General features: G+C 46.6%; 2 protein-coding genes across 2 annotated transcripts; both read left to right on the top strand.

Annotated features, from left to right (window-relative positions):
- Positions 1 to 72520: 72520 nt before the first annotated feature.
- Positions 72521 to 123461, top strand: LOC149361723 (fatty acid synthase-like). The gene is made up of 15 exons (XM_089568137.1): positions 72521 to 72658; positions 74459 to 74603; positions 76570 to 76896; positions 78784 to 78906; positions 79454 to 79687; positions 88472 to 88773; positions 90750 to 91139; positions 94296 to 94485; positions 95679 to 95908; positions 100591 to 100687; positions 107831 to 107940; positions 109112 to 109369; positions 119671 to 119887; positions 121757 to 122011; positions 123430 to 123461. Exons 1-15 carry the CDS (start codon positions 72521 to 72523, stop codon positions 123459 to 123461), a joined length of 3048 nt encoding a protein of 1015 aa, XP_089424263.1.
- A 2263-nt stretch (positions 123462 to 125724) lies between these two features.
- On the top strand, positions 125725 to 131832 carry LOC149361722 (fatty acid synthase-like). Its single transcript, XM_089568136.1, has 3 exons — positions 125725 to 126533; positions 131432 to 131586; positions 131798 to 131832. The coding sequence occupies exons 1-3, from the start codon at positions 125725 to 125727 to the stop codon at positions 131830 to 131832; spliced, it is 999 nt and encodes a 332-aa protein (XP_089424262.1).
- Positions 131833 to 144179: the final 12347 nt, after the last annotated feature.

The raw sequence follows: 144179 nt of genomic DNA, 5'->3' as shown, positions 1-144179 counted from the left end.
GTTGGGCGTTGCGCTTACAAGAATACGACATTGAAGTAATCTATCGATCTGGCCGTAAGCATTCTGATGCCGACGCACTATCGCGGTCCCCTCTACCTCGTGACTTAGACTCCACATCTTCCGCCACCACTGATGCCTCCTCCCTTGATATTGCCTACATGCCGTTTGAACAACAACGGGACCCCTGGATCGCTTCCCTCCTCGCTCTCCTGTCTACACCATCTCAGCGACCTGCGACCCGCACTCTGCGTCGTCAAGCCCGCCACTTCGCAATACGGGAGGGCCCGCCGCAACTACCTTCCTGACGGGCGCAAATGGCTCCTTGTCATTCCTCGGCACCTACGTTCCGACATATGCGCCTCTTTCCACTCCGACCCCTAGTATGCTCACACCGGTGTGGTCAAGACCTACACGCGCCTTCGACTCCGCTTCTACTGGCGGGGAATGTACCGTTTCATTCGACAGTACGTTCGCTCCTGCCCGGAATGCCAAGGCCGCAAAACCCCTTCTCGCCGTTCTATTGCTCCGATGCAGCCCTTGCCTTGCCCCACGCGCCCATTCGACCGCGTTGGCATCGATCTCTACGGGCCCCTTCCCATTACTCCGGCTGGACACCGCTGGGTCATAGTGGCAGTCGATCACCTTACCCGCTACGTCGAAACGTCATCCTTGCCATCCGCGTCTGCGCCCGACGTTGCGTCTTTCATCCTGCATCATCTCGTTCTACGCCATGGTTCCCCTAAGGAGCTTCTGAGCGACCGCGGCCGTGTCTTCCTCTCAGACACCGTCGAAGCCCTACTTCGCCAATGCCGCATTGTTCACCGCTCTACAACGGCCTACCACCCGCAAACGAACGGCATTACTGAACGTTTCAATCGAACATTGACCGACATGATCGCCAAGTATGTTGCCTCGGACCACTCAAACTGGGACCGCATTCTCCCATTTGGGACATATGCGTACAACACTGCCACACAGAGCACAACTGGCTTCTCTCCGTTCTTTCTTTACGGCCGCGAGCCTACCTGTACCATGGATACCGTGCTTCCGTATCGTCCTGATGTTTCCGAGTCTCTTACCCTTTCTCAAGCAGCGACCTACGCTGAAGAATGCCGCCAGCTTGCTCGCTCTTTTACCATGCAAGATCAGAATCGCCAGAAGTACCTTCGCGCCCCTACCAGTCCGCTTCCGTCCTATACCCCAGACTCGCTCGTGTGGCTTTGGGTTCCCTCAACCAGTCCCGGTCTCTCCACTAAACTCATCTCAAAGTACCACGGCCCCTACTGTGTCGTCTGCCAGTCCTCTCCAGTCAACTACATTATTGAACCGCTTTCGCCGCCTCAAGATGCGCGCCGTCGTGGCCGTGAAACAGTGCACGTTGACCGTCTCAAGCCGTACTACGACCCGCCTACCGTGTGTGCGCCCTAAGTCGGCAGGATGCCTCCTTTTTCGCCAGGAGGTAATTGTAGTGTAGCAGCCGCGCTCTCTCGCTGTGATGAACGGTGGTAGTGAAAGACGACGACGATCCTTAGGTGTGAAGCTCGCTCGCAGCCCGAATGTTTGGCTGAACCTTTGCGGAACGTTGCAGAGCGACCCAGGTTCTGCTGAGTCACAACCCCCATCCTACACATTATTCACCTAATTTAAAAGTTTTTGCCTTCGGCCTTCTGCGACAGGGACCTGTAGAACGGGTCTGCGAGAACAAAAGTATACAGATCCTAATGTATTTTTCCCGTGAGGCACTGCTCACTCATTGAAACGCAGAACGGGGTTCAAAAAAACTACAAGCCAAACACAGTTCTTGAAGCAACGAAAACTTCCACCAGTAATTTGAAATGTTCAAGAAATCCACTTGGGGCAAATATCTATCTCCCAAGCCCAAAGTGACATGCACTTCGGCTCGGAAAGAAACAAATCTGTAGACCATCTATCGCAAGTAAAGATGAGCGAAACTTCTTCCACCGCATCGTCCTCGCTGAAAAAATCAGGTTCTCTGCACTCTAGCCGCCTTCTGGCGGTGTTTCTAGCCGCCTTCAAGTGGTTCAATGTTCTTTAATGGGCTGCTTATGGGTTGGGGCCATCCTCCATCCTCGATATTTTTCCAAGATACCACACACATCGGAACTACTGGTATTAGCTCGAGCGGTACCTCCGTATCTCGGCTAGTGTGTCCTCGAGCTACTGCATCAGCCGTGCAGTTCAGAGCCAGGGTGCCTGTCCTAGTGTCCATATAACATGGTGTTCGCCGATATCAGCCGTTAAGGCCTCCGTTGATCTTGCAGAGCTGACTTGGTGATCCTACACACAAGGTGGATCCAGCCAGCCGCATTTAAGTCCCTGACTATTGTGTAGGGAGTGACCCTCCTGCAGCCTTCAACAATTGATGATGATCATGGTGATGATGTCCTCAGGCTTGATGGCAACTTTTTCCGCTTCCAGTCAGTTATTGTAGCTGACAGTGATGATGGTAATTTTCCGATGTATGACCGACCACCGACGCTACTGCCGCTGAGATTCCTGGGTAGCTGGAGGCGTCAATGTAGAGCCTGTCTGCCCTTCCTAATAGGCATTTATTTGGGCTTTCACCTTGTGCAGTTCGGGCTCCATATTCCAGGGGAGCGGCTAGACCGAGAATATCTTGACCAGCTCATCTGGCATAGCGCCCGTTTCCTGACTTTTTCGCTTACAGTCAGCATAACCTAGCTTGGGCCAGGATCAGGTACTTGTTCTGCGTCAGGAGCATCTCCTTGTCTTCGGCGAAGGTATTGTGGATGCATGAATTGAGTACCTTCTGAGTGTGGGTGCGTGCGGGTTGGCCGACAGAGGGCTGTCTTATCGGCTTTCCTTAATAGGACGTCAATATGTTCGATGTTTCTCAGGGACAGGTCGGGATAGGGCGGATACACATGTGACCTTGGTGGCCACGAGAGCTGTGACCCGACAGAGGGTGTCTATTTCTCTGAGTTAGTAAAATGAACATCCTCTCGACTTGGTCGCTGGTTTCTGCATGGCGCTTGAGCATGTAGTAGGCTTTCCGGAAAAACTAGATCTCCTTCCTCAGATTCCTAGGATCGAGACTTCCGGTTTGTCTTTCCCCTCAATGATTGCGATGATATATTGGCTTTGTTAGTCTCCCAGGTAGCACACGGCAGCGGGCCAATATTGGAAATCCACTGCCAAAGCGTGGCCCTAACAAGGCCCAGAGTTGCCAGTGAGCATCCGATATTGGTTGTGCCACTCCTCAGCACATCCAACAATGGCCCTGGTTGTCCGTCGCTTTACCAGTATTGGCTGAGCCGTAATTAGATCCTGGCTATCATGGGCCAGGTTAGCCAGGATTGCCCCACTGTTTGCCATTGCTGGCAGTGCCATCATCGAATCCTGGCTATCATGGGCCATGCTAGCCAGTGTTGTTCCACTCTTTGCCAGAATTGACTATGCCATTTCCGGGAGCTGGCTATATTGGCCTAGGATTTCCACCGCTTATCCAGTGTTCAAAGTATACTGGCAAACGTTGGTAAACATTGTGTCATCCAATAAAATGGGTTCAAAATTATTTTTATTGTCGAGTACCATATCGCCAGTTCATAATTTTCGAACGCGCTAAAACATGCGAGTTCAAAGATTTAGTTTTATTTATTATTATAATTTAACCGAACACTTTTGCAGTTTGTGAGCAAAGCTACCCATGATTCCGCTGGAAAAGCTGCACTCTGGTTGCGCAGTGAGCAGCAATAATACGTTTAGGAGAATTGCGATCGAAGTCCTGTTGATCAGAATTAACGTTCTGATTACACCCGAGACGCCTTCAACAAAAATTGTCAACAGGCGCCTTCAACAAAAATCAAAGAAGTTTGATTTGATTAAGTTTTTGTAGTAAAAAATCACTTTTTTTATTCGCTCTAGGAATTCACTGCCGCAGTGCGCAGCTGGCGTCTGCTTCATGGAGATCGCGATACAAACGTAATAGATTAGCGCAAGTGCATTCGCTAAACCGAAACTGTGCTCAGTTTTGGCAACGTCCAGAAACGAAGCAGTCGCCTCGTAATTTCGAATTATGCGTTGCGCTCGTGAAATATTAGGCGAGTGCTTCATAAACGCACGCGTACACGTGCTAAGCGATTCCTACGCTTCCCTACCTCGTGCCCTGTGATCGCGCCTTTGCCGTGTTTTCTGATTTGCTATTTCCTTCCTTTTCTGCAAATCGTAGTCTTGGAAATTGTTGTTTTTGACCATTTTATTCTTCTGTTGTGTAATTTGCATTGGGGGCAATATAGCTCTTGCTCACGTCCTTGCATATTTACTCGCAATTTTTTTTTCTTTCGAACATGACCTTTATTGATGAAAACCAGCGAAAGTAGTTGCGAACCACAATTCAACATGCCTTTGTTTGTTTTTGCTTTTTTTGCGCGAAACTTCCACACCAACAAACAATTTGAGGATTCTTCGACGACCACTGAATAAATGGACTGACAACTGGCGTTAGACGCATGTTAACCTAGCTTGTTTGCCGTATGTACGGTACATGAAACTATGAAAGAGCGCGCATTCTGCTTGGATATTTTTTTGCTTTATGTTTTTGTTATTATGTGGTAACATTTTAAGCTATCTTGAACTAACAGAGGCCACATCATACGGCCCCACAAAATACGCGAGTGTCTGAAGTCCTTTTGGCGAAATTCATCTTGAAGGTCCAAGTTTTTCACTTCAAAATTTTCGGGCTTTTACTGCAGCTTTGTAGCAATACTTTGACGCTTCCGTGTTTCCCATCCACTTGTTCCTTGTAGGTATTGCTTTCCGTACTGCCTGTGGCCATGTGACTCATTCTACAAAAATTCCAAACCCTTTTCACGTGTTTTGGCCCCTTTCCCTCTCTCTTTCAAGTCTTCCCATATCTCCCCATCTGTTCTCCCGGCCGCGCCCTTTCTTTAGGTAGCGGGCTAACCCCCCACCCCGCGAAGCGGTTTTTTTTTTTTTTGGTTGTCACTTTCTCAAAGCTATTTTCCCTCTCGCGCAGCTACGCGCTTCGCTGTTCGTGCACCCTTCCACGATCTCCCTGTCTCCATCTTTCAGCTCGAGGACTTTTCTCGGAACCACAAAACCTGTGTAAAGGAAAATGACTCTATCCCCTCCAGCCAACCCCCCCCCCCCCCCTTACCATCGTCTCCACTGCTCGTCTTTTAACCGCGCGACGCATCACAATTAGACATTCTTGACTCCACGGCGGAGCCCAACCACGTGCACAACCAACACGACGAAAATGCATGCACACTCGAGCTAACACCGTTCATAGTCTGTGCACGCGAAAAGCCACGCTCATATATTAGGAGAGCTCCGACGCTGTTCGTACCGCCTGCAAGATCTTATTTGTAAGTACTAAAACTCTTATCTTGATATACGTCTGGACGTTAAAGTGGTTTTTGTAGTAAACGTTGCTTTGACTACATGCGCCTTTATTTTTTCGGCAGGAAAACAGAGCGAGCCAAAAAGCACGAGGACGACTTCTGTGTACCCACTCTCATTGCTAAATGGCTTGCTTGACGTCGTGCGCAGTGGAATTGTGGCCGAATGGTGAGAATTTAATTTTTCGTCTTTTGTGAGATGAACTCACTGAAGATTCACTACTTTGGCTAACAGCGGGTTTGAACTCATATGACCTGATATGGGATGCATTCGGGAATATGTCCTTTACCGCTTATGCACGACGGAAATCAGAACCGTTTAATTAATTTTCCACTGCAGACCAGTTGGTAAGAATATGTGTAATACTTCCGTACTGTTTCTTTTTGCCTTCTGCACTTGCAGACTCAATGGAAAATCCGCAATTTCTGATTAAAGCTTTTGCCCAAGTTCTCTCGCAATGAAAAAGGGCATTACTCTGGACTATCAGACTAGTATTTTTGTGTGGTTTGCAAGTCGCAGTTTCGAATCCAATTATAGCATGCATGCGAAGCGACTAAGGTAAAACAAAGGTGCCCTGAGTTCCTTGCGTTCAGCGTATTTCGCAAAAAATCGCAAGCCGTATTTTTAACCCTATTAAAAAAATAATCAAAAATGTTGTTTTGACGTCCATGTGGAAGAGACGCTACAACCTGTGCATATTTACTTCAATAAAAAATTAGCTCGCAATTTAGAGATACGAGTTATGATATTAAAACAAAATAATACATTAATCTGTTTTCAATATCACATTAATTTGCTTATCTCGCATTGAATATATTTACTGGGAGTGCGACACGACGCATTAGACTAAATTAAACCATTTGGTATAAGGGAAGTTTAGTAAATTAAATTCCACTTTGTGCAACTAATGTGGTGCTGGTTCTTAAGAATAAATTTAAAATTATCCTGTAAAATATGTTGCTAGTGTCTTCACGATGACTGTGTTTCACAAAATTCGGTGTTATTTAATCATTTTTGTTTTTGTTCTGTGATGGTCATAATTCAACTTACCATGACGTCATGCATCTCGATCGTTGCAGGCTTGGCGCTTCGTGAGGCCATCGTGCAAGAGCTGGACGAGGAATTTGTTTGAATGCAGTCCAGCAGCCCTCTTGCAAGTGGAGTGCAACGATTACTTCGGATATGACTGATCAGTTCACTGGAGGACAGCTCCGTTGAGCATTTCATGGATGCCTTAGCCGTGCCGCAGCAGCTTGCCCAGATGCTTTGCCCAACCTGATCGGCACGCACCAAACTTGAAAATAAATTGTTTTCCCACAGCCTCTGCCACCATGCTCTTGGGCCCCCTTTCTTTACTCCCCAGGGTGGCTGGTGGTAGCGCAAACCATCCTGTGCGGGCTAAAAGCGTGATTCTTGTAACTCAAAGCAATAAACGGGTCTTTTTTCTGGAATTCTTTCGCACCCTCTATTATGAATATTTGCTAGGTAGAATGGAATGTACATCCATCCACAGTGCCGGTCATTGGCGAGTGGGTTAATTGCATGTGCCAGCGTTCGAAAGCTGGATGCCATTATTCGAAAGCTGGAAACCATTATTCGAAAGCTGGACGCCATTATTCGAAAGCTGGAAACCATTATTCGAAAGCTGGCTACCAATGTTTGAAAGTTGGCTACCAATGTTTGAAAGCTGGCTACCAATGTTTGAAAGTTGGATACCAGTATGAGACCTTTGCTGGCCCATGCTGCAGAACGAACATCGGTACTGCGTTGGCCGCTTGATCGTCCGAACATTGGCCCAAAACTGGCATGAAAGTAGGTCCAATGTGTAAAGTGGTAGCGCTCGGCCCAAATGCCAGTGTAGGACCGATGTTCGTGCCAATTTTTGCCAACAGTTGACCGACCTTTGGCCAATGTTGTTGTGCTGACTGGGCTATTTGCGACGGTGTACCTGAATGAGTGCAGATTCCCCGTGGGAGCTGGTTAATCGGAATTCTCTGACTGCTCCATAAAGCTTGTTGTCTTGCTGAATATATTAACCCTGTCTTCGAGGAACCGTCGGTTGATCCACACGGTGATGTCATCAGCGTAGACCTCGTGACGTACCCTCTGTATGGCGTCAAGCCGGGGTGGGAGGCCAGCCATGGCGACGTTGAACAATAAGGACGATTTCTCCGATATCTCTGAGGCACCTTTTTATATATATATTTTTATTTATGTATTTATTTAGAGGTACTGCGGTCTCAAGGAGACCAAGCAGGTGAACATGTTTGTTCAGCATTTTCTTTCCATCAGCATCAAGACATAAATAGGCTCTTGTGTTTGGCATGTGAATCAGAAAAGGAAAAGAGCCTAGAAATGAACAAGATAGCATTTCAGATTTGTAAAATAATGACATTCACGTAGTCTGAACAGAAATGCGCTCGCATACGCTACCACACAGGATAACGATAGCCGGATGAAAGGACGAAAAAAAGGCACAGAATAGTACGACGCAAAATACGGAAGTAACGCTGGGTGAATGAAGAAAATTACAGAAGGAGACCATTCCACTGATTATTAGCAATCGCTGCTGATTTATTAGGCATCGCGATTCTTTTTGTTCTCAGCTCTTTATAGTTCTTTTTTTTCTCGCAACTGTTTGGCGTTTCAGTCCAGTAGGGTGAACTGTCCCTGAAGAATTCAAAAAGAAATCCCAAGTGTTCATTGCGCTCCACATCCATGGAATGTTTGCAACAATCTGGGAAGTGGCATGCTAGTACCATGCCGGACCCTCATACACTTTCCCAAGTTCAGTGCACGACGGCTAATGGAATAGAATTTCATTACAATTTCCACCACATTTAGACAACTGTGGTAGTCCGCACAAAACACTACAATAACCTTGGGATAGGCTAAATGACGAACCTCCGTGGCGTGCAGAGGGAAACAATAGATCATTGGCGCTGCTTACAAATTGCGAACAAAACGATACTGTGATTAAACGAAATAACAGAGGCGAGAGGAGGAAACCTTGTCGAACGGAGCGCTCTACCTTAGTTTGTGTCCCCCAATATCTTATACACCTAGGTGGTCTTCTTGAGCATTCCAGTCAAGTTTAGAAGCACTGCGTTGACTCAATAATTTACAAATTATTCTTATCCATTTTGGCTCGTAGCTCGCAAACGATTAGAGTGACTTCCCCGTAGGTTCATAGCCGCCACTACTCCGATGACATGAGTGGGGAATTGGGGCGAGCTTCTCATTTGGAGCTTCTAAGGTGGCGTGGGCAACATGAGGTTGAATGACGCGCGAAAGGGGGCAGTCCGATGTATTTTCTTAATTTTTTTCCGTTCCAAAGCCTGGTGTGCGTTGAAGATAGCGAAGAAGAGCATCATTTTAGCTGCCAATGTGTTCCGTGCTAATGAAGCTGCATTAATAACTTTTGCCTTGTGCTGACGATTGGTAGAATACTGATCGCTCATGCCCCTTTGCAAACCTTAGTAAATATGGTTTCGTGGCCTCTCTATGAATTGGTCTGCAATTCTTTGAGCTTGGAAGTATGCGGCGTTCGTAAATTTGAAATATCCATGCCATTTTTTAAAGTAATTGGATTCCAAAAGGCACGCACAGCTTTTCAATTTTATTTTCTATGGTGGAATGAAATGCGTACCTCAAACGGCTAATGGAAACTTGATTTTTTTCACACTGAACTTTCCGTGCAGAATTTTCAAGGCTGTGATACGTTTTTTTCAAAAACACCTTGCCTGTTACATCGTGACTGTTACGCAACGTCAGTCGTGAGTTTTTGAGACACGCAGCCCTCTCAAATGTTTGCTGTGTTGTCTTTCCGGAAGCTCAAGTCGAACAGCGTGTCTTGTTGATACGGCAGAGGTGTAAGATAACTAACGCAGGGGCTCTCTTTGCTCTCAGAAGAGTAGTACCCATCAAGTACAGAAAACGAATAAACAGCGCTTTCCGCTGCTGCTCTATTTTTGCCGTATTACCATACTCTTATTTTCTAGGAAAAGCGCACTATATTCTCTGTGAGGCCTTCACTGTTAGCACGGATGACTGCGGCATGACTGTACCGCCTGTTCCGTATTTATCTGTCCGTGTTAGAAAAAATTCTCCTGCGCAAACTACTGGACTTATATGGCCTCAAACGCCGACTACAAGGTAGCTTATGATAGTCTTCGTCTTTCGATAAGTAATTTAAGATCTAAACTTGCCTGCATTTTCTGGAATCGGCGAAAAACTGCATTCGACTGCGGCAGAGCTTTTTGTCCAGGCGGCGAGCAGAGAAGCCAGTTTGACAGGCTGCGCCATCTGGCGAGCGGTGACGCAACCGATGTCACGGCTTGGGGCAATATTTCTAGATAAAGACAGTTGGAAAACTCTCTCCGGGTGTGCGGCCCCTTTCTGTCGCCGATTTCATCTTAAACCTAATCTTAAAGAGATGCGAGCGCCATCTCTTAGGTGGTGGGAGTACCGCGTTTGTTTTCTATGGCCTCCGTGACCAGCTCCCGCATCGGTACTTTAACACGGCGCTTGATCTCAGAGGCCACAATTTCTCTTCACCGCCGCGGCGCCCATTGACTGCGCTTCGCTTGGTCACTGTTTGCTGAGCGAATGATTAACGTTAGTTCGCGCCTCGCATCGTCTGCGCCGGGGGCCGCTGCTTCTAGCCGCGCTCATCTACGAATTGCGAAGTCCGCGTGCGCTCCACGTCTGGGGTACGTGAGGGCAGGATGCTCGAGGTTGAGCTTTTGGCTGTAAATATCGGAGAAAACTGGAAGCCCTTCTTTCCGCGGTTTAGAGAAACATGACGTACCGCTTGCCTCCTCGTAGTTTATGTTGATAATATTCCTCGGGTGGGTAATATGCGGTTGTGCAGAGTAATTACCAAGTATGCTTCGTCGGCCATGTCCAGACCGCATTTCTGTTGACCGTTGACGCTGACCTTCCTTGTAAGGTTGGCGATGTAAGCGCAAAACTCTGAAAGCTACGTATGTATTCCTTAAATACGTTGTTTTTTAACGGACGCGAGCTGACACGTCCTGCTGCCGCTCCTCAAGCTGGAAGTAGCAGACGACGCACTCATCCTAAAGCGACCGCAGCGCCACCGCCTAGACGGCGATCGCGTGGGGCCGCTCTGCTCCCTGGCTCGCCGGCGAAGTTTCCCAACTGTCTTTATCTAGAAACGTTGGCTTGGGGCGAAATGCACCTCGCGCGGTTTCTTCAAATGTGCGTGTCGTCTGCTCCTTGAAATTAATACGATCGGAAAGAGATTATCATTCTTCTTTCTAATAATAACCCAGAACAATGTTGAAAATAGCACCCAAGACACTAATCAACGACATCTGGTCACTTCTGTTTTCCATTTGTTTTCAATGCCGTCTGTTTTCGATGATTCGGTCCGGACGTTACGGGAGCTTCGTTTTAGCCCTGTGGTTTGAGTTCGTGCTGTGCGGAAAATAGCGATATGCCGTCATATTCCGCGGACGAGAAGGCTGCTGCTGTAATGTGGCTTTCCGAATCTTAGTCAATTCACTTCGGCCGTCATGAATTCAAGAAGAAGTTCCGTCGTCGTCCGCCCTCGGAGAAATCAGTGCGAAGGTGGCGGAAAAGGTTCGAGGAAAAGGGAACGGTGCAAAGGAAGGAGAGGAGCGACAAAGGCAAGGCGCACAGCAGCATAGCAAACGCTGTTGAAGGAGCATTTGCATCGGACCCTCACTTGTCCTGCAGGCGCGCTGCGCTTTTGTTCGGGGTGTCTGCGTCAACGATCAGCCGTCCACTTACAAGTAAGGTATACTACCCGTACAAACTGCAAACCGCACAAGAGCTTTTGGAGCAGGACATGGAGCGCCGGCTCGTATTCTGTCGAGAAGAAAAGCGATGAATTACGCAGGATTGTGGTCATCTGCAGTTTTTGCTCTTCACGGATGAGGCAGTTTTCCGCCTGCACGGTCAAGCCAGCAGCCAAAATTCAAGGTATTGGGCGCAGAAAAACCCTAAATATGTTACCACAAGAAACGTGCAGTCCACACGCGTCGTCGTTTGGTGCGGCATTTGGCGGGAAGGTATCGTGGGGCCTTTTCTTTTCGACGACACAGTGACGGCCGATTCCTGCTTGGACATATTGAAAAACAAGATTTTGCCCGAACTCGAAGGGCTTCACATGCAGAGAGAAAATGTGACATTCCAACAGGACGGGGCTCCTGCTCACTACGCAGCGAGCGTGCGAAGTTGGCTGGAGCAAACTTTCCCCAACAGGTGGATGGGACGAGGTTCTCCCAACATGCCATGGCCGCCACGTTCGCCGGACCTTACACCGTGTGACTACTTCCTCTGGGGCTTTTTGAAGGCGCAAGTGTGCAGCTGGGGCCGTGTGCCCAGCTGCAGCCAATTATGGCAGCGCATTGAAGATGCCTGCCTTGCTTTTTCGAACCGCATGAGGGCTGCAGTTTTCAAAGCATACGAAAAAAGGCTGCAGAAATGCATTGAGGCTTCCGGGGGACACTTTGAGGTCTGAGCACGGTGCGCTGACGCGGGAAACATTCAGGGAACCCCGCTGCTGCGCAAGATCGTAATAATTTCATTGATTGTAAAACATTTTATTCGCCGGGAAGAGCTTGGCAAGAGGTCGCGTTAAGTGGTCGAGAGTACATAGCCCTCGACGACTTTGTCAGCCCACTCCACCGCCAAAACTTGCGTTCTGGGGTCAGAGCTAGCCATCACGGTCTCCCACCGCTCGAGAGAAGGAGCTGTAACTAGATCACCCGGAGGTGGCTCTATTTTGCAGTCCCACAGGATGTGATCGTAGGTAGCACGTTGGCCACAGTGTTTGCAGTTTGGGTTGTAAAGATCTGGATAAATGTGCGCGAGGAGTGATGGGGTGCGTATCGATCTCGTCTGTAGACGACGCCACGTAACCTCCTGTTCTTTAGTAAGTCTTTTGTCTGGAGGGGGGAAAATTCTCCTCTCTAATTTAAAATGATTGGTGAGATCATGATATGTGATCATTGAGTCCAGACTCATCCACTGCCCGGTTTCGTCGACCGGGCAGTGGATGAGTCTGGCTCCCTGAATTTCACGTAATAATTTCAACGAGCTGGCGACACGCACCTTCGAACAATCCCGCCCCAAGCCGTGACATCGGTTGCCTCACCGCTCGCCAGATGGCAGCTGGGGACGTGTGCCCAGCTGCAGCCAATTATGGCAGCGCATTAAAGATGCCTGCCTTGCTTTTTCGAACCGCATGAGGGCTGCAGTTTTCAAAGCATACGAAAAAAGGCTGCAGAAATGCATTTAGGCTTCCGGGGGACACTTTGAGGTCTGAGCACGGTGCGCTGACGCGTGAAACATTCAGGGAACCCCGCTGCTGCGCAAGATCGTAATAATTTCAACGAGCTGGCGACACGCACCTTCGAACATTCCCGCCCCAAGCCGTGACATCGGTTGCCTCACCGCTCGCCAGATGGCGCACCCTGTCAAACTGGCTTCTTTGCTCGCCTGAACGAAAAGTTCTGCCGCAGTCGAATGCAGTTTTTCGCCGATTCCAGAAAATGCAGGCAAGTTTAGATATTAAATTACTTATTGAAAGACGAATACTATCATAAGGTACCTTGTAGTCGGCGTTTGAGCCCATATAAGTCCAGTAGTTTGCGCAGGAGAATTTTTTCTAACACGGACAGATAAATACGGAACACGCGGTATGTTCGTAGCCGATCGAAAGTTGAAGCGTTCATTCAAAGGCAAGGTTTGGATTTATGTTACTACATAACCTCCTGAGCGTGTCCGTGGTGCATGCTCAAGACTCTAAGAGGACATTTGAGGTATCCACAGTGCGTAGGGGCAGTGTGCGCCGATAGAAAGAAAGTACTCATGACAACCTACAGCGGTTCGACTGTGCGACGTTGCGGGAATCAGCGCTCCAGGTTTGTGTGCTAACGTTGGAAGGCATGGCTAACAGATCAAACAATTGTAAATACATATCCTGTCAATAAATCAGTCTTTCCATTATATTATTACGCGTCAGCTGTACCTGAAACTCCGCGATTTTTCGGCCGGATTCGAAATTGGGATTTCGAAGCGCGAGATTGGACGGCTGTTGCCAAGCCCTTGTTCCCTGTAGGCAGAAAAACCGTCTTGCATAGAAGTACTCTCTTCAACGGTGACACCGCAGTTTTAGTCGTGCCAATGACTGGTTGTACCCCACCGCCTAATGAAAATGGGAAATGTGCATACAAGTGTGTGCATCCCGAAAAAAGGCGTAAAAATTTAACGCTGGTGGAATCGCAAGTGTTACCTGTCGGAGATGCCAGTTAACAACACTCATCCATGAATCCCTACTGATTTCTATGAAATCATAGTCAAAATCCCCGAAGACCCCCGGTTCAAGGACGACGACTGTAATGTGAATGCATCGGCTGTAGACATCAGTAATAAATACTTTGTAGATCTGCTGGCTTAAGATAAGCGTAAAGGACTCCGAAAGAAGATATGTGTTCAAAGTTGTAGAGTGCTAAAAGAGATTGGAATCATTGCCCGTATATTATATGATAGTTCATTGGAAGATGGAAGCGGATTGTAACACAAAATTGAGAATCTTTTCGCGTTGGTACTCGCTCCCACCCCATTTCAAAGCTGACATTGTTATCAACTCCTCATCCAATTAGATCAGGAGAGCAAGCTGCCGGGCTAGTTGGTGAAGCATGTTAAATTCAATTCAGCGCAAAAAAACAGACAAGGGACAAAGAGAGACACACTGAGACAACACGAGCGCCAATTAGATATCTACTCAAAAGAGGAAAAACCGACTCTGAAGATTTATAATATGGGAACAAGAAAATCCAGAAAGTAAGTATGAATCAAAAGGTAGTTTCTTAGTTTTTGAAGCGAGATGAGTGCGCTTTAGAACTGGTAGCCGTGAAAAGAAAACCTCCTACGAAGGTTTCTCGTGTGCTATGCGGGCTAAATCTGTACAGATAATTGAGCTTCTTTAAATAGGAGGTACAAAAGCTGTCTAGAGGGGAAGGCAAGGAAAGTTACCATTCCAAAGCCCTCAAGCTATGTGTTAACAAAGGCAATATGAACGAATACGCAGTAGACGTCGGTAAAAACGATTGGAGGATATCTGTGGCTTCAAACCAAGAGAAGCAGCTGAGGATGGATGTTTACAGCCTAAACCTGGCCTTGGGCAAAACCTACTGCACTTTCTAGAGGCAAGAAAATAAATACCAGGACGGTACATGTTAAAGTTCATTGGAATATTTTAAGTAGTGAGAAAAAATACTTAGGGTGAAGTTAAAATATTTAAATAAAATATTTAAATAAAATAAGCTAAATATTCATGCTCTCTGGAATGTGCGCGCATTCAATTTGTGTTAAAAGAGAAAGGATATCAACGACAGGACAAGAGCGCATCTCCTAACCTAGAAGATTTAATATAAGACAAAGGCGGTCTGGCTTCATGCGAAGTCATTTAAGTCCAATGTATCAACATTGTTTGGTCGTTAATGTCGTCTCTGTTTTCGTCGTTTAGGTGAACTCACAGTCCAAGTACCAAGTCTGCAGCGCGTGCCATGAAATAGTTATTTTACCTTTCTGAAAGTCGGGACATTAACTGAAAAAATTTTAATCACTGCGAACAAGTGGGTAGTTCAATGACTGAGGGCCTAAGCGATCATAAAAGAGCAGGCATGTTGAATTGCGGCTAAGCTGTGATTTTTACGACACGGCTTCGAACGTAGGCATTGAAGCCATTTTTTTTAGCAAGCAGACAATGACCGTAGGCAGCATCCTGTCGCGTTCAACTTTCCTGAACTGCTAAACGCGAGGCGAAGTCGATAATAATTGACCTAGAATGTATCATCAAAAATGCGTTTAAGCACTACCGTGATTGTTATCTTCACTGGAGACCACCGATTACAGTCAACAGTCAAGTCACATTTCAAGAGCTTCGGGGCGTCAGAAAGCTACTCATTGTTTCAGTGCAAAAATGCAATCCGGGTATGAGAGGAGCTTCAGGGAAGCTGATCACTAATTTTTAAAGATAAGGTTTCTGTGTTAAAGAGAAGCTTTTTTTTCTGGTTAGGGATGCCATTGTTGGCAGACGTCAAAAAATAGTCGATTAGGTCAACCTGTTGAGTGAATAACTAAACGCTAATTATTAAGTTTTTAATTATTACAGCTTGGCACCTGATGGCAATTATATATTTTAGCTGGAAGCTCCAGATAGCCATATAAACTTTTAGAATTGTGAAAACGCGCTTACCCTCGGCGTTGTGGCTCAACAAAATTAGGCCATTTCTACTTGTTATGCGCAGTGGAGGAGTTGCTTTGTTTGCATGTTTTTCAAAAGCGCATGTATTTTCAATGATATAGCCAAAATTGTTTGAGACACAGTAGCGCTGGTAGTCACGTTTTCAAAATTTAATAACTGATATGGCTATATACATTTTCACCTTCCCATGTTCATCCATTTCTGGCCTTCCGTGCAGGGGCGCACCCGTTAAAAAACAAAGCCTGTAAATGTGCAACAGTAAACAATATCGACGAGTCTAAACTGGGGACTGTATGTGAGAATGTGCATACGGTAATTTTCGTAAATGGCGGTCTAGGTAGTGGGAGAAGATATTTATACAATTCTGGTTAGCTTGAAAGGGCAATCTTGCAGGTCAAACTGCTCTGCGCTAAGGCATTACTGCCTGGTATGCCTTGTGCATGAGAGTATCTTCGCGTTGCGCTTTCCTTAATGGAGCGTGCGTAGGGCTAGGTTGACAGCAGCACATGAAATCCAGCTCTAGCTGTAAAAGGAGCGCTCGCCCATTCCACACAACTCTGGATCCGCTTCGGTACCCCAGTATACCTGTGCTCAAGATAAGCCCCAGTGAAAAAGAAGGGCTAATTAAAAATGTTTATTTTTCTGTTTAATAATTTACTTATTAAACCTCACAGTCGCCAAAAACAATTGTCTAACGGAGGTTACAATGTAAGAGTGAATCTTAGTGAACTACGGGCAAGACATTACTTAGTGCGCAATTTAAAATAAAAAAACAGAATTTCTAACCTTTAGCAGAACTATACACGATTGCTGCGACTGAGAGAGAGAAGGATGAAAAGGAAATTGCATGGGCCTGCCAACTGGTTCAAGCCGGGCCACCACCGCTGCCAAGTGCAGATAGAGGAGAGTTAAAAGATAAGAGGAAAGAGTGAAAGAAAACAAAAGACCCGCGTCGCAGCAACCGCGTCCCCCGAATACACGGTCACTACAGAATAGAATAGATGCACATGCACACGAGATATAGAAGCGAATACATACAAAGAAAATGCAAGTATGGTAACAAAATAATATAGACGGATTATTCAGGCGTACAATTATCAACGGGCTCACGGAATGACATATGAATATATAATGATGCAATTGAATCAGGAAGCAAGTGCGGACGAATTGAAAGCCTTTATGCGTCCGAAGGTACGAGGAAACGTAACATAACTGTGCGAACTTCTTGAAGTTCGAAGTGGACAGCAAAGTGGTACGGGCGAAGGTCTATCTGTAGACACGTTTATGCAACGGGCCTGGAAGTGAAACTGAGCGGCGATTTTCTAACGGTGGGAGATGTTTTGCTTTTTTTAAATTTTTGTTACAATATACTGGCGCGTATAGCTCCTAGAGATAAACCTGGCAGCTCTATTTCGTATTGTCTCGAATTTTGTGATCGAAAAATTCAGGGGGCACTTCGACTGTCAAAAGTGCGTAGAGGCGAAAGCGTTTCCCGCACCACTTTGACTTCCTTTGTGGCACTGCTGATGTCACCACTGGATGACGCCACACATTATTAATGGATAATTACTAAGTAATTAATAATTACTAATTAATTACGCTTAAGCTTCGCCTTTAGGAGTGGAACGCTCGAGTGTGTTGCAACGCTGCCAGGGAGTCCATGGGGGACACCCAAACAGCACCGTAAAGGAAGGGAAGTTGGGGTGAAACAACAAAAAGGTGCCATAATGAAGAAAACGAAAACTGTATTTGAGGGAAGGAAGGGAAAACTTTATTGTCGCTAATGTTTTTTCCTGCGGTTTAGGGGCATCTTCAGAGACGTCTTGGTTCTAATCCTACGATGCAGTACCTGGCTCATATATCTCGGTGGACACCCGTCACCGATGACGTCACGTTTTGGCAGCAGCGGTCGTCGATGAGCAACCCCAGGCGGTGGATGCAACGCCGGACGGACGGCAGAATGAGCCATTAAAGGCTCATTCGTGCCATATCGGTGACTCGGACACCAGTTGCATGCGGATATAGGTTACCTAAGCTAACTTGCAGGAATCAGGAGGTGCTTTTGTAATGTTTCGGTGGAGATAGCCGAGGGAGATGCTTTAGCATAAATGTAAGGGATATGTCCTGACCAGGAAAGGTTTGCTGTTAAACGAATGCCCAGGTATTTTTAGGACGAATTTTAAAAAAGCAGGCTATTTAAAAGCTAATACAACGTGTAATTTTCATATGTACGAAAAAAGTTATTTGGGTAAGGAGCCATGATGAACAAAACATTGTCAGAAAGCAGGCTTTTGGTAAAATGGCAAACTGGTTTTTGAGGAAAGGAAGCGGTGCATCTCACATATCGCAGTGGACGTTTGAACCGCGCGTAATGGAAGGAAGGAAGGTGGAAGTGAAAGAAGAAAGAGGAAAAGCGGTGCCATAGTGGAGGTCTCCAAAATAATTTCGGCCACCTTTAGATTTTTAACACGCACTGATGTCGCACAGCACAAGGGCGCCTTGCGCGTTTCGCCTCCATCGAGGCTCGGCCGCCGCGGTAGGGTTCGAACCCGGTTACTCCAGCTCGGTAGACAAGCGCCATAACCACTGAGCCACCGCGGCGGGTAGCAGGTTTCCGCAGCTAGACACTACTGTCACGTACCTGAAAGCTCAAATGACGTGTTCGCTGAGCCTGGCAACCTGTTATGCGCCTTTCCTTTGCTCAAAATCAACGGAGGTTGCAACGTTCTCAACGCCAGAACAGTGAACTGAACATCGGCGCCTATTAAAAAAATTGGTTTTTGAACAAAGGAAATAACACATAAACTATATCACATATATCGGTGGACACGCTAACCGCTCCAAGAGAAAGGATACAGGAGGGAGAGAGAGAAGGAACGAAGAAAGATGTACTGTAGAGAGGGTGGGGGTGAAAACATTTAAAGGAAGGGACAAGAGGTATGCTTGGATCAGCGAGTAAGAGACCGACCTTTACAAGCACTAGGCGGCGGTTCCTAGTTTGGGACCCCAGTGGCGGTGGCCGCCGCCCGGGCGCGCCCCGGCGCGCACGAATAAGGCTTGTTGGGTCTGCCAGTCGTGGCAGCCGAGAAGAATCGCCTCCCAGTCTTCCAAGATTGGGTTAGGGATGTGGAGAAAAGCCGGTTTGGAGGGGCTGGCCCACACGATGTGATAGATGTCCGAAGACAGCGCTCTACAGTGCGGGCAGTTGCCGCTAAAGGAAGGGTCAAAATTTTTTAGTGCTACCCCGCCCAGCAATGTATTGTTCAGAAAGCGGAAGAACCGCTCATAGGCCTTCTTTAGGTCTTTACCTCGGCGATGGTAAAGGCGATGACTATCTTGATAGTAGGCTGCAATATCCTCGAAGGGGCAGACCGGATTAAAATCGTGTTCCTGATTGGCTGGGGAGCAGAAAACAGCCCCGGTGAGGAAGCACGCGGGCGGCTACGTCTGCTGCCTCGTTTCCTGCCAACCCCTGATGAGCAGGGGCACATGTAAACTAACGCTTCGGGGGGTCCGTATCCCGAATGCAATTTTCGTGATTGGATAGGCTAGGAAGGGAGTGGAGCCTTGTTCGACACCCCGATAGGCCCCTCGCAAGTCGGTGGTTATGTATTTTGAATTCGAATGTGAGGCCGCGAGAGCAATTCCAACCTTTCTGCGTGTGTTGCACTGCCGGCTCTAAAGGTGAAGCCGTTAACTGTGTTTTTGTTGTGAACTAACGGGACTGTGTATAATCCCCTGTGGTGAGAGCCGGAGGCGTCCACATAGAATACATCTGTTTTGTAGCCGTAATGTGGGGCTAGGGTTTCCGCTCGTTCCAGGCACCGACCATTTTGATACTCGTGTGACATGTTGCCTGGAAGAGGTCCCATATAGAGGGCGCGTCCCCCCAGTTATTGGATGTCAAAGCTGTCTTTTATAGGAGTGATGTGCTGGATATGGAGTCGAACAAAAAGGCGGCGACCCGACACCGTTTGCGACAGGCGCGTGTAATGGCTTGTAAGGTGCGTCTCTCGGAGCTCCCGGAGAGTCTTCACCACCCCAAGAGCCATAAGCCGGCTGTTTGGAGTAGTGATGGGAAGGTCAAGGGCAGACTTAATGTTTTTTGCGAAGGATGACCTCAAGGCCATCCTCATCTCGTCTTCATAAGTGGAGATAAGGAGTTGAATAGAGAATTCGATTGGTTACGAAGGCGCTTGCCAGCCGCAAGGAATCCTTACTTCGTGAACCCCGCGTTTGTTGGAAACCCGGCGGTCCATGCGGCCCACCTGGTCCCCGCCCCACTTACGGAGTTTGGCCGATGTAGTGCCTGGTCGCCTGGGTTCATGGAGGTAGAGCCGAGTATCCGTATCTCGCCCATTTCTACCCGTTTCGCGTATAGGACCAATCTCAAGAGAAAGAGAGATTTTAGTTGTGCACTTCTGAGACGAGCGGAGGTGCAGAAATTCCAATTTTTGAGGGACACATTGAAGACCGGAGCGGCGGGCGTAGCGGCCGATGTTTTCATGCTGTATTTAATGTCCCCTGTGCAGCCCTGTGTGGCTCATAAGATGATGTCATCGGCGTACAGGACGTGACGCACGCCAGCGACACCGCGCAGCTGGGCTGGCGGGTGTTTCGTGACCAGACTAAAGAACACCGGGGAAAGTACCGCGCCTTGGTGGGTTCCGCGCGTGCCGAGTAGGTAAGGACCATGCTCTGTATCTTTAAAGGTGCACTGAAGAGGAATCTGAACTCTTCTTTTTGCCGCGGGAACTCAATCTACACGTTCCGAGCATTCTTAGAAACCTCGATTTATTGCCCTGTGTGGCCGATTTCCCTAATTAAATCGAATTACCGTCCGGCTCCCGCCTTTTTTTTTTAATTCTGCCTCGTACGGTGGGTGAAGTCGACCAACGCTGGGAGTGCTTTTCACCCAGTCCCGTGGCGGCTTGCCGCTCTGCCATCGGCGGAGTAATACGTAGTAGTCCGTAGAAGCAAGTAGTCCGCGCGTATTTTTATTTCTGCGGGCTTATTTTGCGGTTATATTATCTTGAAATGAAACTATTTATTCACGGAAGCCTAAAAAACAAAATGAAGCGAAAGCAAAGCCTCCACGGAGCTGGCTGAAGGGCACTCCACGCGTTGGTCGACTCTGCCCACCGTACGAGGCAGAATTCCAAAAAAAAAGGCGGGAGCCGGACGTTAATTCGATTTAATTAGGGAAATCGGCCACACAGGGCAATAAGTCGCAGTTTCTAAGAATGCTAGGAACGTGTAGATCGAGTTGCCGCGGCAAAAAGACGAGTTCAGATTCCTCTTCAGTGCACCTTTAATGCACATATAGGATTGACGATCCGTCAGAAATTCGCATATGTATCGGAATGTGTTGAGGCCACAGTCGGTCCAGCTTAGGTTAATGAGTGTGATCTCGTGTGTTATATTGTCAAATGCCCCTTTAAGATCCAAGGCGAGTACTACACGGTCATTATAGGGGCATTCGAAGGGGTCGAGGACTTCCCGATTGAGTTGCAGGAGGACATCCTGTGCGCATCTGTGTGAACGGAATCCGAACATGGTGCTCGCAAAGGGATTTTTTTTTTGCTCGCAAAGGGATGTTTGTGTTCAATGTATGCAGATATTTGGTGCCGCACCAATGTCTCCATTAGTTTGCCCACACAAGAGCCGAGAGAGATGGGGCAGAGGTTATTTGTGCGAATTGGTTTGCCTGCTTTAGGAATGAAGGTGACCAGAGCCGTATCTTAGTCGATTGGAAGGGGGTATCCTCGCGCCAAATCGCATTGTTGTAGTCGAGGAGTCACTGGTATGCCCAGTCGGGCAGGTTCGCCAAAAGCTTGAAGGGGGCCTTATCCCTTCCTGGCAGAGCCTCGCTTCATTTTGGTGAGAGCCGTCCGTAGATCTTGGAGCTGGAAAGGCTGATCCAGATCCTTGATCCCTCTTCCTGCAAAGAGTACGCAGATCCACAAGGGTCTTGGGGAGTACACATAAAGTGGTCCCGAAGCATCTGTGCCAGTTGAGTCCTGTTCTCGCTGGAGATGTTTTTTTTTGTTTCGGTTCTGGTTTGGGCCGTGTAGATTTGGGCTCGAAAGAGACGCCATGTTTTGCGGCTGAAAATTTGTCGCGCGGCCGTATTGCATCTATCCATCTAGTTTGGGTCGGCGAGTTCGACCACGTATTCTGCCTCTTTCGATCGGAGGAACGTCACTTCCTCCGCCTCGTCAGAAACACCATGATGCGGCCGGCCTCGCTAAAGCACTTTGACCCTGCCTTCTCGGGGGAGTTCTCGCACTATGTGGAAAATTCCTCAGCCCTGTACCACAGGGTTTGGGCGTGCTCCTCTAACCCTGCCTTCAAATCCAACACCCCCCCCCCCCTCCCTGCCCCCGGAAAGCCTGGGAGGAGACCCTACGCGCTTGCTCCGACCTGAAAGCCCAAAAGGCGATGGTCGAAAGAGATATGGCGGCAGCAGACGCCCCTGGGAACGCTTACTAGGGACTCCACCTAGTGTTTGTGAGGGAAAGGGCACCAAGCCTGACCCCAGAGCAACATCCATATAACCCCATCTTTTCAGCGGAAATAAACGTTTTTGCTACCACGGCCACCACCTGGCGCGGGTTCGAAACGAAGTCGCGGCAATATATATTTTATTTCTTATAGTAATTGTAAGGCTTCAGGCGCACCTAGCCTTTTTCAGGATTGCTCAGGAAATATTGCTGTCACAATAAATTATTACCCTCTCCACAAAAACTTCAGCATCACAGAGAGCCGCAATATGCAGGAAAGACTACTTGACAAAAAAAAACAAACGAAACTGCACCCTTTTCAACCGTACACTTCATGCTTGATACCAGAAATACAAGAAGATATCTCTTCGCTATTAAAACAGCTGAAATAACATGTATAAAAGTTTCCTGAACGTCGTAAAATAAAAGAGCGCAACTTGGTTAACTTATTCCTAGGTATGAACGAAATGCGCAAATCAATACCTCTGGCCGAACATAGAGGTGTCAAGTAAAGAAGCCTGAAAACATTGCAACTTCTTTTAATGCTTTGCCTCAGCGGCGGTAGCTCAGTGGTTATCACGCTCCGCTGCTGACCCGAAAGACGCGGTTTGAATCCAGGTCGTGGCATTCGAATTTTGGCGGAGGCAGAATTCAAGAGGCCCGTGTACTGTGCGATGTCAGCAGACATTAAAGAACCCCAGGGGGTCGAAATTTCCGGAGCTCTTCACTACGGCGTTCCTGATAGCCTGAGCCGCTTTGGGATGTTAAAGCTCTATAAGATTTTTGGTGCTTCTCTATTTAGAGTAACCATACTAACAATGATATGCTCCAACACACATTATTCAGCCTCCTTTCGCACACTTTTTTGTATTTTTAACCACAGGCAGGAAGTTATTTACATAATCCGTAATCTGTAAGTAACGAATTTTGGCCTGGATAATATCCGCCTTCTTTGTAATAAAATAGTTTCGCATATTCTTAGTGATGTTTTATCAGAGATAGTGAACGTAACGTTTGAAGTCGGCAAGTTTTCTCAAGCCGAAGAATTATTTATATCTTTAAAGAAAAGAGATTGTCCATTGGTGACTAATTATCGTCCGATTTGCATGATTGATTGTTTTTCAAACTTATTTAAAATATAATTCCAAATCTCTCCTCGAGTACTATCCTTCATTATCCTTAGGTACGGAACGTGGAACTGGGCGTCGAAAGTGAAAGGTTAGGGGAAAGCGCAGATGGAACACGCCACTATGAGCCTGAAGTATCCGTAATATATTTGCAGCCTAATCCGTGCTACCCCTGGATTAACCTATTGCAGGAATTCCTGCCAGTTGGAGAATATTTTGTTTGCAGTATAAAGTCATTATGATGACATATGTGATGAATAAATAAACCTACGTGCACTCGCTTTTTGCATTAGTAGCCTGCACTAATGTTGGAGAACCTGGGTCGGAGCCGTTTCATGTCTGTTTGTGGTCACTTCCTGGTCCCGGTGTCTAGGCAGAATAGTTTGTCATGTTATACATGATAAAGCAGCAATGGCGTAGTAGAGCATCTGATTCACTTGCAAAAGAACCGCGTTTTGAATATCGGTGCAGCGCAATTATCTAGCTGAGAAAAAAAAACACGTGTTGATGGAATTCCATAAGCAATGCATAGATGCAGTCTGATTTCAGTGACCAAACTCGGCACAGTACTTGCCTCACGAGAACAGGGTTTGGCCACACTGGTGTACTACTTGGGCTGAACCTCCTTTATGAATACCCAAATTATATCCCCGCCATTACACCCCAGCCGCTGTGGAACAAATGACCATTCTGGCTGTCAGACCTGTGAAAGCGGAGGGTGCCAAGAATCTCCCACTTCGTAAAAGATCGCCATTGGAAAAAAAACTTCGTTTAACGCTAGAACCTTACTCAGTAGGCTAATGCAGCAATTCTGTTCGTCGAACAAGCAGGTTATAAATAGGATGCCATAGATTTTAGTGAGGTTAAGACAGATGGGGCTTATAAACTACTTAAGGGTTGGGTTACTATGCGATCGTGGATTAGCAGACAAAATAGAACTAGATGTGGAACTCTGCATCAATCAGGATATAGCTAGCAGCATAAAATAATTTGATAGCGTTAACGACAGGGCAGTAGTTATCCTTAATTAAGCACAATAAGACGTATAGACTGAAAGTGGCACAGGCCTACGCGCCTACACCCAGCCATGATGGCCAGATCGGCGAAAGCTTCTATCAAGACGTCGAATTGGCAATGATCAAAGTAAATACACAGTACACCGTACATATGGGCAACTTCAATGCCAAGGTGGGCAGGAAGTTGGTTACAGACCAGGCAGTGAGTGACTCTGGCAAATGTTCTAGAAATAACAGGAGTTTTTAGCTGAGTTTGCAGAGAGGAATGAAAACCGTTGAGTTTTACCTTTTCCAATTAAAAAGACTTCATGCCGTGCACTCCCCTAGCACTGTACAATTGGAGTTCATCGGAAATGTGTGATGTAGCGACCATATGGTGGTAAGGTCTCAAATTAGCTTAGACTTGAAGAAGCAACAGAATAAACAAGTGAGGAAGAAGCCCATCAACGAGTTAGCGGCAAGAGAAAAAAAGGAACTCAGGATGTTGCTACAGAACACATACTTGGCGTCTACCGAGGACGATTACCTTAATGTTCAAGCAGTGAATGACCCCCTAGTAGCTATATCTACAGATTGTGCAGTAGAAGTAGGTGGTAGTATACTTGGACACGGCACAGGGCAAAGTCCTTGCAGACCCCTCCAGGCGTCAATCACTTATAGCTAGGGGACAAGGCCTACCGAATCTCAGCATGTCACCGCACGCGATACATTATGAGTACGCGTTATCACAGTCACTCATATTGTAATCTGAGCTCTCCTCATGTCCCAATCCTGCACGTGTAGGCTCGGGAAATCAAAAACCACTCTCATCACCTCTGAAGCCCTACATATTACAAGGATGTTGTTTTATTATGGAGAGAAGGTGACATGCTGACCCTATCACCCACTTCAGGAAGTCTGCAGTCTCTGTCTCATAACCGATAATAATGCATACATTTACCCCGCCCACACAAGCAGTTTCTGTGTGATCTACTCCGAAGACAATCTCTCGAAGGAGCACACTTAAAAACCGAAGTGTGCGTCGTGTGGCGACGCCAATCGTGTCACACATCTCAGCTGTCCAGCTAGGCAGCTCAAGCGTTCACCAAGGCTCATCTTTTTCTTATCCAAAACAGGAACCATAACACCATTGAGCCACAACACACTCCAGAACCTGAATATGTCCCCAAGGAGGCTGGTCGCCGACCAACTAACATAACCGTGACTATCAAGAATTGGGAACAATCGAGAAGTCAATGTCGGTCCATGATCCGGCCAAGGAATATTGCACCTCGGCAGGACGGGATGACATCTACTACGGGACTTGGCGTGGCCGTTCCAATGCTAACACCCGGGTCAAAACAGGCTCCTAAAGTTGAATGGATCACGAAAGACATGAAACCCCGGAGAAAGCAGCCGGAAGTGAGCTCTGCAGGGCGGCTTTAGATCACCGCGCCACCGCCACCTGTGTCGCTCAAGAGCCCCTGCCCGTTAAGACACAAGAGCGAGTAGCGCCTAGTCCCCCATATATAATATTGAACAGGTACTGATATAGAAGTGTATAGCAGGACATACTCTGCTGTATAGAGATAGCGAGCCGACTCTGCCAAGAAATCAAGATGATAGTAAACAAGGGGCCGAACACACTCCAAAAAAGAGTTGCAGGTTTACAGACAACCGAAATGAACTTTAAACCAACTTGCTGTGCACGTTTGCGAAGTGAAGTGAAGAATCATGGCAAAAGCTACGAGATGGCATCCAGCAAGCTGCGCACTACCATATCATTAGAAGAATATTGGAAGCAAGCTCTCATGAAACTAAAGAGGAAATCCTGAATGCAAGCATAGGCACGTCCACGGCTCAAACATCATCATAGTTCATAGCAACCTTAATAGACATCGGGCAGAATTCGTCCAAATCTTGCACTGGTATTCTCCAAGTCATGGGCATAAACAAAACACCTTTATATAGTGTTCGGATTCATTTTAATGCGAAAGTATTTGTAGTCTCATTGCGAGAAATGCCATGTAATACATGTACAAGGCAGAGAAAATCCCAGTGCTGGAAAGAAAAATTAGGTGATGTGACAAACCGGTGGTATTGGGAAGAGAAGTTCATTTGGACTTTGGAGCATACAAGGTACAGCCGTCCCTCTACAAAACAGAAGAAACACTACGGCGACCGATGTCGCCCGATGCAACACGCATACACACACTCACTCACAAGTGTCCAAAGTAAAAGGTTCACGAGGGTCCAAACGCGCGGGGGAAGCACGCGGGAGGAAGACCACGCACCAATTCCGCCCACAAACATCGCCCACAACGCTGGCGCGCAACACTTAGTATGGCAGGAGCCGCACTGTCATACGGCCCCTGCTTGGGACGATGAAGCGGGTGCTCCAGCGTCGTATGATGCACACAGCACGCCGTGCACGGCCACTTCAGGCAATCCTATGCATGTTGTTTGTATATATTTATTTATTTATTTATTTTTATATTTATTTATTTATTTGTGATACCCTCAGGGTAAAAAGTACATTTCAGAGGGGAAGGGCAGTTGATAACAAGAAAAAAGTAAAGCCCAATTCATACAAAACTATAGAACAACTGAGGCAAGATAAAAATAAGTGATCAAAATTAACTCGGAACAGATTAATAAAGTAGTTTAAGAACAATGCTAGTAGGTGGAGAGCACAACACTACAACAAAATACAAAAGCGATCATTATGTAATTAGAGTGGTAAGTATTCTTCTAAATTGAATTGTATCAGTGATGCTAGTTAATGATGCGGGTAGGGAATTCCATTCTTTAGAGGTTAGCGGAAAATAGGATTGCGCACATGTCATTGTATTACAATGAGGCACTGTGACCTTTTGTTGATGATCACGACAGTGAGAAATGAACGGTGCAGGTTGAATCCATCGAGAGCGAAGTTGAAAATTAGAGTAGAAAATCCTATGGAATAGGCAGATGCGGAAGTGCTTACGGCGGGTAGCTAGTGGCAGCAGATTTAAAGACCTTTTCATTTGGGTGACGCTAGATGTACGATGGTAATTGCCTAAAATGAATCTAGTTGCACGATTCTGGACAGTTTCCAGAACCTGTGTCAGTAAGACCTGTCCAGGGTCCCATATGGATGAAGCGTATTCCATTTGCGGTCGTACGTAAGTCATGTATAGTAACGATTTTAATGAAAATGGAGCAAGTGTAAAATTTCTTCGAAGATAACCTAGGGTTTTGTTTGCTTTAGATGCTATATGTTCTATATGAAATTTCCAGGACAGGGTATTAGTTATATGTATGGCAAGATACCGGTACGATCTTACGCTTTCAAAGGGGTGACTGGGAAGAAAATAAATAGGACAACTAGTATTTAAATCTGAAACTGTCATAGATTTGCATTTTTTAATACTTAGATCCATTTATCAATTATGACACCAGTCTAGTTTGTTATTAAGATCGACCTGGAGAGTGCGAATATCGGAATCATTAGTTATTTTATGGTAAATCACGCAGTCGTCGACAAACAAACAAATCCTAGAGTTAACAGTAGCAGGCAGATCATTAATATAAATCTGGAACAGTAAAGGGCCAAGGACAGATCCTTGAGGAACCCCAGAACCAAATAGCACGGTAGAAGAATTAGTGTCATTAGCATGCACAAACTGAAGGCGAGAAAAAAGAAACGCGCAAATCCAGTTGAAAAAAGAAGGGTAAAATATTTAGAATGCTGAGTTTATATAGAAGTAATGAATGGTTAACTTTATCGAGTGCCTTAGCGAAGTCGAGAAATATGCAGTCTGTGAAAAACGCGGAGTCTAAGTAGAAGTGCAGATCATTAGTAAAGGAAAGTAATTGAGTTTCACAGGAGAAACCTTTCCGAAAGCAATGCTGAGTCAGAGAAAAAAAGCTATTAACTTCAAGAAAATTAACAAGGTGAGTGAAAATTAGATGTTCCATTATTTTGCACGGTATTGATGTGAGAAAGATGGGTCGATAGTTAGACGGGTTATGTTGGTTTCCGGCTTTATGGACAGGTATGACCTTAGCAGTTTCCCACTCCTCGGGTAGTGCGCCATCACGGTACGACTGCGAGAATATGCTTTCCAAAATGGTAGAGGTACATTCAATAATATTGCGAAGAAATATGCTATTAATGCCATCGATTCCGCTAGAAGATGTTTGTTTTAAATTAATATGATCGGTATAATGCCATGAGAGTCAAACACAATTGGATCCATACAGTAGTAGCTACACGATTGGAGTTTCGGATGGTGGCGATCAACGGGTGAGGAAGAAAATGACTGGACAAAAGTGTCATTTAGAGTAGTGGCACAAAGATGGTCCGGAATGGGATTTCCAGTTGGTGAAAGTAATGACACTTTGTCGTTAGTGCTAGGTTTTATTATGCTCCAGAAGCGTTTAGGATTAGACTTCAAGATGTTCGGGAGCATTACATTAAAAAAAGAAAATTTAGTAGTCTTTAGTGCACGGGAATAGGCTAAGGCAGCTGATTTATATGCAGTCCATCGCTCAGGTTTTAATGAATACCTATCAGTTCGAAAAAGTTTTTTCTTTTCGTTAGAAAGGCGGTTTAAATACCGATTATACCATGGAGCTTGGCTATTCGAATAGACGCGCCGAAGAGGAATATGTCGGTTAATCAATTGAGATACCGTATTTCGGAACATGCACCAGTTAGTTTCCACCGAGCGCTCGGGGTAATTAGGTAAGAATATGTCTAGAAAAGAGCTCAGTTCGTCATTAATGGCAAGAAAATTAGCCTTGTTGAAGTCTCTAATATTTTTGGACCGGTTTGATGAAGGTGCGTGTTCCAGAGTTAATGTGAAATGTAAGACATCGTGGTCGCTCAGGCCAGGCATATGTATTACACGTGACGTGCAATCTTCTGCAGTCGTTAATACAAGATCTAGAAGAGAAAATGAGTGTTGAGTAATACGTGTGGGTGAAGTAACGATTTGTGTCAAGCCAAAGTCTGCGCAGATGGTGATAAATTGGTTAGTTTGTGCGCTCGGTGAGTTAGAAAAAGGGAACGTGTGTGACCACATAGTGTTGAGATAGTTGAAGTCCCCCAAAAGTGTATTTTGTGCGCTGGGATATGGAACAGTGATTCGATTCAGACTGTCATGCAAGCTATTACAGAATGACATATCGCAAGAAGGGGAGCGATAGCAAACGCCGATGATCCCTCTTTTGAAACCTAAATTCGCGCAGCACCACACAGATTCAATATCAGAAACAACTGATATGCAGTGACAAACTGCTCGTCAATTGCGAGCAAAACACCACCACTTGTTCTTTGAGTGCTGTCACTGCGGTAGACATATCTTTTATTGCAATGAAACAATTCTGAATTAGATATTTTGCTCCTGAGCCACGTTTCAGTTAATGCAATAACATCGGCTTCGAGGTCGTTAATCAAGGTGCATAATTCATCCTTCTTACCAAAAAAACTGCGAATGTTAGTATAACAAATAAAAATTTCCGATTTCGATGATGTGACATCGCTTCCCCTGGCGCATTCCGATTTATTATCCTTATCGGGCAGTAGTTGGCCTCCAGAACGAAGAAATCTAGGTGCTGCACAAGCAGTCATCGGTGCAGTATTCGAAGATGCGATTTCAAAAACAGTGTCATCTACTTCATTATAACTGTAACATTTTCCATTGATATGCAGTTTCTCATACGCAAGTTTGTATGGTTTATGAAGGCTTTTACCGTGTTCTCTAAGCTTTTTTGAATGTTGCGTGAGGCAACGCTTAAGTCCTCACTGAGAGCAAAGCTAGTGCCTTTTAACATGGTACATTTTGCGAAAACTGATTCTCTGTGCTTACATGTAGCAAATTTGACAATAACCGGCCTTGTTTTTCCTTCTACAGACCGACCGATCCCGTGCGAACGTAAAATGATTTCACTTGTTAGCTGGATTTAGTTTATCGGCAATGACCCCGACAACTTTCGCTCCAGAATCAGCATACTCTTCACTTTCATCGTCTTTTATTCCGTAAAAAAAGCAGATTGTCGCGTCGAGAACGGTCCTCTGCGTCGTCTAATCGGTGGCGCATTGCGCAGGCTTCCAGTTCAAGACGGTTAACTTTATCGCTTAGCTCATTAAAATCGGCCTGCCAATGCAGAAGCATTGACGTCTGGCCTTCCACAACGTCTAACCGGGTCTTTATATCGGAAACAGCTTGAAAAGCGATTCTCTGCTGGTCTTTCAGTTCAGTCAACATCTCACCTACTGGGTTTTGCATGGTTTCCATCCTGATTGAGCGCTCACTTAAATCTTTGACTGTGTTAAGAATTTCCGCAAGTGCCTGTTTCTCAGGACCCGGGTTGCACTCAACATCCCCACACAAAATCAATAAGATTGAACAGAAAGGCTCGAACTGTAGTGAATCGACAAGTGGTCGGCGAAGAAGAAAGAACGAGCTTTATTAACGGTTAGTAGTTTTTATAGCCTCTTGGCTAGTGACGTCACCGGGACCACTGCCGATAACAGATGGCTTGGTCGGTGGACCTCATATAAGATAAGCCCGGCACGTGTCAGTAGCGCATTCATTTCCCATCAGAAACAAGGCTCCAGGCCATGGAAGCACGACTATAAAGGCATCATCAGACTTAAAGCAGTGGCAAGGTAGCTTGAACTGGTAACGGACCTGCATGACGAAGAAGAGTGCGCGTGAGCCTGCCATTCTTTCGGTGCTTCCATGCCCTATGAGCGGCGACTGCGCAGCACATGCTTTTATATGGTGCACATTTGGGACTGTCGATGATCCTGCGGCTGCGATAGACTGTGGCAGGACGTGATGAGGCAGGAAACGCTGAAGCTGTTCATGGCGGCAAGTCGTCGACCAGTCGCATCCTGGTGTAGCGGCTGTACTGGATACCCCTGAAGCAGAGGCGTTGATGGCGAGCGCGCTCAAAGGAAGCCCTTGGCCATGGTCCACCCTAGCGGCAGCCGGAAAGAAGAGCAACTGCATGACGAAGAAGAGTGCGCGTGAGCCTCCCATTCTTTCGGTGCTTACATGCCCTACGAGCGGCGTTGTTGTTGTTGCGACTGGGAGAAGGATAAAAGGAAATTGCACGGGCCTGCCAACTGGTTCCAGCCGAGCCACCACCGCTGCCACGTGCAGATAGAGGAGAGTTCAAACATCAGAGGAAGTGAAAAAGGAAAGAAAAGACGCGCGCCGCAGCAACAACCGCATCCGCCGAAGCGGACGCTGGCTGAAAAAACAGATAAGCGGCCGTAGCCGCGATTCGTCACCACCTCTCTATGAGCGGCGACTGTGCAGAACATGCTTTTATATGGTGCACAGTTGGTACTGTCGATGATCCTGCGGCTGCGATAGACTGTGGTAGGAATTGGAAAAACAGCGCAAGGAAAGACGACACAAGAGAAGGACAAAAGACCAGCGCTTGTCCTTCTCTTGTGTCGTCTTTCCTTGCGCTGTTTTTCCAATTCGTAAAACATGTACCAACCAGCCCGTATTTGCCCTCTTCTGGACTGTGGCAGGACGTGATGTGGCAGGAAACACTGAAGCCGTTCATGGCGGCAAGTTGTCGACCAGTCCCATCCTGGTGGAGCGGCAATACTGGATACCCCTGAAGCAGAGGCGTTGATCGCGAGCGCTCTGAAAGGATGCCCTTGACAGCCGGAATGAAGAGCCACTGCATGACGAAGAGTGCGCGTGAGCCTCCCATTCTTTCGGTGCTTCCATGCCCTATCTCCCCATTGGCCGACTTCAATGTTGCGCCAGCCCGACAACATTCTTACCAAAACTGTAACACAACCGTTGGTCGTTCTACGTTCCGGGTGGCATCATATAATTTATTGATGAATATAGAGTACATTTACTATTCAAGCTGGACGTTAGCTTGCAACAGGGATTCGAACCGCGGACATATTCACCTCCAACTGTGTGCTTTTCCAGACTCTTTAACTCTTCTTTTATGCCGAGGTTGATGTCTTCACGGAGGTGGGAGAGAGTCACTGTGACATTTCCTTTCCTCAAAAACAATTTTGGTATCAAAATTGTGATGGAACCGCTCATTGTACAGCGCACGGGGTGGTGGTTTATGCGCCTGTGACACTGTGGGTAGCTATCAATGTACCCCAGGGACATTAATTCTTTCGCATTCCCATAAGTAAGCAGTCTGTCTGTTCAGAATTGGTTTTTAACGTTTGCCCATTTTTACTCTCCGAAGTTGACAGATACATCAGTGCGGCCTGTTCAGGTGAATTGTCCAGCAAAAGTGGGCTGGAGTGGGCAGGACGGCAGCACCCTTTGCAAGATGCCTAGGTGGTGGTGAAAATATTTTAATGAAATAGTTTTGGAGGTTGTAGCGGCGGTTGGAGCTCTCAGTCCTGAAACACATTGGCGTAGGCTGCTGTCCGGGCTCTTTCGATGAGTTGCTTTTGACTGGTTTCGTCCGAGCTGATCAGAGCTGCCTCCGACCCCTCCTGCGTTGACTGGTTATTAACAGTGATCGCCTGATTTCATTGGGAGGCCCGTACCATATGGTACAGGTCCGCCTTCTCCCCGCAGAATATGCATTGTGAGTAAAATGACTCCGGATCTATGGCGTGTAGTCTTAGTGGGTTGTTGTAAGTGTTGGTCTGTAGCTTTCGGAGGTGGTGTTCCTCCCCTTTATCTAGTGTCTTAGCCGGCGGAGGGTAGACCCGACGGCATAATCTTAAGCGCTGATTTATGTCATTGTAAGTCAGTAGTGGGGTAGGAGGTTCTACAGCATCTGTACTGGTTCCCCGGGGTAGAAATGCTCAGGCTGAGGCATGTGCGCTCTCGTTCCCTGGGATGCCCTGATTACCTGGTACCGATATTATAAGTGTTTTTGTGTGGGTTGGTAGCCACGGGTGTAGCTATCTTGCAGGATTTTAGCTGCTAGCGGTGCGACCCTGCCCCTGAGGTAACTGCGATACGCTGTCGGCGAATCTGTGAGAATGTATTCTGGGCTAATGTGTGTTGCAGTTAGAGCAATCGCCACTTCTTCCGCAGCCAGTATGTAATGGCTAGCCAGTACTAGTCCGTCCACTGTTTTATTACGGTGCACTACCGCGACGGCCGTCATTCCCTGCTCGGGACCCGCAGCATCAACATAGTACACGCCCTCGCGCTCGCCGTAGTGCCTTTTCATGGCTTCGGCTGGTGCTTGTCGTCTTGACTGGTGAAAATCGGGGTGCATATTCCTGGGTAGTGGAGCTGCCTTGAGTTGTCCTCAGCATGAGGCTGGGATGTCGGTTTTGGTGCCTAGCTGTCGAGGGCAGTTGATGTTTACATCACTCAGGACTTGCCGGCCAGCCAGAGTTGTGGAGAACCGTACCGCCTGCGCCGTAAGGTGTGCCTCTATCAGCTCATCTATATGTGTTGTGCACTCCCAGTTGCAAGAGCCGGTCCATCGATGTCGCAAGAGGGAGCCCCAGGGCCTTCTTGTAGGCTGTTCTGATTATGATGCCGAGGTTTTTGATGTCATGCTTCTTGAGGCGGAGGTAGGGCGCTGCGTAGACGACGTGCCTTACAACGTAAGCCTGCACCAGTCGCAGAGTATCTTCTTCTCGCATCCCTGAGTTTCGTGTCGTTATCCTGACAATCATCCTGGCGACTTGCTCGCTCACGAGACGTAGTTTTGTAGAGAGTGAGAAGGTTGTTGCCGTTGTTATTTATGTACAGACCCAGTATCTTGAGGGTCTGAACTTCCTTGATGGGTGAGTTGTCGACGTGGATGTCGATGGTGTCCCGATTGTTGCGTTGACGGAAGACTATGAGTTCGGATTTTTCGGGGGAGCTCGTTAGTCCACACGCCCGTGCATAATTTTGAACTGTTGTCGCCGCTGTTTGATGTTGTTCTTCAATCATTCCCATACTTCCCGTGGTTGTCCAGATGGTTATATCATCAGCGTACAGGGCGTGTGTATGCCCTGTACCTGACCGAGAAGAGGTGGGAAATTTAGGAATGCAATGTTGAAGAGAAATGGGGATAGTGCCTCTCCTGCTCATCTTCACTTACATTGTGTGTTTTGGGCCGGTGCTTATGTTTGGGCCGGTGCTGTCCGTAAGGAAATCGCAGATGTACGAGTAGACTCGCTGGCCACAGTTCGTGCTGTGGAGGTTGTTGACGACTGTGGAGTGTTTGACATTGTCAGACGCTCCCTTGAGGTCGAGTGTTAGAAGCGCTCGGTTACTGTTTGTGCATGAAGGATCAATGACTTCGCGTTTGATTTGCAGAAGCACATCATAGGTGGACAAGTGTGTCCTGAACCCAAACATCGTGTGTGGCATTAGCTCGTTGTCCTCAAGATAGTTGGAGAGACGGGCGTGGACTGCCTTTTCCATGAGTTTGCCTGCGCACGACGTGAGGCATATGGGGCGCAGGTTTTCGATGCTGATTTTCTTGCCGGGCTTCGGGATAAAGTGTACATTGGCTGTTTTCCATGCTTGTGGAATGGTGCCGGTGCGCCAGCATTCGTTGATGTAATCCGTGAGTTTCTGCAGAGCCTCTGTGCGAAGTTGGCCAGAAGACCGACCGTAATTTTGTCTTGTCCGGGGGCTGTGCCTCAGCGCATGTCTGCTAGTGCTGCAATGATTTCCTCCAAAGTGAACTCGACATCTAGTCGTTGCATGTTCTTCGTGCAGATCCTCGCGGCTGTTGCTGCTTCGCTTTTTTGCGACTTCGACTCGAGAGCGCCTGAGCAACCATCAAGCTTGCGGCACGTGGATGGGACCATCAGCTTTGCTACGGACTGCCATGTCACCCATGTTGGTGATATACCTGGCGTGCTCCCCTGGGCACCTGACGGCTTCCAACGTGCCTGTCTGCATCGTCCATTCACCATAGGTCCTTGGTCTACGTCAATTCTTCCTCAGACCCTAAATCCGACCGCACCGGCGCACCGCTTCACTGGGCAGGATGGCAGCAGCCTTTACAAGATGCCTAATCGTTGCATGTTCTTCGTGCAGGTATGTTAACTAAAGAACGCTCACTGCGTTCGATCTGATGATCGTTGTTTGCTGCTCTTTTCCTGCCGTGAGAGTTTTTTACCTTCTGTAGAAATGCTGTATTTTGCTTTTCTCGCCTTTTACAGAGCCGGGACGTTGAACAAAACCCAGGATTTGTCTCAGCTAAATCGTCTAAACATCTTAGCGGGAAGCGAGCAACGCGTTCCAATACTGGCTTGCCTTCCACTCTGGCGGTCGCTGACGTGCTTTCTCAGCATTCGCAACTTATTTCTGGTCAGAAACGAATCGCTAGTGACATTACAGGTATTAAGAAAACTTTTTCCGCTCATCTGTATGACCTTGAAGCTCGTGTCTCAGCACTGGAATCATCTGCAACTCCTTCAGCCTCTGAGTCATTGAGCTCTAACCTCCGTTCAGACATTACCTCCTTAAAAAACAATATCCAACTTGGTTGTAAAGAATGAAGACTTGGAAAACCGGTCTAGGCGGAACAATCTTGTGCACGGTCTGCAAGAGAGTCCTGATGAAGATGGCGCCAGTTTATTGTCCAAAATATGCAAAATATTTACTGAACAACTTCGCATTGAATGTCCGCGCATTGAGCGTTGTCATCGCATGGGCAGACCCAGTGATGGACGTCCACGTCCTGTCATACTAAGGATCCTTCACTTCAGTGAGAACATTCTTGTCATGAGGAACCTATTGAAACTCAAAGGGGAAGATTTTTACATCACTGAGGATTTCTCTGCGAATTTCTGTGCCCTTCGTAAGAAAATATGGAATGCATCTTCCTCGCTTCGTGACGGTGGTTCAAAAGTGAAGCTTCGGGACAACGACGCTTTCATCGATGGTGTCAGGTACGCATCGGATGAAGCTTCGAATAGCTTGAAACGGGACCCCCATCACGATGTGACCGAATTTTCTGAGCTTCATTCGTTACCCTGTCACAAATCTACCGAATATACTGAGCTTCCACCGTTACCCCGTTGACGTTCACCTAGCTCGTTACCCAGCCTCGTTGTCTTAAATCTTAATGCTAGAAGCATCTCAAACAAACTCCCTGATCTTCTCGCGCTTGTGTCCTCCTATGACCCTCACATTATTGGCATCACTGAAACCTGGCTACACCCTGACATATACAACTCTAAATTTACCCCACCTGGTTACCTTGCTATCCGTGCCGACAGACATGAGAGCAAAGGCGGTGTTGTAGCTTTACTTTTGCGTTCTTATCTTAGATTTTCTATACTTCCTGCTCCTTGCAACACTGAGTCAGTTTGGTGCAAGCTTTATTTAGAAAAACAGACTGTTATTATTGGCGTTTCTTACCGACCTCCCGGAACCTCTGCTGATGTTTAGCACTCTGTTGGTCAGTTCATACATAGCCTTTCAGTATCAAACATCATTTTCATGGGTGATTTCAACGTGTCTGGTATTCACTGGCCATCGATGTGTTATTCTGGCCGTGACGCTTCTTTAGCAGAAGAGCTGATGGTTCTGTTGCTCTCTCTTGGCCTCACTCAAATAGCTACGTTTCCCACCAGGCTGAAATCTCTGCTAGACTTAATCTTCCTAAGCCGCAACCTAATAGAGACCGGTTTTCAGTGTACGGTTGTCGATGGTATTTCTGACCATGAAGCAGTTCTCCTTACCCTGTCCCGCTTCTCTAGTAACCCACAGTACACCTTCACGTCATTTCTGGATTTCCATCACGCTGACGACAACTGCGTAATCGACTCCTTCTGCGCGCTCAGCCGTTACAGCGACGTTAATGAACTTGTTGAATATGTTTTAAACATTCTTAGGCTTTGCATTAAACTGTTTGTTCCCGTCAAAACATAGAAAAGAAATCCTACTTTCCCTTGGATTAATCGCGATGCTTTCCAGTTGTCACGTCGTGTAGCCCGGCTGAGGCGCATGACACGTAACAATATCCCTGATGTTGTTACTCGATTTCAAGCTGCGAACAATGAACTTATTAATAAAATGCACTCTGCTAAAGATTTCTTTTTCAGCGTTTAGCTCCAAGGGCTGCTAAGAGATAACGCTCATAAATTTTGGCGCTCTGTTCTACCCTCAAACACTTCACCCACCTAATTAGTTATTGGTTTAGTTTGGTTTATGGGGTTTAACGTCCCAAAGCGACTGAGGCTATGAGAGACGCCGTAGTGAAGGGCTCCGGAAATTTCGACTACCTGGGGTTCTTTACCGTGCACTGACAACGCACAGTACACGGGCCTCTAGAATTTCTCCACCAAAGAAATTCCAGCCGCCGCGGCCGGGATCGAACGCGCGTCTTTCGGGTCAGCAGCCGAGCACCATAACCGCTGAGCCACCGCGGTGGCTCATTCGTTATTAATGAAGAAATTGTGACTGACCCTGTTCAAATATCTGATGCCTTTAATGCCTGCTTTCATTCTGTCTTTCCACGTGATAATAACATGTTTCCATCTCTCAGGCTTCCTAATCATGATCATTCTATCTCAGATATCACGGTTAGCACTGCGAGCATTTTAAATCTTGTGTGTGTGTGTGCGTGTGCGTGTGCCTGTGCCTGTGCGTGCGTGCGTGTGCGTGTGCGTGCGTGTGCGTGTGTGCGTGTGCGTGCGTGCGCGCGTGTGTGCTTGCGCGCGTGTGTGCGTGTGTGCGTCTGTGCGTGCGCGTGTGCGCGCGTGCGTGTGTGTGTGTGTGCGTGTGCGTGTACGTGTGTGTGTGTGTGCGTGCGCGTGTGTGCGTGTGTGCGTGTGTGTGCGTGTGTTCGTGCGCGTGCGTCCGTGCGTGCGTGCGTGTGTGTGCGTGCGTGTGTGTGCGTGTGTGTGCGCGCGTGTGTGCGCGTGTGTGCGTGTGTGTGTGTTCCTTTCTGCGTGGCGTCCATCTTCTGGATGTTTTCCAGAACGAAACCACCCGTGGTTTTTTTTAGTATGCTACCGGAGAAGGTCGGCTCGTTGGGCCAACCACCTCGTGCCTATGGTGCGCTGCCGAAGGACACCGACTTATTTGGCGAACCACACCGCAGCTTCGGTACCCTGCCGCAGGAGGTTGAAAAGTTAGGCCTACCACCCCACGGCTTCGGTTCACTGCCGCAGGACCCGCCTCGGTGGCTCAGTGGTTACGGCGTTCGGCTGCTGACCCGAAAGACGCGGGTTCGATCCCGGCTGCGGGGCTGAATTTCAATGAAGGCGACATTCTAGAGGCCCGTGTACTGTGCGATGTCAGTGCACGTTAAAGAACTCAAGGTGGTCGATTTTTCCGGAGCCCTTCACTGCGGCGTCCTCATAGCCTGAGTCACTTTGGGACGTTAAACCCGAATAAACCAAACCAACTGCCGCAAGATGCCGGCCGGTTGGCCATGCCGCTCAGTGGATTCGGTACGCTGCCGGTGGAGGTCGACTCGTTGGGCCGACCACCCCAGGGAATTTTTACGCTGCCGAAGCAGGCCGACTCGATGAGCCCACCGCCGCGTGAATGTCGGCGGCTGCCTCGGGAGGTTTCCGCATCACCGGTTACGGGCTCGGGCACTGGGTCGCGTAGTGGCCGTGGCCTCCGGAAAGGTAAAAATCTGGAAGTCGATATGCATGATAGCCGTTTTTTCGGCCCGTGACCTGAAGTGAAAGAGAGACGGGGTTTTGCTCTGACAGCTAGGCGCGTCCATTGACTAGGAGTCGGCGTGGCTGCGAAACCAAGTCGCGTGCGGCCGCGGGTGGCGGCCTCAATTGGAGCTCCGCCAAGAATGACGCATCGGTGCGGGACGCTTCTTTAGCCATTATGAAGACGTCCTGGAACTCACTGCGCCGGAGATAGAGCTGGAACCTTGGATGGCACCAGTGTGTGGCATGAGCCACCTTATCCGCCTGAGGTTCCCCAGGATACACTCGTTCATGAAACTCTTGGAAGCTGCGTGCATTTCTTTCGCCTTGCGTTCTGGTGCAAAGCTGCTTTTTTATGCAGTTTATGTCGTCATGCGGCAAGAATTCTTTCCGAAAGCGCTCTACGAAATTGCTATTTGTCGAGAACGGCCGCTGTGTACGTCTCAAAGTTCCGGCAGACCTACTAAAGAGAAAGGTAGTATACCCGTGAGCAAAGCGTACTCCGAAATTGTCATTGCATTCTGATAGTCTCCTAATTCGTAAGCGAAATCAGACAGAATGTTTCTCGGCGTACCACTTATAAATTGGAACTGACGAATTTAGCCGCAGTTCGTAACCCCTAAAAAAGGCGCCTACATCGCTGCCGAAAGAAGAGGTTTCGACCAAGTGTTCGTCAGGTGATTCATTCATTCATTTATTTTTGGCAGAAACCGGTACATGCTTATACATATTTAATTTTCCGGTCTGGATAGCCGAGGTAAAAAGCGTATTCAAACGCCTAAGGGGGCCTCGGAACCTTTATTGCACACATGCCTCCGACAACGGTGCGACGATCAAAAGTAACACTGCACTCATGGAGAGAAAAACCAAGGAAGTACAAAAGGAAAGAAAAGCAAAGATGTTGTGTTGCACTGACTATGTACAGTATTAAACGATGGACACGCACTAACACAAGCAAAACGACCAAAATATAGTGATACACACAAGTGGTCAGCACAATTACAATTAGAGTAACACTACAATAACACTACGAAGAACAACACTAATACAATAACACTATGAAGATGGGTAGCATGGGTAGCATGATTTCAAACATGAATGCACAGCGTAGGTACGCACTACACACAGCCAGACAGATTCATTTCCTATGCATACTTTACACTGAGAAGGAGGTGTTTCGCACGTTTCTTAAACCCAGATGACGAATTTGACTCGGATAGGGCGTCGACTAGCTGACGGTATGTATTGAGCAGTTCGGGAATTTGATGGCCAGCTAACTTTGTGGAATTCGATGTTCGAGCTCTGTTTTTGACATATTTGCCTTCACGTAAATTATAAGCATAGTTCTGGCGTCTGCAGGATTAAAGAAATGTTAAACCAACAGATTTGACACCGTGATACACCTGCATAGCGACGCTGGACCGAAACATGTTAAAAACTGTCAATATCTTATTTTTCTGAAAAATAGGTGCGGTGTGTTCATATCTTTGTTTATTTGTGGTTAATCTTTTAGCCTTGTTTTGTACCACGTGTAGTCTTTCAAGATTGGTTCTAGTTGTAGTTCCTCGTACTAATATGCAATAGTATAGTCGAGAGTAAAGTAACGCGTAGTACAATCGGCGTTTAACTCTAGGTATCATAAACTTCAGTTGATCCAACATTCCATTGATTCTAGAAATATCTATACTTAACTAAATTACGTGTCGAGTCCAGCTCAAATATTCATCAAAAAATGCTCCGAGAAATTTGTGCACGCTCACGTATTTCAACGGTATCCCTTGAAAAACAGGATGGATCTAGCCATCAGCAAATTTGTTTTTTTTTGCACGAAAAGAATGTAGTTTGTTTTCTCAATGTTCAAGTTCAACTGATTGCAACAGAGCCAGGACGACAGGCCTTGCAGCCATGTATTTGCTTTAGTTATTAGGCTGCTTATGGTACTTCCTTTAAAGAAGATGTTCGTATCATCTGCGTATAATATAATGTCCAATGTTTCAGGTATATTTACAATATCGTTGATATAGACTAAGAATAGTATTGGCCCTAAGATCGAACCTTGCGGGACACCACACTTGATGATTCCCAAACTCGATTTATTGTTCCCGAGGCCTACAAATTGAAAGCGATTAGGCAGATAACTTTTCATCAAGTCGAGTGCAATACCCCGAATACCATGTCGATCTAGTTTTGAGAAAAGAATATTTTGTTTTATAGAATCAAAACCCGTCTTCAAATCTAAGAATATTCAAAGTGTGTAAATTCTGCTTTCTATGTTTGCAATTACTTTTTCCTTAATATTGAGCAAGGCAGACTCAACTGACTTGCCTTTCTGAAAAACGTATTGATGCTTGGTTATGATTCTTTTATTAACCAAAAAACAAATAAACTTAGAATTTATTACTTGCTCTGTTATTTCAAGAATACTGGTAACATGGATATAGGTCTGTAATTTCCTCAACCTTTATGAACTGCGCACCCGCGGGCGACTTTCATTTTGTCGGGAAAAAACCCGTCTCTCGGAATAAGATTGCATATCTGCGAAAGAGGAACACATAAAATATCTGACACAGCTTTCACTGGGCGAACTGCGATGTCATCAAAACAACTTGCGCAGCCATCTTTCAACTTTATGATAACAGCAGCGATTTCATGGGGCGTAGTTGGCTGCAGAAAGATGCTTTCTTCTACTCTGTCAGTCGAGAACTCAACGTTCCGGCAATTTGCGCAGCTACTATCTGATATGCCAGAAGACAAAAAAAGTGAGAATTTAATTTGTTAGCCAGGTTAGACCCCAAGTAAGTTTGGTTTGGTTTGGTTTATGGGGTTTAACGTCCCAAAGCGACTAAGGCTATGGGAGACGCTGTAGTGGAGGGCTCCGGAAATTACGACCACCTGGGGTTCTTTAACGTGCACTGACATCGCACAGTACAAGGGCCTCTTGAATTTCTCCTCCAAAGAAATTCGGCCGCCGCGGCCGGGATCGAACCCGTGTATTTCGGGTCAGCAGCCGAGAGCCGTAACCACTGAGCCACCCCCATTAAGTGACACCATCAATGCTAAGCTCTTGCGGTATCGAGCTGCGGTTTTTAGAAAGTAATGATTTCATTAGCTTCCAAGTTTTCTGAGAGCAGTTGTAGTTATCTGTAAATTTATGCAAATTAGTAATGTTTGCCTTTCTGCCAATATGTCAGTGCATTGACCCTTTAATTGAACGAACTCATCCATCGGGCTAAGCTTCTGGCTCATAAAATCGGTCGGCTACAGTCATATTTCCACTAAAGGCGCCTCTTAGATTCTGCAAGCAGGGATAGCTGGTATTCCACTCCATGCTTACTGCGAGGCACCGCAAGGTGATATTCAAGTCTGAGACCTGGTTAATCACAAAAGAAGCGAGCATAGGAGGCCAATACCAATTGGCGACATTCGCGGGCCGAACTAATGCTAATGTAAAAGTTCACGTTGGGCGCCAGATTAAAGCCTCACCTTCAACGAAACGGGGCCCGCAAGCCATATTTTCACCTTACGACCGACACACGACCACGATACACGACCTACGACCATAGTGAACATAAAATAAACTGGTTTATTCCTCACCAAACCAACGCATTCAAAAGGCCACAACAGGGAACCTAGCAGCGGAGGAGAGGATGCGGTGCAAGCTCTCAAGAGCCTAATGCCCGTGCAAGAAAACAGGCGCGAATGCGACGAAGCGGTACAAATAAACGGGGGCTCCAAACGACGCAAGAAATCAGGCTGTTCACATAGCAGTCACTCGCGCCTATCAGCTATTGCATCCTCAGCGCCGTCATTTCCATTTTCGAATTCCTGGCACGGTGCCACCCCGTCGTCCGCTTGCATCACGACGGCTGCTGCTGGCTCCCGATAGCGTGATCCCCCCCCATTAGCACTCCCGTCCGAATCCACCGCGCGCTGTTTTTGCTACCCTTATCAAGTCATCGCCTAGCGATCACATGCTGCATCAAAGCAGTAGACCTCTCACGCGCAGTTGCGCTGCACCCGTACGCACCTAGGTGACTGCAGCGCACGCAGTTTAAGTCGATAAAAATGAGCCGGAGAGCCCCAAAATATACATACACGCACACACTTACTGCATTTACTGCAAATAGTTCTGGATAAAAAGAGAGGTGGGCTGTTCGCAAAAGAAACTAAGTGCGCCAAATTTGTCAGTGTCCACAGTGCCTGTCACCACTTCTGTGTGGTCAACCTCCCTCAGCACCAAAACTTAGCTAAGCCAGACACACAGGTTTATGGGTTTAACGGTGTCTAACGTCCCCAAGGGACTCAGGTTATCAGGTACGCTCTAGTGAAGGCCTCCGGAATTTTCGACCACCTGGTGTTCTTTAACGTGCACTGACATCGCACAGTGCACTGGCCTCTAGAATTTCGCCCTGCTGCGGTCGGAATCGAACGCGCGTCTGTTGGGTCAGCAGCCGAGCACAATAACCACTGAGCCACCACGGCGCCACAAAGACATGTACCTTTAAACAGTTCAAATTTTCTTTGCTGAGTGTCACGTGCGCTTCGCAAACCAGTAGATCTTCACAGACGATAGCCAGATGTAAAAGATTGCTACCCTAGATCGCAAAAAAGAAAATTATTGCGAAATGTCAGAGAGATAGACAGGATGAACGTACATGTGAGTGGTGTAGTACTTAACAGCAGAAGACAAGCTAGATAGGCTTAGAAGCGCACAAATGCCGCCGCGGTGGCTCAGTGGTTAAGGTTCTCGGCTGCTGACCCAAAAGACGCGGGTTCGATCCCGGCCGCGGCGGCTGGAATTTCTTTGGAGGAGAAATTTTAGAGGCCCGTGTACTGTGCGATGTCAGTGCACGTTAAAGAGCCCCAGGTGGTCGAAATTTCCGGAGCCCTTCACTACGGCCTCTCATAGCCTTACTCGCTTTGGGACGTTAAACCCCATAAACCATAAACCAAACCAGAAGCGCAGAAATGAAGTCAAAGTGAGCAGCAGAGCGTTAGAAACTGTTTATGTACGTATACTCGTACATGCCTGCGGAGCAACAGATCATTTTCTTAAATTTTATTCCACTTAATTTTCTTTTCTCTATTGATCTTTGCTAGGCTTTTTGTTTTACCAGGGAGGCAAAGACCCGGCTTGTTGTTGCGGTTTTACCAACGATATGTTTATTGTCATTCTGCGAACTACCATTTTCCTCTCACCTCGCAAGGATAGTCACAATACTCGTTAGAGCCAGTGAATATGGGCGCTCAAGAATGCGATACTGGGTAGCATATTTTCTTGTGTTCAAATTTTCAAGAAGGTCTGTATAAGCGGCACACCAACCAAGTTTCAAGCCTTGCTTAAATGAAAGGCAACTGCGATTGAAACAGCTGCCCAGTGCAGAGCTTAATAACTGTTTTTGCCGCCAGCATAAATCTGTCGTTTCACGCAACTGGTTCGCCCCCCAGAATACTTGGCATGTGTAAGCATTCTTCAACATTACTGTGCACCCTCCCCGCGTCACTTCTCTGTGAACATACATCAGTACCACAAAGGTTATCCATATGTCTTCTTGCGCTGTGGGTGCGTCCGGAATTCCGCAGCTGTTTTGCACAGTACCTGAACGAAAACCATAAAAAAGGGTCGCGTTTCCTGCTAGTCTTTTCTGCAGGATATTTCAGCTGCATGCGTCGGCAAATGCACTAGAAACCTGTGCAGGGGAAGTGTAGTCGTTGTCGTCATTTACGACCATGACCGCACATAGCTTTGTTTCAATCGCCGCGGGAGGTACAAGCATTCCTGTCACGCATCATACCAATAAATAAAATAATGAAAACCTAAAAGGTTATAAATGACAGCGTACGTTTTCTTGTGCCCGTGGAAAGAGAAGTTAAATGCAGCTGCCTGCCAGCTACATCGAATTCTAACTTTGCCGTGGCCTGGGGAGCGGCGCTTCTCTGCGGCAAAAGGACTTCACAGTGAGCATTCCGGAAACCTTACATGACTAAACAAATGTAAGTGGAAGGAGACTTCACAAAATGCAGTTATAACTGCATGCTGCAGAGAATGCTGCATGAATCTGGAGGGGCGACGCCTTATGCTTTGGCTCTAGCATGGGCTTTTATTGCTAAGCATGAAAATGTCAGTGATTTTTGCAATGATAGGAAATGCCAACGCATAACAACTTTAGGGACTCCACCTGGGAGCTCACGCAAAGATTCGATGTCTGTGGTGTTCGGCTATTGTGTTCAAGTGTGGGGGAATGATTCCCGCCTGAACGGATGCTTTTAAAAGGAAGCAAACTAAGAATGGACGTGAACGGGGTGAGCATTCTATGCAGAGCACATAATAAAATCCCCGGCGATGCAAAGTCAATTCTCAACCCTTTTTTATTTATTAGGTCCTCAAAGGCCCAATTTAAGGGGTATGACATGAAGATTGGACGGAAGGTACGACAGGTATGACAAAAATGGTGACAAAAAGTCCATTTTAGGTAATTGTAGTAAATGGTTCGCTTATTCGAGAATATTCCCAGGAAGTTTGAAGGCTAATAGTTAAGAAATGACAGGGAAAAGTTGTGTTTACTTAGCCGCTGGTGCTGTTCATTCCTGTATGTCTAAGAGAATAAGTTACTTCAACCCACGCAGTCACAAGAAAGTGTAATCTTTTGCAAGGTGTTCCCACTATGGCTAATAAGCCCTCGTGCTGAGAGACATCAGTGCACGATAAACAACCCTAAATGTCAGAACTAATGTGGAGCTCTCCACTGTGATCTCTCTCTTAACCTGTGTGTAGTTATGGGACGTAAACCCCGCATACGATGCTGTTATCTCTGATAAGTGGTTTCAGCTTCTACAAGGTGCCTTAAAAAGTTTTACTGCAGGTTATTTCTTAAGCATTATCTTTTCGCTTCCCAGGAATACCGCACCTTTGGTGAAAACGCCTTTCAGAGCCTCTTATTCTATCTGTGGAACCGCAAAATCAACTCAGCATCCGCAGTTCTTTTAGAGGTGTCAAATGTCTGAAGGCGTGTGTCCCGTGAGATGCCGCCACGTGGGAGCCCCTTGGAAACGAAATGAGCGGTGGCCTAGCACACGACGCTCAGAGCGCATCATGTTGTAGGCTTGCATATAACGGATGAGCCAAAAAAAAGTGGCAGAAAGTTCAACGGAAGATGACTAGAAGACAACTAAGTAATGACCGTTTTCTAGAAGTACGCGGTGAGAATCGCCTGAAAAAGAAAAGCGACAGATGAAAATAAAAGTTCAGATCACGAGGCTGCCGCGAGTCGCGTTGGTAAACATTCGGCGCGGAAACCGAGTGTTGAGTTAGGTGTCTGCTTGAAATAGCTGCGATGCTGAAAGACAATCCTTATCCACGGAAACCGTTGTCACGCATCTGGAATGTAGTTCGTGGCCTTCGAACATCCCCACACCAGCTGCACCCTTCCAAGTCTCTTGCACTCTTCCAACGACGTGGCGAGGTCGAGGTAGCTGAGGATTTCCGCGCTAGGGTAGCAGGACCATCTGCCCCATCTGCGACGCTGCATTGCAGCGATGTTCCTGCTTCTCGGGATTCTCGGATGGACCTTCTCTTCTCCGTGGAGGAACTTGACGCCGCGCTGGCTTGCTGCAGACGATCATCATCGCCGGGACCCGACGGTGTGCCATACACTGCACTGCAAACCTTGGACAAGAAGCTAGGCGTGTCCTTCTGGAGCATTACAACAAATCTTGGAATGAGGGCACAGTCCCAGACGATTGGAAGTCCAGTCGTCTAGTTCCGCTCCTGAAACCAGGGAAGTGGCCTCTTGACCTGACATCATACCGTCCAATTGCGCTGGCTAATTGTGTTCGCAAAGTACTGGAAAGGATGGTACTTACACGCATTGAGTGCTACCTGGAGCGCTACCGCATATATCCGGATAAAATGTCCGGTTTTCGACGTGGACGCTCTTGAGTTGACAACGTGGTCGACCTAGTGTCATCCGTCCAGCGCCAACAACATTTGAAGCGCTTGACCGCGGCATTGTTCCTGGATGTAAAGGGCGCATACGACAATGTAACTCACCAGGCCATTTTGGACGCTCTGGAAGCTGCCGAGTATGGTGTTCGCGTAGTCTGCTGGATACGTATTTATTTATCCAACAGATCTCTCGTTGTGCAGACAGAGGAAGGCCCAACATCTCATTTCACTTCCCGTGGAGAACCGCAGGGTGGAGTGTTCAGCCCAACGCTGTTCAACCTTACACTTGTCGGGCTTGTCGATATACTGCCACAGTTGGCGGAACTCTCCATATATGCGGATGACATCTGTATCTGGGCATCCGTAGTTACGCGCCCACAAGTTCGAGCGAGACTTCAAAAAGTGTCAAGTATTCTTGCGGCCTACCTTCACCAGCAAGGCCTACAGATTTCAACCGAAAGGTGCTCGCTGGTTGCCTTTACACGAAAGAACATGTCTCCTTATACCGTATGCATAAACGGCACAGCAATACCCAACGTAAAGAGCCATCGGTTTCTGGGAGTAATCATCGAACGAAATCTATCATGAACCCCTCATATCTCGTACATGAAAAAGAGACTGACAGCGATGTCTCACGTTCTCGCCTTTCTTGGGGAAAAGTCGTGGGGAGCGTCGGTGCGGTCGATGATTCAGCTCTACAACGCCTTATTCATGGGATGTCTTCGCTACAGCCTCCCTGCACTTGGAAACATTCGAAAAACAAACATGCGAAGCCTGCAAAGCGCTCAAGCTCAAGCTCTCCGGACTTGCCTAGGATAGCCGAAATGTGCATTTACGGCGGCATCTGTACTCATCGCCCAGGAGCATCCAATCCCTACCTACTTAACAGTTGACGCACTGAGGGCACATTTCCGGCACATCTCCCGGATTCCTTCTCACCATCTTGCCAGTCTTCCTATCACCAGGCCGCGCACATCGTTTACAGACATCATTGACGCACATCGCGCCATTCTGCCGTCCCGGTTTACACCCGCCTCTAGACCGTCCTCGCCACTTTGGAGCCTGCAAAATCTCCGTGTGCTTCTTTCGATACCTGGCATGAGGAAGAAGATATACTTATCGCCGACAGAACTACCACAAGTACCTCTTGAATATTTTCGTGAGCACCATGCAAACCGGGTGCACGTTTACACCGACGGCTCAGTGAACCCTTTTTTTATTTGATTATTTATTTATAAATACTGCCGTCTTGAACAACAAGACCATCGCACGTGGGTACATAATTTGTGTAACACCAAAGGGCAAAAAAAAAGAAAATACAGCAGACAAGGCGTCACCAGCAGCGAAATTACTACATCACACTGCACTGTATCGTTTCACAACATCAGAATACATACACTGCAGTCATAGAGCCAAGCATATAACAGGTTATAATTAAGTAAATAAGAACAAATTACTAAGCAACCGAAAACTCAAAATTTCGTCACTTGTTGCGTCAGCGCCTCAAAATGGGACAAATTATTCTCTTCGACTATATGACCAGCAAGGTTGTTCCATTCGGTAATAGTTCTAGGAAAATAGGAATATTTGTAGCAGCGCGTTCTTGTGGAGAAAGGTTTTACGGAAAGAGAATGTCTCAGGCGCGTTGCATAACCACTAGAGTAACTAACGATTTTCGAGATGTCAGTGTTGTATTGCCCATGAATTAACTGGAAAAATAATTTCAAACGACAAATACGGTTTCTATTAGTAACGGATGGTAAGCAACTCTTTTTAAGAAGATTAGTGATAGAGGTGCGGCCATAGGAATTATAAATTTTACTGCTTTCTTTTGAATCCTTTCTAGTTTGTTGATGTTAATCTTGGTACATGTGTCCCAGATCATTACGGCATATTCTAAGATTGGCCGCACAATAGTGTTATACGCAAGGAAACGTGTTTCAGGAGTAGCGAATCGTAGTGCACGCCTCAAGAAGAATATTTTGCGCAGAGCATTTGCCGAGCCGGTATCAATATGTTTGTTCCAGGAAAGATTATCGGAAATCCATAGGCCTAGATATTTGTAGCATGTTACCTCAGAGAGTGCACTATTGGAACTACCATACTGGTAGAGAAGAGGATTCCTTTTAAGCGTTATTCTCACATATACTGTTCTATCAAAATTTATCACCATTTGGTACCTATCACACCAGCGCAATACCTTCGGAAAGTCATTATTTAGCCTGATTTGATCTTCACTTGAGTTAATTCGTTCATAGAGGACACAATCATCAGCATATAACTTAACATTAACAGATAGATCTTGGACGATATTGTTAATATATATAATGAACAAAAGCGGTCCAAGCACACATCCTTGGGGAACTCCTGATTCAACAGGAATGCTATGTGAGAGGGCACCATTTAGTGCAACAAACTGGCGCCTGTTTGTCAGGTAAGCCTTAATCCAGGTTATTAGTTTATCGTTTTTTATTACAGAACTCAATTTATATATTAACTTGTTATGAGAAACCGTATCAAAGGCCTTGCGGAAATCTAAAAATATTGCGTCAGTTTGTTTTCCTTCGTTTATGGCTTCTGAAAAATCATGAATTGTTTGTATTAGCTGTGTACATGTCGAATATCCTTTCCTGAAACCATGTTGAGCTTTCGATATAACGTTATGTTCTTCAAGAAAGATAGATAAATGCTTATGAATAATGTGCTCATGTGTCTTACACGCTGTGGAAGTAAGTGAAATAGGGCGATAGTTTTGCACCTGTGTTTTGTCACCAGTTTTATGCAAAGGTTTAACTCTGGCAACTAGCCAGTCATCAGGTAGGGCGCCTTCCTCTATGAACCTTCTAAAAATGGCACATAAATACTTGGAGCCCCATTGCGCGTACTGCTTCAGAAAGGCATTTGGGATGTCGTCTGGGCCAAACGATTTCTTAATATCAAGATTTAGAAGAAAATTGAACACTCCATTTTCAGATATGGTAACATCAGGTATAGGGGGAAAAGACAGAGTGAATGATGGGAGATGACAATTGTCTGCAGTAAAAACAGTTTTAAAGTGCTTATTAAAGGCTACACAGGCTGAATTATCATCGCGTATACATTTTCCATCTATTACAAACATGTCGGCGCTGCGGGAACTCGGGGTAATCGTCCTCCAGAATTTTTCAGGAGATTTTTTAATAAATTATGGGAGTTTTACACCAAAATATCTTTGTTTGTCAACTAAAGTCTGATCTTTTAATTGTTGTGACACCTCCTCAATAACACAGGCTCTGGAAGGGGTGGCTGATTTCGCTCGCTTTTTAAGACGTTTTAGTCTACGCTGCAAGTGCAGCGTCTCTCTGCTGATCCAAGGGTTGCGGCTACACGACTGCTTAGATATCTTCGGCACAAAACGCCGGATACATTCATGAACCATGTTCTTGAAGATGAGCCACAAGTCATTAATACTGCAAGGATTCGTTTGGAAATTACTTCTTCTGGCTCCGAGGTCATACCCTCAAGCACTACAAAAATTAGAGTTAGGGCAGGTCATCCCACTTCTTCGACGGGTGCAGAACTCACCGCTCTTCGTGTCGCCATTGAATACATTTGTCAGCAGCGCCCTCAGCGGTGGTGCATTTTCACCGATTCTAAAGCTGCCCTCCAAGGCTTACAAGCTGCTCTTCGCCGTGGAGCCCATGAACAACTGGTCGCAGAATTTCGACAACTACATCACTCTACCATCAAAAAAGGACATGACATTATCTATCAATGGCTACCGGGGCACAGCGGCATAGCAGGCAATCACCGCGCGGATGAGGTCGCTCGAACTGCTCACGACGACGGCAATTTTTTGTCGATCCCCATTTCGAGATCAGACGCAGCGAGCAGGCTTCGTGCACTTGCGCGGGACATCACGCTTGCCGCGTGGAGTTCCGGCCAATTTTGCAATTGCCGTTTAAAATCCTTGGACCTAGATCTGAAGCTCCGGCTACCACCAGCCCTACGACGACGAGAAGAAACTTTGCTCTGCCGCCTCTAGCTTGGTGTAGCTTTCACCAACCATTACTCATTCTTAATCGGTATGGCTTATAGCCCTGCATGTGCCATCTGCGGGCATGACGAGACTATAGCCCACATTCTTTGTGACTGCCCTGGCTACACCACCGAAAGGCAGTCTCTCAGCCGTGCGTGGAGCGCCTAGATCCACGCCCACTCACGGAAATGAAGATTCTCGGCCACTAGCCGCGGCGGTCGTCGGCGGAGAAGGCCTCCAAGACACTGCTCCGCTTCTTGAGAACTTCTGGCCTGCACGATAGGCTGTGACTTCAATAAACAGTGACGTTTTAGAGTGACTTCAACTTTCTGTTAATCTCCTTTATCTTTCTTTTTTTATCCCCTCACTCTTTTCCCCACGTGTAGGGTAGAAAATCGATTATTCTTTCGGTTAACCTCCCTGCTTTTCCTCTTCTACATCCTCCTCCTCCTTCAGCAAGCATTGGCGTTTCTCGCAGTGTTTTCACACGGCGAAAGTAAAGTTTAATGCCTGAAGATGTCAAGACATCAGTCACTAGACCGCAGAGCCGCTTGCATATTAAATTAAGAAAAGAACGGGCAGGAGGAGCAGGAGGGTGAGAAGTAGAAGGAAAAGCAGGGAGGTTAACCGGAAGAAGAAACCAGTTTGCTACCCTGCACTGAGCGAAAGGAATGCGGGGTTATGAATGGGACAGAGGAAATAGAGTAGCGGAAAAATGCGTCAGTACGGGAGGTCAAAAGGCATTCTGTGAAGTCACAGGCTATCCTGCGAGCCCGATGCTATCATGAAGCGCAGCTGTGCATTGAAGGCTTTCATCGCCGACAATTGCCACGACCAATAGCCGATAATTTTTATATCTGTCAACGGGCGTTGCTCTAGACGCTCTACCGCAGGGCAGAGAGGCTATCCTTCGGCACTGTATGTCGGCCATCCACAATTACTATGGGCTACAGCCTCGTTGCACTCGCAGATGGCACATGCAGGGTTGTTAGCCATACCGATTACAGGGGAGTAGTGGTTCGCGAAAGCTATTCCGAAGGACACACAGCAAAGTTCCCTCACGTCGTGGTAGGCCGGGTAGAAGCCAAAGCTTCAGGTCAGGGTCCAGAGATATTAGACATGAGTTTTCGAAAACTGGCCGGAATTCCACAAGGCAAACGTGTTCTGATAGCCGCAACTGCTCTCACAAAGGAGATAGACACACAATTGCCGTCGTGGTGGTCAATTCACGCAGCCTCACCCGCGAAGCGATTGCCTGCGATTCTGCTGTGTGCTGGTAGCCATTGGTAGAAAATACCGCACCCTTTACTACTAGCGGAGTGATGTAGTTTACTGATTTCCGCGTCGAACAGCAGCCTGTAAGCCTTCGAGGGTTGCTTTGAAACCAGTGAAGATAGACCACTTTTTGAGGGTTTTTCTGATTTGTATGGCCTATGGCAACGCGATGGGCGGTTAGTTCTGCACTACTCGAAAACGCATGGTGTGTTGTCCTAACTGATTTCTGTAGATTGTGCGGGGATGACCACCTAGCATGAAGATCTGATGGGATTCACTGAGCCATAGGTGAAGACATGCAGCCGATTTCCGTAGTGCTCATTGATATATTCGTATGACTCCTTTAGTTCTGTCGGCAATAAATCGATCTTCTTCCTAATACCGCACGTGGAAGGAAGCAAAAGATGTTGGTACAACCTCTACAGTGGAGAGGGTGGTCCAAAGACGGGCCTAACTTGGACGATGCCCTTGGCCAGGTAATAGGAAGCCTGGTAAAATGAGGACAGGTGTCGCAAATTCGCCCTCAGAGCGGCCACTGCTTGGTAGGTAGTCAGTCGATAATCTTCGGAGATTAGTACGGTTGAGCCGTAGGGGCACATTTTTTGCAATCCTAGGCATGCCAGCTCACCTTAAATGTCTGGTATACTTCTTATGTGTTTTTTTAATACTTCCAAGTACACGGAGGATGTTGCGGTATAATTTCATTAATAATGCGTTGGACATCTGGAGCTTCGACAGCACTGACATTCCCCACGACTTTCTTCCAAGAAAAAACGAGAACCTGGGCAATCGCTGCCAGTCTCTTTTTCACGTACGAAATATGGGGGCTCCACGATAGTTTTCCATCGATGATTACTCCAATCAATAAAGCGATGGCTTATTATGTGGGCTACTGCTCTGCCATTTATACATAAGGCATACTGAGACAAGTTCGTCATTTTAAAAGCAAAAAACGAACACTTGCCAGTTGAAATCGGCAGGCCTCGCCGGTGGAGGTAGGGCCTCAGAATACTTGATGCCTTTTGAAGCCTCGCTCGAACTCGCGAGTGCGTAACTCCTGATGGCCAGATACAGGCGTCTGCCCCATAGATTGAGAGCTGCGCCGGCTGGGGTAAAACATCGACAAGGCTCACAAGCGCAACACTGAAGATAGTTGGACTCACCAATCCACACTGTGGTAGTCCGTGGGAAGTGAAATAGGCTGTCCTCCATTTCTACAAAGGCTGATCTGTCGGGTAATCATCTACGCAGTTAATAGAATACGCGACCACCGAGTTCGAGCTCTTCCAGAACATCTAAAATGGCCTGGTTAGTTACCGGATGTCTGAGATGAATTGGCTGATCATAAACACAGCAAAAAGCATAGCGCTAGTTTTCAGGCCTGTAATAATGATCCTGCTGTCTCAAAGAGAGAGAGATACAGAGAAAGAAATGAAGGAAAAGGCTGGGAGGTTAACCAAGCGATGCCCAGTAGGCTACCCTACACTTGGGGAGTGGGACAAAGGGGAAAAGGGTAAAGAGCGGCAATGAAATCAGTTTTCCAAGTGTCCAGCGACCACTATGCCACGGGGACAGGGAGCACGCACTGAAAACTTAAGGATTATAGACGGGAATACAACCTCGAGTCCCTTAAGAATCTCAGGAGCGCTTTTACCACTTTCCTTTGTGAGGAAGGTTGTGTCCAAGGCCCCAGAACGTTGGACTCTGTTAGAGCACGCGAGACCAAGCGGTACAGAGTAGCAATCAGGAAACCGCAGTCGCGCTCAAAACGAGGGCATTCACATAGGAGGTGTCCGGTCGTTTCACCACAACCGCACTGCTCATACGCTGGAGAGTCCACCGTTGCGATTATATTGGAACAGGCTCTTGTGAACGCCACTCCCAGCCAAAGGCGGCACAACAGCGTAGTATCCCCGCGGGGAGGCCCAGTAGTATATGAAGTTGAAGCAAGAGGTCGAAGTGGTGCGAGCAGGGTGTCCAACTTCCAGGGGTAGACCACGACTGTACAGTCACGTTTCGGGCGAGCAGTTGAAGCTACCTTGCTGCGTCAGCTCTTCCCTGCTGAAAAAGAGTTCTATGATGCAATAACCTCATAGATCATTCATCATAGAATATCATACAATCTGTATGACATATCATACAATCTGTATGATATATCATACAATTCGTATGATATATCATAGTGATTGTATGATATGTCATACAGATTGTATGATATCCTATGATGAATGATCTATGAGGTTATTGCATCAGAGAACTTTTTTTCAGCAGGGTTGTTAGTGGTATGCGGACATTGTTGTTTGTATCGTGACCCGATCGAGCATCATCGTCAGCTAAGGCGTTACCAACAATGCCGCTATGGTCTGGTACCCACTGGAAGATGATTTCATGATCCTGTTCGATTGCCTGGTGGTGCAGATATCATATCTCCTGCTCATGGTCGCTATGTCTCAATGCAGATTGAAGACATTGTAGGGCAGCTTTTGAGTCACAGAAAACAGCCGATTTTTGAGCTGATTGTTGTGAGATATACGGTACCACCGCAATAAGTGCGGCCAATTCTGCTCCAGTAGAGGTAGTCCAAAGCGAAAATTGTTGGTGAATTTGAGTCTGTTGCGCAGGAACGACGACGGTGCAAACAGAACTAGTAGAGTTTACTGAGCCATCGTATAGACGTGAGTAAGGTCCCAATATTCGAAGTGGAGCATGGACAGTGTCAGTTGCTTAATGGCTGGCGTCGATAACTTTGATTTCTTCGCTCTCCCCGGAATAGCAAGGCGCACACATGGGAGCCGCATACATCACAGAGGAGAGGGAGGTAGTGCTGCCTGGGAGAATTACTGTGGGATCGACGACTGTTGCGTTGCTATCACTTTTGTAAATGCAGAATGTAGTCTCTGCAGCGGCAGAAGCGCAAGGTGATGCTGTGGAATCCTTGAGATATGACGTATGTGCATTCGCAAGCAGTCTAGGACAATATAAGTAGAGATCGGGTGGTCTTTGGCGAGTGCAAGGCTACCCAGTGTTGATGCGCTCCGAGGGAGACCTAGGCATGTGCGAAGGGCCTGACCCTGCACTGACTGGAGGGCACGCATGTTAGTTTTGCACGTGTTTGAGAGTACAGGTGTACTGTACCGCAAGCATCCGACAAATAGAGCTCTGTACAACTCCAGCATTGACTAGACCGACGAGCCCCATGATTTTCCGCCCAGAAATCGGTGTAAATGAGCGATAGATGTTAGCTCTTTTTCAGTAGAGTGCAATGCGGGCTCCATCATCAGTTGCGGTTGATCGGGATCCCTAGGAAACGATGAGATTTGCAGCAAGAAGTGACGTGCCCGTCGATGCGTACTGGATATAGAGTGATACATTTACGTGTAAATATCTCACAGATTTGTACAAAAATGGGTTTCTTGTCTATTGAAATAGTTCCTACGGTGAAAAGCATAGGAGTGCTTTTTAATGAGAATGTATCATTGGATGAATACGTTGAAAAGTTCAGGGACAAGATGTCCAAGGTTGTTGGTATCGTGTCCCGAGTGATACCTTTTTCCAGAGCATATTAAACAGATACTGTACAAAGGACTTTTTTCTTCTGTTGGTGACTTGTATTTTGGTCGGGGGCACAACATCATTTATTAATATTAAACGGTTGCATTTACTTCAGAAAACAATTGTTCGAAATATTGTGAATGCTTCATAATTTGGACATACCGAACAAACTTTTGCATCGCTTGGAAACACCCTATTTCCTCAAATCTTTAAATCCGTGCTGCTGAGGCAGTACAAAACAAGTATTAGACAAAATATTATTTTTATAGTGCTCCTGTCGTACTTAAAATGTAAAGAACTGAAGTACGACTCTCGTGCTGGCTTCACATGGTTCGTGCTGAAAACTCGAATGAATTATGGTGGCCAAATGCTTTGTTACACTCTTCCGTGGACATTACATAAGGCATCTAAATTGATGTACACTTAGATACCGTCCCACTTCGTGCCACTGACACTGTCACTGACGCTCACATGCCATTTTATTTTCATGTTCATGTATCTCAGTGATAATGTTATGAATGCATGCCACACGCTGCATGCCATTCTCGTGCTGCTGTCAACTCATTGTAGGGTGCGTCGACCTCTGTCAAACCTGTTCTCTGGCTCTTTGTCCGAACGCTTCACACCCGCAAGATGTTTAATAAAATTGAATTTAGTTCTATTGAACCGCCTTATGTGCTCCTCTTATGCCTCGAACAATGCCGCGGTCAAGCGCTACAAATGTTTGGGCACAAGTTGGATGACACCAGGTCGACCACATTTTCTGTAGAAGGGCGTCCGCATCGAAATACGGACATTATAGCCAGACACACTCGATAGCGCTCCAGTTGCCACTCATTACGTGTGAGCACCTCTTTTCCAGTACTTTATCGGCGCATCCAGCCATTCCAAAAGGCCGTAAGGCCAAGTGGTGAATTGCCTTGTTAAAGAAGTGGAACTACACGACTGGACTTACACTCGCCTGCAACTGTACCCTCACTTCATGAGGTTTTGTAATATTCCAGAATTACATCTCTAGCCTCTTGCACTTCAATGGTTTGCAACAAAGTACGTCACGGCTTCTAATCCCGGCGATGATGACCGTCTGCAACAAGCTGGCGCGGAGTCTCCTCTTCGCAGAAAGGAAGATCTATCCGTGAATCTCAAGAGGTAGGGACATCGCTGCAATGGAGCTTTGTGGATGGGGTCGATGGGCCAAATTCCCTAGCACAGAAGTCTTCGGCTATATTGACCTCGCCACGTCATTGGGGGGGGGGGGGGGGGGAGCCGTATATGAGTGGGGCTGTTAAGGGGTGTTCGAATGCAACGAACGACATTCAAGATGCGTGACAAAGGCTTCCGTAGATCAAGCGTTTCACAGAATGACTTCCAACTTTGTTCCTGCGAGGCTTAAATTCTGCGCTGAGATTTCGTTTGCGTCTCCTACCATTTCTGAGGTCAAGGCGCGACGTTGTGCATTGGTATCTGTAATCTGCCCTCCTTCGTTATGATCGCAGTGGCTGCCTTCAAGTCCCTGTTTGCAAAGCTACTCGTAAAAACGTTACACGCAAATGCCAACAACAGTAACTACAATTCAACTCAGACTGCGCTGTTCTCTTCATGATATTGGTCGGGTATAGTTGGAGTATCGAACACTCCGTCCAGGACTCCGATTTCAGATCGTCTCTTACACTGCCGTCGCTGCCGCTTATCTGACCTTTTTAGGCTGTGGAACAGACGAGCGTCACAGCTTTTCTTGGCACTAAGCACTTCGCGAACTATCATCGTAGCTAATATATGGGGGTACCTCTTGAAGAAACGCGAACGTGTGGCAGCGGTGACGCCATTTTGGTACCTTCTTTCTTTTTCAAGAGAGCGGCATGGTCTAAAGCAGTACGGGTCGTTTTATCATTCGCTGCTATGGTTCTGAGTATGCGGACATCACTCCCGCAAATGTGAGGTTCAGTGCGCATTTTGGTATGCAATATTTGTGGTTGTAATACGTATATGATTCGATGTACTGTGTCTGATGCTGATAATTATGCAGGGAGCATCAGATGGTGGTGAAGTTTATCGACAGTATCTTTCTTCGCCACAGTCACTGGGGTACTTCATGAAATAGGAAGTTAGTGGAATCAAGCTGGCTAAAAAAATGAACACTGAATTCTGAGGCACGGTTTCAATGAATCCACATTCTGAAATTCCTCTAATAAATAAACTTTCCTTTCTAAGTGCGTTTCTCGCTAATGCCGCCTGATTAAGCAAGCAGGTCAGTGACCATTGCTGTCAAAGCTGCGTCGAACGCCCACGCAGCAGCTGGCGACCTCCACTTGTCGACTACAATGAGTCAACGACTCCCCTGCCCCTACTGTCACTTCCTGGTGGCGTGCAGCTGGCAGAATGATTTGCTACGGCAACGGCTCTGAACGACACGCAAGCACTGATCGCCGGCTCCGCGCAAGGCCCCGCACCATAAGAGTGCCGCGTAGTGCTTTCTGGCAACTGCTATGTGAGGAACAAAACGCGTGGCTGTTGACCTATAGAAGACTTTCCAGACGTTCCAGCTAGTATACCGATCTCAGAAGGCGCTGTTATCGGGAAGGATCGCCTGACTATCTACACGAATGGGTGCTGGCACAGGGCAGAGGCTCAGCCTCTAGTTCATCATGCAGAATAGGCGTAGGTATGAATTTGGTTGCAAGACAGTCGTAGCACGTAATCAGACGGCTCATTGATAATGGTGGCCCCACAAGTGTATTGACATGTTTTTTTTTGGCTACTGGACGTAGCACCGCCATCTCGTGGCTTCTGTTATTCGAAATGATCAGCGCATATGGTCTTCATACCTGCTCTCGCATCTTAATAAGCCGCCGCCATCAGGTACTTCTCTTCCACTTTGGCAGTGTGCCCGGCCCCCTTCGCTGCTTTTGCTGCTTTCCAGGCCACCGCTTTCATGATATTCTTTATCTATTGCCTAGCAGCCCGCTCCACATCTCTAGCTGCTTTCGGTGTTTTACTCGCCATACCACTCGCCCATTTCGCAGCGGCCTCAATGGATATTTGTGGTACAGAAGAAACGAATGAACAATCAGGAATACGACCCCTGCAAATCAAAAACGAGAAGTTGCCACCTGAACATATAGTGCGAGTGGCTTTTTTTTTAGCCCGCCGCTCGTTCCAATTCTGCTCATGGCTAATTATTGCAAACATTGTTTCTGCTAGACGCCCTTTGGATGTCAATTTTAGCTATGTTTCAGGTATGCCGAGTGGTGAAGCTAAAAAATTTGGAGCTTAATAAACTTCAACTTGCTGCTTCAAGGACCGCAGCTGCGTTTTTTCTAACTCTTCAAATTTTGCGGAAACTTTGATGGAACCTTATTCGAAGCTTTCGGTTCTTTGTGCAAAATTTAGAAGAGAGCGATGTTGTTTACAAGTTTTAAGTTTTGAGATTTTTTTGCCTCAATTGTTGGCCTCAAAGCGTGGGTGCACAATGTCTCTAAACGCACAATATTTGCTCCCCGTTTGCTGAACGACAAAATTTCAAGGTGCCTTTTTGTCATTTCAATCAAATATTCACCCAAGCTCTTACTTACAGTCGCCAGTTTAGCCAGTCATCTCACACACGATATATTTTCTTAAAATATCCGTGACATCATAGGACGATTTGTCACCCCATGGGCGTTTGGTCAAAGCCCAGTGTACGTTTCCATTTCCTCATTTTTGTACTGGAGGCAGTGGACTCTGAGCAATCGGATGTGATTACCAACTCAAAATGGTCAAAAAACCCCATATTAGTGATGTTGAGCATTTTGACGAGACACTGGAATAACATGAACTCATCCCAGTGCCCCCAATGTGCACGACAATAGCGCGAGTAGGCAACACAAGCGGCGGGAGAGTAAATTAATCTGCGCAAAATATATATATCTACAGTATAAACCATTTCGGTATACACTAGACTAATGCAAATTCGCAAGGCTCGTCTGATCGCCGCCACAATGGCGTGCTGGGATGACTAGGTAATTGAATGATCTGAAATGTTTCTTTAGGCAGAAACGCATTTCAGTCTAAACTTTATCTGAGACAGGGCTACCAGGCAACACATTAATATTTAAATAAGATACATATGAAAACAGCTGAATGAAATCTTTCCACGTGGAAGCGGTGCTTTGTGCGTACGTTTTGAGTCTCTGACTGCGTCTGAAAACTAAGTGCTTGTGTTCAGAATACGCTGAACTCACTACTGTCGGGCTGAACCTAGTTGCTAGAAAACTCGGTATACGGTGTCTGTTCTGAAAGTAATAGGACTGGCTTTTTCTTGGGCGAACGGGTGGACGAGAGGAGGTCTGCGCGAGCAGGATCGGTGAAGGGGGATATCGGAAACGCTGGGAAAAATCGGCAGTCGGCTCTCGGCCGTTGAAAAGAGCAGGACACTTGTACTGTGACCCCCTTTCGAAACGCCTCGTCACGCAGAATCATGGAGCATTTACTGGATCAGCGACACGCCATCAAATGTTGTGTAAAGTTTGGTAAAATGGGCAAAGAGACTCACGACTTGATTAAGGAGGCCTACGTTGATGCTGCCATGGGTAGGTCAGGTGTTTTTGAGTGGCACAAGCTGTTCTGAGAAGGTAGGCAAAGAGTGGAAGACGACGACCGCCCCGGACGCCCTTCAACCAGCAAAACCAATTAAAATGTGTCACAACTGAAACATTTACTGAACAGTGATCGTAGGATGAGTATCACAATGATTGCTGATCACTTGAGCATTTCTCAAACCCAACGTTTTGAGATTGTGACAGAAAACTTAGCCATGAGGAAAGTGTGCGTGAAGTTGGTGCCGCGAGTGTTGTCAGAGGAGCAAAAGAACAACCGGAAAGCAATCTACCAGGATCTTCATCATCGTGTGAATGAGGACCCCAATTTTTTGGACAGTGTACTGATCTGTGACGAGACGTGGGTGTCTGAATACGACCCGAAGAGCAAGCGGCAGAGCTCAGAATGGCATACCCCTTCCCCACGCCCGAAGAAAGCGCGAATGAAGAAATCCAAGCAAAAGCCCATGTTCATTTAATTTTTTGATCGACATGGAGTCATCCATAAAGAGTTCGTTACCTACCTACCTTTGTGTCTGTCTGTTTTTCTCGCCTAAAACCTATTCAAATATGAACCAAAACCAACTAGCCCAGCAGCAAGTGCTCTTAGACTATGTTTCTAGTACACTGGGCCCTTCCTTTTGTGCGCCATCTCCACGAAAAAAAAATGATACCATGACAACTCGCCAAGGCACACAAAGTTTCGCGTAGTGGAGTATCTTGCCCAGCACAAGGTGGCAACGTTCCAGTACAGGCATTCCTGGAGGCGTACGAAAACTGCAAAACTCGTTTGCAGCAGTGTGCAGATGCGGAAGGGTGCTACTTTGAAAAATTCTAATCGTTTGTAGTGTTCTCATGAATAAAACTAAAAACAAAAGCTGACTCCAACTACTTTTAGTACTGACCCTTTACATCCTTGTGCGTGCTACCCCGGAAGAAGGTGGCAATGATTAAGCTTCTATCGCAGCAACGGACAACATGCACGACTGATGGTGCGCGGCACTTGTACTTGGGATCGGTGTAATGCCAGCAGTCGAAGTCCGATTTTCAGGGCAGCTGCCTGTACCGCCTGTACAAACGACTGACATAAATCTCACAATCAACTCCGCTGGCGTTTCAGTCATTGAGCCGTGGTACCTGACCTTTAAAGGGCACAACAGACACGGATAAAGGCTTCATTCCTTATGATATTGTCACCTACAAACGGGTGAAGAAATAGCCCAGGTTCTAATTAGACGAGGTGGGCGTGCCAGCCAGCAGGCAGCTCGAGCGAGGAAGAAGACGAGGTGGGCGTGCCAGCCAGCAGGCAGCTCGAGCGAGGAAGAAGACGATCTTCGATCACCTCGAATCCCCAAGGCTTGGCAAGTCCCTGCTTAAACAGTTCGGCCGCGGTACGGCGCCACTGATTGGTCGGACGGTGGCATTGCTCCCCCTCTCTGAAGGGCACCGACTCGGTGCCGCAGCAATGGGCAGCACGAAGAGAAGGGACGCTGCATGTGTCCGGCGGCAGGTGTAGACATGCCTGAAGCGCTAGCGGGCGTGGTATGGCTTCATCCGTGCGACATGAACAACTTCGGAGGTCGGCCGTCTGGAGGAGCGAACTGTTCCTTGGGGAAGGACCTCATAGTTCACCTCACTTACTTGGCGGAGTACTTCGTAGGGGCCGAAATATCGGCGCAGAAGCTTTTCGGAGCGTCCACGCATGCGGATTGGGCTCCAAACCCAGACTTGTTCGCCGGGCTGGTAACTAACAGCTCTGTGGCGGAGGTTATAGCGGCGAGCGTCGTGGGTTTGCTGGTGCCGGATGCGCTGTCGAGCGAGTTGGCGGGCGGCCTCGGCGTGACGAACGAAGTGGTCAGCTCCCACAACAGTTGAGGTAGTACTAGTTGGAAGCAACATTGCGTCCAGCATGGTGGTGGCTTCGCGACCATGCACTAAACGAAACGGAGTGAAACGCGTCGTTTCCTGTAGTGCAGTGTTATAGGCGAAAGTGACATAAGGGAGTATGGCATCCCAGTTCCGGTGGTCTGCGTCAACACACATGGAGATCATGTCGGCGATCGTCTTGTTGAGCCGTTCGGTGAGCCCGTTCGTTTGAGGGTGGTAAGTGGTTGTTTTTCGGTGACTCGTGCTGCTAAGGCGCATAACCTCCTGTGTGAGGGCCGAGATGAACGCCGTTCCCCTGTCAGTTATAACGACGAGGGGGGCACCATGACGAAGCACAATGTTTTGAACGAAAAAGTTCGCAATTTCGTCAGCGGTACCACGGGGAAGAGCTTTAGGTTCACAGTACCGCCTGAGGTAGTCGGTGGCCACCACAATGTAGCGGTTACCCAGCGAGGACTGCGGAAAGGGGCCGAGTAAGTCCATGCCGACTTGGTGGAAGGGGACTTGTGGCGGATCAATGGGCTGTAGTAGTCCGGCTGGCTTAGTCGGTGGCGTCTTGCGACGTTGGCACTCGCGGCAAGTTCGGACGTAACGCTGTACAACTGCCGCAACCCTGGGCCAGTAGTACTTCTGGCGTATCAGCGCCAAAGTGCGAGAAAAACCCAGGTGACCAGAAGATGGGTCATCATGGCACGCCTGCAGGACTTCTTCGCGCAAAGCCGCAGGTACGACGAGCAGATAGAGAGCTTCCGTCGGGCGGGTAGTTTTTCTTATACAGAACGCCATCGCGCAAACAGAATGACGACAGAACGTGAGAAGAGTCGCGGGGGCGACTCTGCGCTTCCTTCAAGATACTCAATGAGAGGCCGGAGTTCCCTGTCGTCTCTTTGGTGTTGAGTGAGGACGGACGTGGAGATGGCGCCGAGAAACACAGAATCGTCGTCGGGATCAGCTCTGTTGTCCTCGACAGGGGCACGAGACAGACAGTCGGCATCACTGTGCTTCCTACCGGACTTATAAACGATGGTGACATCGAACTGTTGAAGACGAGGGCTCCAGCGTGCAAGCCGCCCCGAGGGATCTTTCAGGTTCGCTAGCCAACACAGCGAATGGTGATCACTGACAACTCGAAACGGGCGGCCGTATAAATATGGACGAAATTTGGTCACTGCCCACACAATTGCCAGGCATTCTTTTTCAGTAGTGGAATAGTTCGCCTCCGAGCGTGACAAGGTGCGGCTTGCGTATGCGATTACGCGTTCGAGACCATCCTGCCACTGCACAAGGACCGCACCGAGGCCGATGTTGCTGGCGTCTGTGTGCAGTTCAGTGTCGGCTGACTCGTCGAAGTGGCCAAGGATGGGCGTACTTTGCAGACGACTGCGGAGGTCTTCGAACGCCTGTTGTTGCTCCTGGCCCCAGAAGAACGGTTCGGCATCTTTCGTGAGGCGGATGAGGGGCTCAGCAATCTGGGAGAAGTTCCGCACAAAACGCCGATAATAGGCGCAGAGGCCCAGAAAGCGGCGCACACTTCGCTTATCGGTTGGCATGGGAAAAGCAGCGACGGCGGCTGTCTTATCGGGATCAGGGCTTACTCCCTTAGCGCTCACGATGTGGCCCAGAAACTTCAACTCCTTGAAAGCGAAGTGACACTTTTCGGGCTTGAGGGAAAGACCGGCCGAACGAATTGCGGCGAACACGGCGCGCAGGCGCCTCAGGTGCTCTTCGAACGTAGCGGAGAAGACGACAACGTCATCCAGGTAGACGAGGCAGGACTGCCATTTTAGGTTGGCAAGCACGGTGTCCATCATTCTCTGGAAGGTGGCAGGAGCCGAGCACAGTCCGAAAGGGAGCACCCGGAATTCGTACAGACCATCCGGTGTAATAAAGGCGGTCTTTTCCCGGTCGCGCTCGTCCACCTCGATCTGCCAATAGCCACTACGTAAATCTAGTGACGAGAAATACGTGGCGTGGCGTAGCCTGTCCAGGGATTCATCAATCCGCGGCAGAGGATAAACGTCCGTTTTGGTGACTTTGTTGAGACGCCCGTAATCAACACCGAACCGTAGGGTGCCATCCTTTTTCGCCACAAGAACAACAGGCGATGCCCACGGGCTCGTCGACGGCTATATCACGTCGTCCTGGAGCATTTCTTGAACTTGTCGGCGAATAGCGTCACGTTCCTTCGATGAGACCCGATAAGGCGGCTGGTATAACGGTCGCTGGTTTGCGTCAACAATAATGCGATGCTTTGTGAGCGGAGTCTGCCTAACTTTAGAGGTCGAGGCAAAACAGTCGCGGAAAGAGTCGATAATGCTCTCCAGGCAGCGTTTCTGATGAGACGGGAGGTTCGGGTTGACGTCGGTCTTTATGGGAGCGGTCGGTGCCTCCACTGATGCCGGGATTTCGGACAACGCGTGCTGTCCCGCGAATTCACATAGTTCTTCGAAATACGCAATAGCTGTTTTGCCAGGCAAACACAGAGGTTCAGAATCAGAATTGGTCACCAGAAGTTCGGTTCGCCCACTGTTCAATTCAATCATTCCGCGAGCAACACAGACTTGCCGACCAAGGAGCAGCGAGATGTTGGTTTCAGCGATGCCACGAGTGCTGGGGCTGTTATCGCACTCTACGGTAACACACATGCTGGCTCTTGACGGGATTACTACGTGGTCGGCACAGACGCATAGTTTAGCCCTGCGTGGCTCGGTATCGTCGTCGACAGGGCCTTGGGTGGAAAACGACACGATGAGCTCCTGTAGATTGATAACGGCACCGTACTCTTGAAGAAAATCCAAACCGAGTATGAGGTCCTTGGAGCACTCGGGTAACACAGCAAAGCAACCAGGGAAAGTAACTCCGCGGATCTGGATTCGCGATGTGCAGACACCGATCGGAGTTACGACGTGGCCACCAGCTGTCCCTATCTGCGGCCCAGACCAAGGGGTCAGTACCTTCCTCAGGGCCGTGGCTAACCGACTGCTCATTACAGAAAAATCGGCGCCGGTATCCACCAGTGCAGTAACGTCGTGGTTGTCAGTGGATACCGGAATTTCGGCAGAAACCAGTCGGTCGCAGCGCGTCGTTGAGGTCGTCGGGTCAGGTCGTCGTCGGTCGGAGCGTCGCGGCGAATCTTCGAATGGAGGCTCTTGACACGGTCCAGTAGCGGCGGCCCTACCCCCGGAGGACGCCGTCTTCAGTTTTCCCGACGAGGGGACGCACCTCTGAACTGGCCAGAGGTCGATGGGCGGCCGGGCGAAGAGAACCGCCTTGGGGATGGCGATGTGGACTGGCGCCGCTGCAGGGTCGAGGACTGCACGTTATCACCCAGGTACAGCTCGATATCCCGTGGTCTTTCACTGTAGCGCGGTCGAAGTGCGTCAGGTGAAAACCCTCTTAAACCCATTCTGCGGTAGGGGCAGTGGCGGAGGATGTGGCCGGGCTCCCCGCAGTGGTAACAGAGCGGCCGATTGTTTGGCGTACGCCAGACGTGCGCTTTGCTCATGCGGTGCCTGTACTCCTGCGGCACAGATGGTACTGCTGCGCTCGGGTACTGCAGTGATGGCACTGGCATGGGAACGACGGGGGAAAAGGCTTGCATCGCTGGCCCAGGAATTCGTAGTGCCTCGCTGTACGTCATAACAGAGGGCGCCGGGTATGGAGCTGGGGGCGGCTGCACAGTTCGTCGGATTTCGTCACGGACTACGTCCGTTAGGGCAGCGACACTGGCCTGTGGAGCTTCCAAGCGAAGTTTTGCCAATTCCTCGCGCACAACGCTTCTTACAAGCTCCCGAAGCTCCTCGGCGTGCAGCGACGTAGGCGTGTACTGGGAAGCGGCTGCTACAGTAGGCTCACGTCCGTAGTGCGCGCCCCGTTCCTGTAGAGAGCGCTCGATACTCGTTGCCTCCCTTGTGAAGTCGGCCACTGTTCTTGGTGGGTCACGGACAAGTCCGGCAAATAGCTGTTCTTTTACGCCGCGCATTAAGTGGCGCACCTTCTTCGCCTCTGGCATAGCAGGGTCGGCCCGATTGAACAGACGCGTCATGTCCTCGACGAACATCGCGACGCTCTCGTTGGACTGCTGGGACCTCGAGTGCAGAGCGATTTGAGCCTTTTCTTTTCTTTCGTTGGTGGTAAACTTTGCTAGGAGTTCTCGACGAAACACTTTCCAGATGGTAAAGGAGGCTTCGTGATTTTCAAACCATGTTTTGGCTGAGTCCTGCAGCGCAATGTAGACATTGCGCAATTTGCGCTCGCCGTCCCATTCGTTGAAGCCCGCCACTCGGTCAAAGCTGGCCAACCAGTCTTCTACGTCCTCGAACCTGTCCCCGTGGAACGGCGGCGGCGACCGAGGTGCGTGAAGGACGAATCGCGGGGCATTCCCGGAATGCTGAGTCGTCTGGCTAGCCACGGTTGAGGTCATTACTCTTACCGCCCTTACCTGCGCTGTCAGTTGGCTGAACTCCGGTTGTAGGCCTCGCAGACGGCGGCTCGCTTTGTGGACGGGTGTTGTGTCCACGCGTGGAGAACAGGTGTCGAGAGTGTCCTCGCAATCCGAGTACATGGGACGTTACCCAGCGGCTCCACCAAATATGTCACCGACAAACAGGTGAAGAAATAGCCCAGGTTCTAATTAGACGAGGTGGGCGTGCCAGCCAGCAGGCAGCTCGAGCGAGGAAGAAGACGGTCTTCGATCACCTCGAATGCCCAAGGCTTGGCAAGTCCCTGCTTAAACAGTTCGGCCGCGGTACGGCGCCACTGATTGGTCGGACGGTGGCAATATGATAAGTTACATCATTAAAAAAGAAATTATGAACACATGAATGATAATGTTACCAGATGATTTGGAGCGCAAGATTAGAAGCTGAAATTTTTCTGCACATCAAGCAGCAAGATGGAGAGGCATTGTTTGCGGGCAGCGCAAGACGTGACGCCGAAGACAACATTTAATAAATAGAAATCTTTAAAGTAAGGCGATTAGAAACAAACAAAACCGATTCTGCAAAAATAAACGCCGAGTGTGGAAACACAGCGTCCATTAGCGCGGATAATAGGGCTATAAATGGACATGCACAACTTCTGGTCGTACGCGGCGTCGCTGGGATGCAGTCATTTCCTCAGGGAAAACTTTATAATGCCGTTCACCCATCCGACGAAGGACCTTGTGCGGGTCGAAATAACGGCGCAAAATTTTTTAATCAATCCATTGCGGCGAATGAGCGTCCAAACAGAGACGCGGTGTCCTGGTTTGCATTCCGCGTTGTGTCTTCGTAGGTTGTAGAGTCTGGCGTCGGTCCGCTGCGGTCTTTTATCCGTAATCGGGCAACTCTTGGGGCTGTTTCTGCCCTCTGAAGGTAGGCGGCGACATCGTACATTATCTTTTAAGGTAACGTTGGGCATCATGGCGTCTAGCGTGGGCGTGGCCTCCCTCCATGGACGAGCCTAAAAGGCGTCATCTGGGTGGTCTCCTGCACTGTGGTGTTGTAGGCGAAGACTACGTAAGGAAGGATGACGTGCAGGCCTTGTGTTCGGCATTGATATGCCGGGCTTTTCAGCGGCTGGCCACTTTCAGAAATTTTCAAAAATGGGCTTTTGATAAAAATATCACTTTTCCGGCATAATATTACCAAAGTTGACGCATGCCAGAGAACCAATGAATCGACTTAAGTAGTAGCTGGTTAACTAATTTTTAATAGTTCCCTTTTTAACTAGTAGATTTTGGCGCCTAGTTACAATCACAGATTTTAGCCGGTCGTTAGTAATAGCCATCTCATTTTTAGAATTTCGAAAACGTGATCATCCTGGGCGCTGTGGCTATACAAAATGCAACTTTTTCGAGTAGTTTGTTTTTATTCGACATGCTTGCCATTAGGCATAATGAGAAAGGGAGAGAAATGTAGAAAGAGTGTTGTCACGTGCACTGGACTGGTTCCTTTGCCAGCATGCTTTCGAAAGCGCATGTGTTTTGGCATGATGCAGCCAAATTTTGCCGAGCCACAACGGAGAACGGAGTCGCGTATTCCAAATTCTAAAAACTGACATGACTATTACTAACGACCCGCTACAAATATTTAGTTGGAAGTAGGCGCCTAACTCCACCAGTTATAATAATAATAATGGTTTATTTTGTCCAACTGCATACAAAGCGCACATTCCCGCACCGCTTAAGCACTGTTGTGCTTGTCTGCGGTGCCGGCAGCCTGCGAAATACACGTTTGCTTGGTATCTTCCATAGAACTAAGTCACTGGCTTGACAACCTTATCAAAGCACAACGTAAAACAAGCGCACATGTTACCGTCGTCGCTATCTGGACAGCGGAAATTTCTTAAGTAAAGCACAAGATCATTCACAGTTTTTGTACAAAGGCGCGACATATCACCATCGTTAGTCTGTGGACAGATTGATTTTTTTAGTAATTAAAGAATTGGGCAAGCATACACAGGTACACTGCATCTTCTCTACGACACAGGGAAATTACATAAACAAACAAAGTAAAAAGGCCATTACATATATTTACATTTCTAGACACTTGAATAAAGAAAATGAAACAGTGAATGGGGAAATATACAACGTAACACATATACGGCATTTCATGTTAAGGTGCAAACCTTTTTATAGATTTTTAAGGAAAACATCCTTTAGTACTCGTTTTACCTTTTTTATCGATGTATGGTTGATCTCGACATCGGATAGTATATTGAATAATGCAGGCACATAGTAAGCTCTGCACCGTTTGCCATACTTCGTATAAATTCTGGGGACGCTGAATTGTTCTATGTTTCTTAAGGTGAACTTCCTTTGAGGCTTCTCTGACTTAAACATATTGTCGTAATAGAACCTGGTATAGATAGTGTAGTTCTGGAATTCTTCAAATGGTAGTAGGTCTCCTGCTCTATACAGGTCTTTTTTCTCTTTACCCTCTAATAGCACAACATACAAGACATTTTGAACACATTTATAAATTATGCTGGTGATTTTCTTTTTTAATGTTTCTGAGCACAACCCGTACAGTGTAATACCATACCGTAACTGTACTTGCCCCAAGGACTGGTACACCATTCTTCTTATGTTGACAGTTGTGCAGCTTTTTATATGATACATCTGTGCTGCAACAGTTCGTAGCTTTTTGCAGATAAAATTCACATGGTTACTCCACGACAAAGTAGGATCAAATTCAATGCCTAAGTACCGGACATTATTGCTATATTCAAGTAGGGCACATAGACAGTTGTGGCATTTTTCAGCGTGTAGAAATATTGGCTGTAGCACATCCAGTTTTTTGTGGGGATTATGAAAACACATGAGCTTTGTTTTTGAGCTATTTGGAAAAATGTAATTATTCTTGTACCAGTTCATAAATTTATGAACGCTTCTTCCAAAATGGAATGTGCCATTACCAGAGCGGTGTCGTCAGCAAATTGGTACAACTTGGAGTTTAAATTTAGGAATCCGAGATCGTTTACGTATAAGTCGAATAATAACGGTCCTAGAGAAGAACCTTGAGGTATACCAAATTTAGTGACTATTAATTCACTATATTCGTTATCAATTCGTTATTCGTTATCAAAAAGTAAATTACTAAAAATTAGTCGATAAACTTACTAGTTAAGGTGATTCACCGGTTTTCGGGTGTCCGCCAGAGCTGGCAATACTATGCCGCAAAAGCCATATTTTTACCCCAAAAGGAATATTTTTGAAAATTTTTGAAAGTCTTCGCTGAAACACCCGGTACTTGGCTAGCATGTCAGCTACGGTTTCGTTCTGGCGCTGGGTCAGTCCGTTAGTCTGCGGGTGGTATGCAGCTGTCCTCCGGTCGCTTGGTTCGCTGTAGCGCAAGATGTCTTGCGTCAGTTCCGCCGTGAATGCTGTTCCTGGAAGGCACTGTGTCGCAGAAGTATGCACTCCACAAAAATTTCGCGATTTTGCTGCTGTTCCGTTCAGTAAGGTGTTTGCCTCGGCGTAGCCGGCCATGTAGTCGGTCACTGTGATGATACACTTATTTCCATACGTTTACTTCGGCTCCAAGCAGATTCATGCCGATCTGCTGGAAGGGCCTTGAGGGAGGTTCAATAGGGTTCAGAAATCCCATTGGTCACGAGAGAGGAGTCTTCCGTCGCTGACAAGCTCGACAGGTTTTTACATAATGTATCAAATCGGAAGACTGCCGGTGCCAGCCAAACGTTTCGTGAATGCGGTGGAGGGTGCGCGAAAACTTGAGATGTCGAGCTCGCGCTTCGACTTCTTCGCGGAGACTTGAAGGTACAACAAGGAGGTAAGCTTTGTTCGCTGCGAACTTCTTCACGAGCACATTATTCTGTACGCAGAACGGAAGCAATTCTCGCTTGAACGAGGTGGGGGGTGAAGAAACCAAGTTTTCGAAGTATTCGATGAAGCGCTTTAGGTCGGGGTCCAAGCATTGCTTAGGTGCAAGAGAGCTGGGGCTGATGGATCAAATGAAGGCGTTGTCATAGTCGTCAAGGGGCGGTGCATTTACAGGGGTTCTTGGCAGGCAGGCGGCATCAAAGTGCTTGAGTCTAGACTTCTAAATGACGGTGACGTTGTAGAGGTGCAGACACTTAGCTACCTACAAATTAAACAGAGCACGACGGGGACGAAGCGAACAGGTCCGAAACTAGGTATCAACTGTTTTTATTCTACTTCGCACGTGGTCCCACTTAGGCAGCGCGAGCACATGTCACAAGCCGAGGAGGCGCAGCACTCCTGATGCTGACAGTGCCGCGACAATGTCAATCTCCTGGAGGCGAAGGTTCCATCGAGCGTGGCTGCCGTAGGGGTCTTACGTACAGACCAAAATGTTCGTAACAGACAAAGCTGTTACGACACCTGCAACACTGCAAACAAAGTTTGCAGTGTTGCAGGTGTCGCGCCCTGTTGGGGTAGCGGCACTCAGCAGAACGAAAATGTTGCTTAGAGAGATATCTTAAAGGAATTTCACTGCTCTCTGAACATTACTCGGGATCCCCATGAGGTCGTTCGCTCCGGCAGACGGTGACCGCTCCGCGATGGCGTTTTAAATCAAAACAGAGGCATTGCATCCGTGTCGTGATCTTGTGATTCTATCTGAATGACGGTTTTGCCGACAGAGGCTGTCATGGCTGCCCGGTAGCATCAAAAACGAAGCAGCAATGTCACGACGCACGCATTTGGGTCGGACCTGTCTCCAGGTTCTGGCTCAGGGGTTTTGCACAGTTTTCGTGCGAAGAATTGTGGACAACAATGCGCACTCTGGCTGTTGCTCAGTTTCCATGCACTGTCGCTCCTTGAGGCATGTAATGCAGTCGTTCAGGGGTATCCTTCTCCGTCGACGGTACTTTATCGGTAGATCTTTGATCAACAAATTATCGCATGGCCTAGTCTGAACTATCTAAAAGTAATGTACTGCTGAGATTGCTCAAAATGATTTGGAACCACTTGGCAGAAACGCTGTAGCTGTCCGCTAGGTAGGTCTGCTTTCTCTATGGGAGCGACACCTCATACTACCCTTCTGTCCTATGGTTCTCTCGAAAGGTATCTAATTTAGATCAAGATCCAACTGGTGCGTTTTTTCATCCTTGATGCCGGTACCAACAACCTGTCAGAAGCTAGTCTTCGTCCTTGAAATTTCGTGCAGTTTGACCAAATATCTTAGAGCAACCACGCTAGCACAGTGAACCACAGCGCGTTGTGAAGGCTATAGCCTAGAGTGGTCCATACAAAGGTATCATATGTGGCTTTGATGGCTGACAGAGTTATCTTTGCCTGCCGTTTTGTTCCATAAAATTCTGTGCCTAAGAGAGCCGATCCTCGGTCATCTTCACTATTTTTACTTTGCATGGCCAGAGGGTTCGCACCATCTATCCATCTATCCATCTGTCCATCTACCGTATGACGCAGTCATTTGGTATGGCGACCAGCTCGCTGTATACAGCGCTCAATTTTGAAGGCTGGATGGGTATGGTCCGCTAATTATAGTGACCAAAAAACACGCGCACTTTTCTGAGCGTGTTCCTCTCCTATGGACCCCTGAAGGCACCGACTGCAGAGAGCGTCTCATCTAAAACTTCCGATCCCAATTTCTGTAAAACAACGGTGGTAATGAGACTGGTACAGTTTCCACCATTAAGAGGATGCGGCGAGAGCCAGGTGCTGTTGTCCCTGTTGTTTAGCAAAAGAAGACTGCAAGAGCACGGCTGCTTTAGTTTGCTGCAATATAAGGTTGACTGGCGAAGATGTGACCCTATCGCCGTCGCTCTTGACTGTGCAAGGTGTTGTTAAGAACGGCGAACAGGGACCTTTGACTGGCGAAGATGTGACCCTATCGCCGTCGCTCTTGACTGTGCAAGGTGTTGTTAAGATCGGCGAACAGGGACCTGGGAGGAATTTCTAGCAGACATGAGTCATCACGAAGCAAGGAAGCGGCGAGTACTGGCGACGGTGGCAGCAGCGGCGCAAGCAGCGGCGACGGTGATGGCGGTGGCGTCAAGTGGCCGAGTCTACCCTCGGGCCGCCGGACAGGGTGATGCTTCGAAGGTGAAGCTGTTGCTGTTAATTGGAAGACAGCTGTGATATCGACAGAGCTTCCGTGTTTCAGACATCAGGTGTGGGAATACAAGGTTGTTCATTCACCTGCTACGAAAAGACGCGCAATTCCTTCCCCAGGGAGGCATCGAACGTGAGGCATTGGTTAAATTCACAGGGCCGTGTTCGATCGCTGTATTTCCATTTTTCTATCGACCGAGCGGCGAGAGAGCATGAGCTTCGCCCCCTGTCATGGGCGTGGCAGCAGTGTCCACAACCGGCCACGTGATTGCACGTCGTACTCCGAACTTTATTCCCTAGTCACGGATCAGGGCAATACGAAGGGAATTTAATGTGAAGGTGCTTTGTGATCGCCACTCTGCTATCTTGACGGTAAATATTTAAAATAAACCTCCTGAGCAGTTTCGTCCATAACGGAGCTCGACACAGTTATTTGGAGGCGGGACCTGCGGAGCTTAAAGGTGCACTGAAGAGGAATCTGAACTCGTCTTTTTGCCGGGGGAACTCGATCTACACGTTCCTAGCATTCTTAGAAACTGCGCCTTATTGCCCTGTGTGGCCGATTTCCCTAATTAAATCAAATTAACGCCCGGCTCCCGCCTTTTTTTAAATTCTGCCTCGTACGGTGGGCGGAGTCGACCAACGCGGGGAGTGCCTTTCAGCCAGCTCCGTGGAGGCTTTGCTTTCGCTTCATTTTGTTTTTTAGGTTTCCGCGAATAAATAGTTTCATTTGCAGATAATATAACCGCAAAATAAGCCCGCATAAATAAAAATACGAGCGGACTATTTTCTTCTACGGATTACTACGTATTACTCCGCCGATGGCAGAGCGGCAAGCCGCCACGAGACTGGGTGAAAGGCATTCCCCGCGTTGGTCGACTCCGCCCACCGTGCGAGGCAGAATTAAAAAAAGAAAGGCGGGAGCCGGGCGTTAATTCGATTTAATTGGGGAAATCGGCCACACAGGGCAATAAATCGAAGTTTCTAAGAATGCTCGGAACGTGTAGATTGAGTTCCCGCGGCCAAACGACGAGTTCAGATTTCTCTTCAGTGCACCTTTAATGAGTCAGGCAACTAAAGGATCCCTCCGTCTCCAACAATAATGAAAGCGGTGGGGTGGAAGAGCAATCCCCAACAGTGTACGCACGAACTTTACGGCGCATGCGCAATGAGCATTTCATTCAACCTCAGCAAGAAATTATCATGCGTACACCCTTTAGACAAAACAAGTGGCGGCCCATCTTAGTGAGAAGCTCCCTTCTCTGTGAGGCACTTATTTTTTGAGTCACAGACTTCTGCGTGCTGGTCTGAATGAGAAGATAAGCTTCACTTTGGGTTACTCGCACTATTTTTCAGTGCAAGCGCATTCGGCGCGCTACGTTCAGGCGGAGGCTTTAAGACGTCTTGCCGATGTGCCACAGCCTCTCCACAATCTAGCTAGTGGTCGAAACTTAAAAATCCTCGCCTCTTTCGTAAAGTGCGCTTGGCTCACGTTGGCGCTCTCGGCGGCCTCGCTGTTGAGCAGCCCTTCGGGCCATACCACCCTGGGCTGTTACCCTCCTGGTGGTTACCAAGGCGACAGCACGTGTCGCCATGCCGCGTGGAAGCTCCACTTGGTGATGATAACAGCTGTCGCTGCAAAATGTATGGAATTATAATTTTCCTCTAGCAAGAACCAGACTACTGTTCACAATATTAAACTTTTTTTTCCGTTCTCAATGAGAGCACACCAACACCTCTTTTGCTTCCCCAGTTTTGTACGGCTTATTTTATAGTGACGCTTTCTTTCAGAGTAAAGTGGAAATGAGCGGAGAAGAATTTGTAATCACCGGCTTCTCAGCCCACTTCCCACAAGCGGACCACCTTGTTGAGTTCAAGGAGAAGTTGTTCGCTGGCGTCGACATGGTAACAGACGATGAAGCTCGCTGGCCTCGAGGTACGTGTCCTTACTGCTGCTTCCAATTGTAAGTCACATTTGATTATGCATGACCGCGTCTCTGATTTAACATGTGTTCGAAGGAAAGAACAAAGATAAAGGACTCTAGCTTCACCGTGTAGATGAAACTGAGCATGAAGCACGAGTATATCCTTGGCTAAATTCTTCTCAGTTTCTTCCATCTCAGTCCAGTGTTTATTCATGCATTGCTAAAACGAGTGTGATTGTGATGTGCACACGACATCGTCGGGGGATTTTTCAACGTGATGTGTGGACAGTGATGCGTCGGACAGCGGAGCGCCGCGCGTGCAAGACCAGCGTTGCGCGTGTGCACGTGCGACTGGCGTGAGCGAGGGGACGTCAAGGAAGAGCGCGGCAGGCACGAGAAGCGGAGAGCTGACGTTTCAGAAAACCGAGCTGTAAAGGAAGACAACGCAGCGAAGGTCGGGTCATTCAAGCGTGGATGTGGCAGATGTTAGTCGTTGGGTCTGTGCGGCTGGGGACCTCTCTTGGATCACCGACGCAAGCCTACTGCATCCCTTTAAAGTTTGAAGGTGGCAGCCGCTGAATTGAGGTTCGGTGCTGCTAAGAGGTTCCCTTGAATAGCCTGCTTAAGCATGCGTCGTTTCGGGACGCCGACGACGGGTCTTGGCTACGCTTTTCCTGCTGATGCTGCGGCCAAGTTCTTGGGGGCGCTGACTTGATTCCATCGGCGTCTTCCTGTGCTTCTCTCCGCTCCTTACCACCTGGTTCACTACAGCCGCTTCCTTCAATGCAACGCCAGCGACGCATCGCAGTTCATCAACCCGCGTCCTTGTTGCCAGCAAGACATTAACGCTTCACCTGAGACGTTCCATATCTGGTGAACTCTTTCCTTTAACCTTTAGTTGTGTACGTGTGTTGAGTGTGTGTTTTTCCTGCTGTTTTCGTTTCTTACCGGCTCTTTCCCTATAAATCTTAAATGCGGCTTCGTTTTGTTTTGTTCGATCTGTTTGTTGTCTTGTTCTACCCTGCACGCGACAGCGTTCGCCTTCGGCGGTCGGGGACGCGTCACTAATTCGCGACAGTCATATAAGACACTGGAATCGAATACATAAGAATAAAAAGTAATATATTACAATTTCTGTTCAAATTTGGCGTTCTGTGGCAGGTTAACAAAGTATGAAGGGGGCCAGTTTGTCAGACATAGAATTTGAACGGTGAACCCATCGTTGGGACGGCAAGAGCAAGGAGAAAACTTAGGCACAGGCTGGGCGCTACACTTAAAAACGAATAAACCCGAATACGACCCCTTAATGCGCAAATAGTGCGCATAAGCAAACGTTTGAAGGCTAAAGACAAACAACGGTGATAACAAAACCCGGTCGTCACCCGGTGATTGAAAAAGACAAGAATAAGTGCTCTAGAAGATTGTTTGAAGAGCTACGATGTTTTAAAAAATTCTTTAAAATTGAAGCATAATTTCGCATTGGTTCACTTTTCTTTTATCTCCTGGAGAAAAGAGAACTAAATTATTCTAAAGATACTTAATCTGCTCAGGCTTCCTAGGTGCACATTCATTCTTCTCTTTTTCATTCACTGGTTGACATTTATACTTAGGGATTGTCGATGTTTTTCTGCAGTCATTGAAGGTTTGGTTACGCGTTATTTGCTCATTCATGGGATGCACGCGGAGTTCAATCAGTTACAAGTGCAGCGCCCTTCGTGTCCTCATGTTTTCTGTGCCCTGTATGTACACTAAATTCTGTTTATGGTTTAATAGGGGTTTAACGTCGCAAATCGAGTCAGGCTCGGGAAATTTCGGCCACCTGGGGTTGAAGAACCCCCAGTAATCGAAACTTCCGGAACACTTTGTTCAAATTGCATGCTCTCAGATACCTTAGACTTGCGATGAACGAAAACTTTCAAGCGTATCAAAAGAACGCGACAAATTTTATTGCGAAATCTGCGCTTTCCTTTATCGCAGGCCTCCTGGGTACGCCGGAACGAATGGGCAAGATTCGTGACCTCACCAAGTTTGACGCGCAGTTTTTCGGCGTCAATCCAAAGCAGGCACACCTGATGGACCCTCAGATGCGCCTCTTGCTGGAGACCACGTATGAGGCCATTGTGGACGCTGGCTACGACCCCGAAGCGCTACGCGGACGCAATGTTGGCGTGTTCATCGGCTCTTTTTACGTTGAGTCGGAAGAGGCGTTCAGCGTGGATACAGACAAAATAGATGGCTACGCCGTGCTTGGAAATGCCAGATCCTTGTTGTCTAACCGCATCTCTTATACCTTCGATTTCAAAGGTACGAAAGTACAATTGCTGACTGGCCAGCAAATGCACAGCATCACATGCTTATCGAATCTTCTGAGACATTTAAAAAGCTGGCACTTACCCACCATTTCCTGCTTGTATGTATTGATTTGTTCAGATATCTACAGCACCACCCGGGTCATATTACTGAGGGACATATCACAACAAGCAGAGAACTTAAACGCAATAGGCCGAAAAGAAAATATAGCCTACAAAACTCAAACGAAGCAAATTCATTTAGCTACAGAAAAATAAGAGAAACAGAAACATAAGCCACTGACGCATAGAAAGTACGCTTAGAACCTACAGTGTTCAAGAGTGTGTCATTATTGTCGGTACATGTTGCCTTTTCTTCTCGCAAACTCATCGCTGACGCTGTTCACAGGCGAAGAGATGCTGAGTAAATATGTTTCCTAAATAGTTCGTACGCTGCTTGGAGAGTTTCATTTACGAAACAATATAAAATAGAGAGCGAAATCGGCACAACTAAATGTTTCGCTCTGTTTGCTTCACCCTTGTCAATATGTTGCTTTTGAACTTCTTATGAAACAGAATTTTACGCAAACTAGCTCCCGCATTATCTTTATTGCAAGCACATGTCGAGCATGTCACTTATGAGCAAACGCAGAGCAGCATTATAGAAAATAAGTTACTCGTTCCTTCAAGAGTTCATTTATTTTGCAGCCGATTTCGTAGGAGCAGACATTCACTTTCGCAAGGAGACTTTTCCAAGAGCAAGCACTTCTGGCATTGTTTTGGAGTGCCCACACAGAATCACTTAGCACCGGCTTTCTAATGGCTTCATACCACTGACGGTGTGATTTCCAAAGAAAATGAACACTACGAAGTAAAACTTCACAGTTCTCCGGTTGATAATTTTGAATATATTTAGGTTTTAGTCCTTGCTCCAAAACACTCTGAAACGCTACTATAATTAGTATAAATTTAGAGTGCTCTAGGCAATACGAAAAAGTTGTTTATTTGTTTATTCCAGAACTCCTTTATAATTAAGATAAATATGTGAGCGAAAGAAGTGAGTGCTCTAATGCAATGGAGTATGCCTGGAATGACAAGGTCTGGAACAGTATATAAGTGCATCCTATTGATATTTAGCTTACGTGTGCCCTTCAGGACCAAGCGTCACAGTGGACACGGCGTGTTCGTCGACTATGATTGCTTTAAACCACGCCCTATTGGCACTTCGCTCGGGACAGTGCGACGCGGCCATCGTTGGCGGAAGCCTAATATGCATCAAGCCGGCTACAACACTGTCTATCCTACGCTTAGGGATGCTTTCTCCAGACGGCAAGTGCAAAACCTTTGATGCCAATGGTAAGCCTTCGAATTTCATGCTCGAAGAACCGTAAACCCGATCTAGAATGATATGTAAATTAAATACTAATTAAGGGCTCAGCAACTATTATTGCGGTTTAAAAAATACTATAATTTATGGCGCTACAGAACCAGACACAAATGAGAAGCTGCTCGAAAACACACCTTTTTATAGCCCAATGCGCTTAAAGAAGCAGTCTTTGGAAGCCTTGAAAATTGTACGTTGGTGTCTATCATCTATCCTGCTGGGTTTAGGAATCTATTGCAAAAGGTGGAGTTTTGGTGCATTGTTAGCCACATGCAACTTAATTTATTTGCCAGAGTACTATACCTTTAACATGAGAAAACTGCCTCAAATGTGCATTGAACAGCGTATGCCCGGTGCGTTGCTATCCACTCTACAATACGAAACAAAACACAAATTAATGAGACGCTTGTATGGCTGAAAAACTGCTGAACATCGTAAACTCTCGAGCTAAAACAATTTGTTCTCGTAGCTACCTACACTGAATTTGCAAAACACCAACTGCGATGTTGTTCTGTGCAGCCAACGGCTATGCCCGAAGTGAGACCGTAGGTGTGTTTCTTATTCAACGTGCCTCCGAAGCTCGGCGGATCTACGCCAAACTAGTCCATGTCAAGGCCAACGTGGATGGTTACAAGACTGGAGGTAAACATGTACCAAAAGATACGCTTTCATGTTCGCTAAAGATACTAAGCTCTTCATTCGTGAGCGGTAATGCGTAGGCACTAGGTCTCAGTGCATCTACACTCAATATTTCGAGTCACCGAGCAACTGTGCGCAGCTAACTCGTGTTCAGTGGGAGAGGCCTTTGTCCCATAGTGGTCATAAACTAGCTTGTCGCGTTGTCCCTCTTCCCCAGTGTAGGGTAGCCAAACAGAACGCCTTTTCTCTTCCTCGTTATCTCTCTCTCTCTCTCTATTCGTCAATATTTAATCATGACTTTTGTGTGGCCTAGTCGGAGCTTTGCTATTTAACTGAAAAAACAGTGCGACAATTCGGCCCCTGTCGTGTCGTGTGTGTTCCCTTTTAGCCATGTTTTTTTCGCGGTGTGTTTTCTGTCAATTATCATTGTTTACAAGACATTCAGCGTGCTCCATGGCAGGGTAAAATGAGAATAAGGACATAAAGTACGATTCTCCGTCTGTGGCTGTGCCCGTTCTCCACATTTTCTGTAGCAAGTACCATGCTGCAGGGATTACGGTGCCTTCTGGTGAGGTACAGGAGAAGCTTCTGCGCGAGGTCTATGCGGAAGCCAAGGTGGATCCTCACAAAGTTGCCTACGTCGAGGCTCACGGCACGGGGACTGCGGTGGGCGACCCACAAGAAATTACCGCCTTCCACAACGTCTTCTGCGGGGCGGGACGGCAGGCGCCACTGAAAATCGGAGCAGTCAAGAGCAACGTGGGCCATTCAGAGGCCGCTTCGGGTGAGGAGATATCTGGAACTTCTCTCGCACTTTCGGTTGCTTCACTCGATGCAGCATAGAGCGACGGCAGGATTTAATTTATCTCACTTCGTTCCTTTTCTTTGCCGCTTTAATTGCGACTGAGCATCAGTCAGTCAATCAACGCATTTTATTTTTCACCAAAAAAGGGATACATGGCGACAAAAAAGGAGGACAGGAGAAAAAGCTGAACAGCTGCAGCTTGTTAACACTCCGGCCACCCAAGCAACAGTCACAGGGTGTTTTTTAATACTTTTTTCGTCATAAAATACCTACTACACTTATGCACACAAGAAAGGCATAATATACATATTACGCATATTACAAAACTATATCCAAAATATACATTATATATTATACAATATGTAAGACAACTATTACACGCTGATTTCGAATGAAATGCAACGGCAACAAAAATGGGATAGAACACTGTGCTGCACTTTTCTGAAGCAACCTGTTTACAGAAATATTTCGAAGATATCCTTCTTGTGTAGTTTGTTACGTTATGTGTTGCCTTATCAAGTCGTTCAGTGTGCTTGGGAGTCTCTGGGAAATTTTTTGACGGCCATAGTTAATGCGCGAGAAAGTAATAACCTATAGTGATAGGTGGCGAGGAGGGCATGGTCCTGTATTTGTATATTGGCCACCTGAGAAATGGATTTAGCTTCCCCTTTATCACTGTCGGATAATTTCTTAGGAGTTTGTCCTTCTACATATTATAAGCCTTGACCATTTTATTTTTCCAGAAAGGAATTTTATTATTCGCATAGAACGGTACATTTTGTATGGCTCGAACTGATTTCTTTGGCAGCCAGATAGTTTTGTTCAAATGTAGTGAACTGGTCTCTCCCCAGACCAGGGCACTTTAACTAAGCTCGGAGTGAAACAAAGCGTTATACAACAACTTTTTTTATTTTTGCCGGAAATGCCGGAAATAAATGGCGATGTCTATTCAAGATAGGTACCAGTTTTCGCTTTTGGAGCAGATGTGGTCAAGATGTACATTTCAAAGCATGTGTTCTGAAAAAACTACCCAAGTGTTTTCACACATTTCTCTGTACTAATTACTTATGAACCTATGATAACGCTGTCAGCTACTTCAACTGGTTAACCAGGTGCGCGAAACAAAACGCATTTCGTTTTTCCAGTCATTTAATAAGAGGTTATTACTCTGGGCCCACTCTCGCCCTTTAAAGCAAGCTGAGCTTGCATGGGGCAAAATACTTCCCACGTCTGTTCGGTACAAAAAAACACACATTACACATGTCCCCATAGATAACAAAACTGCATAATTTATCAATTATGCGCCAAATGATTAATATAAAATAATAAAAAGACAGGACCCAGAATGCTGCATTGAGGCACCCCAGATTTTAGGAGCGTTAAAAGGGAGTTGTGTTCATTAATCTCAACAAATTGAGATTGTGAGGGTAAATATGACCGGATAAGTTGTGAACATGTTTCTCGGTGACCATATCTTTTTACTCAATGTGTTAAAATATCGTGATTCATGTGATCAGATGCATTACTTAAATCGAGGTAGTGTAAGAAGAACAAGAGGACGACTCCGCAGTGCCACACTTCGTCTTCATCGCTGGTGGTTCGGGCGCGAATCTCGTGCTAGAGCTGCTTCCTTCGGCTGGTTCTGCCGTCCTGCTACGACCCGACCGCTGCGTGCGTTGGTCGCCGTGACCCCTTAATAAATCCACTGTTCACTTGGTGGAGGGTGCAACGATCCTAACCCCCAACGTCACCATTGAACTCCACAGTCGCATGGTGTCCGTTCCCATGGAGGAGCCAAGCCAGCAGCCCCCGAGCCTGATTCCTGCGACCTGCATCCACCTGTCACCTGTTCTGGCCCCTTACGTCAACGCGACCCTGCTATTTTAGTGGCAGCTGCGACCAAAGTGTGGAGGATTGGTTGTCAGTCTACGAACGGGTGAGCCGGCATAACAAATGGGACGACGCTCTGAAACTTAACAACGTCGTATTTTCCCTTACTGACGTCGCCAGCCTATAGTATCGGAACCACGAGTCGGACATCACCACCTGGTCCGCGTTCGAAACTACGTTTGCTGAAGTATTCGGCGGCCCTGCCATTCGCAAACTTCGCGCTCAACAGCGTCTCCATTCGCGAGCGCAGAAGACAGGTGAAAGCTTCACCAGTTACATCGAGGACATCGTCGATTTACGCAAACGAGTCAACCCGTCTATGACGGAGGAAGATAAAATTCGGCACGTCATGAACGGCATCGATGGCGCCTTCAACACGCCCATGGCTAAGAGTCCGACCACCATCGCAACGGTATACGAACTTTGCCAAAGCTTCGACGAGCTATGGAAGTAACGCGATCTGGTTCGCCACCCTTCTGACGCGTCACTCGCTGGACTGGCCGCACAACCCGACTCCTCATGTCTGCACGCCGAAATCCAGACATTTATCCGCGAGGAGGTTGCCCGTCAGCTGTCTCTCCTACCCTCTCTACCTGAACCATCATCTTGTATGGCGCCGCAGCTCAGAAATGAAATACAACGACAGGTCTCGGAAGCTCTTCCTTCCGGCCATCCTCCAGCTCCTGTCGCTGCCCCGATGGCGCTTTCTGGGGCTGCCCTCACTCCACCTGCCCCCAGTGCTGCTCCGCGGAGTTATCCTGACACCTGCGCGCCGCACCCCAGTGCCGCACTCACACATATGCCGAAGTTGTGGCTCGCACAGCACCTGCCACGGCGTATGCGTAACCTTCGGCCATGATGCGCTCGCCACGCACTATCGGTAGAGTTGCGCGGCCTATCTCTCTATGGCACGCATCGGACAACCGCCCGATATGCTTTGCTTGCGGCATTCCCGGGCACGTCACCCGCCATTATCGACGCCGCATGTCACTGCCAGTGCCAACATATACTGGAATGTTCATTGGGCCCCCTACTTCCGAGTTCCGCCGGGGCCGCCACCATAACCTTCTGACCACCAGGCTTCCTCATCTCGTCGCTCGCCTTCACCCCGTCGCCGCTCCATTTCGCCCATGCGCCGCCGATTTCCTTCAGCCGAGCAGAAAAACTAACCGCCGCAGTTCCCGAGGCATGAACTGCGTACTCCGCCGACCGTCAAAGTTCTCTTTTTCCTGCAAACGTTATTGACGTTATCGTGGAAGGTGTTTCGACTCTTGTTCTTATAGACACTGGTGCCTCCGTATCTGTTATCAGCCGAAAACTCTTCCGCTCTCTGCGCAAGGTGGCGACGCCTCTTTGCGGTTTGTCGCTACGTACCGCCACCGCACAGCACCTCCAGCCCACAGCTCTCTACACCGCTCGAGTAATAATTGCGAACACCGTGTATTTTATTGAATTCGTCGTACTCACCACTTGCTCTCATGATGTCATTCTGGGCTGGGATTTTCTGTCCCATCATCATGCCTTAATTGACTGCTCCCGCCGTCACGTCGAACTTTCCGTGCCATACGCTCTGCCATCCGCCGCTGTGTTTGATGACGTGGGTCATCGTGCTGTTCTGAAACTCCATGTCGCTCAGTACACTACTATCCCACCCATTAGCGCTGTGCTTGTTCCTCTCTCTGCCGCTTCTACCGCCGACGCCAGCGTTCTCTTCTTACTTTCCGACGTTTCTTTCTGCCTCCACCGTATCTCACTACCCTCTGCTGTGCTTGACTTGCGGAATAGTGCCAGCACACTTCTGGTCGCCAATACCCTTTCTTACCCCGTCACATTGTTTCGTGGAGCGTGCGTTGGCCCTTTTGGGCCTGTGGACTTACTATTTGATCTCGACGCTACCGAACGTTCACCTGCTTACGAAGTTGATGCGTTGACCCCTACTAATGTTGCTTCTGACCCGCATCAGCGTAATCTCCTCGCCTGTTCTGTTGATACTGCCCTCGAGCCACGTCGCCGCGCGCAGCTGCTTGAGCTGTTGCACCATTTTCGGTCTTCATTCGACACGCCGCAAGCCTCTTTGGGCCAGACGACGGCTGTCTCCCACCACATTGACACAGGCACTCACTCGCCTCTGCACCAGCGCCCATATCGTGCGTCACCTACAGAGCGTCGTGTCATAGCCGAACAAGTCGAAGACATGCTCCACCGCGGTGTTGTTCAAGAATCAAGTAGTCCCTGGTCGTGTGCCGTTGTCCTCGTCAAGAAAAAAGATGAATCTATACGCTTCTGCGTGGGTTATCGACGTCTCAACATAATTACATGTCGGAATGTTTATCCGCTCCCACGCATTTACGATGCATTGGACTGCTTGCAAGGCGCAGAATTTGTTTCTTCGCTTGACCTACGCTCCGGATATTGGAAAGTTCCCATGGCTCCAGCTGATCGCGCAAAGACCGCTTTCATCACTCCGGATGGGGTTTAAGAATTCAACGTTATGCATTCGGCCTTTGTAACGCCCCAGAAACATTTCAACGAATGATGGACAACATCCTGCGTGGCCTCAAATGGAAGATCTGTTTTTGTTATCTGGACGACATCGTGGTCTTCCCCCCTGATTTTCCCACCCATCTGCATTCTCTCCGCCAGGTGCTGACCTGCCTTGCTCGTGCCGGCCTTCAACTGAACCTTAAATAATGTCACTTCCGCGCCCGCCAACACACCATCCTCAGCCCCGTCGTGTATAAAGATGGCGTTCGCCCCGATCCTGAGAAGCTGCGCTCCGTTGCTGACTTCCCGAAACCGGCCTCTCTCAAAGAGCTGCGAAGCTTCGTGGGATTATGTTCCTACTTTCGTCGTTTTGTACTTAATTTTGCTACAATCATAGCCCCACTAACAAAGGTCATGAATGGACCCGCTAACTTGTCCTCTTGGACACCGACCTGCGACGAGGCCTTCGCGATGCTCCGCAAAGTTCTGACATCACCGCCCATACTTCCTCATTACGATCCTGATGCTCCAACAGAACTCCACATTGATGCCAGTGGTGTCGGACGCGGTGCGGTATTCGCCCTGCGGAAGCATGGTTTTTCTGAATACGTCGTCGCTTATGCCAGCCGCGCCCTCCCGACAGCAGCGTCAAACTACACCGTTACAGAAAAAAAAGGTTTGGCGATCATCTGGGCCATCACCAAGTTCCGTCCTTAATTGCACGGACGCACATTCGAGGTTTTTACAGACCACCACGCCCTCTGTTGGCTCGCTACGCTCAAAGATCCGTCGGGCCGTCCCGGCCGCTGGGCCTGGCGCCTTCAGGAATATGATATTCGCGTTGTGTACCGCTCGGGCCGCAAGCAGTCTGACGCCGTCGCTCTCACTCCCTCGCCGGTGTCCCTGCCTGCAGTTCCAACACAAGACCCCCCCTGACCGCTCTCACAATCTCAGATATGACTTCCGAGCAGCGCCGAGATCCTTGGATTTTCGCCCTGTTCAATGTCATCAATGCCCCTACCATGGCTGCATATCCGCGAGCTCACCGCCACCAAGTTTCCCATTTCCCCGTGCGGGATGGTCTCCTTAACCGCCGAAACTATACCCCTGACGGAAGAAAATGGCTACTGGTTATTCCACGCCATCTCCACTCCGACGTTTGTGACCATCATCACACTGACCCGCAAAGTGCTCACGCTGGTGTCCTCAAAAGATATCACCGGCTTCGTCAGCGCTACTACTGGAGCGGAATGCACAATTTTGTCCGCCGCTACATTGGATCGTGCGATGCCTGTCAGCAACGAATGGATTCACCTTCTCGCTCGGCTGGTCCCCTGCAACGTTTACAATGCCCTGCTCGCTCCTTTCACCGCATCAGCATCGACTTTTATGGCCCACTTCCCTGCACTCCAGCCGGTAACCGATGGGTAATCGTCGCAGTCGATCAGCTGACCCGTTCCGCCGACACAGCCGCCCTTCCCACGGCGACGGCTCGTGACGTCGCTTATTTTATTCTGCACCACTTCGTCCTCCGTCACGGCGCACCTTGGGAGCTCCTCAGTGACAGGGGCCGTGTATTTTTGTCAGAGGTAGTTCAAGAGCTCCTCTCAGTATGTCAAACCGTACACCGTGCGAGTACTGCCTACCACCCGCAAACAAACGGCCTCACGGAGCGATTCAATCGCACTCTGGGCGACATGCTCTCAATGTACGTTGCGTTTGACCATTCCAACTGGGATCAGGTAGTTAGTTTGTGACTTTTGCGTTTAATACGGCCCATCAAGCGACGACAAGTTTGTCCCCTTTCTTCCTCTTATACGGCCGTGAATCATCCTGTACTATTGACATCATGTTACCCTACCGGCCCGATCCTTCTGAATACGCAACTATCCCCGACATTGCCCTCAAGGCTGAAGAGTGCCGTCAGCTGGCCCGCACCTTTACTTCCGACACCCAAAGATACCGCAAAGACGGGCACGACAATGCCAGGCCTGCTCCTACGTTCTCCACTGACTCTCTCGTTTGGCTTTGGGTTCCTGCCGACAGCAAGTTCTCCATCAAGCACCATGGCCCTTATCGCGTCATTCAACGCACATCTACTGTCAACTACCTCATTGAGCCTGTTACACCTTCCTCGGACCACCGCCGTCGCGGTCGCGAGGTCGCCCACGTTAGCCGCCTCAAACCGTACTACAACCCGCCTGTCGTTTCTTCGCCGTAAGTTGCCAGGATGACTATTCGTTCTCGCCGGGGCCATTGTAAGAAGAAGAGGATGACTCCGCAATGCCGCACTTCGTCTTCATCGCTGGTGGTCCGGGCGCGAGTCTCGTGCTGGAGCTGCTTCCTTCGGCTGGTTCTGCCGTCCTGCTACGACCCGACCGCTGCGTGCGTTGGTCGCCGTGACCCCTTAATAAATCCACTGTTCGATAGATTCTCAAGGTCATTAGTTCCTTTTCAATAACCTCTAAAATAATTTTGTTTTGGATCAGAAAAGCACCTTCAGTGGCCCGTTTTTTTTTTTCTGAAGCCATACTGGTATTCGGTTCCTAACTCGAATTCTTGGAAAAAATTATATATTTGTCTATGAATAACTTTTTTGAGACCTTTTCGAACTATTAGAAAAATAGAGATTGCACGGTAGTGAAGCTATTTTCATCAGCTCTGTTGTGTAGTACTGTAACTCGTGCTAACTGCATATTCAAGAAAACACCAGCCGATAGTGAAGAATTATATACGTGCGCTCTTACTGCGGAAATCGCACGCCTAATATCACATGCCTAATAGGTCTGAAATCTATGTCATCTTTGTCTTTGAGGGCGTTGTACATCATGCTTTCATGTTTTAATTCAGGAATATTGTATTTATTATTGTTCACTGCTTCAAGCTTTCTTATATGTTCGTACATTCGCTTTATGTGTCGTTATATATCTATTTTATTTTGTTCATTGTATTCCTTGCGTGATGTCCCCCCCCCCTACCCTATCCATGGACTTCTCGCATTGGCCTTTAAGGTAAAAAAAAGAAAAAAACTTAAACAACTGCAGTACTCACCTATATCCCGAGACACGGACGCGATAAAACTCTTGTTCATAATGGAGAGTTCCGTCGGCACTGTGCAGCAAGACCTGTAAACATTGATTTGCAGTTGAAGGTCTACTTAAGTATTAAAATCTATAGGCTTCTAATATTCCCATATGGCTTTGTTCTTATCCAACGATACCATAAACAGTAGCACCTGGTTCCGTGCTTCGTTAGCACGAGCATCATAGGTAATTACTAATTTAGAGATATTTTGTCCTAGATTCCAAGCGGCCGCCTAATGCAGCCCAGAATAAAATATAATACGGAATAATAAGGAGGAATAAGGAGGAATGGGGTGTTTTTCATTTGCCACCATTCATATAACTTTCATTACCAGTAATTCACCCGGAAAAAACCCTTCGGCACTGAGCCCTAGTGTGCACATGTATTCGCCGTTATTTTATTCCACTATAGAGCCATAACATGGCCAGCGATAATTCAGGAATCCACATTATTATTATAAAGCTGAAGTTCGATCCCGGCCGCGGCGGTCCAATCTCTATGGAGGAGAAGTTATAGAGGCCTGTGTACTGTGCGATGTCAGTGCACTATAAAAAACCACAGGGGGTCGAAATTTTCGGATCACGGCACTACGGTGTCTCTCATAGCCTAAGTAGCTTCAACACGTTAAGTCCCCATAAGCCTAATATATAGCTGTAGCTTTTAGATTACCTTCCGATCTGCAAAATGAATTGCGAAACGAAGGATCGTAATGTTAAAAGTTAATGTAGAAGCAAACGGCTTCATGATATCAGAAAGTGTAATGAAGTTCCGCTGTAATGAATGCCTGCTTCTTTTTCTTTAAACAAACGGTTGCCCTCTACTGTGCACCAAGCTCCGCTGTAGGAATAGAAAAGTGCCTTGGCTTTTATGTGCGAAGATTAGGTATGCAGAAAAGAAGTGTTCTTATCCGTTGCTCTCAAGTTGTCTTTGAAACTTCGGTCAATATGCATGAATCAATAGCACGGACCTGCTTTCTTTATGTATTGAAAGGGAAATCATCATCCTGGTAGCACGACTACGCAAATCAATATTCTTCTCGCGGCGACTTGCTGCGGCCTAAACTTATTCCGCCCCTTCAAGCGGAGCGAAAAGCCTTGAATTATGGAACGCCTGTTTAGTTGTACTGTCGAAGAACAGAAACTCTGTTCGGAACTGCAGATTTTCAAGATTTCGTCGTGTTCCAGACGCAAAATCACCAAATAGCTCGCAGAGAGTCCCTTTCATTTCAATTTCTAGAGGGCATTGTGTGCTTGTGCAATATTTTCCGTGACGTCATTTACACCTTACTCTGTCGTCCTTGCACAGGTGTTTGTTGCGTGGCAAAAGTGATTCTGGCCATGGAGACTGGAATAATCGCGGCCAATCTGCATTTCAAAAAGGCCAACCCGAACATCCCATCGCTGCTCGATGGCAGCTTGGAGGTCGTGAATCAGGCGACACCTTTTCCAGGAGGACCGGTGGGCATCCACTCGACTGGCTTTGGGGGCGCCAATGCCCATGCGATCTTAGAGGCTAACCCTGGGCCGCATGTAGACGACCAGCCGCGCGAAAAATCAGAGTTGCCGAGGCTGGTCCTCTTGGCTGGAAGAAGCAAGGAGTCACTTGAGGTGGGTTCATCATCATCACTACCATCATCTATGAAGTGACGTCTACCGGAAAAAGAGGGCCTTAATTTTCCTTAATTATACTGTGCCACACTATCCTGGGCCACAATTTAAAATGTACTTTTGTATACGTTTTACTCCGCATTTTACACACACGTATCCACAACTTAGTCTTTGTGCGCTACTTTTGCGCGGAAGTACAGTCGTTTACATTATACCGCATCGACAGCTGTACATGGAAGGCAGTTCTCAAACCGCGCGATGAGCGGACTGTGTACAGTAGCAGAAGACGGTGGAGGCTACCCGCTGGTCTTCTTAAAAAGTTCTCGGCCCGTACCGCCTGCTTTTCATTTGCATAGCTTTTTTTACTTTTAAAATATTTTCGCTCACTAGTATAGACTACCTAACAAAACACGTGGTTTACTAATTCCGCAGCTAAATAGTTTTTGAGCACAGTATTTCATGTACTCATCCTTATATATTTATCGAAAAATAAATGTGACATTGCAAGCTTATTTTAGTAATCGTTTTTGTCTTGAAAGAGTCTTTGGGCATGGTTAACCACATTTCATTACTGAAGAAACTAAGGTGCTATGGACATGGCAGCGAAACCTTAAACTTATTATTCAGTTGCATAGAAAAGCAACCTCCGGCAGGTTCTCGAAATTTATAGTATTCAGTCAAAAAATCTACCATTTAGTACAGCGCTAGCTCACGGGTCTGTGATCAGGTAAATATGACTCTGTTGCTCTTTTCCCAGTGACCTAGCTTTAATCGCTGCCTCTGCAGAAATTGTTATGCACGTGGAGAACATGTCGAATGTAGTAAGTATTGATAATTTTTTTCGAATTCGAGAGGCGGGTTAATGCTGCACTGAAAAAAAATGTGACCTAGGTTCCCTCCAATATATTCACCATTGTTGGGAAAAAGACCAGATATATTACATTCCAGTCCTTGTAAGAAAAAGTGCATTGCAAAAATCTGAAACTACTGAATAATAATTGGCTGCTGGAGAAAATGCACAAATTTTAATATTTGGACATTACATTTGACAAACAAGTATATTGGCAACAACGCACAGTAAGCGTGAGTTGTACACGTGTTTCGTTTGCAAGACCTCTTTTGTTACCAACGTGGGAGCACTTCAATACTGGTACTTTGCGCATCCTGCATTTATCATTCCTTCCCTTACATATAGCGTTCAAACTTTGCGTATTCAGCCAGTATTCTTATCTAAGTTCCCTGATAAGGAAAAAAAAAGGATTTACAAATGATAGCGAATTCTAGTTGTACTGAGCCCATAAAGCCAATGTTCATAAATCTTCAGATATCGCTATATGAGCATCTGCGCGACACATGGGGTTGAATATGGACATCATTTCATAACTTAAACCACTCTTTCTTTTTTTTTCAATTTAACATTTCCAACTCCATAAAAAGAAGGGTGTCTCTAAAACAATTCGCTTTGCCGCCAAATAACGATGTCTGGGCAACGATATCTGGGCAATATGGGCAACAAATGCTACAATTTGCAGGTACATAAGTTTGGAATCGGCCACCGCCTCACATAAAACAATGACCTCATTGTAAAGCGCTCGAACATTACTACTTCACACTACTCTAATCTGGTTTTGCATAAAGTACTTTGCATATCTGCTATATTTTTTTAAAACTGCGTTTAAATGCGGTTGTACGAATTGCACTCTGTACTAAGCTTGCATGCTGTTTAAAAGACATACATTTTTATGCAATCCAGGTGTGTTGTGAATGCTCTCCTTCCCACTTCAAATGTTTAAATCACTCATTGATGTTTACGGTACGTTGTGCCTCCACGCAACTTTGTGGTGAATCAGAGCTGTAAAAGACTGCGTCTATTGGTCCGAAACGCGCTTGTAAATTTTGCAAATTTTCAATCACTAAAGTAAAAAATATTTGTGTACACTGAGTTGCAGTTTCTGACGATTTCGCTCAAACTGCAGAACACCATAGACCGACTGGTGGACGAAGGACCTTACGCGGATTCTGCGTACGCTCTCCTGAACCTCGTGGGCCAGCCGAGCACAAAGCAGTTCCCGTTCCGAAGCTTTTGTCTCATGCCCGTGGACAATATCGGGAAAGCGGCTGTCAAGGCAGCGGCCGAGAAGGCTCCATTGGAGAAGCGGCCGCTCTGGTTTGTCTTCAGCGGCGTGGGCAGTCAGTGGAGCGCCATGGCCAGTCAAATGATGTACTTTGACGTGTTCGCTCGATCTATGCACCGCTCGCACGACCTGCTCAAAGACTTTGGAATAAACCTGATCGAAGCGGTCACAAAAGAAGTAACTGACAATGATACTATTGCCTCCACCCTGACTTCAATCACGGCAGTTCAGGTGAGCCCATGAACATTGTCGCACTTCGCGCAGCTGTACAATGATCATGCAAAGGTGCAGACTTTCCAGTTCAACTGAAGTGTAGTGATACTGACAACCCTCTATTTTCTTTGTTTGGTTAGTTGCTATTCGTTACTTTCTCTTTCGCTCCATTCTCTTCTTTTTTCATTGCTATGCCACTACAATTTTTCGCCTCTTTCTTTCTTTACATCGACCGCACACCAGTAATATATAATCTTTCTCCCCTGCACGTCTTTGGTCGCTGCAGGTATTGAGAATTAATAAATAACTCTGTTTCCTGCGCAGTAAAAAAGGGTGACGTGCCTTTTCTTTGCTATTTTGACGTTTGTATGGCGGAAAAAGACAGATTTGTTTACAAGAGTAGAGGTGCGGTTTAGTGTGTTCCTCATCTTCTAAACATCTAAGGGAAGATGACGTGGTGACGAAACAGCGGAAGGGAGGAGAAAATTGAAGGTTTGAAGGTTTATTAAGACGAAATACAAATGAGTTGTAAGTTTCACAAAAAAGTTAGTACAGTAGGAGGTCCCAAAGTGAAAACTGTCTGGGGGACCTCCCATCAGGAATACATAAGGAAAGTGCATAAGTTTGGCAGAGGAGCTGGAATAAAAGTATACACTCAAGTTAAAACCTATTAGTGTAATTTGCGGCAATTAATAAGGGATACATTAGTTAGCGGGCATAATTTAACAAAAAACGCAAAAAATAGCAAAACATGAGAGCAATAGAAAGAACACAAAAAGACATCAGATAACAATGGGCATTGAATAAATGCAGATATAAAACACAGGCGGAGAAAGAAAGAAAAAAAAAGAGGTCCCAGATGAGTAACAATATGACCGTTTGCTGTCAGAGTGGGCAACAGAAAATAAGATGAAGGCAACCTTAAGCATGGCATGAAGCTGAATGGGTTGATAGGAGATGTTTTTTTAGTAAAGTGTAGAAAGCGGGCTGCGAACGTGCGGATTTGATTGCTAGTGGTAATGAATTCCAGGTTTTGATGGCGGAGAAAAAAGCAGTTTGTTTTCCATAATTTGTGTTCACTTTTGGTAGAAGCGTATTGTTTTGTTCAGAGAATCTAGTGTTATTGCTATTAGCAAGGAAAGTTGCGAAAAAACAGAGAAGTTGATAATTATTATTGCGAGCGCGGTAGATTAGAAGACCTAACCTAAGATTAAAGAGGCATTTCAATGGCAAAATGTTTAGGTCAGAGTATAGAGGTGAAGCAGTGGCTGTGTATGGGCTGAAAGATAAAATTCGAAGCGCTTATTTTGAAGATGGGAAATACATGATATATGGCATGAATAGGTATTACCCGATGATGATAGACAATAATAAAGGTGACTGTTAATGAAAGCATAGTACAGGAATAAGAGAACATGGCGTTGAAAGAAATGTCTAGTTTTTATTAACACCCTTATTCCAAATGAAATTTTTTTTACTGATAGATTTTGTGTGTAGATGAAATTTTAGATGACAGTCAAGTGTGATGCCGAGAAATGTAACGGATTCGGAAGCAGTGATAATATGATGTCCCAGATAAATGGCTGGGCTCGGGATGACATGCTTTTTATGAGAGCGGAATATCATGAAAGTGGTTTTTGTAGGATTAAGTTGTAGTAAGTTATTTTCACACCATAAAACAATATTCTGTAAGTGCATGTTTAATTTGTTTATTACGCTTGTGAAATTCAGCGCCATGTCTATCCTCTTCCGTCTACGTCCCTCGACCTTAGCGCTTTTTCAACAAGCATATTTTTTGCTGAATAAAACAGGCTTTCAGAATGGTTCGGCCATTCGATTTATACTCATAACGGCTAGATCGAAGCGGCTCAATGATTACCATTGGAAGCGAATGGCGATTCAGAAAATGCTCACGAAAAGTACCATCACGCACTGCAGTCAGCCTACCTGAACTCCTGGGTGTGATGCAACTTTTTATTTTGTAAAGGTTGCTCTATTCTAAATGCCCTGTATTAGTGAGAGCAATGTCTTTCTCATTGCAGCGTGTGAATGTGTCGTTGAAGGACAACTTTGTTTTATCTTCGGTGTCCCTTTGACGTAGCTGTGAAGTAGGTGGTTACTTTAACAGTGGCGTTTAGAAAGCGGGAAGTTATATCTAGGCTTACATCATTTCGTAAGGAGCGACCAAAAAAAGAAAAGTGACGGCAACCCCGTCCAAAACTTTTTGTTGAAGAAGCGTTTTTATTTTATTATGAGTCTGATGATGTTCGTCTGGCAGTCAATCACGAATTTATGGTCGCAAAAATATCGCTTGAAACTTCTTCGGCCACTAGATTCAAACTTCTGACATTTAGAATGAAACGCATCCTGTTATGGGGATTTATTCGTAAGCAACAGCACTGTCCAGCGTTCCAAAATTTGTCTCCGCAACGCAGTTTATTCGCTATATCGGCCGGTTATGGCGACACCGGTACTTCATATTTAAGCAGTTTACAGGCTACAAAACCGCCGTTTCTAGTGAAAGGTGTGTCTTTCGTGAAAATGCAGCAATTGATCAGTCATTAAAACTAAGTGCTCTCTATTTTCGTGACCCGCATTTAAAACACTCCATTCGACTCTGTGCGTCTGCAGCTACCTCCACACACTATACCGTACTGCTTTGGGTCATAAGAAATTCGAGACGCCTTCCCAAGCACTGACTGTAGCAACATCTGCTAACTTACTACTACGCTGCTATGCCAAGAGTGTACCGCACATGCTTGTACTTTCTCAAGAGCCCTTGGCACTGAAAGCGCCAATAATTGGACATAACAGGAGCAGAACTCGTGCTAACCACTAGCGCATTAGATCATAGCGCTAGTGAGAGCGACCGGCCACCTTACCCTGTCTAAACCCAGAAACTCGAAGGCGGCAGTTTTTCATACCAGCTTTGTGAGAGCTATTTTCCAAGCGATGCTTACTTGATACCAGCATCTCGCAAAAGAATAAGCGTGCCACTACTCCGCGATTAACTAAGTAAGGTTCCAATCCGTCGTACTGTACAAAACTTCGCCCGATATTATGGCTTTCGTAGAAAGAAAAAAAAAGAGCGGTGCACAATGTGATGAACGTCTCTGCTCCTGAAGTTGCAGTGGTGAAATTTGAAAATACTTTTTTTCTTTCCTTTTTCAACAGGTCGCACTCGTCGATCTGCTCTTAGCTGTGGGCGTTCAGCCTGACGGCATGCTGGGTCACTCAATGGGCGAGATCGCCTGTGCTTACGCCGACGAGTGCTGCACAGCAGAGCAGGCCCTACTCTGTTCACACTGGCGAGGACGGTGCTTAGACCTGGCGAATCTACCAAAAGGAGCCATGGCCGCCATTGGTGAGCATTCCAACTTTTGGGATTTTTCCTAAACAGGCCAATAAAAGCGCCGCGTTGCTAAACTCAGCAGCCTGAAAGGCAAAGTGGGGACAACGATTAGCAGTTTTTGTACTCGGCGAACTGTTTCAGCTTTCCTCATTTTTTTTTTTTCGGAAACAAAAGACGTGTTACTGTTCTGAAATTTGATCTCTTTAATAAAATCATTCTCAGTGTACGCGGAAAAATATTTTCGACGTTTAATATGACTGCAATAAAACGGTGAACTCTGTAACATCCCCCTGTAATTTTGTGGAACTGTGGTGCTGCTTCAGATGTCCATAACTGAAAAGCACGAAAAGTCATCGCATTATTCTCGTAAAAGGAGCTTGTGACGGCAATACCTGACTATTTTTGTTCGTTCATTTCTACCTAATGACAGCGCCATTTTCAAAGAAAGTAGGTTCTTGGTTCCTACAACACCATAAGCGATTGATATAAGAAAAGTTCAAATTGCATTTCGCGCTCTTTAGGCACAAAATTTAATTAATCTCAAGGCAAGGACAGAAACGTTTGCATATAATGGAATGCATCACGTGGAGCTTTGCGGGTGTATTAATATATTCGCTCTTAAAGCTCCACCAAACCGCTTCCGAGATGGCAGCATATTATAGCCGGTAATTTCGACCACATTTAGCAGGAATGTGTGGTGTAGTGTAACGGGATCAACTCGTGTTAACATACAATGAAAAAGTTTTCTCGTCACGTTTTTATGCACATTGGCGCAAACTGTGCGCTTACCACTTGCGGCAAATGGCTAAGATTACGTACTATGTTTTATGAGCATAATTTACACTTTTTTCGCAGCTACCATATCGGATGTTCTGAGCAAGTAACCTAGGGATATCGATTTGAAGGCAACAAATAGTCACCGCAACCAAGGGAAACAAGGGGAATGTTTTCGTTTTTTTCTGTCCTTATTCAACAACAAATAATAGTGCAATTATTTTCTAGATTAAAAAGTAATTTCTAAATTACAGTCATTTTAAATTCCATTTTACTGCCTCCTGCACCCACACATTTAGTGGCACGCTCAGCTGAAAAAAAAACGGCATTCATAGAGCCCTATTTAGAGATGTTACAGTATAAGTGCAATAGTCCTGCATTGCTGAATCAATCGTAATAGAGTGTACTAAAGTGCGGCTCCTATTCGCCAGGTCTAACGTGGGAAGAGGTACAAAAGCGCTGTCGTGACGGCGTGGTGCCAGCTTGCCACAACGCAGAAGATTCAGTTACAGTGTCCGGGCCAGCCGACGCTGTTGCTACACTGGTCCGAGAACTCAAGGCTGAAAACGTGTTCGCGCGAGAGGTGGACAGCCGCAATGTGGCCTTTCACAGCGAATGCTTGAAAAGCGCCACACCGTCGCTCCTCGAGCACCTGAAGGAGGTAAACTGTTCACCTGTTCTGACTTTAATTATTTACTATACTCACGACTACGCTTCGACGACACCGTCTTCGTGCATGCTATTTTAAAAAGCTAACGGCGCATGGAGGACCAAGTTCGGTGTGTTTTTCGGCAATTGCTGTTTCTAGCTGCTGTTTGCGAAGAGCAGTATCGTGCAAGCTCCAGAAAAACCATGCTCATTAGCCCATGCTTAAAACCCGCTGCGTGGAGTCGGTGATAAGTCAAGCTCTTGGCAGAGGTGGTGCCGTCATACCCTAAATTTCACCATTTTAGCTATACGCGCATCACATGGAAGCTCTTTTCTGATCAACCTTATCCTGTTGACCCCGTAACTGTGATCTCTTACTGAAATCATAGCCTGCTCTGTAGAGACGTTTCCATCTCTTTAGGATGAAGACCAATAAAATACAATAAAAGCACCAGTAACCAATAGAAAGGCAAGCGCTAACAGGCATATTAACGCAATTATTCGATGCTACACTTCCGAGGAGACTTTTTTTAAGGGTAACCAATTATTGTCTTTAAGCTTTCTCACTGGCAGGTACTGACGAGGAGAAGGAAGAGGTGAGGCAGGGAGGTTAACCGGAAGAATAAACCGGTTTGCTACACAAAACTGGGAGTAGAGGGTGAGGAAATAAAAAGATGAGGGAAAACAGTGGGTAGCAGGACAAGGAATTTGGTATGCCAAGTCAGCAAGCGTTCGGTAAAGTCACAGCTTATCCTGCAGGCCAGAATTCCTCAAGAAACTCCGCAGTGCCTTGGAGGCCTTCACCAGCAAGGATCGCTGCGACCAGTGGCCGAAAATCTATTTCCGTCGTGGGCGTGGATATAGACACTCCAGCAGAGAGACTGCTTTTCGGCACTGTAGATAGCGCATTCACAAAGAATGCGGGGCTGTAGCCTCGTCACACCCGCAGGTGGCATATGCAAGGCTATCCGCCATACCGATTAAGAAGGAGTAATGGTCGGTGAAAGCTACACCAAGAAACAGGCAACACAGCAAATTTGGTTCATGTCGTGGTAGGCGTGGTGGAAGCCAGAGTCTCAGATCAGGGACCACAGATTTCAAACGTGAATTAGAAAATTAGCCTGAATTCAGCGCTGCAAGTGTGATCTCCCGCGCTAGTATGCGAAGCCTGCCCACTGCGTCTGATCTCGATATGGAGATCGACCCACCATCGCCGTCGTGGTGAACAGTTCGCGCGACCTCGTCGCGCGGTGATTGCCTGCTATTACGCTGTGTCCTGGTAAGAATTGGTAGATAATGTTGTGTCCTTTATTGACGGCAGAGGGATGAAGTTGTGGGATTTCGGCGACCTGTTGCTCATGCGCCAAAGAGCAGCTTGTAAGCCTTGAAGAGAAGCTTTGGAATTGTTGGAAATAGACAGCTGCTGAGGGCGCCGCGGAGGGCGCTGCTGACTGATTTGTTCAATGGCGGCACGAAGAGCGGTGAGTTCTGCACCCGTCGAAGAAATCTATCCTAACTCTTAATGCTGTAGTCTTTGCGGAGCCCGAAGAACTGATGGGGCTTACTGAACCATCGCTGTAGAAGTGCACCCGGTTTTTATGGTGCTCATGCAAATATTCAAGTCACTTCCTTTAGTTCTGTCGCCGATGTATCGGTCTTCCTGATGCCAGGTATTTCAAGAAGTACACGGGGTTTGTGCAGGCTCCAGAATTCTGAGGACTTGTCTAGGGGCTGGTGCAAAACTCCGACGACAGAATGGCGCGGCGTGCATCAATAGTGCTTATAAACGATGTGCGCGGACTGGTAAGACTGGCTAGATGGAGAGAGGGAACCCGAGAGGTGTGTCGAAAATATGCCCTCTGTGGGTCGACTGTTAGGTAGCGAGTGTCTGGATGCTCCTGGGTGATGAGTACGGTTGCAGCCCTAGAGGCAACTCTTGGTAATCTAGGAAAGTCCGGAGAGCTTGAGCATGCATTGCGATTGTAATGCAGATTTGCATTCGCCATCAAGTACTGTATAAAAGAGCGTGAATAACGGTTCATCACGGTGAGATATTGTGCAGTAACAGCCATCTAGTTATTTGGCTGGTTTGAATGTTCGCAGTAGAACATTCCAGAGAAGCATTGCGCCTTTACAACTTTTGCAGCAATACTCCATTGTTTATGGAGCGTCAGGGGGACCGAACTTGGCGCAGACGCAGGTTAGACCTTCTTTCTATTTATGTTTTAAGGGGCAATGCCCAAGTGCGCAACTCATCGAAGGAAACTTTGTTACATGGCGAAAAAAACATTTTACGTTGTCTTGAAAGTACGCAATGTTCAGGTACGCTGAGGCGTAGAGAGCAGTACAGGGGCGGATGCAAGATATTGAAAACATGTGGTTTTAAAACTGTTTCATTGAAACTAAAAACGAACCGGAAATAGCGAACCACAGAATACAGCTAAAAGTAATAATTGTAGCAGTCTGTTTTCAAAGAGCAATGCACAAATTCAGACCAGCCAAACCAAAGGAAGGCTTGACGGACCCTACCTGGCTGTTGGTGTCGTCGATGGCATTGATCCAAACAAGTTACACATACTCATAATACACATAATTAAGCCCCTAAGCAAGGACGTTCATCAGAAATGGTGGACACAAAATTAAATTGAGAAAAATATTGACATTATAGGCCTGCAAGAACATGAAACAATCGAGTGACATCTTTAACGAGGAAAACGTGAAACGCGAAACAATCTCTTCTTGGCTTGGCTTATCAGAGCAGAAAAACACGAGAGCATCCGCATCGGCTGATACCTTCAGTTCCTCACCCAAAGTACGAAAACCGTTGGCAGCTGCACTGTTTTCAACACTAAGACAAAGTGCCTCCAAGTATAATGCTAACAGGAGCGGGAACAGCGGGCAACCCTGTTTCTCAGAGGACTGAATTCGAACTGGTTGTGAGAGAGCCATAACAATCAAGCGCGTCTTATCAATCGGACACACAACAATCAATCGGACACACGATCGAACGCCTTTGCCAGGTCAATTTGCAGCAGTGCTAATTAGTCATGAGTGTCGCTGCAATGCTGCAACGTTGTGCGCACTATGTGTAGATTAGACTTTATTGACCGACTCCTCGAACCGCACGTTGGATCAGGCCCAATCACAGTAGTCGTTGCAAGCTGTAGCCTATTTCAGTGGACTTTAGCGCAGGCCTTATAATCAACATTAGAAAGCGTGATAGGTCTGTAGCCTTCTACAAATTGTAGTTTGGCATTATCGTCGGTTTTCGGTATAAAGTAATGCGACTTTTGGTAAATGACTGGGGAAAAAATTCAAGATCAATACTGGTCTAAAATATCTTGAGTAGGACAGGGAATAGCACACATTTAAACGTCTTGTAAAATTTCTCTGATAGACCGTCAGGCACCGGGGTTTTCGAAAGTGGTAAGCGGTCAATTGCATCTTCCAATTCACTCAAGGTTATAGGACCACTTATAACGGCGCATTCATCTCCACAAAGCGACGAAATGCGAAGCACCCAGTGCGCTACATGATCATCGTCAGCAGTGCTTGAAGCGGCGGCAAAAAGCGAGGTGTATTGTCACCACAAAAGAGCTCGGCGTCACCACAAAAGAGCTCATAGATGCGCTTCGCACTCACGTGCCGTTGCTCATCAAGCAAGGCCTTTCTAGTTGGCTCCTCCTAGCGCAAAGATCGATTACTGCGGGATCGTACTCTGCGGGACAGCGCTCTGCATCGAACCTTTGAAGGCGACACTTTACAGTTGCAATTTGTTCTAAGTGCTACCCTGGAGCCTTTCATTCAAGTTCGTGCAAATTACAACGGCTCTGAAGCACTCATTTCTTCTCACCATGCTGAAAATAAGACATGAAACCGATTTCAATAGCTACGCCACAAAGTTCCTGCTTAAACATCTCCAAAGCTACAAATAATGGGACTGCCAAGGCCAAGCAAGACTCCAAAGCTGTCCTCGTTCGCTGCTTAAAGTCCTCCTCATTTAGCAATGAAGAATTATGCTTCCACAGTGACAACTTGGGCTTAAATTTGAGACCGGCACATTCTCCAATCCGCGCAACGACCATGACATGATCAGAGAAAGAAGCAGGCCTGAATTCACACGAAATACGCGTCTTAAGGAGATCTGTGGAAACGTAAATCCGATCCAGACGTGAATGCGAAGCTTCTCTCACAAATGTGAAGGCGTTTTTTCTGTGGTAGCCAACAAAACTCCAGGGCTCTTATCGCCGTTTTGCTTGGATCTGTAGGGTCGCGTGGGTCGCACACGCAGTTAAATTCACTCTTGAGTACCACATACCGGTCAGAGTCCACAAGAGTTACCATACCCTGGAACAAAACTACTCGCTGCACCCAATTATTTGAAGCATACACGTTGATGAACCTCCGTGATTCGCCATGCAGCTGAAAGTCGCAACATGTCCAGCGCACTTTTGTGCAAACCTCGTACATGAAGTCAGAAACAGAAAGACTGCTTTTGAGCAGCAGAAAGGAGCCCACCCAAAGGCCTGCCGAATGCGGCACGCAGACTTTGTAATCTGTTAAGGCCGCAGGGCCACCTCTGTATTCAGTTCACTTTCGATCTTAGTCTCTTAAACAGCAACAATGTCTAGCAGAATGCCCATAAACTTTAATCGGCGCAACTGTACCTGTTTCTGTCTACACCGGAGCTCACAGGTGTTTAGCGTTGCGACTATCAAATGCTGGATGTTCGCCGTGGTGACCAATGTGAATATAAGTCCCCCAGCTGTCATATCGGGCGCCAGTCCGGAAGGTGAGACCTCCCTAGAGCTGGCACCCTTTCTCCTCGATCTGGAGCGCCGAAGAGATTTATTGGTCTTTGACTTTCGACGGCGGGATTTGTGCTTGGATATAGAGGCGGCGTCCTCCTGAGAGGAGGCAGAACTCGGCGACGCGCCACGATTCGAGGACGCAGTTAAACTTGGCACACGCGCCCCACACTTGCCGTCATGGAGTGAGCTGACAGGCTGGCAATCAGCCACATGTATGGCACACCCGACGGAGGCATCAGGAATCCCATCAGTGTAGGTTCTCGGCGCCGCAGCGAAACCACCACCCTTTTCCTTCTCCGACTCACGAACAGGGCAGGAACGCGCACCAATAGTTTAATCACCGACGCTGTGCATTTCCGGTGTGTGCTTAGCCAGGCACTGACGATCAACATCTGCGGGGAGTTAGTTACCCCGGCCGTCAAGGCATGGGCGCATCACGCTGCACATCAGCACCAGGATCAGATATTAGGCGATCAGTTGGTGGCTCAGCGGGTGGAACGGCTGACATACCAACAGCAGTTTCAATTCTGACGCAGCCATGAAGTGCTTCTGCACAGTTCCATCCACAGCACGGGTGCCATTCGGATATTACGGGCATACGGCACAACAAATTAAACGCTAGGCTATCGACGCAGACGGTCACGCCTGCATTAAACTGCAACACACACTCGCCTTGTGCATTGCGCATTGCTTTCTTCTTCAAATAATACTACTATAAAACCAACATTCGCGCTTTCACCTATGTAGCGCTGCGTTCGTTCGCGTGGACAACGTTCTGGCAGAAATGCGGCGCTAGACGCTATGAAAACATTGGTGCAGACACATGGCACTGGAGCATAGGCTGCCAGCGTGCATTGGGTAAATTGGGATTGATGTTGAACAATTTGAAGAAGCGCATAGGTGGCTGCCTGGGTGAGTGCACATATTTAACCATGCTTTCATGTGAGTGTTGGTGGTCTCCCCAAGCAAAAAACTGTGTTCTACGCAAAATTTCATCGCTAGCGATGCTGAACTGCCAGCCATATTTTAGAACGGAAACCTTTACTCCTCCCATTCTAAGCCTGGCGGTCATCTGGCTCTTAGATTTGACCTCTAACGGAAAGCGCGCTGCGTGTGCAAAACCGCGCATGGCAATTGCCTCGATCGTCTTCTTCATCGACACCATAGCTGAGCGGTTGCCAGTCATGTCCGCCCCTGCACTGGTTGCTGATGGGCCACTCCTTGACAGATGGGGCATATGATGTGTCATGGGATGCACTCTTGCGCTTGGCAGTCACGTCCGCCGCTATACCGACCACAGCTCTGGACACTCGCTTTGGTACATGCGGCTCATGATGCATCACGGGATTTTCTCCCATAAAAGAATTGCATCTTGCCGAAGTATTTAAAAAATAAAGGTCAGCGAAAGCTAATCCGCGGATAACCATGATATACAGAGCATTTGCTCTGTATATCCTAGTTTAGCTGAGTTGAGCCAGAGCCACTTTTTTCGCCGTCTCAACCCGTATATCCGTGTAGACTCATATGCTCATAGCCGTGCAGCGTGGGACAGGGTAACTAGGCTGTGTAAGTGTCAAAGTTGGCTATTTTTTGTTTCTTTCGGCAACTGAACTGTTCAAAGCCCCGTCTTTGTTCAATTTGAGGCCCCTGAAGATAGGCGGATGTCGGCGTCGTTTTTTATTTAAGAATTGTGTTTTTCTGACCCCAAAGTGCTATAGATTTCCGCCGCCTTCATAGTCGCCAATTTTGCAAACTTCGGATAGTTCTTGAACGCAGTTTTGGCGAGCCACCGGTTCTTTTCTCCTACGCGGAAGGTCACCTAGAATATAAACCTTGCTGCGATGTCCAATTCGTTTTCACAAAGATTAGCTGTACCAAAAAAATTTGACTTCTCCCTTTCCAGCGCTATAGGTCGCATGGCCTATAAGCGATAAGTAGGAACTGACCATATTTCTTTTTTATTTTATTTACTTATTTATAGATACTACGATCTTGTACAGATCATAGCAGGGTGGGACAAAACAAAATACAAACATGTAAACACACACAAATTCACAACATTTACAGGCACTTTTCAAACAGAAGTAAATAATTTTGATTAACAGTCTCGCTATTAAGTTTGTTCCAATCAGTAATTGTCCTCGGAAAAAAAGAATATTTAAAGCAGTTATTTCGCGCGTTCAAAGGGGTGATTGTTAGTGCATGCCTTTGTCTCGTGTTATAACCTGAGGATTAAGAAAAATAATTAGAGATATCAACTTTATAATGTCCTTTTATAAGCTGCAAAAAAAACTTTAATCGACAAACACGATTGCGCTCAGTGACGGGGGGTAACCCACTTCGCCTCACGAGCTCACTTACAGATGCACGGCCATATGAGTTAAAAACAAATCTAGCTACTTTATGCTGTATTCGCTCTAATTTCTGAATGTTTGTTAACGTGAAAGGGTCCCAAATGATTACGGCATATTCTAGTAACGGACGGATGAGGGAATTGTACGCCAATAGGCGAACGCTAGGTGGGGATGACTTTAGGGAGCGCCTCAAGAAAAATAGTTTCCGCATTGAGTTTGCTACTACAGCGTCTATGTGTTTTGACCACGAAAGGTTGTTAGTAATCCATAGGCCCAAATATTTATACTCTGTCACTTCTAATAATGATATGCTGTTAGTACCGTACACAAAATGAAGAGGCATTTTCTTGTTTGTAATTTTCATGAAAACGGTTTTTTCAAAATTAACGCACATCTGCCATTTGTTGCACCACGCAACCACCTTCGCTAGGTCATTATTTAGACGTACCTGGTCGTCAACTGAAGACACCATTTGATACAGGATACGGTCATCCGCGTAAAGCCTCACGCGAACTGAAAGATCTGCCACAATGTCATTAATAAACAAAAGAAATAAGAGTGGTCCCAAAACAGATCCCTGGGGGACGCCAGACATAACCCGGACACTGCTAGAAGAAATATTGTTCATAGTGACGAACTGACATCTGTTCGAGAGATAAGCTTTAATCCATGCAAGTATCCTGTCGTTTTTAATGTAATAACTTAATTTATGAATTAGTTTGTTATGTGACACCTTATCGAATGCTTTACGGAAATCCATGAATATTGCGTCTGTTTGTTTTCCCTGGTTAATCGACTGAGCAAAGTCATGCATAGCTTCAACTGTGTACTTGTGGAAAACCCACGCCTCAAACCATGCTGAAAATCGGTAAGTACTTTGTGCTGTTCCAAGAAACCTAATATATGTTTATGAATTATATGTTCTAAAATTTTACATGATGTGGAAGTTAGAGATATGGGTCGGTAATTCTCGATGTGTGCTTTTTTTCCGGTTTTGTGCAGAGGTTTAATCGCGGCTGTCCTCCAGTCATCCGGTAAAGATCCGTCATGTAAAGATCTGTTGAATATTGCTGTCAAGTACTTTGCGCACCACTCCGCATAGCGCTTCAAAAAAGTGTTTGGTATGTTATCGGGACCTGCTGATTTTTTGACATCAAGGTTCAAAAGCAAGTTACAAACACCAGTCTCTGAAATTACAACATCAGATATGGCAGGGAGTGCTGCAGAAAAGTTGGGCAGGCATCCATTATCCTCTGTGAATACTGACTGAAAAAATTTGTTGAACGCAGAACAAACAACAGCCTCATCACGCACACATTTGCCGTCTACTATGAATTCGTTCGCGGAAGAAGATTTGGGCGTGATTTGGCGCCAGAATCTCTCGGGAGACGTTTTAATGAACGAGGGCAGGAGCGTTGCGTAATACTTTTCTTTGTCGCAAATTATTTTCTGCTTAAGTTCCTCTGAAATTGCTTCCACAATTGGTTTTAATGATGAATTCCTGCTTGATTTCTTTTTTAACCTTTTAAGCCTTCGCTGCAAGCGTAACGTCTCCCGAGAAATGCAAGGATTGCGGTACACAGACTGTTTTGCAATTTTGGGAACGAAACGGGCAATACAATGGGAGACGATCATTTTAAAAGTAAGCCATAGGTCATTCGCACTATCAGTGCTATTCCTAAAATTCTCATAACATGAATCAAGCATGTCCAGAATAGATTCGTCTTCCGCACGCGAAAAATTGGGAAAAAATTGCACGCTAGTTTGACGATCTGGGTACACATTTGACAAGCTCAGCAGCACAGCTTTGTGATCGGATATTCCGTTTGTGACTTCACAGGCTACGAAATTGCGGATGGCACCACTGACAAAAAATAGATCTAGAATTGATCCCGCGGCTCCTTGCATTCTCGTAAAGTTATTTACTACTTGCAGCAGGTCAAATGTGAACACAATGTCGAGCATTACAGTATCAGCATTATGGGCAGAAAGATGAAAAGGTGTGCCAGTCAATATTAGGCAAGTTTAAATCACCAGCCAGTATTAGTCTATCGTCTCTTTTTACATGGCATTGTAAATATGCTCTTAAGTTTTCCAAGACCACAACAGAAGAGTTGGGAGGCCTGTAAAAAACACCAAGAACAAAGCGAACCCTGTTGATGTATGTTTTGCAAAATATGGCTTCAATGCCTTGAGCATCAGGCATCCTGAAAAGTTGCAATGATGATTTCATTAAAATTGCCACTCCTCCACCTCTTCTGTCACGGTCACTACGAAATCACTTATAATCTTTAGGCACAAATTCACTGTCAAATATTTCATTGCTTAGCCAAAATTTTCCCCGTTACTTCCGATATTGGCAGCATCGGCTGACTGTAGTATCTGAGAGCTAGCTATTACCGTTTGTGGAACATGATGAAAATTAAGTTTCAGTGCAGCTGGCAGATAACGTCATCGTTTACGACAACCGAAGGGTTCCTAACAGCTGACATTACTATCCTTGCACCTCCCACTGCAAGTACACCAGTCCGACTGGCCATTTAAAATTTTCTGGGTCTTTCCTCTGCTCGTACTATGGGCATAGCTGCTGGAAGCAGGCAGCTCTTTCATGTTGCAGCCCTGTATTGAAGTTTGTCTCAAAATGCAATTGTTGCGGCTGTTCTTGCCTTCTTTCAAGGTATTCCGCTCCACTATTTTTGTTGAAAGGGTTGAGAGGTTTCATACAGAAATCCAGAAACGTACAAAATATGAAACTTAAAATACAGGCCTTGAGGCATCCGTAAAAATGCGTACCAACTCAAGTGAATCTTTTATACGCCTTGAGGATATTCAACTACAAGAATCCTCCGCTTCAGAAGGCTTGTATCCCACTGAGCTCTCAACAGGAATTTAACAGCAAAGCGCACCATTTAACTTAAAATGTGCAGCTTTAATTCAATTCAGTTCTTTATTTTCAACATTTCACAATGTTAGCGGTCTCCCAGGCAAAAAGCTGTAGCAACAGCTTAACGAGGCCTGGAAGCCCGCGGCAGGCAACAGTGACAGCAGTGGAAAAACTTATATACACTATATATAGCGCTACACATAAAAGAGTCATATTTTATTACAAGCTTACAAAATAAGAGACGAAGTAAGTGTATAAAAAGGCATCAAGACGTTATACAAAGACTAGGGCTAACTTGCACACGATACTGCAACAAGACCGATAGTTGCCAACATGCGAGAGGAAGCTAACGTGGTTTATGTTTTCATTCCAAGCCTTGCCACTTTTGGCAAGAAGCTGCAAAAACTGGTCACTATAGACACATTGAACGCAAAATTTTGCTTGTTATTAGAGCGTTAATAAAACTTGATAGACTGAGTTTATTTAGTAACACTGGCATTACATAGCTTAATGACCGCAGAAAATAATTAGTTCGGTGGTAAGGATTCAACCTTCTTTCGGGGGCACGTGTATAGAAATTTTGCAGCGTAACGTTGCACCTGAGACTGTCATTAGGAGTTCTTTATACTTTTCATCACCAAAATAAATGGTAAAGGAGGCGGTTACTGTAAAGAGCCTGGATATTGATACCATGATGCTGACGAAATAGCTCGGCTGAAGGATGTAAATATGATACAATGTTTATGGAACGCGTGGATTTTTTTTCCAAGGTGCAGAAGTGTACCGAAGTGTTTTTTTTTTGTTTTGGTGGTCGTTCCGCATACTAGTTTACAACAGTAAGAAGGTGTTAGCAGAAGAGGGCGTGGCAAAATTGCAGTCTAAAGCAGATCGAAAAAAATTCAGCGGGGCGCTTTGTTGACCTAAAGTGCGTTGAGGCGAAAGCACTAAGAGCGGTGTTGCTGCTTGTGTCACTGATGTGTGGTTAAGATGTTAAGCTTCGCCTCTAAGAGTGGCACGCGACAGCGTCTTGCAACGCTGCCAGGGAGTCCACAGAACTCCATCGCCCGTTCGGCTCTACGCCTTGCTCGTCGGCAATTTGGGTTTTGAGGAAAGGAAATGCATCTGTCTCGCATATCTCGGCGGACACCTGAACCTCGCCGTAACGGGAAGGTAGGAAGATGGGAGTGAACGAAGACACCGTATTCTCTAGACGCGCCTTTGTTGATTCCAAACCAGCGAGCTCGCATGGCGAAGGAGTTAGCGTGCTCGTCTCACACTCCAGAGACCATGGTTCAATTCCCTTACTTGACCAATTTCCTACTAGGTTTTATTTATTTATCTCATCTTATCTGGTATTATGGTATTTATCTGGTTAAGCAATTAACTAAACTCAGTCCCACTTACTTGGAGCATCAGTATACCATCCTTTTAATTGGTTGCATGGTTACTAGCCAAAGTACCATTGGCCCCGTTGCATGGCTACTAGCCAAAGTACCATTGGCCCCGTTTGAAATTCGCGCACAGTGATGTCACGACCGTTTCGACCAATTGAAAAGCGTTACATTTCTGTTGACAACTCCTGCTTAGAATGATGAGGCATTAAAGGCTTCCGCCTTAATAGAGACTACGTGTTCGAAATAAGACACCTGCTGCAGAGAAGGTTAACCATTTGCTCAAGATGACTGTCCCATGTCAACTGACTGGACAATACGACACCTAGTATACAGAAAGCATATCGCCGCCCTTGGAAGCCTCGCAAAGCTTCTCGCGGACCGCCATCATCAATGCGTAGGTACTTCCGGAGCCGAAGCCCCGCAGCCCTCGCTGGGTGTGTTCGTCGATCCCCGAGAGCCGCTGGCAGGAGCCCGTTGCTCGTATGTGCTCAGCAGAATACCACGTCAACAACGTCCTCTCACCCGTGCTCTTCAACGAGGCCCTGCAGCACGTGCCCAAAGGCGCAGTGCTAATTGATATCGGTCCACACTGCCTCATGCTGGTAAGGGCGCTCTTGCACAAAACAGTTTATAGATTTTCGAAATCATTACTTAGTCCTTTAATAATGCTCCAAACTGGAGTTTAGAGATGAGCATGATACAGTATGGGCGCTGACTGTCGGAAATAATCAGTTAGTACCTCTCGGTTAAGCATCTAGCTCGTAGCACCCCTTACCCACCCAACTAAGTGTATTGAGAGAACTGCTATAAAAGTGCTGTAAAAAGAAATGTATGCCTACTATTATCCGTATGGTTTCAATGCCCCTAATTTATCTCATAATCGAAAAGGGTTTGGACAGAATGAACATCTTTAATGTGTAATTCGTGTTAGAAAATGCGTTCATTTATTATTGTCCGCGAACCGAAATTAAATCTGTTGCTATAGTGCTCTGTTGTCTTCCTTGTGTTGTGCCGTCGCGGTGGCTTAGTGCTTATAGTGGTCCGCTGCTAACCCGAAAGACGCGGGTGCGATCCCGACTGCGGCGATAGCATTTCGACGGAGGCGAAATGCTGTAGGCTCGTTTACTATGCGATGTCAGTGCACGGCGGTAGAAATTTCCGGAGCCTTCCACTATGGCCTTAGCCGCTTTTGGACGTTAAACACCATAAAACCGACCTTCTTTGTGTTGAGTTTTTGTTGCAGCGCGGTTTGTGCACGTATTAAGTCTGGTCCGGTTCTTGTTTTGCGAGTGTCGCACCTTCACTGGCCAACGTATTCACTCCCCCGCGTCACTAAGCGAACCTTTTGTCGCAAATAAACTTTGAATAAACCATAAACATTTGCGTACGTGTTGGATGACCATTCTGGCATGACTACTGGCTCACTCTGAAAATATGATTCTAGAAAATGTTATAAAATCGACGCATAATTATGAGAATTCGTCGTTCAGCGTTTCACATTGTTCACGTTTTAATTTAGTCCGACGGCAGTAAAATGTGATGTCTTTTGTAGCATGGCAAGGATTAGGTCGCGTAGTGTCATGTTCCCCCATTCAAGGGTGGCATCGCGTATAAAGCGCTAGTAATCGGGCTACACTTTCAAATCGCTCTCTTTAGAGTAGGCAGCACCAGCAGAATAAGTTACTACCATGGCCTACAACTTTCAGCGCCACAGCACCCTTATTTTCTATACGTGGTTATAAACGCGACTTGTTTTCCTTCAACGGAATGCAGCCCCTCTTGAGGCGTGCCCTCGGCTCCAACGCTACGTGCCTTGGCCTGATGAAGCGCCACGAAAACAACACACACTTCTTTCTGGAGTCGTTGGGGAAGCTTCACTCGCTTGGAGTGAAGCTGGACTTGTCACCTCTGTACCCGCCGGTGCCACTGCCCGTTCCACGTGGCACACCCAGCATCGCGCATCTCGTTAGCTGGGACCACTCGCAGACTTGGACATTCGCTCGGTGGAATGACTTCTACACATTAACACAAGTAAGTCACCTGCCACCTCTTTTTTGCAGCTGCAACTGTCAGCAAATCTGGTAGAACGGCAGTGTATTGCCAGACAGTACCCCCCTTTGCTCATATTGACCATTTTCAATTTACATACAACTTGCTCTGACAACAACAAATTGCAAAACCAGGATTGTCCAGGATCCTGTTTCTATTATATGTTTTACATGTTCGCTCCTTCATTAATTTTTCTAAGCCCCGTCCAAGCCATTGCTGGCCATGAGTCAGCGACGATATCAGGGCCGCTGACCACAAAGGGAGTTAGCCCCATAGTGTAGACAGTTGTGGCCTTAACTAGACGTACTCCTTGGACACGTATTCTACATCTGCTGCGAGCCGCCTGCCGACATGCAGCTCCCCACCATGGCACATGCGCAACTTGCAAGAATATCGGAACCGCGACAAAGAGAAGGGACGTGAAAAGAAACTGAGAGGATGGAACACGGAACTTCAACACGTCACATTTATACACTTGTCGCAACCACACCTCGAAGCTAAACGCAACTATCACAAAGCACTATCATGCTTGCGTATTACCGAGACATATTTTGCTGACGGACAAGCCAAATTCTTGCTTTATACAGTGCGCTTCGAATATTTCTCGGCTAATTTGGGACGCGAACTTTTTCTAAATTCTCGTTTCGCGCTACCGAATCGTACCGACATGAGAGTGGCGAAAATGTCTGCCAGCTGACCCCCCCCCCCCCCCCCCCCTAATAAGCCTACTCCAGTGTGATGCTCCGGTAATCGGACTTTGATGCAAGGTATAGTTTTTCCTATGTAGTGTTTGTCACAGGGCAGGCGTACTCGATAAACAATCGCACTTTTGCACGGCATTAAGCTGACTACGTGTCTGATGCTTCATTCCACTTTCTCTCTTCCCTTCACCATATTGCATACGGCAGCAAAGTGGTTGCTTTTTTTACGTGTTATTAGGAGGAATGTATAAGTTTGTCTTGTCCCTTAAGTCAAACCCAGATGAAGTTCCGCGCTCTGTCCTGTCTGTTCCGTTTTTCATCCATTGTTCGCATGGTGACAACAGGCACACAAGTGCGAACAGACAAGTTGCCCACTTTTCTCTTATCTGCGCAGCTTGCACCAGCTCTGTATGATGTAGGCCTACTTTAATACGTACTCCGTTTCCTGAATGGAACCAATTAGCGGGGTTTGCTTCTTTTAGCCGTTCAGCGGAGCACACATGAACCCCTTTGAGTACTAAATTGGTGTCGAGGCCTTTTCGTTATTAGGTTTGGCGTATAAGCGACACTATGCGACTGAGAAGCCAACCCCGCTGCAGGGCTACTATTGGCATTTACCGTCTTTGCCAAAAGCAACTGGGCAAGGGTAATTTGTTTGTTAGCCGCGTAGCGAAGCACTTACAGCAGCCCCTAAGCTCTGAATCTGCATAAAATAAGGTGAACCCTTCAAGTTACATTGTGGTACCTTTCGGTCTTTATGGTTGCAGTAAAGGCTCCGCTATACGGTTGAGAAGCAAAAACATGTTGCTCGGTTAGTTTTAGCAAATGAGGTACCTCTCGGCAGTGCTAGAGCCCTCTATCATTTACTCCGCAGCTGATGGTTCTAACATAGTTCTGACATACTAGCGTGGCATATGCCGTACCGAATGCGTACTAGATGAGCATGCTACATGGTGCCGCCGGTTTACAAATGTGTCGGTTTTTTGCGCCACTCTCTGTTCACGTGCGCTGGGCGCTGTACAATTCTCGTGATGCGTCTGAACATTTCTTTAGGAACGCCACAACGAAAAGGAATCGTGAGTTTTAAAGAAGAACGAGGAAAGCAAAATACAAACAGCAGGAATAAAATTCTTGCAAGAGTGAGCAAGTTTTTTAGGTTCTCTCAATAACAAATGTAACGCTTTGAAATGAAATTATTGAAAATTGAATTCAAATTCATAAAAAATTGACAAGCTTGGACAAGGTAATAGCTATGTCCAATGCATGAGCGCTACAAACTACAGGCTTGAAGGCGAGCTCACTATGCAGTGCTTTTCTGTGTGTGCAATACGGTAATTTGTCTGTGGTGCGAATCTAATTCCTTAATTTTAAATTTAAACTGACTGGCGCAATGAGTTCAGTGTCATCGCGATTTTGTTTAAGTTTAAAGCTTATGACAAATGTTGATGCTTGAGGTACTCATCATCACAACCTAACAAAGTCCGCTGCAGGAAAAAGGCCTATCTCATATCTCTTCAATTATCTATTTCCCGTGCCAGCTGCTGCCACTTATCTCCGCGAATTTCCTAACCTCCTCCGCCCATCTGGCTTTGTGACTCCCTCTACTTTAATATTTACAGAGTACATCCTTCGTCTTTACTCTGCGCGGTTCTCGAGCACACGTCTCTTCGAGAAGGCGGAGAAGCCGATGCAAACGGTTGAACACTTGACTTCGCCAAGCTCTATGGTCCTGCGTCCTTTGTGGCCTTCAGGTCTTTCTTGTTTCCGTGGCAATATTTTATTGCGAAAGCAATACTGCGCTAGCTTTTGAACCTTCGCCATCGTCCCGGCGCATCCACGCTTGACCTTAAGCTTGACCTCTGTTGTGACGTCACACCACACGGAGAGAAAACTGGGGCCCAACTCAGCTCGTCGCTGCTGTCCCAGCTGATCCACGCCGCGCCATGCAGCAGCTGCGCGCCGCTGCCGCGAGGAAGCGCTCGGTATCGCTTTCGCAACTTACCGGGCTTAACCAAGCTAAGCCTCTCACAATTTTTTTATTACGTCATGGCATAAATTAGGTACGCAGTTGTGGCTTGAATAAAAGGATGCCTAAATGAATGAAGGAAGGTTGGCCGACGTAATCAACGCGAGGAGTGAGCGATGATCCGGTGTTGTTTGCGTTCAAGCGGAGCATGCATCAAATATGCTTTGTACTCTCCTACAATTCTTGTTCTTACTACGAGGTACTACAAGTCTGATATACCGAACTCGGATCGCGGAGTATCTCGACATATACAGAATTCAATACATAAAAAATGGCGGCAGATAAGCTTAACTGTAACCTCTAAGCAAGAATACATTGCATGCGCTCTAGATATGCGTTTCTCGCCGACGAGCTGTCAGCGCACCAGTCGCTGGGCGCAGCTATATCTAACCAGCTTCGCATCGAATACTCAGCGGGTGGTAGTTCGGAACTAGCTACTTCTTCCCGATGAGTTTGACTTCTCGGAAGACTCCTGCACGTCTGCGCCGGGCACTAGCGGACTGGGGAGTCTTAACAACGTAACCCCACCCTCCGCCTCCGACCATGGCCCCCAACCCTAAGTCGCGAGCAAGAACAACTCAGACGCTTACACTAACGCAGTGGAACTGCCGTGGTCTCAAGAACCGCACGAAGCGCACTCATCTCGGCCTCTATCTTGAGACCTTTGAGTTCCTCGTTGCCGTGGTTGCCCTTCAGGAACCCGGCGGCGGGGCCAAACTAACAAACTACACTACATTTCAACACAACCCGCAGACATGTATACTTGTTCACAAGCAGTATACTGCGCAGGAGGTCACGCTCCCCACAACACCGCCTTTCCCATACACGATGGTGTCAGTGCTGCCCCTAAAGCGGTCTGACCCACCTGTACACATTCTAAACATTTACTGCCCACCTAAACTTAAAAACGTCACGTTCAACGAAATTTTCACCCAAGCTATGCAGGTGGCTGGAAGGGATCCCCTTCTGATCGTCGGGGATTTCAACGCCCCGAGCAGGCTATGGGGGTACCCCCGGGAGGACAGACGTGGGAGGAAGTTTGCGGAACTTCTTTCCACACTTGGACTCACTTTACACACTGACCCCGCCAACCCAACACGTGTCGGCAATTCGATTCAACGAGATACTTGCCCGGACCTCACATTTACACGCAACATACGCCATGCCGACTGGCTGAATACAGAAGACACTCTGGGTAGTGATCACTGTATAATCAACACAACCATTTACTTGCGTCCCCTGAAACGCCCACTAACACAAGCTCGTGTCCCGGACTGGACGACTTTCCGCACCTCTCTACCCATCGTAGACCCCCTCCAGTCGGGATACGACGCATGGTCCAAATCGCTCACGTCTACACTCAAACAACACGAAAAGCAGATACAGCTCACAGAAACACAAACAGACGTGGACAACCACTTGCTCCACCTTTGGGAGGCCCGCCGCAGCCTCACCAAACGATGGAAGAAACAGAAACATAACAGGCGCCTAAAGAAACGCCTCCTCGAACTCACACAACAGGCAGCGGAATATGCTACTCAGCTAGCCGACACTAACTACGTGGACCGGTGCAACGCGGCTGCGCGCCAGATGTCTGGCCGCAACACGTGGCGCCTTTTCCGCGCTCTCATCGATCCAATACAAACACGCACGGAAACCTAACGCCACTTACGTAGGGCATTGCACAACTTTACAGGATCGACAACACAGCTAGCGAACACGCTCAGGGATCGATACCTGTGCACCACTAAGGACCCCCGGCCGGCGGCGTACTCCTATGCAGGCGAAGAGAACACGGAGCTGGACACTCCGTTCCAGCTCCACGACCTCCGGGCGGCCTTAAGCAAGATTAAGCGGGGCACTGCACCAGGGCGCGACAAGGTTACGGTCAAGCTCTTGGCCAACCTTCCCGACGCAGCCTACGCCGCGCTCCTCAAATACATCAATAGCATTTGGGATGGAGAGACTCCTCTCTCTCTCGATTGGAAATCGGCTCTCGTGACCTTCATTCCGAAGGCCGGCAAACCTTTTGATGTGGAGAACCTTCGCCCCATCTCCCTCACGTCTTGTGTCGGCAAGCTGATGGAGACGATGGTGCGTGACAGACTCTCCGATTATCTCGAAACACAGCACATTTTCGCAGACACTATGTTCGGTTTTCGTCCTCGCAAATCAGCACAGGATATACTTATGCAGCTCCACCACGACATTTTAGATCCTGTAGAATGTCCCCACAACGACAAGGTGGTCCTGGCCTTGGATCTTAAAGGCGCATTCGACAACGTCAAACATGAAATAATCCTGGACCACCTTAGTAACACCAACTGTGGCCACAAAACATTCCATTACATAAGACAATTTCTTACAGACCGTCAAGCCTATATACGCATACAAGATGCGGAACACGGGCCGTACACCATCGGCTCGAGGGGAACACCTCAAGGCGCGGTCCTGTCTCCCCTGCTCTTCAATTTGTTAATGCTTCGTCTTCCCTCGAAATTGTCTTCTCTGACCGGGATACATCACGCTCTTTATACGGATGGCATTACAATCTGGGCCACGCAAGGTAACCTGGGCCACATGGAGTCCTGCCTGCAAGCAGCGGCGACCCTAGTCGACGACTACGCGGCCTACTGCGGACTCCAGTGCGCCCCAGCTAAATCAGAATTTGTGCACTTACGTCCCTCCCCTCGGGACACAACACCGCTTCGCATCAGTCTCCCCTCAGGACCGATCCGGGAGGCCAAGGAGATCCGCGTCCTTGGCCTCTTCATACACCACCAACGCAGAGTCGACACCAGCCTAGCCAAACTTCGCGCGGTGGGAGACCAGGTATGTCGCATGGTCCGCCGGGTTTCCAACAAGCGGAGCAGATTACGAAGCAAGGATGCACTGCGGCTTGCCCATGCTTTCGTAACGAGTAGAATCCTCTACTCAACTCCCTACTTGCACCTGCGCAAACACGATGATGACCAACTGGAGGTCATCCTGCCGAAAGTCATCAAGCGGGCTCTCGATCTCCCGGTCACCACGTCCAACCAGAGGCTTCTGGCCTTGGGCGTGGTGAGCACATTACGGGAGCTTCGAGAAGCCCACTTAGTCAACCAATACACGCGTCTTGCGCAGACCACGTCCGGTCGCCGCCTCTTGGACCGGCTACACATCAAACATAACTACCACATTGAGGAAAGGAAGAGAGTGCCAGAACCCTGGAGACGCGCCCTCCGGGTCCGACCCCTTCCCCACAACATGTCCAGAGAAGACCATAGCGGTCGTCGCCAGGCGCGCGCGGAAGAGTTGGCGCGATTCTATGGTAACCAAGAACACGTGTATTACGTGGACGTTGCCGGCCCACACCACGGGGGGTGGTACACGGCCGCAGTCGTACACAACACAAACACAGGTAACAGCTCACTTTCAAAGCCTACAACGCAACACATGCGGAGGAGATTGCCATTGCTCTAACCCTCACGAATCTCAAGTCAAAACACATCATCACCGACTCGCGAGGGGCCTGTCGGAACTACGAGTTGGGCTGGGCTCCCCCGCTTGCGCTTGCCTGGCGCATACTGGAATATAGCTGTCGATGCAAAGATCCAACTCCACGGAACCTGATTTGGGCCCCCGGTCACCAGGGACTCCAGGGAAACGTACAGGCTGATCAGGCCGCCCGCGCACTCTCTCCCCGGGCTATCTCCCTGTCCTTGGAAGGGTACTCCCATTCAGACAATCTGGCCCTTACATTCAAACAAATCACCGATTACTACAAGGAGGAGCACCGGCGCTACCCGGCCCCTTGTAAGGGTCTGGATCGCGCTGACGAGCGCCTCCTCATTAAAATTCTTACTAACACTGTGCTGTGCCCGGCGGTGCTTAAACATTTCAATCCTTTGATGGCGCGTGCCAGTTCTGTGGGGAGGTGGTTGACACCTTCCACATGGTTTGGGCGTGTCAATCAAGCCCATCTATCCCCCCCCCCCAACCCCACCAGAGAGGACTGGGAGGCGGCCCTCCTCGGCTGTCAGGACCTAAAGAGCCAAAAGGCTTTGGTTCAACGGACTCGGGCGGCGTTGCTTGCCAATGGGGCACCGGAATAGGGGCTCCACCCAGTATTGTAAGGGGAAAGGGCCAATAGGTTCCTACCCCAATCTCCTTTCTGTAAAAAACTTAATTTTCCATAAATGTTTTTCACCACTACCACCACCGATCATAAGATGTCTAATCCTGCTCCGAGTGCGCTCGAAATAGATTAATCCCTCTTTAGAGCGAGGTAAATTTAGGTTTCGCCAAGCTTTCGGTAGCGAAGCAGACCAGCCGAGGGTCACCAATAGACATTATTTCATAAGGCTGGCTTCAACGCATAACCTCGATGTGGCTAGAAAAATGAGCATAAGAGATCGAAGGACATCCTCAAAGACAACCCATGTTCATAATGCCATCAGGTGACCTAGGCTGCGCAGCCTACCGTATGTAAAAGTAATCGCAAAGCGTCATTGGAAGAAGCGCCACTTGCAGGGGAACGGCTGACAGTTCGATATACGGAATGACCGCCAAAATTAGAGCTCTAAACAATTTAATTACCAGGGTTTGATAGTTCTGGGCTGGACTGTATTTCTCACTTGATTGCAATAGTGTGCGAACTTTTTTATACAAATTTCCGAGCACCACGGCTGCAAGGCTAACTGCCAATAAAAATTACAATAATTTCACGTTCATAGCGGGCCAGTGGCTAAGAAAATGGATACCTGGAAATTTAAATGAGAAGTTAAAAAATCGGGGGACCCCAAAGCTCCGCCTTAAGGGTATGACGCGATACTGCTAAACGCTCTCTTCAGCGGCCTGGGGTCCTCTTTGCATATCACTGCGGAGAAACGGACCCCGTCGGATAAGACACGCAAGTCCTCCCTTTAGCTGAGTAATACCAGCATGGCTTGTCGACGTAGGGGTAGCGTGTCTAACTCTGAATCCAAGGGGCACGAGTTTGATTCCAAACCCACGCGAATTTTTTTTTCAGTGCATATAATTTTGTCTACATTCTTACATATCAGAATCACATTTGAGTCATGAGGCATTTTAAAATGTATATTAAAATAAATCCACCGCACCACTTGTGTCCTCTCTCCTTTTCCCCAATTCGCATTTTTTCGCACGCCGCCGGAGCCGCCGGGCTCGCCTCTCAATGGCAGCCTAAACACTCCCGCGTTAAAATTTCGAACAATTAACCCAACTAGATGAACTGTAGAGACTTGCCCAACAAAGATCATTTCATAATTAATTTTGGTTTGGTTTCGGGGGGTTCATCGTCCCAAATAGCCTATTCCCTTCCATATGCAAAGTAGCATGTCAGCGAATATACAGGCCGGCTACAATCTCTATTTTTCATTAGAGAGCTCTCTCTCTCCCTCAGACTTTGAGGGACGCCGTAGTGAAGGGCTCCAGAAATTTCAACCACCTAGGGTTCTTAAACATGCCCTGACATTGTGCAATAGACGGGCTCTAGAATTTCCAATGTATCTAAATTTCACCGCGGCGGCCGGATCTTCCGGGTCAGCAGCCGAGCACGTTAACCACTGAGCCACTACTGCGGCTAACATTTCCTATAATTTCTTAATACTTTGTGTAGTATCCAAGGGCAAGCCACCTTGCTGGAAGCTTTGCAACAGAAATGAAGCAAAAGCTAACTCTTTGAGCCGCAGTATACAGTGCGAGTTCTGCAGTGTCAAGTGGCACGGCAGAATCAACCCCTGAAGTAGCTAAATGCCGCTCGTGCATTTCAAAGCAAATCAGTTTTTAAGTTGACGCGCATGTAACGTGCTTTGTATACTCTTTCTGAACCGTTTAATGGCCCTTTTACCCTTCGAAATTGTACCTTAGTCATCATCAAGACGAAGTTTTAGACAGATCACTATTGATCAAACACTTTGCAAGCCACCGCGGCGGCTTAGCGGTTATGACACTCGGCTGCTTACCCGAAAAACGCGACTTTGATCACGGCCGCGGCGGTCGCATCTCGATGGAAGCGAAATCGTAATGAACCGTGCACTATGCGGTCTGTGCAAGTTAAAGAACCTCAGGTGGTAAAAATTTGCGGTGTCATTCATAGCCTGAGCCGCTTTGGGGCGTTGAACTCCCTAAACCAAACCAAACACACTGCTTTCGTCTATGTGAGCTCTCGCCCAGTATCATGAGCATTGGTAGCTCTGTTTCTGCCACGATTTACCTGATCTGGGGCACTCCAATACCACCAGGACATTTAGAAAACTTATTTCCAGAAAACAATATATCAGCTCTTGTAATTAGCACGTGGAGGTTCATTTAACAGTTTTTGCTCCATCAATTCATTATGTTTCGCGGCAAGCAGGACCCAAACTGAAACGAACATAATTTTTCAGGCCGTTGGTGTTACAAGGGTATTATAACAAAGGTGTAATTACTCATTGGCACCCACCCAAGCGCAGTCCTACGGCTGCAAAGGAATGCTATGGAGCTTCCACGGAAACTTCGTAGCTAGAGAAAATTCCTCCTGATTTGGGTTCGAACCCAGGACCACCGCTCCGCCGGAGTGGTTGCTCTACCAACTGAGCTAACGGGCCTGCGAGAATATGAAAGCGCCAGAACGAATTCATCAGTAACTCGAAATAGAAACAATGTTGGTGAAATCTTGCAAATGATGTAAATGTTACAATGATATAAATTAGTTATAGATGACTCTCTTTTAAGGTATCTAACCACAGATGTCATTATTTTGGTTGTCGGACAGCTGGCACCAACAATGTGCTGAAGGAAATGACAAGAGCGAAAAGGTCACACGTTTCAGCACAAAAGGAGCCCCCAAAAATCCTCTTCGTCAAGGAGGAGTATGTAGAAGAGGAAAGGCAGGGCGGTTAACTGGACGAATAATTGGTTCGCTACCCAGTACGGGGGGAAAGGGGTGAGGGGAATAAAAAATGAGAGGCAAGAGAGTAGCAGAAAATTCTTCACTATGAAAAGTCAACGTTCATTAAAGTCAACCCTCGTCCTCAAAGGCGTAGCAACGCGAGTAAGAGGCGACAGTATTCGAGCGGTGACCATGCACTGCAATACTGGAAATCCGCACAAAACACCAGTTCTGAGAGAAGATGATGTTGTTTCTGGTGTATAGAAACATCTAACCCCTGCCACTTGCTAGCGCATGTGTTTAAATTTCTTGACGGCCCGGAAAACTAATTAGGAAACGCGGGGCTGGAAAGTTTACAGAATTATTGGTTTAAACCACTCTTTACTTCAATGTAAGTACATCTCAAGTGCTTTGTTTTACGAAGCATTTGATTGCTTTTGTCGCTTTTGAAAACTTTTTATAGTAAACTTTTTATCGTCGTGTAAGAACTTGCATTCCTACCCTTCAAGATCCCTTGTTTTCATTTCCGGGGATACCGTGAACCGCTCTAAAGCACATCATCAGTATACATGTATGTTTTAGAAAGTCATATTACATCCAATCAGGTGATGTAGATTTATTCAGGAGAGTTGCCTGCAATAATTGATAGCTTGGAAAGTAACAAGACTTCTCTACGCAGTCTTCGGAAAAAGTTATGGAAGTAGACATGGAGGCCAACGAGGACGAAGCCTACTTGGCTGATCACCGGATTGATGGACGTGTGCTGTTCCCGGCGGCCGGGTACATCATGCTAGCCTGGAAGTTGCTGGCCAAACGCCTTGACAAACCCTTCGACGCCCTTCCTGTAGTGTTAGAAGACGTGACCTTCCACCGAGCCGTCATTGTGCATAAATCCAGTGAGTCAGCGGCTTGTTTCTATTCAGCATTGCAAGGGGTATGACCTGGTTAAAATCATGCAAAGCCTTTTGTTCAGGTCCAATAGTACAATAAAGTTAACCCACAGTGATACTTATGAATGAGCAATGCGCCACAAAGCCATTATTAACCACATTTTTTCAAACATTTTTGTTTCTCGGGAATCGCTTCATATAATGTCATACTCAACCGGCAGCTCTAGAGAAGAAGGGCATCAACAAATAAAATATTAGAATGGTCACACACTTCCGAAGCGCTTTAAATTACATCAGTATTGCAGCATTTCTAAAAACAAATCATATTATGTTAAGTACGAGTTCGTTAGGAAAGTGTTGTGTAATACATAACTGACACGTGTGCATAATACATGATTTTTTGAACGCGGCCTACTACCATTGGCTCTATTCTTCAATGCACAGCGGTGGCTTTGTAGCTACGCTGTTCGGCCGGTGAGGCTAAAGGCACCGGACCACATCCAGGCCTCGCGTGGCACACATTTCGGTGTACAAGAAATGTCAAACACGCGAGTGCTTTGCAATGTCAATGCGCTTTGAAACATACCTGGTGGTTAAAATAGCTGCGCGTCCCACTTTTACGGCAACTCCCATACTACATCTGCAGTTTTGAGGCGTTCAATTCGATACCATAAAACTCCTTCATTATCAAATCTGGTGCTCACAGAAGGTTCCGATAGATACGGCATTACTGCGGGATCAGTTACAAACTAGGTTACACTGACACCTCCGACCTTTTCTTTAATGTCATTCGCAAAATTACGTCTGCAAATACGGTCATTTTTAGCCGCCGTGCTGGCTTAGTAGTTATAGTACTCGGCTGCTAATCCAAAATATGTGAGTTTTATCCCGGCCGAAGCGCTCGCATCCGATGCAGGCGAAATGGTAAATGCTCATGTTCTGTGCGATGTAAGGGCGCGTTAAAGAACCCCAGGTGGCAGAAATCATTCAGTTTCCTTCCACTACAGCGTCCTTGATCGCCTCAGGGGAGTTGGGACGTTGAAACCGCAATAAACCATAAAGCATTTCCATGAAATTCTTGGGTGCTGCAAAAGACAGGGGACTGCCCCAAGCGCCGTGAATCATTTATGCCCCAGAAAACATAACATGTGTTTATAAACCTTGGAGTACTTCAAAACTTATAGGTGATTATGAATCAAAAGTTTGCCTGAACAACTTCCAAATCCTAAAATGAAAACGTCACAGCCGTAAACCGTTCTTATTGCTGCAGACGAACCTTAGTGATAATGCAGTGGCAGTTCGTTAACAAATTAACTATGCAGTCCGTCCTATAATATATTTAAAGATGATTAGCAAAGCCCTGCTTATGCAGTGCCTGATGAAAATTAGATTGGTTTTCGACAGCGGCATTAGTCCTCATGAAACGTGACGTAAAAGCAAAATTAAAAAGTGTCTGATTTTTACATCCCTTCCAGGTCTGCCTTCACATTGTATCTGCGATATTTATTGCTGCTGGTTTGGCTCACGGCGGATGACAGGGAGAAATCCTTGCAAAATAGATTGTTCAGTGTGCTTTTACATCATACTTTTAAACTTGTTCTCAGCGAAGCCTGTGTTAAAAGAGCCTTAAGTGTGGGATTCGGGAAGCAAACAAATTTAAAAATTCTCTATGCATCCACTAAATCTACAGCATCCGAGAAGGAGGCTTAGAATAACCTCAATGTACACAAGTCTTGTCAGCAGAAGTCGTGTGCAGATCTTAAGGTAGATTTCATTCTCTATACTGGTGACACGGCAAAGCAGTTTGTGATGGCTCGCCGGCAGAGAACCATTGAAACAATAATTTATATTCCTAACGCAGAAGCATATGTGCAGGTCCTGTGCGCTTCCACGTGAGCTTGCTGCGAACTACTGGCGAGTTTGAGATATCTGAGGGCGGCATGCTGGTGTCGAGTGGCCGAATTCGTGAAGCCAAGACCAACCTGGAACATTTTGGCATAGAGCTCCGTAACACCAGCAAGGATGAGCTGGCCTACGAGCTAGAAGCCGAGGACGTCTACAAGGAGCTCCGGCTGCGCGGCTATGAGTACGGCAGCTCCTTCCAGGGCATCATCAAGGCCGACATGCACCGTGGGTTTTCATATCCACTCATACACCCTTTCTCTCTGTTTGCATGTGTATTATTTTTATTTCCTTTTGGTTGCCCCAACCTATCGAATGTTTACATGTGCATGAGCCCCTGTTAAAGGCCCAAGCAATAGAAATTTGCAGCGCATGCAAAATGTTTGAATCACAACTCCTTTAGTCGGCGTTATAAAGTGGGAATATCTTCGCTGATTACAATACGATTAAGCAATGGTCTGACACGCTTTGTTAGGCAGCACTACATTCGACTAGTGTGTGAATTTGACTGCAGTTATCTTTATCTAGCTCGGAGTTGTTGTTTTTTTTTTTTCTGGAAAACTTAGAGAGTGAATATTGATGCAACAGCTGTGCAAATGCATCCATGCCAAGGAAAAATATCACCAGAGTTCGCAGTGGTACATCGGCCGAACAAGTGATATATCAGCAGAATCCTACACTGCCTCCCTGCCCTCTGAAATTAAGGCTGCAGTGGACTGCAGAGTCAATTATATTTCATTCATATATCCGTGCTGGCTGCTCAGACATTTCAAATAAAACAGAGGACCGTTACCACGGGCATTTTAGGCGAGGATAAAACACGACGGCGACACAATGCTCATTTACTGAATATGGCCGTTCCGACTGGGTCAGCTCTTACATAGTGATCTACCATTTTTCACACACTTTGGTTTAGTTAAAAACCTGCTACGGGTGTCGCGACAATGTACAGTACAACTTGCACAGCTATTTTGTTTTGGACAAAGTATTAAAGTGCTGAGAGTAGCTTTCCTGTTTTCGGCAAGCACGCCCAGGCAATGTTTTGTATCATTCTTTTGTAATAAAACGCTGAATGAAAACAATCTTGGGCATAGCATTTATTCGAAATCTGCGAATTTCGTAGTTTTTGGACTAGATTCTATTTCAGTCAATCATTTCTATGAAGCAACTATTTAATTCAGCCGAATATTTATACTGACGAATTCCAGATTTCGGTCAGGGACCCGCAGAAAACATGATACATACAAATTACACTCAGTAATAACCAGTGAAGAAAGATGTATTAAAAAATCGTTCTCAGAACTTGTTTTTGGATGTATTGCTGAAAAAATGCAAAAGTGTTACTGTAAATGAGGATATTACAAGTTTTGTCGAAAAGTACGCTCAGATATCCGAATAAAATTCTGATATAAGCTGCCCAGCCCAGCTTGTCCCTTGCTCTTATGAGGAGCTTAATTTAATGTAACGTTAGTTTTAAACTGATATTGATAATTTGGTTTTAATTAAACACCAACAACAACATTGCTTGGCAAGTGTCTGGTCAGCGAACGAAAAGAAGGTCAAAGCCATGCTAGGCCCGGCGCTACCATTGCAGCGAGCGCTTTTGCATTTATTCGCTTGTAAGCCAGCGGACGCTCATCTGTCAGGTGTTGCCTTCCAGAGCCATGCGGCAAGCTGAAGTGGGAAGGCAACTGGGTGACCTTCATGGACGCAATGCTGCAGTGCAGTATCATTTACAATCCTGAGAGAAAATTGAGGCTGCCTGTTGGAATCAAGGCCTGTCATATAGACCCCTTTCTACACAGACATTCCGTGGAGCAGAGTCAAAACACAGGTGAGCGTTCAAGGTACTCAGACAGCCGCCTAAACAGGATTAAGGTACGGACTTGCGCGAAGACAGGCCACGACGAGGAAATACATGCTACACGTACACATGCCGTATGTGTCGAATGTGACAAGTTGTATGTGTTTCTTCACTGGGCCCTGCCTTCTTCGCGCAAGAACGTTTCTTATTAGAAATCAACCAACTCGAACAAAGAAAATTAATAATTAAACAGGCATACACATTCTGGAGTTCACTTCCTCAGAGTGCGTCTTACGAAGGCTTGTACTACACAGTTTTCCACCGCCGAAATAGAGGGAAAAAAATCAATTTCTTGGGGTCTGAATCAGTGGCACCAATAAAAGGCTTAACAGGGTAAAAATTGAAAAGCTGCAAGTACTTACATTTTTCACTGCATCGATGTTTGCATGAAGGGCACTTCGATTGCAGATTTACATCGATTCTCCGGACAGGCGGTACTAGGAATCAAGCACAGACCCCTAGCGAACACTGTTGCCGGTCGAATGGTGTCCAAATGGCAGTGCTGTAAATTGGCTTGATTAATTTCCCTCCAGATAGTTTCTCCAATCATAAGAGTGATCAGCGCCCCATTAACTCGTAGCTCTCGAGCGATTAGCATCCGATTTCATTCGCCTGGACCTGGAAGGCGAATTCGTGGTTCCGGGCACTTTCGATGAAAGCTGGGACACATTCTGAGGAGAAGGAAGATCTCTGAAAACCGCGGAAATTTATTCATATCACCGGGGTGCGGCAGAAGGCATCCGCGCCTACTGACTGCCTTCGTGCAGACTTGGAAGAGTTGATTTTTATTCTTGACCAAATACTGGCTGCACCTGGGCAGCGTGTAAGAAGGTACGAAGCGTATGCTTGGAAGCCTGGCTTTGGATTGACAAAACCTTCTAGGAGCAAGCATGCCAGAAGCATCAAACATAATATGCTACAATCGGTGCATTGGCTCTGTACTTCTTTGCTTGGCTTCTCCCGGTAAGGCCTTGGGAGTCTCACGGCAATCGCATAATTGTGCAGCCAACTTGTGCACACACTAGGAATTAATTAATGCGAACGGATTATATGGCTCATCGGCCATGAAACCCGGTGCTGTCCACGTTGACCGCAAAAGTGGCCAGGAAAAATCTCAGTTGGCATCACACTGGTACCAAAGAAAACTAAACTTTCTTCAGAAGGTGCCTGCAACTGAATGCAGAACTTTCAGACTACAAGGCGAGCACGCAACCCACAGGTAACAAAACATAGTTGCCCCTTGCCGAACAAAGATGAATCCACCATATGCGTTGGCTTACCACTTCATGCTAATGAGTAGGTGCGGCATTACAAAAGAAGTCAAAAATCAAAATAAAAATGATAAAGAATAATTTCGCATTCACAGCACGTAAGTAATCTTAAGCACATCCGTAATTTTTTAAAGTGCTATTGCTTTAAGTAAAGGAAACAAATAGGAGTGAGATGAAATGCATATAGTCCAAATACTGGAGCTATCAGCTTTTAAAATGCGGATTAAATAATGACGATGAGCGGCCATTATTTTTTGTGATGCATCAGCACTTTTTCCATTTCAGGATGAATGTGGCGAAAATATGTTGCAGTGATAAGCTTCGTGACTCAGAGTCAAGTAGCCACGGCACTTCATTGCTCCAATTTATTTGAAATGTTCATTGTTTTCTGTGCAGGCATAGGTGTTGTCTGCGAGAAAGGGGCCATCAAAAGCGATGCTGGAGGCGTTGTTATAGAGGGCGTGAAGCTCAGCATCGCCCCGCGACGGACTTCTGAGCAAACACCATTACTCAGCGAGTACAGATTTGTTCCGTATATTGACAGCGAGTCTGCTAAGCAGGAAAGAGAAGTCTGCATTCGGGAATATGTGGAGGTTTGTAGCAGTGTGGCTCGTCGAGTGCTTGAACTGAGCGGCTGGAAAAAGACAGGAATGCTTGAAGGATTGATTGACATCTGCAAACCTCCTGAGGAAGTTTTCCTTCGATACACTGACAGCGCGGTCGAGAACCATGGTCTCTTACGACTCCTCACCTCTCTTCAAAACCAGGCCAATAATTCATCCTTAGCCTCAACTGTCCAATCAGCCATGGCTGCCTGCAAGCATGACATCCAAAAGGATCGCCTCAATACAGCGCTCTTTGACGAAGACCCTCTGAGACACCTTCTTGACGTTGTGGTTGAGAATACGAGTGTAAAGAAGCTTCGTGTTGTCGAAGTAGCAACAGCAGAAAGTTTCTGCCTACTGGCGCGCACTGTGTTGGAACTTCTTCCTCTATCAAATATTCTGCTCAGCACTGACTACACAGTGGCTCACCCGTCTCCGGAAAAACTCGCCTCAGATGAAGTTCCTGTAGAGGAAAGAATAATCACATGGAACCTAACCTCTTCCTCTAAGAGCGAGTTGCCGAAAGCTGATTTGGTTATAATATGGCTGCCCATTACTGAAGAAGATGGCTTTGAGTTCTTCCTCGAACAACTGTGTACACTATGCAAGAACAAGGCATTTGTACTTGTGGCCCATCGTACACGCTTGACTCCAGCCGAGACGTTTCTCTCAGCTGTGGGAGACATGAAGCTCTCAGTCTATCCTGTCGACGAGGTGGAGTCCATCTTCCTGTCCCATGGCTTCAGGCTAGTAGGCCACAAGTCTAATCACCTGGCGGCCCTACTCCTTCTCAGGAAAACAAGAAATGACGCTCGAGCGGCCAAGCAGGAAATTATTTTGGTAAACAACGCCAAGTATGACTGGATTGAGACACTCAAAGTCAAATCCCGAGGCTATGAAGATGCACCGAGTGAACAAAAGATTTGGCTGGTCGCCGAGGATAGCTGCACCAGCGGCGTGGTTGGTTTGACAAACTGCCTGCGTCGGGAGACAGACGAGAGTCGCATAAGGTACGCATTAAGATCAGGTTGTTCTTCGGTGCTTATTCAGGTGCAGAGCTTTCTTATACACTGTATGCAAATTTTTAAACCGAGGTCAGAGGGAAGACGTGGCGCCGAGCACCGCTGCGCCAACAGATGGTGGTCGAGATGCGGGCTGCACTTGGGTGCCTTGATGCAGATTCCTTTGGAAAGTAACGCTGTACTGTGTACGCGTGTAAGGTGGACATAACGTTTCCGACTAATTGCCAGTCAAGGACGGCTAGCTTGCATTGTAATATCTGGTTTTAAGGAGCATAGATATATTATGGAACTGGAGGCCGTCAGTGTGAGGGAGAGCAAAATTTCTAAAATTTTTCAAGTCTCATCATGGTTCAAGATCCCCTGAGAAATTAAGAAAGAGTTAAGGCGAAAGCGTTTAAGCGCTCGTACTCGCGGCCATGACTGTTCGTCCGACCATTACATCTGAAAAGTCATAGTTAGTCATGACTAGTTAGTCATTAACCAGTTACAAGTCATGACTACCTCTGTCATTAACCAGTCATGACAAGTGATTGTTTAGTCTCGACTGGTTAGCTATGACTAGTTAGCTGTTACCCAGTAAAGACTAGTCAGTCATTAACCAATCATGAGTAGTTAGTCACTAATGGTTAGTCATTAACCAATCATTACTCGTTAGTCATGATTGATTAGTGATGACTGGTTGATCGTCATGACTACTTAGTCAATAACCAATCATGAGTAGTTGGGCACAAAATAATAAGTCATGACTAACTAGTTATTAACCAGACATAAACTAATTAGTCATTACTAGTTAGTTATTAGCCAATCATGACTAGTTAGTCGATAAACAGTCATGACTAGTTAGTCATTATCCAGTGATGACTCGTTAGTGAGGACGGATTACTCGTGGATCATGACTAATTAGTCATGATAGCCAACCTAAGTCGCCCCATAGCCGCCTCGTGAGCGCCAACGGCCATGCGGCCAAAGTTGCGTGGAAAGGCTTTCGCCTCGCGCACTTTAGATTGTCAGAGTGGCCCCTTAAACATTATTATTGGCATTAAACAAGCCAATACTGAAGGCAAAGGCGAGCTTTTTCCGACAAAATTTGCCTACATCATGCCACAATACATGTCGTATCGGGAAGCTTCCAGTCAAAGCGACCTCTCCAGCTCACACATCGGCAAGAAATCGGAACACGCGTATTTTTCACCGGGAAACCACTTAAGAACGTCATTTTCCTACGGCACTCTTGCATTCTTTTCCTATTATAGTTTTTGCAATTCTCACAAGTGTTACCCATTGGTTTTTTTTTTAGCAGTCGAAACGCGTGTTTGATGCGGTCAATGGAAACAGTTTAAATAAATATATAGGTATATATCAGAAGAATGGACCATTCTATAGCAACCTTGCGATAGCTACTGTGACGCCAAGCGGCAAGAATTGGCCCGGGCCACCCCCAAAATTTTTTACCTTAGACGATTTGGTCCCAAATCGATGTCCAACTATAAATTAGCGCGCCCGGCACTATGGCAACCTACAAATTTTGCACGGACCACCCCCAAAAGTTGGCCATGGCCGATTTGAACCAAAATCGATGTCCTACCACAATTGGGCATGATGTACAAGATGGCGGCCTCCAAATTTTGCGCAGGCGATTCCAAAAGTTGACCCAGGCTACCCCCAAATTCTACCTTGGCCAATCTGGGCGAAGTTCGATGTCCCATCACAAGTGACCGTACCCTAGAGTATGGCGACCTCCAAATTTGACCGGGCTAATCGCCGAAAATTTGGCCTTGGCCACCCGTTACAAAGTTGTTCTCAGCTTTGAGATTTGCGCCCTTTCATTTCTAAGGTGTCGCTTGCGGCGTCACCTTTACTCCACCACGCTTTCGCACGTCCCGCATCTGTTTAAGCGAAGTTAAAACCTGGCTATTTTTGTATTGTTTTTATGTTGTTTATTTTACGGAGCACATTGTGGTGAACCTTTGTGGACGCCTGTGTTCTGACCTTGCTGAAAGGTGCTTCACCCCCCATTTGTTCAAAGCATGTCAACGTCGCTCGGATAGTTTTTTAATCCTGCGCTTGCATAGAGTTTTCCTCTTAAGTATAGCGCAACAAAGGGATCTTTCGTTCAGTAATACTTAGGTTGGTTTTTGAATAGAGCGTTATGCATTAACTCATATTCTGTTTCCTTCGCGTCATTGCTTCGCCTGTTATCAGACTGTCCACAGAAGGGGCGGCGTGATGGTGTCCTCATAGGGAAAGCCTGAACACGGCTGTTTTTCGCTGAGCAAAAAAGTCGAAGGGAAAGCAAAGACATTGATAGTCTCCGCTGGGAAGTGCTTCGAGCACGTGGGGTTTTTGAGGGTGCAATGACGCCCTTTTTTGAGAGTGCAGTGACATAGCAAGCGTGAACCATAATATTTCTCTTGCGTTGAAGTGTCTTTTGCTGTTGGAATTCAACTTGCGACCTCGTAGTCAGCAATTGAACGCCCCATCGAAGGAGCTAACACGGAGTGTTTCGCATCGAAGGAAAATTAGGACCCAAGGGTTCGAGGAAAATAAAATCATCGTGAGACGTTTGGTGTGTACGAACTGAGATACTCATAAATCCCAGCTCACCATTCGTTTTTCATGAACTCGACACAAAGCGACCAAACAAAAGCAAGGGGTCATGAAACGTGGAGCACTAACTTCTGCGACGGCTGCAATATTCATCACCGCGGTAAAGGTGGCCTATATGAATGTCCTCAATTTTCTTTTTGTTTATTTATTTTATTTTTGTTCTATTTTTTTTATTTCTTAGTTGAGTTTCCCCTTCAGGTGGAGATGTGAGGAAACACTTTATGATGATGAATAGATGGTTCGGACTCGCAAACAATCACATTACTCGGTCGCGGGACAAGAAGGTTAACTATTTATTAGCACATGAATAAACGAGAAGAAACAAGAAAGGAGAAAAGTATTTACACAAAGAGAAATTTATTGTGTACGAACGGAACGTAAGAATACATAATGAATACATATACACACAAGGGAGCCGGCTCCGTACAAAGATTCACAAAATGTACCTATTTTGTACACCGTGCCCGTGGCTTACGGGTCAATAGAACATGACTGAACCGTTGATTACACGAAATCAGCCCCACTTCACCGGGAGCGTTCCGTTTTAAGCCTTCTGTCTCCGCCCTTGGCGGGGACAGCAACCAATAATAAAACAGGCGGCACTTCTCCCCAATCGACGCCCATAGAAAGGACAACAAAGCATCCGTTAGCCAATCAAATACGTAGGAAAGGAGAGGTTCCGAGCACGCACACAAAAAGCACTGAGCTCGCCGTGTTCCGAACCTCCGCCTTCCTCTTCGTTTCCCCTCCCGCACACGTGCATACGAGACGCACGTATGCCACGGGAACAATCACCGAAGGCTCCTTATACAACAAAAAAAGGAAAGCTGTCGCTGAGGGGTCCAACGTGCAGTGGCAACCAAAGCCAAACCATTGGCCCCCTCCGAGCATCGGACGCTCACAGACCCATAGGCGCCGCATCGCGTACCGATCGGCCACCGTACACCTGCATCCTCACAGTGATCCGCAGGGACGCGAGAAGGTAAAAAAAGGATTCGCTGGCCACAAACACACCGACTGCTGACATTGAAACAGTGCACTGTAGAACGCTGCGCGCTATAAAGTATCTGTGGTGGGGAGGCAAACCGGAGACAGAACGAGCGTTCTGGCAACGATGCCGCCAGCAACAATAGAGCAGCCACCGACATGCGTCGCATCGTGCGTCCGCGGTTCCATGCACTGTGCTGGGGGCTGGATGACACCACAGAAAGTTCAGCGAACTTAACACAATGGTTCGAGGAAAATAAAATCGTCGTGAGACATTTGGTGTGTAAGAACTGAGATCCTAGCTCACCATTCGTTTTTCATGAGCTCGACACAAAGCGACCAAACAAATACACGGGGTCATGAAACGTGGAGCACCAACTTATGCGACGGCTGCAATATTCATCACCGCGGTAAAGGTGGCCTAGATACTGACATGAAGGACCTGAATTTTCTTTTAAAACGAAAGCTTTACTACTTGCACTTTCAGCCTTTGCCGTGGCGCGGCGGTGCCACCATTGACCTTTAGTTGACCTCTGTGTGACGTCATGTGTGACATCACGCCGAAGAGAAGGGCGACCGACTCGCGCCGTCGCAAGCCGCGGCGGTGCCACCACCGGCGCCTAACTCCGGCGCTCTCCGCTAGGAGCGTAACAGGTTTTGTGACGTCACGCCGAAGAGAACGGCGACCGACTCGCGCCGTCGCAAGCCGCGGCGGTGCCCCCACCGGCGCCGAACTCCTGCGATCCCCGCTAGGAGCGCGATTGTGGCGTTACGCTGACGAGATTAGGCTCGACTCACGCCGCTAGAAAACAGTAGCTGTGCCAACCACCAGCGGCTTAACATTGCTTCGCGATCTCGCTCCGTCCGTGTGCGATGGCGGTTCACATGAACGGCGGCCGGACTGGACTGGATTGTACTGGACTGGAATGGATTGGATTAGAACAGATTAGATTACATTAGATTACATTGGATTGAATTACATTGGATTGGATTGGATTGTATAACAGATGCATCGCGACAAGTCTAACCACAAACACCACCACCAGCTACACTACCAGCTGAACCATGGCGTAGGTACGGATATTGGTTTCGCAATTACCGGGCTTAACCAAGCTAAGCCACAGCGAATTTTTTATTTTACTTATGCTTAAGCCTTCCTCTCGGCAAAAATGTTCTATAATGTTTTATAAACTGCTCTGTGGGAATTATACTCACATCATATATGTTAAAAAACTGCTTTCCCGCTAAATACAATCCAAATTTTCTTCTTACTTGGCTCTGCTTCTTTGCAGGTGCATATTCAATGCGAGCTTGAAGCAAGCACTGCAGACAATTGACTTAAACCCAAGCAACCCGGACTTTTCGGACGTACTGGATAAAGACCTGGTCATGAATGTCTACCGCGATGGAGAGTGGGGGTCCTTTAGGCTTGCTACCACACTACCACGTAAGTACGCGGCGCGTAGAAATGAAACTATTTTTAACTACAATATGATCGTGAACCTAATTAAAACCGGGGGTCATTTTAAATTACAATGTATTGCATTGGATGATTACCATGGTCTAATCGGAAAGAAACTATTGCAACTGCACTGTTCTCTTTATTAGCACAAGAATAGGCGAAATATCATAAAAACCATGTGTTGACACGTGCCCAGAGTTTGTTGCAGACAGTGCAAAAGGCTGGTACTGACTGTATGAGGCGGGCGATTCAGATCGTTGCGACGTACATGGACATTTTGCAGAGTTCCTGCATTTCTCATCGCCTTCACGTATAAGCTTGAGCGCACGGCGCGATACAATTATGAACGCTGCAGATCATATTCCCGGAGAAATCCAGCCGCTCTGGCTGAGTCTTTAGGGCACTCGGCTGATGAAATGGAAGACCCCGGCTTAACATGGCTGCATGCAAAACTAAAAAAAGCGGTCGAGTGCTGTTAAATAGTCCTAAGTACTCTACATTAAACGGAAGCCCTTCATTCCACCGCCCCTCTCAGATCATGTCTCTCCTCTGTACCTTATATCCCCGCAATTTAAAACTTTATTGGCAACGAAAGTGCGATGGCGTCAAACTACATATCTGAGGGCAGAACACACAACAGACCATTTGCAGCCAGTTAACAGAGAATTCATGAAACTGCGGACGTTCTTTTCAATGTAACGAGTTAGAATTCAGCGACTGCAGAAAATATTCTCCTTTGAACTCGGTGTTCGTAAGAAATAAGTCTTTTGTTGCAGAACGAGCCGCTTACGAGCCGCAACGAACTAAACAATCAAAATTTTAGATAAAAGAGAGTAAAGAACAGGGATAACATTCACGTTTTGTGGTGCCCCCACTGGACTCAGCAATGTGTAAAAAAATCGTACTTGCGGCTAGCCTACGACAACACCAACAGTGGCTACTCTTTTTCTGTGCCCCACATCTCTTGTAGCTGCAGGGCAAAGAACAGTAACGCAGTTCGCCTTCCTAAGTGTTGGAACGCAAGGCGACCTCTCCGGACTCCGGTGGTACGAATCGCCCCTGCCCTACCTTGGCACTGACAGCATCGATCTATGCAGTGTGTACTACGCTACACTGAATTCAGCTAACGTTACAGGTGCTACAGCAGATCTACCATCTGATACCTCACGTGGTAAGTACGTGCCGTGGAGAAAAATATGTTTAATGATTTATATTGCTTTTCAGCAGCATCTCGCATCTAGTCGAAACGACGTGTAATGTAGCATCTGGCAGAATGACAGTCTGTTGGTCATGGTGCATTTTCTGAACTGACAGCGCGCTTAGACTACTCCTCCTAGAAGATGACACACAGGCGCAAACCCAACTGTGCATTCGACTAAGCCGAACATTTAAGAGTTTTTTTCGAAATGAGCAGTATCCACCGTGAAGAACACTGAGAAAGCCACGAAATTTTGTTATCCGCAGCGATCCAATGGTAGCTGTTCACAGATATGCTTTAAAACGCTAGTTATTCAGTCCGTTTACCTTTCTGAATTTTTCCGAGCACACATCTACGGCCGAATTTACAATTGCAGTCGAACTGCACTAAATTTCGGTGTCTCTATTTGGCTCATTTCGGCACAAAAATATACCCGTATATCTCTACACATCATAAATCACTTGACGTGACTCATATAGACAGAGAACGTAATCAGAAAAATGATAACCTGGAAACCATTAGAAAGGACAACAGTCGACGACTTGCTCAAGAGATAACATCGTTTTAAACCACGCATAAATGTCCTCTTCTAGAACTGAAGGCCAAAAAGGCTCGCATCAAACGAGTGTTACAATTCGTAACAAAGCAATGGGAAAGTGTTAAACAGCACCAAATACTGCAGCAGTCGAAAAGTTTGAAGGTTTCAAGGAACACCACTTTAAAAAGTGGGAAAGAAAAACCGCTTCAGAAAAGAGGCAAAAAATTGCATCATGGGAAAGTGTTCAGAAATGAGATTTAATTGATGGGAGACCTATGCCAGCATCATAAAATATGTGGCGCCTTTCTTTATACAACTTGTCCTGGAAGACATTGGTGAGTGCGCAGCTGCTACAGGATGGCCCCCAACGACGCACACAGGAGCGTGCGGAAGTACACATGATTTGTGCAATGCAATTTGCTCCTTCTATAGTACCGTACAAGAAAATCGAGCAAGGTGACAACATTTCTGATTGGAACCATGGCTGTAGAGAACAACACAAGCCACAAACTTTAATTTGCACAGATGTATTTTATTGACTTGCGCTCTTCTCAATTAACCAAAAGTTAGAACGGCTGATGCCCCTGGCAGAAAAAATTGAAAGCATGGAGGAGTCTCTTAGCTTCATATATTCGAAGTTTGATGAATTTGAGCAAAAGGTCGGCCATCAAGAGGCTGATATCATGGACCTAAAAAAGAGGATATTGGAGCTTGAGAAAAAGGATGACTTAAATCAGGCCGCACAAGCTCAGTTTGAAAAAAAGATACACGATCTTGAATTCCGAAGCAGGCAGCTGAACTTGGAACTGCATGGCATGCAAGAAGCGCTGGATGAGGATCTAACAGTCATATTAAATAACGTGGCTGATAAACTTCGAGTGCCTCGCTTGATGGAATCGAAGATAGCAACTGTTCATCGACTTCCCGCTAAACGTGATAAGACGCCAGGCATCATTGTGCGTTTTGCGAAGCAAGCTACAAGAGAAAACTGGTTGAAGAATAAGAACCTAAAAGATAGCGACCCGCCCATTTTCATGCAAGAAAATTTAACACGCCGAAATGGAGAACTGCTTCAGGCAACTAATGTCTGTGCCAAAGAAAAAGGCTATAAGTTCACTTAGTATGTCAATGGAAAGGTTTTCGTTAGGCGAAGTGAGGGAATGAGTGCCATTCATGTGAAGGGAAAGAGCGATTTGGATCGGCTATAGCACTCAGCATGGTATCTTTCGAGTTTCTTCTTGAAACATAATCGACATGCAGCAGATGTATTATCTGCCGAGTGACTTGAACCGCACTGCTTCGTGTGTTGCGCTGACAACGCTTAACGCTATTTACCTGAACGCACGCTCTGTAAAAAACAAGATATTGTGTTTAGAGGAGTTCTTTCGCGAATTTTCATTTGCTTTTTCTTTGATCATGCTCAGTGAGACTTGGAGCACAGATGATTCCGACGTTTTCAGGATGACCAATTACAAAACTTATTACTTGAACCGCTCCGGCCTCCGGGGGGGGGGGGGGGGGGGGGGGAGTGGAGTGGCTTTACTGGTGTCAGATGAAATTGAATGCGACAAGTTGGACTCGTACAGCCTTATTAATGAAGATTTTGAAGTGCTATCAGCCTGTACTGGCAGGTTCGTGTTTTCGGTTTGCTATCGTCCACCGAAGGGAAATATGGTTAGGTTTTTGGAATTTTACGACTGTTTTCTTTCGTTTATAACAGATAACAAATACACTCTAATAGCTGGAGGTGATTTTAATATCGATATGTTGAAGGATAACTCCTCTACTAGAGACTTTAACGCAGTCTTGGCCTCGAACGGATTTATTAATCTTATTAACGATCCAACAAGGTTAACACATGAAAGTGAGTCACTTCTTGATCTGCTGATTACGAACACTTCCCAACCGATAGTTGAGTCGGGCGTAATATCATGTGCGATCAGTGACCACCTTCCAGTGTTTGCATGCATAAATAAGACTAGACTGGTAAAGTACCGACAGGAGAAAGCGAAGTACCAAAGTATAACCAATGCTACCCTCAATTCATTTCACAGCTCACTGGAACAAGTTGAGTGGGATAGTATTGACGTTACCAGTGACGCAAATGAGGCTTACGATGAGTTTCTCCGAGTATTTAAACAGCTCTACCATTCCTCTTTCCCGCTAAAAGTGCGTGCAATAAAGCTCAAAAATCGCAAACCTTGGATATTTTCTGAGTTGCGCCAAGAAATTAAAACGAAAGACAAACTGTACAAAATCTTTTTGAACACACGTTCAACAGATGACCTAAGCATTTTTAAGAAATACAGAAATAGATTAACAAAAAAGCTACGTCTCTCTCGTGCGGAATACTTCGCGACATTTCTTGAAATTAAAAATGGTCGCCACGATCTGTTGTGGTCAAGGTTGAATTTCTTACTGAGGCGTGAGCAACCACAGGCTGCCCCGCGGACTTTAAAGCTTGATAATAAAGATGTATCCGGCAGAGAGTTGGCAGATGCGTTCAACAACTTTTTTACCACCCTTGCCCATAACACCCCGACAAGTGATTTCAACACCTATTTTAGCTCTTACAATAGGGACACAATATTTCTGAACCCAGTTACGACGGAGGAGGTTATATCAGTCGTACAAAGCCTAAATAACAGCCATAGCTGTGACATTGACGGCATTCAAGTGAGGCCTGTCAAGCATGTCATAAGAGTTATTGCCCCTGTTCTTGCAGATATATTTAACTTATGCTTTACTACGGGCACATTTCCTAAAAAAATTCAAATAGCCAAAGTAACGGTTTTGTATAAGAAAGGAGACCGCAATGATTTAGGAAATTATAGACCACTATCGATACTCCCAATCTTCTCGAAAGCTTTTGAAAAAGTTCTCTATACACGGTTGTCTGATTTAATTGATAAACATGACCTTTTGTCGCCTAATCAATTTGGGGTTTGTAAAAATAAATCTGCCGAGTTAGCACTACTCGAACAAAAGGAATATATACTAACACAGTTTGAAAATAAGGCCTTTATTATTGGTGTCTTCGTGGACTTCTCGAAGGCATTCGATTTAGTAAACCACAGTGTACTCCTGAAAAACTTGGAGCGTTGTGGTATTCGTGGACTGGCTCAAATGATCCTGAAATCATATCTTTCGCATAGAAAACAGGCTGTAAGCATAGACAATGTGACATCTGAACTAAAACTTGTTACTTCTGGCGTTCCCCAGGGTAGTATATTGGGACCATTACTTTTTAATATGTACCTAAATGATATCTCCAACATTAACTCCGCAGCTAAATTTATTATCTACGCTGACGACACTAGCATCTTTTTTACTGGAAATGATCTTGATCTCCTTGTTCGGGAATGCAATGACACCTTGAGTGAATTACAAAAGTGGTCCGAATCCAGATACATGCGTATAAATGAGAAGAAAACAAAAGCTGTCATATTTCGTCCTAAAAACAAAGTACTGCCTTCCCCCATCGAGATTAAACTAAACTCGCGACGTATAGACATAGTTGAACAATTTAAATGCCTTGGAGTAGCTTTTTCTTCCAGCATGTCTTGGGAACACCACACGGACCATATTGTCACGAAACTGGCTCAAATAACCGGAGTCATAAGTCGGCTCAGATACGTCATTCCAAGAACAGTAAAGTTACTCCTCTATAATTCACTTTTCTACTCCTATTTAAACTACTGCCATCTAGTGTGGGGCACAGCTGCGGTTAGCTGTCTTCAGCGTATCTACATTTTTAAGAAAAAAGTTGCATCGTCATGTTTACAATGTCCCCTGGGACTCGCCAAGCAAAGATCTCTTTCTACAAAGTGGTGTGCTAAAAATACACAACTTGTATAAATATCGCTTGAGTGTCCGGTTTAAACTCGAAACACGTAGAAATGTAAACCACATGCGTAAACTTGCTGAACTACATACCCGAGATGCAAGCTACACAACAAGGTATGCGGAGACATGGATAGTCCCGACCCCACGGTTAAACTCGGGTAGAGAACGCCCGCAGTTCACTCTTCCGTCCCTGCTAAACGCGTATATATATATATATATATATATATATATATATATATATATATATATATATATATATATATATATATATATATATATATATATATATATATATATATATATATATATATATATATATATATATATATATATATATATTAATTTTGACCTTTTCAGTTCGTCAAACAGGTCTTTGCGTGCTTTGTATGCTAGCATGTAGGATTTTTGTTTTGTGCTTTTTTTTCTTCTTTCTCTTTTTTTCTTTTTTTTCTTTATTGCTGCCATTACCTGTGTCTACCCAATGTGAATATTGTCTCAATATTGTATAATGTTCTTTCGTTTTCTCTTGTACCTGCTCTTTATTGTATACTCTTTATCACGCTTTGCAACTGCCTTTTGTATTAAAAGCCTTGCTGTCAAGCTGCTGCCAAGCGAAAGGGGGATGCGGCTTAGTCAAGCTGTCTCTCAGCTTTTTCTGCGCCTCTGCTGTCTGTAGCTTTACAAGGCAGAATTAAAAAAATTGAATTTGAGTGTGAACTGTAGATTCCTCGAAAAAATGCAACCCATTATGCACTGTTCTAATCTATAAGAGTTTAAAGTGGTCATCATGATTATAACTTTTTTACCTTTCCCAGTTTCGTTTCTCGGCAAACAGAACGAAATTTTTCTCGCATCATCTTGCTTGTTTTCTTTTCAAGCGGATATTTTTAATTATCGGAGGCCATGTGCCTTCCCAGTTGCTGTTTTGTGCGCTACATGCCCCGGGCGCTAATTTATTAACTTATCGTTTAAACTCAACCGTTAATTATTCACTTTCCTTTAGTGCCTTTGATATCCTTTGTTATAGAGCTCCGCAAATTGCAACATCATAAATTCACACACAATTATGATATCTATTCAAGCCTTGTGAAACGGAAAGGCAGCCACACAAACTGTTAATTAGTAGCATCCCTTTGTAGCAGAAGTGCTCGTCATTATCACCGAGCCATTTCACCCTAACGTAAAAAATTCTTTGCGACACAATGCCCGTTTTTTTCGTCCAACATTTAATGTTCTCTTTTGCCCTTCCCCATAAACACACCGATTGCCTCTTATTTGCTTCTAACTTTTTGAAGTTGCGCATGTCCTCGCTGTTCCTAAACCACCGAGCACCTCGCGTCTTAAAAGTGGCCTCATCCACTGAGCCGTGGAAGCCCTTACGCTCGATAAAAATACGTTGTATCGTATGTCTCTCTTGCTCGCAGCAAGAGCAAATCTCATCATCTCATTAAGGGTGTAAACATTTTCCCAGTACCATTTCCTCCTGAGGGATGCAGCTCTAGCCTCAAAAAGTAAAGCGCTTCGTGTGGAATTTTCGAAAACTTTTTCGCTTTAATTTAAGTTTTAGCCGTCATGTCGAGTTTCAGCTTTGCATTTGCGGTACCTGTTTTTCAGAGAATATCCTATTGAAGTTCGCACTGCGTACTCCAATATTACCTCACTAGCTTTCAATCTCTCTTTTCTTTTCATTCATTTTGGCAGCAAGCAAATCAGTATAGCATTAAAAACAGTTGTCACTCATCGCTTCTCTTTTATTTGCCTCAACCTTCTTCATACCGGGCCTTATTTTCTACATCACAGGCTTCGAACATTCACTATCCCGCATCACCCTGCACTGCCTCATTACACGTGCTCCCACGTGCGCCGAACGCAAGACGGCCAACTGTTGTCTGCTTTAATTTAAAGTACTGATTTATAGCAGGTGTCAAGCACAGAACAGCATTTGTAAATTTCAAGCCCGGTGCCATTGCACCGATCCAAATTGCTCAAATTACTTCTTGCCTGCTAGATCTTTAGGGGCCAATGCTTCATGACAGCTGTATTTCTTGCTTTCTTTACTATTGCCTCTGTCCTGGCATGTATTCTTTGCCGTCAGTTATCCATGTACCAAGATACCTACACGTCTTAGCTGAATATAGCTACAAACGTCGCGACGATATTGTGCCGGCCTCATAACTATAAACTTTAACTCCCGATTTCTCTGCACTGAATGTCGGACACAGAACCTCTGCCTCCTCTCCGCAAATGTCCTCTACATATTGAAGGTATTTCAGACCGTCTGCTATATGAGCCGTATCATCAGCATACTCCAGTCCCGATAAGCGACATTCACGATGGCGCTTGGATTTTCATAACATAGCAAATCGTAATCTGCTCTTTCTAGCTTCCGTTCGATTTCCCTGATATAAACTGTAAAAAAGAGGCGGTAAAGGACATCCCTGCGTAAATCCTCTTTTAACCATAACTCTGCTGTGCCTTCCCTCCCCTGTCAAAACATTGCTGTGCTGTTGTCCGTTTATATTTCTCTTAGCAAACATATTGTTTCACTGCCAACGTTCTTTTTTTTTATTTACCATGCCAAGGTGTGGTTCAGATCATCGCAAGCCCATTTAATGTGTGGAAACGCCACACACACTGTTTGTTCAGCACCAGTAGCAATTTCGATTTAGTGGCTGACTGCAAATATGTTACCGTCTAGTAGAGGAGGTTCTTCAGTTCTTCAGCTTTGCCAAAAGCTCTGCTTTTTTACTGTATACCGGCGGTTGATCACTGATTATTATATTGCTGTTTCTGTAGAGTAGCGATGCCGCTTTAAAGGCATATAGGATTAAAGGCGATATTTTCCACCTTTCATTTTGTACATCACGCTCACTCTCCTTTGTCTACATCATTTTAAACCAACGCCGGCTGTCTTACTCCTTTCATTACCAATGAATACTATTTGTTCCAATGATATTTTCTCCAAGCCTGCTACTGCATGCAGAAGCATCTCATTCTCCTCATTTTTTAATATAAATGGCCTATGTGAATGTCAAAAGCCTCCTCTCGGTAGCTGGCTTCATCAAGTCGCATACCACTGGTTTCGTCATACTTAAAAGGTTTCTTCCAACTGTTCGCAAATAAATCACACCCTCTTCATTTTCCACTACACTACCCACATCATTCTGTATACGCCGGCGTGTCTCATCGGAATTCGTACCAAGCGCTTCATGTGGTTCATCAACTTTCCTTTCTCGCGCATGCTTATCGCTGCATCGAATTTCTGGCACCTACTGATCGCTTCTTGCCTTAATACTTTTCTAGTACTCTTTTCATGTCACTTGAATTTCATGCACTAACATATATTTTGTTTTTCTTTGTGGCGTATCCTGGAAGTTGCGTGCTGGATTGATATTGCATCTTTAACATCCCCAATCTTTTAACATTCTTCTTTCTTTTTGCATCTGGTCAGGTTTTAACTCAGTGCCGAAAATGCCTCTTCCCAATTACCTTTTGAAGTTCATTATTTGTCCATGATCCATTCGAGGGTTTCTAGTAATATTTCCATCTACCGCCTTTGATATAGCCACCACATGGCGGTCTCTTATTTGCAGAATTCCGTCATGCATTTTATGTGGCTGCGGTGTAGACACATGCATCCTAATATGCCGAAACTTGATTAACATCTTATGGTCACTCCCAATACTATTTGTTTCTTTTTCTCCCATTCCATTTTTATTGCACTCAGCCTTTCATATCAAATATACGTTTCTACGTTATGCATCATTCAGCCCCACATATTTCAGTTCCCAATTTGCTCAAAACTAGTCATGCTGCTCAGAAATGGTGCTCACGCATATGTCGTGGAAAAAAAGTTCATTTATTTTTAGTTAGCCAGCCAATCTCTGAACTCTTTTCAGGCCTCCAGGAGTTCTCGGGTCGTGACCGCCGTGAAGTCCGTGTGATGGGATTGGTGACCGGTGATGCCATAGCTACTATTGTGGATGCAAACACCGGACTTCTATGGGAGGTGCCAGATACTTGGAGCCTCGCAATTGCCTCCACAGTGCCACTGGCGTACGTGACTGCCTACTACGCGCTGCTTGTACGAGGCAGCTTGCGACCGGGAGAGTCGCTACTTGTCCACATGGGAAGCGGTGCTGTTGGACAGGCAGCAATATCGGTGGCCCTCTCCATGGGTTGCACGATCTTCACTACTGTTGGTAAGTCACGGTTCCTCACCATTTGGGCTTTTCGGTACCACGTATTTTTGAGGTCATCTGAACAATATAAGATGACCAGGACGGTCTTAGTGGGACACCAATAGATCGGGAAACAATTGAAAAGGTAAAAGGTGCACACCAGGTTTTGGGAAGAACGGAGTGCGCTGTTCCTGTCTCAAAACTTACGCACCGAAGAGAAAACATAAATCAGAGCCCATGCTGTACCCATCTTGATACTTTCCAAGAAAATGTAACGCGATTAACTCTGCAAGTTTCTCGTGTGTCATTAACAACAAGCGGAAAGGCAGGCATAAGCACCTTTCAGCCGCAAAGGTAATCAATGAGTCCAGCTAATTAATCAAGAGTTTGATGAGAGCTACTGGATGGAAAAGTCAGGGTAGATAAAATGCATGAATGTTCTTTATCTACCCTCGGTGGCGTGAGCAGGCAATCCTGTTGTTCTGACCTACCTCTACTTAAATGCCCATAAAAATTACAAAGGAACTTGACAGCCAAAACGACAGCAGCACTTTACGGTCACTCGTATCAGTATGCGCGAGGCGGCTTATTAAATACGACTAAGAGCTTGTTTAGTGATCCAGAAATTTCTTTTGACGCTGTAGAAAGTATCAAGAAAAAAGCAAGACATGAGCAACGGTCCATCGACCTAACAGAGTGCTACCACGACATGCGAACTCCGCCGATAAAGCGCCATACAGGATTTTTTGAAGACTGTAGATAGAGAACAAGACGTCTGGATAAGCAACGACCAGGCATATACTTATTCTTGGCAGAATTTGTGACCCACAGTTTTAAAACGGAGAAAACGAGCGTGAAATAGTTAAGATATAACCAGGTTGTGAATGGAACCTTACCAACATCCTTCATAGTCAGATTTTGTGATATTTGTATCTTAATAATACTCAAAATGAGCTGCGCATAGCGCAAGCTATGCCAACGAAATTTACTGCTAACATCAATAGAAACGGAGAGAGCAGATGGAGTCAGAGAAACAAACACAGTTTACTGTACCATATATTAAACCGAAAAGCGATAAGCACAAAGCCTGCAATCTGAAAGCAAGCTAGCCAGTGGTCGTTATGAGTAACGACGCACCGAATTCCAAGAGAAGGCAAGAGTAGCAGTGGTGGTAGAAAAACAGGTCTTTGAGTAAAATTGGGAGTTGGGAGGCTTGCAGGTAAAATGTGGCATCAGACGCCGCAGGACAGGGTTAATTTAAAAGATATCGGGGAGGCCTTAGTACACCAGTGGGCGTAGTAGAACTGATTTCGATTACTATCATCTAGAGATAACTTCTTTTGTGGCACCAATCATCTGAAGAGTCCATTCTAGGATGCATTACGTGGTCCTCAGTTCGTCAAGCACCCCTTGAGAGTCTGACGCAATAGCCGAACGAGTTATTGCTTGTATAAACAGAGTTGGTCATTCTCCCCTATATATTCATAGATAGCCGTGAGTCCCCATACGACCACCGGCAGAGAGGTTCAAAGGTTAAGCAATGCGCCACAACCCTGCGACGGCAGGTGCTGCCATCAGTTGGGCTTGTGAGGTGCAAGCTGCTCTTCCCGGGCAAACCCACAAGACCAATCACTATTGAACTGCGACCTGTCGCTAGGTGCAGTTTGCTCACAATTCACTGGGAAGGTAATGTCGACGTAGCAAGGTCACGTGACCTACGTGGCCCTATCAGGTAACCGCGTTACTTGCTTTTCAGAGACACAGTGGTGAAATCGGAGAGTGTTGGTAGTAGTGATTGCGCAGTAAAAATAAAGCTTACATTCGAAAGTAGTATAAGTCGCCCAAAGATACCACTGGCCCGCCAGAAACTGGGACACTAGAGCTCCGCCTGGAGAGTCCGAGGCGATAGCCTTAATGTATCAATACCGATATATACGGAGTTGGTCATTCTATTCTTTGCTTTCATAGATTGGTGTGAGTCTGCATACCACTCTTGTTGCAGTGGTTCTGCGGTTAAGCAATGCGCCGCTGCCACTGCCGGTGGCTTTAAAATATCAGGGGGGGGGGGGGGGGGGGGGGGTGTTTGTAAGAACCACGCTGCTCTTCCCGAGCAACACATCGCGAACAATCATTATCTTAATTGCGACGTGCCACGGTGGCTAGTTTGTTCACAGTCCGGTGGTCTGGTTATGATGACGTCACAAGTTCGCTTCATGCAGGTGCGTGGTGGGCCACCTACTTTTGTGGTCACAGCGCCTCCGATGACGAGGCCGAAGCTTATGCATAACGGCAGGTTCAAAGTCTTCACGTTAAAATTCAATGCAGGGGCTCAGTACAGCATACCAAAAAAAAAAACAGCGATGCTGCGGCGCAGCGGAAAAGGCCCCCTGAGACCGCTTTATTTGCACTCAGCTCAAAGAAGTCGAACGCTAAAAGGCGACACAATCAATAGAGAGAAAGAATAAGCGAATAATAACCGCCTTTTATCTTGGCCATATAGAGTTTGGCAGCCAACGCAAACATCCTCAGAAAATGTTAGTAATTTATCGAACAACAAAACAATGGTAGTGCGAGCCCCCTGTCGAAGAGAACACCGCATGGTAGAGCTCACTGCTGGTCGCCGTAGCAGCTGTGAAACCTTTGCGAAGTAACAGTGGCAAACTCTGAGCACATTTAGAAGGCTCGAAGGCAAGCACACCGAATGCTTTTTGCAATGGCATCAATTGTGCACTCTTTTGTTTCTCACATCCAGCTTTCTTGGTCACAACTTTTATATCTCAGAAGACTAGAATATTTTTATGTTAAAACCAAATTG

The sequence above is a fragment of the Amblyomma mixtum genome, chromosome 2 (assembly GCF_055824585.1).
Source record: "Amblyomma mixtum isolate Tamu chromosome 2, ASM5582458v1, whole genome shotgun sequence".
Classification (NCBI taxonomy): Eukaryota; Metazoa; Arthropoda; class Arachnida; order Ixodida; family Ixodidae; genus Amblyomma; species Amblyomma mixtum.
Note: the sequence above shows the minus strand (reverse complement) of the source record. Positions and strands in the feature narration are given on the sequence as shown.

Excerpts from the sequence above, each read along its gene's own strand:
- LOC149361723 (XM_089568137.1), top strand. The coding sequence starts at position 72,521 with ATGAGTCATCACGAAGCAAGGAAGCGGCGAGTACTGGCGACGGTGGCA. Across the intron at positions 88,774-90,749 it reads GAAGCAAGGAGTCACTTGAG|AACACCATAGACCGACTGGT; the intron begins GTGGGTTCATCA and ends CTCAAACTGCAG. Across the intron at positions 95,909-100,590 it reads TCCTCGAGCACCTGAAGGAG|GTGTTTAGCGTTGCGACTAT; the intron begins GTAAACTGTTCA and ends CGGAGCTCACAG.
- LOC149361722 (XM_089568136.1), top strand. The coding sequence starts at position 125,725 with ATGGCTGCCTGCAAGCATGACATCCAAAAGGATCGCCTCAATACAGCG. Across the intron at positions 126,534-131,431 it reads ACAGACGAGAGTCGCATAAG|GTGCATATTCAATGCGAGCT; the intron begins GTACGCATTAAG and ends GCTTCTTTGCAG. Across the intron at positions 131,587-131,797 it reads GCTTGCTACCACACTACCAC|AGTTTGTTGCAGACAGTGCA; the intron begins GTAAGTACGCGG and ends ACACGTGCCCAG.